Source organism: Gossypium hirsutum, chromosome A12, assembly GCF_007990345.1.
Source record: "Gossypium hirsutum isolate 1008001.06 chromosome A12, Gossypium_hirsutum_v2.1, whole genome shotgun sequence".
Classification (NCBI taxonomy): Eukaryota; Viridiplantae; Streptophyta; class Magnoliopsida; order Malvales; family Malvaceae; genus Gossypium; species Gossypium hirsutum.
In genome coordinates this window covers 8,619,897-8,731,845 of record NC_053435.1, presented here as the reverse complement: position 1 = coordinate 8,731,845, position 111,949 = coordinate 8,619,897, and the positions used below count along the sequence as shown (strand labels likewise).

At 34.3% G+C, this 111,949-nt stretch overlaps 2 protein-coding genes, 1 long non-coding RNA gene and 2 other non-coding genes across 14 annotated transcripts; 3 read left to right on the top strand and 2 right to left on the bottom strand.

The window, feature by feature from the left end:
* Nucleotides 1–32,984: 32,984 nt before the first annotated feature.
* Nucleotides 32,985–35,180, bottom strand: LOC121210853 (uncharacterized). Its single transcript, XR_005906103.1, has 3 exons — nt 35,101–35,180; nt 34,557–34,639; nt 32,985–33,346 (listed from the first exon to the last, which is right to left on the bottom strand). It is a non-coding gene; the product is annotated as an uncharacterized lncRNA (long non-coding RNA).
* Nucleotides 35,181–35,770: 590 nt separating this feature from the next.
* Nucleotides 35,771–64,671, top strand: LOC107928546 (ABC transporter C family member 12). 10 transcript variants are annotated; one of them, XM_041082635.1, is made up of 29 exons: nt 35,771–36,155; nt 36,316–36,857; nt 37,290–37,321; nt 37,441–37,786; nt 38,150–38,328; nt 38,450–38,489; nt 38,955–39,111; nt 39,790–39,904; nt 39,980–40,060; nt 40,212–40,236; nt 41,440–41,496; nt 41,742–41,807; nt 42,245–42,319; nt 47,552–47,659; nt 48,265–48,399; nt 56,716–56,822; nt 56,916–57,009; nt 57,528–57,695; nt 58,300–58,440; nt 58,850–59,050; nt 59,189–59,287; nt 59,367–59,519; nt 60,123–60,517; nt 61,070–61,250; nt 61,617–61,940; nt 62,403–63,159; nt 63,304–63,425; nt 63,632–63,877; nt 64,135–64,671. In XM_041082635.1, the coding sequence occupies exons 4-29, from the start codon at nt 37,454–37,456 to the stop codon at nt 64,423–64,425; spliced, it is 4,650 nt and encodes a 1,549-aa protein (XP_040938569.1). In that variant the 5' UTR covers nt 35,771–36,155; nt 36,316–36,857; nt 37,290–37,321; nt 37,441–37,453; the 3' UTR covers nt 64,426–64,671. The 10 variants fall into 10 exon arrangements, 9 of the variants coding, with proteins under 9 accessions (XP_040938569.1, XP_040938574.1, XP_040938570.1 ...); XM_041082640.1 differs by adding an exon at nt 63,968–64,004 and having other exon boundaries at nt 35,845–36,857; XM_041082636.1 differs by lacking the exon at nt 36,316–36,857 and having other exon boundaries at nt 35,846–36,155.
* An 18,434-nt stretch (nt 64,672–83,105) lies between these two features.
* Nucleotides 83,106–83,212, bottom strand: LOC121211910 (small nucleolar RNA R71). The gene has a single exon (XR_005907127.1). It is a non-coding gene; the product is annotated as a small nucleolar RNA R71 (small nucleolar RNA).
* A 17,617-nt stretch (nt 83,213–100,829) lies between these two features.
* LOC121211588 (small nucleolar RNA R71) lies at nt 100,830–100,935 on the top strand. The gene has a single exon (XR_005906808.1). It is a non-coding gene; the product is annotated as a small nucleolar RNA R71 (small nucleolar RNA).
* Nucleotides 100,936–107,175: 6,240 nt separating this feature from the next.
* Nucleotides 107,176–110,001, top strand: LOC121211359 (uncharacterized). Its single transcript, XM_041084113.1, has 5 exons — nt 107,176–107,320; nt 107,612–107,977; nt 108,210–108,440; nt 108,594–109,213; nt 109,555–110,001. Exons 1-5 carry the CDS (start codon nt 107,176–107,178, stop codon nt 109,999–110,001), a joined length of 1,809 nt encoding a protein of 602 aa, XP_040940047.1.
* The last annotated feature ends 1,948 nt before the right edge of the window (nt 110,002–111,949 follow it).

Sequence of the window (111,949 nt, the reverse complement as noted above, 5' to 3'; positions counted from 1 at the left end):
CAACAACTAAGAGCTTTGCAAAGGCAAGGAGACAAACAACGAAACCAATGGGGAATAACAGCAAAATAGGTTCTTCCGCACTATTTATCAAGAGATTGACACGAGCAGAAATGGCGGAAAGAAGGGCTAAGGGATTGTGTTATAATTATGTCAGGTTTTACTCCATGGGACACAGATGTAAAAGGTTATTTTGGATAGAAGTACCAGATATTGAAGATGAGCAAGATGATGATAAGGTAGATGATCTTGAAATATCTTTACATGCCATTAGAGAAACTTGCAATTCATCTACCATGCAACTAACAACAAAGGTGTCAGGGAAAACAGTGTTAGTTCTCGTTGATTCCGGCAATACGCATAACTTTTTACGTGGAGGTTTAGTGCCAAGATTGGGACTAAAAGAACAAAACAAATATGGGCTGTAAGTATGTGTGGCAAATGGAGAACGGGTTCCTAGCATAGGCGTTCGTAAATCAGTACTGTTCGTTGTGGCCAATGACAACTTTCAAGCTAATTTTTATACAATACCATTAGAAGAGTTTGATGTGATTTTGGGGGTTAAATGGTTGTGGACCCTTGGTCCGATTTTATGGGATTTCAGCTCCTTGACTGTGCAATTTGCAGTAAGCAAAAAGAAGATACTGTGGCAAGGGCAGCACCTAGAGGAAGTTCCACGACTTAGTGCACAATTTGCCCTAGCTGTTAGCCCTACTTCTTCACAGAATGACCTTAAAAGGTTTGTTATTGGAGATACAAGCAATATCGTCAGGAAAACTGAAGATGCAACATAACTCTACAGAGTGTTCTGGAGGGAAAGCATGATGAAGTTATAGATAATATGCTTCAGCAACATCAAGTTCCCAGAGATAGATGGTGGTCAGCTCTTTACAAAATAATTGACGGTATGCATATAGTAATCTCTCATGCACGTAAACTACCCCTAAAAAAGTTCACATGTTGTACAGGTTAATTTTATGAGGGATTGCCAGTGATGATTAGTTTACTTGATTATAGGATGGTAGGAGGAAACAAAAATAGTGATCAAAGCTCCGTGTTGGAAAATATGGACATCACATATATAATAAGGGTAATTACATGTTATTATTTACTATCATGATAGGTTAGCCCAAATTAAAAGTGATCTAATTTGGTTAAAATTTTGTTGGGCTTTAATTATTAAATAAAATATGGGGCAAATATGTATAGATACCCTAGTAATTCAATTCTAATCAAATTCTAATTAATGATGGGCTAATTAGAATTTGATTAAAATTAATATGCCAAGGTTATAAATATTAGGGTTATAGTTCCCAAATTATACACAAGATATCTTTTCTAATATCCCACCATTAGAAAAGAGAGAGCAGATATTCTCTGAATTTCTTGTGTGCTAATTTGAATGATCAAATCCCCAAGATCCGGAAAACCTTAAATAAATTCATGGATTTAGGTATGCTTCCGCATATAGTTCTGTTATTTATTTGTTCTTGATGATTTGACATAATAGATCCTGGTTTATTAAGTTTTATTTTAGATTTATTTTATAAATAACAAGTGGCATCCGAGCTTTGTCATGTTAAATCATTGAGAATGAATTGATTCTTTATTAATTTTGGATTGCTTCGTTTTTTTTTTTTAGTTTTATGGATTTGATATTTTAATTATATATTATGTTGAATCTTTAAGATTCTTGATAAATTTTTGGATTTGATTCTTTAAATAAAGTTTTAAGGTTTTATAAATATAATCTAGTTTAATATTTGCATATGCTATTCGAAAGATAAAGGTTTATTTATTTATTTATAATCAATTGATAAAAATTGATTTGTGAGATTTCTTTCTCTTCTTTTGACACAGATTTCTTTCTCTTCTTTTCACACAATTATTTTAAAAATTTTGGTTAAAGTCATTATTAAATTAAAATTAACTTACAACTTTTTTACAATTGAAGAATTCCAATTGGGTTGTATAATTAGTTTTGAAAGTTAATTCACTTAATAATTGAATAAATGAATATTGATAAGATATATTTTTTTTCGCACTATTTGTTTTAAATTTTCTGTTTGTACTTAAATATATATGGAATTATCATCCTTTATCTTTATTTATGATTAATTATATTCACAATTGAATTCAATTCATATATACAATTGATTACTTCTGGTTTTTTTTATAATTATTTTATGTAAGTTTTAGTCTTTATGGAATCTGACTAAAATTAAAATATTTGGGATTATTTTTTTAAAATATGATGGCTATGAATTTTCATAGGTAGTTGCGCATATAAAAACTTTTATATAATTTGAGATTCTTTTTATATTTTGTGGTTATGGTTTTTTTTTGTATTTGTGCGTATAAAGAAGTTTTATGATAATGTCTTTAGTCATGAATATAAATTTGAATTTACATGAAATATGTAAGGCAAGCCAGTATTATTTTTATATTTGTGTGTGTATATATATATTATATGCATATCAATTATTTTGAGGATTAATGTATGATTATAGTTTGTGTGAACAGGTGTTTATAACCATCATTCAATGAGATATCTTTTATAGTTTAATTAGTGAAATTAAGTTTTGATGGATATTATTGAAGTTAATTTTTTTTATGGTTATATGTTCAATTTTATGGGTTTGGTGCAAATTCATGTGAACTACATACATATTTAAATATTTTGGTTTTAAATTTGATTATATAATTTTAGGTTTTGGCATCCTATGGTTCCAAATATTTGGTTAAATTATGATGATATGGTTTATTGTATGAATTGTGGGATATGTCAACTATTATGATTTTTTTTTTGAGATTTATTAGCTTGAAAATATTTTTCAAGTATTTATGTGAATAACTGTTTAATCATAAATACAACTTTGGATTTACATGGTAAATTCAGGGTAAGTTTTTCTATTTGATTATGAATACATGTATATGTGTGAATTGCTTTGGTATTTTTATCCATGCTAAAATTATAAATACATGTGCTTGTTAATTATTTGGCTTTTGAACCACTACATTATTTCTGTTTGGTTTTGATATATATGATTTTGGAAAAAAAATAGTCAAAAAAAAATTAAGGTTTTCGATTTTTTATTGCATTATTAAAACAACCTTATTTTGGGTTATTTCAGAGTCTATAAAGCAATAAAAAAATAGTTTTGATATTTGACTATTGGGGAAATTTAAATTTAAATATTGGTATGTTTATATATATTTTAAAATAACTTAATTGAAGCAAAAAGTCACCAAAGTGATTTTTTTGTATAAATTATTTTATTTTAAAATATAAAAGTTTGTGTGTATATAACTTAAGTTATGTTAATATTGATTGGCCCAAATGAAGGTTAATAATATTACATGTGCAATTATGGTGATAAACATGTGATGGTTATTCGGTTTTACATATGAGTAATAAATTGGCCCAAAGGAAGATTTATTATTCGACATGTTCTTATTGTCAATGTTTGATTACTCCACCAAAATATCACTTACAAGTTAATATTTTGTCCAAAGATGAAATATTAATGGAGTGTCTGATATCTTGATATGAGATTTTCCTTTATTCAAATTATTTTGGTTTAAATTTAAAGTCTTATGTGATATTTTTTTGATTTTTTCAGCCATTATTATATTTGCCAACATCATTGTATGTTGTTTTAGGATAAATATATATAAATATATATTATTATCTTTTAATTTGATTGAAGGATGAAATTAAGGTAATTATTTTGAAATAAATAAATTCAGATTTTGACTTTTAATTAAGGATGTCTACTATTTTAAATAAATTAGTTGAAACAAAATGCCACCAAAGTGATCTCTTTTGTGTAGATTAGTTTATTTGAAATATTAAGATGATTATATGTTTTTATGATTCATGCGTTTATTAATTGACCCAAAGGTAAGTTAATATTTAGCAGAATTACGACATCTGTGGAGATAAATGTATGACAATTATAAGGTATTTTATGTGAGCAATAAGTTAGTCCAAAGATTAATTCATTGTTTGACATAGTTTATTGTCAATGTTTGATTGCTACAACAAGAGAATCGCTTACTATTAATATTACTGTCCAAAGACTTGATATTAATGTTGTGTTTGGTATCTTAAGATGGGATTAGCCATTATCCTGAATTTATTGTTTACTTATGAATATTGATGTGAGCTTATTTTTTGTTATATATTCAGTTAATTCATCTTCTACTAATATAAATTCTATACCCATGCTTAATTGGACTAATTTTAAGGAATGGAAAAGACACTTACTTATAGTGTTTGGCTGTATGGACATGACCTTGCACTAAGGGAAGAACAACCTGCATCTCTCACTGCGGAAAACACCCCTTATGTTAAGAGGAATTTTGAGAGGTGGGATCGATTCAAATTGCATGAGTCTAATGATCATGAAGCACAACATTTTAAAAGCCTTTAGGGGCATAGAATCTAAAAAGATTACTCAGGCCAAGGTTTCCTTAACAAAATTGAGAAACATTTTGCTAAAAACGATAAAGTTAAAATGACATCATTTCTAACTTCTTTAATGTCTATAAAGTATAAGGGTCAAGGAAATACTGAGCGATCTAAGGGCTATGAATTTATGATCCCACAATTAGGAATATTTTTAATACGAGAATTGCAACATTCTTTTAGGATGTTGAGTTTGGAGGGAGAAATAAGGTTAGAGACATTGTTTTTAAGAAGGAATTGAATTTTAACTCAGTTCCTACTATCACTTTTGATGATGTTTAGGTTCTCATACCTATCATTGATTAAGAAGTAAATCTAAAACCTCAATAAGACAATGTTAAACAACTCCCTATTCAAGATGAGGTAATTGCTCCAGAAGAACAAACTCAACAACCTCAAGAATGAATGTTATTAAAATTGTCCACTAGGGAAAGGGTTATAATGGCTTTAGTGGAATATTTTGACATTAAGCTACATCAGATGAATATCAAGTTAATGGTTTCTCAATGGTAACATTGATCATACATTTATATGGTGCAATTAAAAAACTTTGTGTCTGATGATGCAAAGGTAATGATTTGCAGATTAAAGAACTTCATCTATGGGCTTAAGTAGACTTCTCGTCAATAATATTACAAAATTTACCAAATGATTATCTCATTCAATTTAGAGATGAATTTTGTTGATAATCATATATACCATAAGTTTAGTGGGAATAAGGTTCTATATTTGGTTTTATATGTTAATGACACACTGCTTGTCAATAATAAGTATAGCCTCAATCAATGCCCTAAGAATGATTTTGAGATTACAAAAATGCATAAGATTTTTTACATTTTAGCAATGGAAAATCTAATGTACATTCAGGTTTGTACACATTGGAATATTGTGTATATTATTGGGATGTTAGGCAGATATTTTAAACAACCCTGGTTTGGACTATTGAATAGCATCCAAAAGGGTTATAAAGTATTTTTAGAGAACAAAAGATTACAGACTCACATATCGGAGATCTAATTAGTTAGTGATCATCAAAAGGGTTACAAGATTTTGTCACTAAGGTTTAAATTATGAAAACAAATTGCAGTCTTTTATTCCAATAGCAACATGAGCACATTAAAGTTAAAAAACATAAACTTTAAGTTCCTCGTTGTTAAAGTAAAAGTTCAAAGTGGTTAGGTGCTTATAAAGCATATTAGGACAAACTCCATGATTGCGGATCCGCTTACTAAGGAACTACACCTAAGGTTTTATAAAAGTACATTGCTCATATGGGTGTAATATCATTTAAAGAATATTTGGTTTTAGTGGGAGTTTGTATTTTTAAATGCTTTTATGTTATAGACACATTTTTAGTTATTTCAGTTTAAAGATAATAAGTTTATTTTTTGCAGAAATAAAGTTTATTTGGTTCATTCACACTCTGATTTTGGTAAGGTTTGATCTCACTAATGAGGACCAGTTGGAAATAGACATGTTTAGATCATATTGCATGTAATTTTCATGCTACACTTCCATACTTGATTTATGTCATTTGGTTGCGTTAATATTCGTGATCATGGACGGATTTAGTTACGATATATGTAACGAAAGTCGTCTGGGTTCTATGTTAACATAATTAATAGACGAGATTGTTCAGAATACCTTTTAGATATGATAGTAAAATTTTGAGCTCATAAGGTTATATAATGACATGTAAAATATTATAGAGTAATTAGTATATATATGTGATCCAAGTGGGAGATTATTGGAAAATATGGACATCACATATATAATAGGGGTAATTACATGTTATTATTTACTATCATGATAGGTTAGCCCAAATTAAAAGTAATCTAATTTAGTTAAAATTTTATTGGGCTTTAATTATTAAATAAAGTATGGGTCAAATATGTGTAGATACTCTAGTTATTCGGTTCTAATCAAATTCTAATTAATGATGGGCTAATTAAAATTTGATTAGAATTAATATGCCAAGGTTATAAATATTAGGGTTATGGTTCCCTTTTCTAATATCCCATTACTAGGAAAGAGAGAGCAAATATTCTCTGAATTTCTTATGTACTAATTTGGAAGATCAAATCCCCAAGATCAAGAAAGTTTCAAGGAATCCATGTATTCAGGTACGCTTCCGCATATAGTTCTGTTATTTATTTATTCTTGATGATTTGACATGATAGATCGTAAATCAAGTTTTATTTTAGAAATAAATCTAACACTCCACAGTTTACATTGCGATGATTCATGAGATGATAGAAATGAGTGTTCCTAGTGATTTACATGCTCTTTGCTTTGTTGTCCTAGTAAATTATCCTATGGAAGAATGGGTTTATCAACTACAAAAATGTGAAACAATGAACTAGTTTCACCTAAAGAATTTGGCTGCTGCATTTTACTTGGCGCTCAAAACTCTTTAAGATCAGTAATATTGACCCAGAGAATAGCAATCATTGGATGAAGATTTGAAAGTCAGCTATAAGCAAATCTTGGAATAAAATTTTGTTTCATTGTATTATCATTGTTCATCATCAATAATTGGTTCTTGTTTCAGGTCTTACTGCAATGAGCAGGCTAGCTCAAAATAACAGGCTTCTAAATTAGAGCTGGAATTTGAAGACAGATCCGTGGATTGGGACGAGATTGAAATATAATAAAGCAGATCCCTGGAATTTGAAGACTCTAGTGGACATCTACATCCTGCTGACACTGATATTAAATTGCCGCTGTCATATATGATATTCTAACACTTGTAACTAGTCAAGTCAGTCGCAAACAGTTGGCTATCATCACCATTTTTTTTTTTCCAAATTTTAAGCAAAGTAATTCAATTCCTGTGAAAAAACAGTAATGGGATTTTTACACGAAAAATGCACTTGGGTTTGGGTCATTTAGGCTCAATAATAGAACAGTATTTTCTGTTGGGATAATGTCATACATACTTCTACCTCAGCACTCCCATGTATGAAGAAACTCGTCTTGCCGGAGCGATTCTGTCAATGACCATTTTCTTCATCAATGAGTATTTCCTCTGTTATTTTCATATCCTATTGGTGTGTCTTTGACCTTCTATGGTGGGTTGGTTGTTAAACTGAGTTCCTAAGTCTATGTCAAACCCTTTAAAAAAACTCCATTCTTATGGTTAAGAAAAAACAAAATATATTGTTTTTGTTGAGGTTGGATGCTGTTCTTAATATTTTCTTGCCAAAAACAAGCTTTCCTTATTTTCTGTTGTTTTCTGCACAAAATAAAAATAAAATATATTTACCATTTTATCCTTATAAAGTATAAACATCTCTTTTTTTTATATTGACATTTATTAGGATTTTGCTTTAAATATATTTTTTATAAAATAAAATTTTTTTAATATTTAAGAAATTCTTATGATAAACAAAAAATATATTATACAACAAAGAATAAAGAGAAAAAGAACAAGAGGAAAAGAAGAGAGAAATATGAATTTTATTTATTAAGATGGATATTTATAGTACTTTTTAAAAATTTATATTTATAGGCATAAAGAGTTATAAATGAAATAAAATTATTATTTTTAATGGATACATCAAATTTCTTATTTTAATAGGCATCTACTTCATAATAAAAAAATTTCTTATTTTAATAGACATCTACTTCATAATAAAAAAATATTTATAGCATTCCTTTTTTATCGACAAATTAAAAAAAATAATAACACAAAAAAATAAAAACATGAAATTAAATTATGGTAGAATGAATTTTTGTAAATGCAAAAAAGAAAAAGAAAAATAAACATAAGCAAATAACCTAAATAAAATATATTAAAAAGTTAATAACAAAAAAATAATTTCTTAGGTAAATTATCTAAAAATTCATGGATGAATATTTTACTAGTCTAAACATATAGAAAAGATTTAAACAAAAAAACAATATTTCTCAAAATATATTAACTCTTAAATTTTTAAAAGTCATTTTGTCCAAACATCATTATCAAGAGTAGTTCTTTATGGCATTGCATTAGAACTCAAAAAAAAATGTTCTCACCCTTTTTTGATATAGATTTAGAAATTATCAAGAGTAGTTCTTTATGGCATTGCATTGGAACTCAAAAAAAAAACTCTCACCCTTTTTTGGTATAGATTTGAGACATCAATTTTCAGCAATTCATTGGATACCTCAGCTTCAGAATAGCAATGTGGTTTTCCCTTTTTTTAGCAATAACAAGTTCTTTCTCAGCAATTTGTGCAATGACATTTCATTATTTCATCACTTCAGTCATATTGCTAATTGCGACTTCAATTTGCTTTTCAAATAAGTCTTCATACCAGCTTTTTTCATAGATGATTTTTGATTGCTTTGACAATAAAAAAATTATTTGTAATATGCCAAACTAACACCATTAGTCAATAAGACAATATTTGAGATTTGCTAAATTGAGATTCATATGATAACCTAAAACTATAGCCTAATCAGACTAATAAACACAAGGATTTTCTCTTCCGAAAACCATCAGCAGTAATGAAAAGATGGGGGCAGAAACTTCGGCTTCTAAAATCCGAAAGGCTAAATAGAAAAGTCTAAACCAAAGTTCACTCCACCCATCCAATAGAAGAACTCTCATCGAAACAATAATTTATTACGATACTAACCTGTAACTAAGTTTCGAATGTAATAGATGGTGGTTCACAACTTGTTCTAACACAATCAATGGAACAACATTATTTTCTTCGATACTCCATTGACGAACTCTCTCTTTTGCACTATAGGCTCCCTTACCATTAGCTCTATCTTTTAAAAAGAGCTCATATAGCTTCCCTTAAGCATGAACCTTCATGTATCGCTGTTTTGCAACTTTAGGATCTGCCTAAAGTAAAAATTATTAAATGATCCAACGAAAAAGGAACAAGATGAAAAGAAACTTGATAAAAATTTCAGTGATATATATACTACCCTTTATAACAGTCTCCCATACTTCAGCCTCAGCTTCAAAAGCTTTGGTTAGTTGATTTTGTAACACCTCTCACCTATTTTGATATACAATACGAATGAGAGATGTTACCAAAATGCTTCTTTAGCTCGTATAAAATTTTTCTTTTAAGAAACATCATGTAAAAATGTAATATTTTTTAAACCCATTTTTAAGATTTAGAAAGCTTGAATACAATTTTAAAATCATTTTGGAACATTTCTCATGAGTTTGAATATGCCCAAAACATAAAACGGAATTCCAATAGCTCAAAAATTGTGGCCCCGTTCGGCTACGCTTATTTGATGGGCTTTTGCCAAAAAAGTCCTTTTTTGTTAAAAGCATTAAAGAACAACTCCCATTTTTGTCACTTTTTCAGCTTAAAATAATCACTTTTTCACAGATGAAAAAGTAGTAATTTTGTCACTTTTTCTCGGCCAAAATACTTTTGACATTATATTACTTTTTTAACCTTCCTTTTTCTTCTTTCCAAATACACGGCAGACTCCTTTGTTTCCCCATTTCTCTTTTGTTTACTTAATAAATAATTAATATTAATTACTTAGAATTATTTAAAATTAATATTATATATTAAAATATTAACAATAAGTTATAATAAATTATTTTTTTTATATTATTACTAAAATATCATAATATTAACTAATTTGAACATTATTTAAATGCATATTTGTTACTTTATAATATTATATCTAAAATAGACATTTTATTTTTCAAAAGCACTTTTCCACCGCACTTTTTAAAAGCATTGTTAAACTAGCCCTAAGTTGTACAGGTTGAGGGCCGCAAGTCTAAATACCTAATTCTTGAGAATTAGGCCCTACCATATAATACAATTAATTTCCATGCTAAATGATCAATAATAATACATTTTTCTATTTTGGTCAAATTTGTACTTTAATTCTTGAATTTTTCAAAATTTATAATTTGATTCTTTCATCATATTTTCACTTCTAAAATTTTTCTCATTAATTCTCATATCCAAAATCAATTTTATTCTCATAATAATCTTTTTTCTGACTTGTTTTCTAAATTTTCTTACAAATTCACTAATTTGATATTGGAATAATGCCATGTTTCTAATAATTTTTTTTAATATGTTAAAACTCTTCCCTTCTAAAAAAAATTCTTTTTCAAAATTTCATTCGAATGATGACCAGATAACTCTCTTGATGCACTCATTCTTTTTCTATGATCCCTTATTACTCATTTAAGGTATTGATTCATTATCCTTTTGTTTCACTTGTGGATACACATGGTCTCATCAAATCCCAAATTCAGATCTTTCTTTAATAATCTCATATTCACATCATATTAACTCTTTTGAGGGCTCATATCAAGCAAAACACTTATCCAAAACGATCATGCTTAGCATCCTTTAGATTTTCCACTTAGCTTCAGTTATAGCTCGAATTATTATGACATGGTCTTGCTACTATTTACATTTTCTCATTATATCAATCGATAATCAAATTTTCAAAAATTAAAATTTTGACTCTAAGGCCATGTAAGGAATTCTCTATTTTATCTAGTAGTATTGCATCACAAATCAAAATCATGTTATGACAAAAATCTTGTTGTTAGGCTTAAAACGTGTATCCTTATTTCTATTGTAAAATTTCATTGAAACGTTGTGATCACTTAAAAGATTCACTATCCCATCTTCTCCCCATTTACTAGAATGTCCCAACATGCAACTCTCAAAGATAATCATCATCAAACATTATCAAAATATCATTGCATTTTCACATAGATTGTCATGCGAGTTGCAATGTGACACCCCTAACCTGTATCTGTTGCCGGAATAGGGATACAGAGCATTATCGGGGTTTACGAATCAATCAGACAGAAATTTCAAACGTTTCATTACATATCAATATTCATAATAGAACCAATTAAAATCATATTTACTGTCCTTTATACGAGCCCTTAAGGCCCAGAATACGCATTAGAAATAAGTCAGGACTAAATGGAAACTCAGAGAATTTTTCTGAAAAAGTAGAAAAGTTTCAAAGCTGTAGGGGTCACATGGTCAAGAGACATTCCCGTGTCTCAAGCCGTGTGGGAATTCGAAATAAGGACACACGGCCGTTCTCAGCCGGTGTCAGTGCCCGTGTAACTCTCTGACTTGTGTCACACGGCCAAGTTAAACGTCCGTGTATTAGGCCGTGTGAGCACATTAACTTGCATTCTTAAGAAGATACAGGGGAGGCATGGCCGTGTCACTTGGTCGTGTATCACACACGGATGACACACACGCCAGTGTCTCTGCCCGTGTGGATGAAAATAGGTCATTTTCCAAGCCACATTTCTCACCTAAATTGACATCAACCTAGACTCAACAAATTATACATCAACAAGCCACAACAAGGCATTCAAAACAAGCTAAAATCATGTCTTAAACATGTTTTATCACCACATACAACCAATATGCCCTTAGGCACCTCAAATGACAACTTAAAAACATGTCAACCAAGTATCCAATCTTACCTAATTAGTTTGCCTAACAAAGTTACCAAAGTTCACTACAATTCAAATACATACATACATATATCACTCATACTAACATCACAATTATACCTTATTCTCATACCAATATTTAAGTTGGTTATATAAACAAAATATTATTCATAATATTTACATAAGCTAAACTTTGACCAAGACCGTACAAAAGCCTATACATGCCATATAAATCGTATTTATCGTTTCAAAAACTACCGAGATAAGCTGGATAATGTGACTTGAGTGCTGATCCGATCATCCAACCTTCTGAAAATATATAATGACATTAAACAATACAAATAAGCTTAATGAAGCTTAGTAAGTTCGACGAGTTAATTTAAAATCTTACCAAACTAACTATAATAAATTAAGTAATAAATATCATCCATGACAACTCTCTGTCATTTACAACTTCAATTGTTAAGTACATCCATATTCAAATCATTACAAAAATAAGTAACATGTCTTTCAAATTCATTAAATAAATCACCTTACTGAGATTTCTCCATTCGAAGAATGACTTATGGATAAGAGTACATCATCAATAGAAGCTCTAAAGAGCTAGTCCTCACAAATACGCCAACAGAAGCTCGTAAGAGCTAAACAAAAGCTCGTAAGAGCTGAACAGAAGCTTGTAAGAGCTGTTCCACCCAATCACGCCAAACAGAAAGTAAAATACGAAAGTTCACAACAAATCCTGAACCCCAGTTTACTTGGGTAAAATTCCAATATCTCCCTCCAATACCGTCACCACTCCAAACCCCCATCATACAGCAAATCATGAATGTACTCAAATCTCGCGTTCAATTCAAATCGAATATCCAATTCAATATTATAATTCAAACAATAATTCATTTCCAACAATAGAATATATACATAATACCAATCATCAATTTATACAAATGTTAAATTTTAATCGTACGAACTTACCTGGACTGAATTGTAGTAATTGTAGAAGTTCAGGAACTATTTTGCTTTTTTTCCTTTTTCACGAGTATCTATGGGATCTTGATCTAAAATATAAAATTACTCATTTATTAGAATATATTTTATTTCCAATTAATTTTACAATTAATACCCTTTTATGTTTTGAATTTATGCAATTACCCCAAACTTTTATAATTTTTTCAATTTAATCCCTTAATTAGTTAATCTATCAAATTAACTAATTTTCTCAATCAATAATCTATCCAAATATTAGAGGCCCTCATACAGCCCCTAATAAACCCAAAATTCACTATCAAACCCTAATATTTTGACATTTTCACAATTTAATCCTAAAATTAATATTTAACAAAATCAATTTACAAAATCATCATACAACAAAATCAAAGCCTCAAATCCATGTTATTCATAAAAAAAATCTAATATTTATCAATGGTAACTTCCAAAATTTTTAACAAAATCAAAATGAAGATACAAGTTAGCTGAACCTAATTCCAACGATCTCAAAAACATAAAAATTACAAAAAAAAGGGTAAGAATTGAACTCACATGAAAAAAAAATGAAGAACCAACTTAAAGCTCTCTCTCCTATGGCGGTTTAGGCCGAAATTGAAGAAGAAAATGCATAGGAAACTTTTAAGAATTTCAATTTGTATGTTTTAATTTCATCAAAATTACCATTTTGCCATTCCATCATTTTATTTTTTTATTTTCTCTTAACATGCTGCCCCACTATATCAATTTAAGTATATTTATTACCTGAGTCCTTCCTCATTTATTAATCAAGCCATTTAATCACTTAATTATTATAATTAGAAAGTTTTGTACCTTTTTCAATTTAATCTTTTTTAATTAATTAACTATCGAAACATTAAAATTTTTCAACGAAACTTTAATTCCACCTCAATGACACTCTATAAATATTTATAAAAATATTTATGGCTTGGTTTATAGAAATGAGGTCCCGATGCCTCACTTTCTAAAACCACTTGACCTAAGGTTTTACCACTCGAACCTAATAAATCATTATAAAATATAAATTACCAATTCAAAAATCTTTTTAAAACCATATTTGAATCGTAAATATTATTAAATATTTACGAACTTACTCCCCGGATTTGGTTGCCTCGAAACTACTGTTTCCGACACCACTGAAAAATAGGACTGTTACGACTAATAATAATATTTACGAACTTACTCGCTGGATTTGGTGGCCTCGAAACCACTGAAAAAAATAGGGCTGTTACAACTAATAATAATATTTACAAACTTACTCACCGAATTTGGTGGCTTCGAAACCATGTTTCTGATACCACTGAAAAAAAATAGGGCTGTTACATGCAACGTCAGTGCCATTAAAATTTTAAAAATTCAATTAATTTTTCCATTCAAAAGAAAACAATTTGACTAAATTTTAAATTTTGAGGGCCAAAGTAATCCAAATAAATAGTAATTGTCAAAGTGACAAAATGAGTAAATATTAAGGACTAAATTTATCTTTATGCCTTAAAAATATTTTAAAACATTGACAAAGTTAAAATAACTTTTTAAAATGTTTTGATTATTTAAAATCATTTTTAAAATTATATTAAAGTTTTTTTCCATTTTTAATTGAAACAAATTAATTGGTTTTTTATAGTTTAAACCATTTTAAAACAATTATAAATTGAAAAGGAAAACAATTTATAAAACAATCTATAAAATTATTTTAAATGTTTAATTAAAAAAATTAATTTTTTTTTGCAAAACAGTTAAATTCCATTTTATTGAAAAAGCAATGGTTATCGAAGTAACAACTAATAAAACAATGGAGCAATCAAAGCAATCAGAACTAAAATTGTTTAACAATTGATAATACTTTAGAATGACATATTTTTATGTATTAATTACTCATTTATTTGGAGTATGATCCCACTAATTTGAGCTATTTATGGTTTTTTATCTTGTAAGGACTAAATTGAAAGCAAAAGAAAATTTAGTGGCAAAAAGTATAAATTTAAAGATAAAATGGGCCAGCATACGAAGTGGGAAGGAAGTGGTGCCAGAAATGCAAAGTGTGGAAGACTTGGGGGTAAAAGTGCAAAGAAGAGATTTTATAAATACAAGACTCTATTTAATTTTTAATTATATTAGGATAATTATTAAAGATTATTATTTAGATTTAATTTTAGCATTTATCTTTATTTATCTTTAATTATATTTATTTATTTGTATTTATCTTTTAGAATTTAATAGGAATAGACTAGGTTTCCTAGTACTATAAATAGGGGATGGAGTGACACAAATTTCACTCATCTTTTCTGTAAACACTTCCTCTCCCAAAAAGCTTAGCATTTGTTCATTTCATATTATTTAATAAAATTCCATTTTTATTAAGTTTATTTTTTCCCCAAAAAGCATGAGCCACTAAATTCCTCTAGCCAAAGGTTGTTGAAATTCCCCAAAAAGGGTTCATGAGACTTAGAATTTGTGCTTAGCCTTCTCAACGAGTATTCATTGTTTCTTCGCACTATGGGACTGACTCTCCCGTCCATGTCCCTTCAAAAGTGATATTTTCATCTTGTGCAAAAGCGACCGCTTTGTATGTTTTGGGAAGGTTGCACAGTCGGTTCGTTAGCTTTCTGCGTCAATGGTTGTCGAGCCCAAGAGACAAAATGGCGTGGCATTCGCCATTGAGAAGTGGTGATCTAGTGTAAAACGGTCTTACAAAAGATGGTTGGCTAGAATCAAGTTTCTCTAAACTATAAGTCTAAAATCTAAGTGGAGTTGTGGTCGTATGCGTCCTCTTCCACTATAACTGGCTTATTCTATTCGAGAAGGGTCACTTAAAAGCCGAGGATTGAACTCAAGGTGGATCGAGACAACCGGAGACTGGAATCTCTCCATAAAAAAAACTATTTCCTCAACTCTGTTTATCTTTATAATTTTAATTTTAATTTTTGCAATTTCAATTCAATCAAACTTTTAATTCTGTTTTTTTATTTTTTCCCAGGTACGCAGGTTTTCTTGGGCACACTCTGTCTGGGATCTCGAGAAATAAGAACTTGTTCAAATCCAGTCCCTAAGGATTTGAGCCTACTTCCCTTATACTATTCTTTTCATTATTTTATAAGGATAGGATACTTTTGGTGCTCTCAACAACTGCACCAATAGTTTAAAATTATTTTTTTTATAATTAATTAAAATTTTGGTAAAGGTAAAATACATAAAATAAAATAAAAATTAATGTCAAAATTTGGAGTATAATGAGGAAGGAATTAACATGCAAAGAAACTATAAATGCTTTGAAACTTAAAAACATAATAGGATCATTGTAGAAAGAAAAATCAAATTTCATTTAATCCTAAACATAAATATGAAGAAATTTAGATGAAATTAATAATTACAATCCAATTTCATATTGAGAGATACTAAATCAAAAATATCTATTGAAAAAAAAACTCTCTTAATTCCTATTTAGTTCGAACTAAATATACTGGAATCTCATGTGATGGCTTGATGGTTAAGGGTGTTCATTACCTTAGGTGTAGCTTGAGTTCGACTCGAGTTAGTCGCCTTTATTGTTCAGATTTTGTCCTATTATTGTAATTCACTAATTCACTAAAAAAAATCAAAGATGCCAACAATGTGTTTGGTTGGTTGTAATAGCCAACCGAATCATGCATGAAGCCATTCAATCTTTTTATTCAAGATTTTGGTTCATTATATTGGTATTCCATGGAATCCCTCATTTGGTGCTATTCGAAAAAATCACGGAATAACTATTCTGATATTTTGTCTCAGAATAGCCATTCGACACTTCAACGAATAAGAAAATATTTTCTTATTCCCAAAAAACCATCACCATTTCATTAATTTTCAATCTACATTTCACCATTATTTAACGTGCTACTCACCTCACATCATATCACATCACAAATAAATCTGAAACAAAAAGCAAAATAGGAGAGATTTTTGGTTTCTTAATCTGAAATAGAAAAATAAAAAGAGCAATACAACATAGTGCACAAAACTGAAAGAGAGAGAGAGAGAGAGAGAGAGAGAGAGAGTGTGTGTGTGTGTGTGGGGGGGGGAGGGAGGGAGGGAGAGAGAGAGAGAGAGAGAGAGAGAGAGAGAGAGAAGGAGAGAGAGGGAGAGAAAAAGAGAGGGAGGGAGAGAGAGAGTGAGGGGCTTGAAGCTTATTTATTTTTTCTTTAATGATTTACTGGGTTTGCTTTTGGTTACTTGTTTTGGGACTTCTAACTTAGGGAATGAGGTAAAAGAGAGAAGGGTGAATAAAATGTCAAAAAATCATGGTTGTCGAAGCGGCCAAAGATGGTAGAATGTGTGTGGCAACCTCAAAATCTTTTTGTAGATCAACGGTATTAGGAGTCGATTTAGAGAAAACTAACAGAAGAATCGAAAAAAAGGATGTTGAAATCATCCAAATCTAAAATTTTGAGAAAGAAAAGTCACCAGATGATGGCGACACATAATGGTTGGTGTGGCGGTGCATAGTGGTGAAGGTGGTTTTTGAAAAAAAAATATATCAATGTTCATCTTTTTTAAAATGTAAGAGAAAAAGCATTTGAGGGAGAGAAAGAAAAAGAAAAAAATATATAAGAAAAAATAGCTTATATATTAATTAAAATTTACTATATTATTAAATATTTTACTATTTTATTAGAGTAATATACATATTACATATATTGAATAATAATTATATTAAAACATGATTAAATTATTTAATACTATTTTTATTAAATACCTGAAATCAAAAGGTTTTTTTTATATATTCATTTTAAATTGAGAAGGAATCAAGTAGAATTGTTTTTTATATAACAATAACTAAAGGTAAATCTCTTGAATTATAGTTGAATTAATTGATTGAATTATAGTTGAATTAATTGATTTCAATCACTAAATTTTGGTAATTGAATTTCTTAATAAATACTGTGAATAATTCATTTGTTTCCATTTGCAGTGTATTATTTTTAATCTCTTCAATCCGATCTAGACGTTAGGCTTGAATTCGAGAGATTACATCAACCACCAGAATGATCCAATAAGCTATCGGAATTTTCAAAACAGCCATTTTAAAAACATTTAAGTTAGAAGAAAACTTAGTTAATTTTTAGAGAAACTTATGAACTGATAAAAACCGATTAAGTATTACATTTTTCTTGTATTAATGGTTTCCTTTGAAAACTTAGCTAATTCCTAATTTGTTTATGACTCAAAATTTAGTTATAACCTAGCAGTGGAAAGTTATATTCAATTTAGTTTTAATTATATTAAAACAAAATTATTTAATACATAACCAAATCTAATTCCATGTTCATTATCCTAAATTCAAATTAAAAATTCATGAATGCTAAATAAACCCTAAACATGAGTCTCATGCCACAATATAAATAAAATAGTATAATTTCGAAATAATAGGTATTATAAAAATAAGCCTAATAATACTTTCATATAAATAAAACGTTTTCGAGTCCTCCGTATGTTGTGTCCTCACCCTAATCTGATGGGTTATCTGTAGAGAAGAAAATAAAAGGAGAGTGAGCTATGAAGCTCAGTGTGAGCTCCATCACAAGGAAATCAATGCAAACAATCAATAATGCATACTAAATAACTTAGCATAAAATGAGCACCATCAATTATCATTTCAGGTTTCACAATTTATGTACGCACATGTTTATGTATGGCAATGCAATTTCAATATATCAAAATAAAGATCCTGCTTGACTCTGTTACATACCACGATAGAAGTTCCCTTGAACTCCAACAACCTTATACATCGGGTTATGGTTTAACCACCAATGGTTTGCAGATAAACTGTCAATGGTTGTGGACACAACAAAATTTGCAGATGAGAACTACTACTGGGCTATGGATGCATAGAAAAATAATGCAGATAAAATTTTCTACTGGCCGTGGATGCGCAACACACTTGCAGGTAATAGTTGCTAATAGGTTATGGAAGCATAACATATTTGCAGTTAATAGGACAAACACTTGTCACATCCCAAAAACTGGGTTAGTAGAAATTGAGTTAGTGAACCAAAAGTGGTCATACCCTATTTTAAAATAAATGTTGTAGGAGTCGTGGCAAGTAATTAATTTGACTTAGTGGTTAAGTGTTCTGGATGCGTGCTTGAGAACCTGTATTTGATTCTATTTGAAATTTTAATTATTTTTATCCCTATATCTAGCTTGATGTGCCTAGATTATTTTTAATTTCCGTAAGTTTGTCAACAAGAATGAGTCCACTAGTTCAATGGTAAAGACTTGCATTTTTTGTGCTCCCAAGATTGAATCCCATTGTGCCCAAAATTGTGTTAATTTTTGCTTTTTCCCTGTCGTGCTGCCCATGCTGTTAGATTTTTGGTTAAATTCAAATTCTAAACAAAATGATAAAGTTAGCAACTAAATCTGATTAGGTGGGATTTATGCTTATTTAATTTTAAAATTTTAAAGCATTATCCCCTAAAAATCCTCCTAGTGTCGTCCCCATCTCTCTCCTACTCTCTATCTTTCTGTTCTTTTCATTTTTGCTACTAAAATTCTCTCTGTCGTCCTCTCTTCTATGCTTTTTTCCCTTTTCTTTTGTTTTCGTCTGTCCATATTTTTGTTAACAACTCTTATTCTTTTCCTCTTTGTCGTCCCTTTTCTTCATCTTGTGGGTTATAGATTCTCACATCAATTCTAACCAAATCCTCAATAAAGTCATAGAGTTGTTTTGACTCATCCATAGTATTTAAAACATAAGTATTTTAAAGAGTGAGTTCAATTTTATATTTAGATCTTGATTTTCGTTGTTGGACAAAGGGTTCATTCTAACCACAAATTATTTTGGTTTGAAGGATTCGTTACCAACATATCAAATCAATCACAAATTCAAGAAGTGGTTAGTTAATAAGTGGTTCAAGTATTGGAGACGAAGAGCTGATACATTTTAGATTGGTGATTTTGGATCGTTTGTTTAAGGTGTGTGTTTTATCTCGTGTGATAAGTAGATAACATGTTTTGATTTTTGATTAATTTAGTAATTGAAAATTATTACAAGTATCATAAAGTGGTCGAATATGCTAAAGGATTTTTGTGTTGAAAGAAGGTAAGTATTCTGTTTAAATCCGTTAAATGATTATTGATAAGTTATGTTTTGCTCTAATTCTAATGGTATGTGACATTATGGCTATTCTGATTAAATTGATTTGTTATTATTAAAATCTGACATATCTGTTCTACAAAGCATGAAATCTCAAGCCTACCGATTCCTATTAAATATATGGTTGCATGTGCAACATGCTTACTGTTGTAATTTTGTATTTGCATGCCATGTTACATTACATGGGGTGTTGGGACGATATGGTAAGGAGGAAGCTTTGACAATTTAATGATATGCACTATCTAGCTGTCTACAATTCTAGTGGCATTGTCCACAATTATCTGTTGGTGTGTCTTGGATGGACGAGTTCTGGGGAACTATATTTGGTATGTAGCAGAGTTGGGTAGGAAATTTCTGAAAAATCTGCATTATCATAAACATGCATACTGAAATTTGCAAATTTAAAATTTGTAAGTTCTTTATAATAAATTGTTCTATTTGATATGTTAATTGTTTGAATACTTGAGTTAAACCCACACTAAGCTTTTTAGCTCACCCCATTTGCTTAATATTTCAGGTAACCCATAGACTTAGGATTAGGCGTCGTTTGAGAGCTCGTATTGGTTTTCTTGCATAAGATCATTTTAAATAATTATTAATTAAAATTTATAGACTTTTGGACTGTCGGACTAATTTTCATATATTTATTTTGGTTTTGGGTTTTGTTGAGTTTTTAGTACAAAACAAAATGAGCAATCTAGTTTTCTGAAAAATAAGCGAGTTAACAATCAATAGTAAAGAACAAATGTGTTAAAGAAACCCCTATTGTATAATGGTTTGTTTTTGCAAATAATAAGTGAAAAAAGATTTTTTTTTCTTTTCATAATTTACTTTTATAGAAAAACAAGTAGAAGTTTCAAATAGCAACAATAAAAAATTTTCAGAAGTTAATGTAACCTTCAAGATTTGGCCATAACGTCTAGGTCAGGTTTGGAGTGTTATAACACTGCCAATGGCTGTGAGTGCACAAGAAAGTTGTAGACAGACTGCCGATGGCTATGGTTTGCACAACAAAATATGTAGATAAACCGCGAATCTTCCTCTGTACATATCGTCCTACCCTGCAATGCAGTATGACATGCTTATAACAGATCAATACGGTAACGATTAATATGCTTATAATAGTTCGATACAACAACAATTAATATGCTTATAACGGATTTGTCCAATGTACACATCTATGTCTTTATCTTCTAGGAGTCATATACCCAAGACAATGTATCTCTCCATTTGGACTTTATAGATAACATATTAGTCTTTCAATTAATTTGCTCAATTTCAATTAGACTAATGACATGTTTAAATTATCTACTAATAAAAATTGTTTTCTCGCACTTTAATCCGACCAAGTAATACCGCTTAATATTAGTTTAAATGTTAGATAACCACTGAACTAATATTTGTTTTCATTTTGATTTGCATGCAAAAACTGTAACGACCTAGTTTTCAACAATGTTGCAAAATTCGATTTTAGATCAAATTAATTGAGTTGAGTTAGTAAATAAGTAAAATAGAATAATTATGAGTCAAGTACAGATCAGAAAGGTTGAGTTATTAAATGTTATTCAATTAAATCGGATATTAAAAATAGTACAGGGATTAAATTGTAAAAAGAGCCACTATTAAATTTTAATTTAGGAAATGGGAGAAGGACCTAGTTAGAAATTAAACTAAGGACTAAATGATAATTAGACCAAGTTAGTAGTTAGTGGGATGACATGATTAAATTCGTCCGCCATCATCATTATGAATTATATTAAGTAATGGTTTTTGTTAATTAAATTTAATTACAATTCTAATCTAAGTATATATATGTGGTATAAGTGGGAGAGAGAAGGTTATCTTCTCTACCCAGTCTTGTTGTCCAAACTAAGGAAAGAAAAGAAAGATTTTTCCTTTTCTTCCACCATTGTCGTAACTTCAATTGGGAAAGATAGGTGAGTTATACTTTTAATTTTTGTATAATTATTGATTAATAAAGTTTGCAAATCTTGATATAACTTGAATTTAGGCATGAACCTAGTTAAATTAAGTGATGGAAAAATATGTTAGAAATGTGGTAGGTGATATTGAATCAAGCTTAGATTAATTGATAAATTATGTTTTATTTAGGACTAAATTGTAAGGGATAAAAATTTTGTGGTTGATAGTAAAATAATAGTGTTAAAAGGTCACCTGTACTATATTTATTAACCCAAATCTAAATTTGATCGGGTGAATTGTGGCATACGAATGTCTCAAATATTAACGTTAATAAAGACTAAATTGAATAAATTTAAAATTATTAAGAAATTATATTATAGATTAAAAGGATGAGGCCCCTAGTAAGTAAATATAAAATCGAATTTTGTTTCGATTCAAAATATTGAAAGATACAAGCATTTTGGATATAGGAACTAAAAAAAATATAAATTGTAAGACCCTAAAAATAGGTCTAGTAGTTTCGGGTAAATTTACAGGGTTTCGAGTGAAAAAATTAGGAGTTAATGAAGGTTATCAGCAATTTTTCTATTAGTTTAGTTAGCTTTATTTCATTTTAAAAAATCGGGAAATAATGTTTCGAAAAATAAAAATATTTATAGAAAAAAAAAATTTATAGTAAAAATAATTTTATAATTTTTGGGTAAAATAAATATTCTGGGTCAAATTAGAATTGAAAAATAAATTAAAATGGAGGTTTAATTGAGAGAATTTAAAATGTTAATTACATAGAACCATTTTGCAAAATAAGGGAAGTGTTTGAGTGGTTTTATAGAAAATTACCCATATTTTGGAATGTTGGAGGGAAATGATTACTTTGTAAAACAAGGGAATTGTGGGAGTGGCCTGATGGCAATTTTCCCAATTTTTGAAAATCATGTAGGGGTTTTTTAGCTCAAAAACACTGCAACCCCCTCACTTCACACACAATTTTCACCTAATTTCTAAGCATGTTCTCTAGTTTTTCTTTTTCTTTTTCAAAGTCCACATATCAAAGATTAGAACTCACATTTTATTTTCTCCAAATTCTCTCAAAATTCTTCAGAAAAATTTTCAACGTTGTGAAAAAAACTCATCCGAGTTGATTTTTCGGAAAATTATGAAACGGTTTGTTTGATGAAATTGATGCTTAGGTTTTGTGTTGGTAGATTAGAAATGATGTTTAGAAATAGTTTTTGGTGCAGAGAAGGTCATTTAGGGGCTGAAATTTGTGTTTCAGCTATATTGTTAGTTTTCGATAAGGTAGATTGGAGATAAGTTTTAGATCGGTGTAGTTCATGATTTTTTTCGATTTTCTTATTGTTAATGATAGCTTGTAACATGTATTTTTATCTCTGTTTAAGCTCCACAACGAGGAGAGGCCATTGTTAATCAGAACCGAGGTCCAAAAATAGCTAATTGATACACATTGGCTTGAGAAACAAAGTGTGAAGGTCGGTGGTTTTTAAAGGCAATTGGTAAACATGCTTATTTGTAAATTGAGGTTTTGAATTGTGTTTCTAATTATTAAAATTGATTTTAATTTTATATAAGCATACTTGTAAATGATTTATGGAAATTGTGAATTTTGTGTTTGGTATGATTGATTTGGGTTGTATTGAATAATAATTGGAGCATGGATTACTGTATATTAGACACTGATGATGGTTTTATGATTGGTTTTAGATCCACGGACAAAAACACTTATTGTGCTTATCAATATTAGGACTAAAATTGCTAAGTGACATGATTTAAATTGAATTTTTATATCATGAATTAAGTGTTTAAATATAAGTTTTTATATTGGCAACATTGCATGGTGGATCCATTGGATGTAGATGGCATGCCATAGAATTAATGAGTACTCACCACTACATGTGTTCTTTGTGAGCATATGGCTCTAGAAGTATTGATTTTGTTGGAGTGGATAAGGGAGTTTTCAGCCTTTTTCTCCGTTCGATGTGGTATAAGGGAATGTGTGGCTACGCCCCATTCAATCGGAGTATTACATTCAATATTTGGGAGATCAGAGATTCGTTTATCCAATGCATGATCACATGTTTATATTTTGTCATGGATGTCATTTGCCAATATAAGTGTTTGCTTGTTAATTAAATTTATGTTTCCATATGCCATAATAAATGTGATTTTTACTCATGGAATAACATATGGAATTATGATGTTTTAATGTTGCATTATTGCTGGAAATTTTAGTCCATTGAATTCTATAATTGAGCATGAAAATATAATTGAAATTATGATTCATATACTTGAAATTTGATACATGGTTTGCCTTTGTATAAGTATATTTTTGGTGTGATTTACTTATTGAATTTATGGCCACTCACTGAGCTTTTTCAGCTCACACCCTCACTGCTTTGTGCAGAGTTTTTTTTTTTTGGCTTTGGGGAGTTGAGGAGTAAGGGCAAGGCTGGTCCAAGTCTACGGCTATTTGGTAGTATAGATTAATGACTCTTCTTTAGAAACATTAGAGGGCATTGTGGCACTCAATTGGGATAATTTGATATACTTGTAATGGACATTTGAGAGATTTATTTGGATTTCAATTTTAAGATGTTATACTTATTTTTTTAATGATTGATTTTATGGTTAAATATTGTGTGGACTACGATATGTTGCTAAGTGATATCATGGTGATTGAAGCATGATTTTTTTACTAATACATTTTAATTGTAGCTTTTTAATGAGTGGATAGCTTTTTGGCTAAATTAAGTCTCTTGTATGATTTAATTGTTGTTTGTTAAACATGATTTTGAATGTTTAAATTATGAATACAGTTGTTTATTAGTCGTAATTAGATTAATTAAAATTGTATATATATGATTAAAGTAATAAAACTTAGCTAATATATCCTTAATTAGTAAATGGATTAAGGAAAAATGGTTAATTAAAATGAATTTTAGGGGTTTCCCAAAATTGATTAGAAGGAAGTTGGTAACCATTTAGAATTAAAATCAGGATCGTTTAGTTTTAAGTGATAAAATGACTAAAATACTCTTAGGGTTAAATCCTTAAAAATAGTTTTAAAATGGTTCACAAACTGCTTCTGCAATAAGATTAGACAGTTATTAGTTAGAATTTAGGTGTTATAAGGTTGGGGTGTGTTTTGGGGTGGTTTTGTGCTGGAGAGTCACTTTAGTGGCTAATGTGTCGCTTCAGATTCGGGTCGGACTGTTCCGGTTGGTGTTTGGGGTGTCACACAAACTATGTTTACTTTATGTGCTTACATGTGATAATGTGAAAACCAATACCGTTTCTATATTCGAATTATTGTATGTAGCTAAAGAAGATGTTGTCCCATCTCGAGATAAATGAAAGGCGAAGGTCATAAACAAGTAGCTATTCTTGTTTGTGCTTCCATGATTTGTTTTGAATACATAGCTTGATAAGTGTTAAATTGTGGTTAAACTTGTATATACGATGAGTATTGATAAGTAAAATTTATGATTATGTAATGAGATAGCTTGACTTACTTCGATAACATAATGTAACATCGCGTATTTGGATTCGGTGATCGGGTCAGGTATGAGGTGTTTCAAAAACTGTTGAAGATAATATTCAAAAGATATTAATGATAATAGTTTATTTTTTATTAAATCAATTTGTTTGAAAAATTACAAGTAAGTAGACAAAATCACTATATTAAGGTCACTAGATCCCAACAATTGGACTGATTGACCTAAAACTAGCAAAATCGATTGAATTGATAATTGAATAAGTTTTTTCTACTCTTTTTGTAAATATATATTTTATTTTTATGATTTTTTAATAATTTATTCAATTGAATCAGATAAACGGGTCGGACTAGAATCAGTGGTTTAATCGATTCGACTGTCGATCTAATTCTGAAAGGCTTGAATTATTTATATGTTGAGACCTAAAATTATTTTTTAGAATTAGGATTAAATTGATATAATGTCTAAATATTGAAGGATTAAATTTATTTTTAAGCCAATAAGAAAATGTCATGTTAGACTTCATTTATTAACTTAACGTCAGGTGACTAAAAAATATAATTTCGAAAAATTTGGTGACTAAATAAAAAAAAAATTATAGTTGGGTGACCAAAATAAAAACACTATCATAGTTGAATGATTATTTGTGTAGTTTACCCTAAATTTTAATTAAATTAAACTTAGTATCAATATTAATATTTAAGACTAACTTAGAATCAATATTAATATTTAAGATCTTTCTCGAGTTTGTGTCGCTCTTCAATCAAATTCCAACTCAATGGAAAATTTACCAAAAACTCCTTATTTTTAAAAAGTGCTTTTTATCTTTTCATATAAATTTTAGAAAAATATGCGTGCATGATAAAAATCAAACCCGAACATTATGATTTTTAACAACTTAATTTCACCATTGTAGCTAAAGTCATATTTGATTATTATATCATTTTTTCATTTTTTTGGGTAAATTATTCTGCTAATCTCTTTAAATAATGATTATTTCTAAATAATTTGGTGATCATTGTACCGATTACTCTACGGTTAAATCTATCTCTTCCACTGTTAAGCTCAATTTTTAAATCTTTTATACTTCCTTTTTTTCCCTTATTATTTTTTCTTTCTCGCTCAATTTTTTATTTTTTCCATTCACTTTCTTTACCACCCGGTTCACCTCTCTCACCATTCCCATCATTTGTTGTCTAACACACCAATAACAAGCTTACACATCCCCCTCTCTAGCCTTTTCTCTCGAATTCCAATCCCTCACCACCATCATTATATTTAGCATAATCCTTACTGCTCAACATTCTTATCACCATCCTCTTCAACACTACATCATTTTCATCATCCAACACTCTTATCCTTACCATTGTTGCCTCCACCCCCACCTTCCTCAACATTAAACCTAGAAACATCTATTACTTTAAGTACTACACTAAAACACTCAAAACCCAAACTATAAACACCTATACCAAAAACCCTACACACAAAAAATTCAACTAACATAATAAAAAAAAAAGAATTGTTCCCTATTATTTCAAAGAAGCTAAAGCAAACTTGCAAAAAAATAAAGAAAAAAGGTAGTACTCAACAAAAAAAAGAAAAAGGAAATGAAAAATAAAAAAGAAGGGGACTTATCTCGGTTTGAGTTCAGGTTTAAAGCTTTGAGATTCCATTTGACAATCTAAAAGGTGATCGGAGTGTAGTAGTCCAAGGAGAGCCAAAAATTGAATAATTGAGGCAATAGATCAAGACAAGAAAAATTCAAATCTGACTTAGTATTTTCGTGACTTTTATGTGGATTTTGAGAAGATTTGAACAACAAGATCGAAACATAAAGGAAATATGGGTTGTGGGAGCTTTTTCAACTAGTAGCATTACTAGAGTGCGATGGTTAAGGAAGAGTGCTGCAAAAAAGAAATGATGAAAATGAGATGAGAGGAAAATAAAGGAAAATAAATTTTAAAAAATAAAAAATAAATTTAACGGAAGAAGAGATGAATTTGAAAGATGATTAAATTAACAAAATAAAGTCATCAAAATAAAGTCATCAAAATAAGAAAAACTAAAATACTACTGAGGTGGTTTACTTCAGTTTAAAAAAAAACCCTCTTAGCGGACTAATAAAAGTGGCGCAATTGCCTAAACAGTTTTATGGGCTTCTTATGGTTACGGGTAAAGAGAAGTGACATTGTTATGGCATATAATTATGGGGTTAAAAAGTAGTTAATTTTTGCTTAAACTGTTGAGCTAATTATGTTGCACAAAACAACATGTTTTGGGGGAGGGGTACTTTAATGAATACGCTGCGTTTTGGAGGGAAGAGCTTGGTTACTGAAAAGGGGCATTTTGATGCTGAGCCTTGTAGCAGAACGACAGCGGTAATGACCGTTATTTTTTTTTCTTTTTAGCACCCTTGCGTGTGCTGGAGTTGGGTGTGAAGAAATTCAGTACTATCTTCTCAATCCCTTTTTCTCCTCTGTCTCTGTTACTTCTTCTTCCTCCTCTTATTATTCTATTCTTCTTCTTTTCATTTTCTACAGCTAGCATCAAGGTATCATAGCCTCTCTTTCCTCATGGCCAACGATGGAGTAACCACCAAGCTTCAAAAAGAGATGAATCAACTGCAATAGGAGTTCACCCAGTTGAAATTAGATCTGGATACCAAGATTGAGACCAAGTTTCAATCCTTCCATGATACGATGAAAGGGGAAATTCAAACTGAGATTCGCACGGGTCTTCAAGCTTTATTTGGGCAATACATGGGACAATCGACACTAACCAGTGCTGTTGGTACTAGCAAGGCAACTCGGTGGAAGTGAGCTTGGACAAGGGAAAAGGCATACTAGGGAGTGTTCCTCCTGAATCTTCAAAAGAGGAGCAGTTGATATTATCACCCTTACGAGATTCAAGGCAAATTGGAATGTTGGTACGAGGGTCTTCAGGGGATATCAACTAGAGTGTCCACGTTTTGATGGCATGGATTTTAGTGGATGGTGGTTGAAGCTTGAACAATTCTTCTCATCTGAATGTGTTAGAGACGAGGCTAAGGTGAAAGTAGTTATGCTCCATCTTAAAGGCAAGGCCTTGGACTGGCACTATTTTTTTGTGTTGAGGCATGGTGAGTTGTAACAACTATCATGGGACGTCTATGCTCATGGACTGATGGATCGATTTAGTTCAGACACTTTTCTAAATCCTATGTCTGAGCTCGTTGCTTTGAAGCAACAAAGGCCAGTGACTCAATTTCATGATACATTCGTTAGTTTGCTCAACCAAATAGATTTAACTGAAGAACATGCGATTAGTGTGTTTGTTAGTAATCTCAAACCAGAAGTAGGGCAATACTTGTGGTTGTTCCCACCTTCCACCCTAGTGGATGGATTTCGTTTAGCTAGAAGGGTGGAAAGTATTATCTTGGGGCCAATGAAAAGAGCAATATATAACAGGGGACCCATCAGACCCTGTTTGCCAAATGTTAAACCTATTCAAGTGGTTTCCACTTTTAGCACCACAAGGGGGTCCTAAAGGCCATGTGAAGACTTTATCTCAGGTAGAAATGGATGATAGAAGAAGAAAGGGGCTTTGTTCTGGTGTGCTTCCAAATACACTCTATGACACAAATGCCAAAAATCTCAACTGTACCAATTGGTGATTGATGTTTCCTCTGATGGTGAGGATGAGCCAAAGAGTCTTGAAATCGATGAGTTTCAAGATCACAAGGAGTAATTGGAACAAGAGGAGCAAGAACCCGAGGTCACTTCATCTATACGTTCTTTACATGCTTTGCATGGCTCTTAAGGGCACAACACTATGAGGCTTTTAGCTCACATCGGGCAAACAAAAGTTATCGTTCTTGTGGATTCTGAGAGCACACATAATTTCATAGATTCTAAGCTAGTGAATGTATGGACTTACCTACTGAGCAAACTGTTGCATTGAGAGTCATGGTGGCTAATGGAGTTCGATTGTCTACCCAGGGAGTCTGCAAAAATGTCCAATGGGAAGCTCAAGGATTGGCATTCACTGCTGACTTTTATTTGTTGCCTCTGAAAGGATGTGATCTAGTGTTAGGAATTCAGTGGCTTTTATCTCTAGGATCTATCATATGGAATTTCTCTTCCCTTACTATGCAATTCGAACACCTAGGCAAAAACCATATCCTACAATGAGTTGTTCCTGGCAGTCTTCAACTATTGTATGACAATCAAGCAGCCAAATGTTTCAAAATATTAAACTATGGTCCCCAGCCTATGCTATTATCTTTTAGTCAACAAACAATACTCACTCTGCCAAAGTCTTCTAACCATCCAATGTTACTCAAGTTGTTAGCTGCCTTTAATGATGTTTTCCAAATACCATCAGGCTTACCACCTACTAGACTTCAGGATCATTGCATTCCCTTGCTGGATGAATCACGAGTGGTCAAAGTAAGACCATACAAGTACCCCACTATTCAGAAGAACGAGATTGAAAAACTAGTGTAGGAAATGTTACAGAAAGGGATTATAAGGGACAACAATAGTCCCTTTGCTTCATCTATTGTCATGGTAAAAAAAAAGATGGAAGTTGGCGATTGGGTGTAGATTTCAGGTAACTCAACAACGTGAACATCAAAGATAAGTTTCCCATTCCCATTATTGAGGAATTGTTGGATGAGCTTAGCCAAGCTACTTTCTTTTCTAAACTGGATTTAAGGTCCGGATATCACCAAATCAGAATGTGGGACAAAGATGTGTACAAGACAGCATTCAGAACTCTTGATAACCACTATGAATTCTTAGTTATGCCATTTGGTCTAACAAATGCCCCATCCAGTTTTCAAGCTTTGATGAATACTGTTTTTAAACCAGTCCTGAGAAAATTTGTCCTAGTTTTTTTTATGACATCCTAATTTATTCTAAAGATTAGACTGACCACCTGAGGCATTTGGAAGTAGTTTTACAGCTGCTAAGGGATAACAAGCTCTACGCTAAAAAAATAAATATAGTTTTGGGACTACTCAGGTTGAGTATCTAGGCTTTGTTATAATAGTAGGGACTGTCAGCATGGACTCATCGAAGATAGAAGGAGTTCTCTCTTAGCCTATACCTAAGAACATCAAGGAACTTAGAGGATTCTTGGGGTTATTTGGCTACTACAGAAGGTTCATTCGAGGGTATGGAGCCATGGCTCAACCATTCACTTCACTATTGAAGAAAGATCAGTAGTGGCATTGGACAGAATCTGCACAAATAGCTTTTTTGGCTCTTAAAGAAGTTATTTGCACAGCACCAGTACTAGCTCTTCCAGATTTTTGCTAGCCCTTCTATATGGAGACAGATGCATGTGGTAATGGCATTGGCGCTATGTTACAATAAAAAGGGAAATCAATGGCGTTTTTTAGCAAAGCTTTAAGAGTTAAACACCAAGCCTCGTCCACATATGATAAAAAAATGTTGGCTGTGTTGCTTGCGATTAAAAAGTGGTATTCGTACCTTGTTGGAAGACCCTTTTATTATCAAGATCGACCACCAAAGTCTGAAATTCCTATCAGAGTAACAGGCCATCACCCCATATCAACGGAAGTGGGTGTCCAAAATGTTGGTGTATAACTACTCTATCATTTATCGAAAGGGGTCCTAGAACATAGTGGCTAATGCCTTATCCAGAAAGACTCATTTGCCAGACGGTCAAATTCACCAGTGCTTGGGGGAGATGCCATTTACATGGTCAGAGCTCTAGGATAAAAGTATATAGGCTGGGTTGGAAAATGTAAAGTTACAGAAGTTGTCTAAGGAATTACTACAAAATCCTCAACCCATCTCAAGTACTCCTGGCATGGCAGGTTTCTTAAGCGAAAAGGAAAAGTGATTATCGACTACAACACAGACCTCAGGAAGGCAATTTTCAAGTTGTTCCACAGTGAAGCCATTGGTGGCCACTCAGGAGTGCATGTTACTGGGCGTCGCATAACTAGCCTATTGTACTAGAAAGGGTTATCGAGAGATGTCAAACAGTGGGTTCACGAATACACCACATGTCAACAGTACAAGAGTGACAATGCTGTATACCCTAGATTATTGCAACCTTTTCCAATACCTGATTGAGCATAGGCTGCTGTCAGTATGGATTTTACAGAAGGTCTTCCTTTATCCAAAGGTCAAAGTACCATCTTGGTAATAGTTGATAGATTAACCAAGCATGCTTATTTTTTAGCTTTGGCATACCCTTTCATTGCTGCCAGTGTAGCTCTGCTCTGCTTGGATCAAGTATACAAGCTCCATGGAATTCCAAAGTCTATCGTATCTGACAGAGACAAAATCTTCCTTAGCAGATTTTGGCAAGAACTTTCAAACTACTTGGTACTCGAACTTTCAAACTACTTGGTACTCGACTGTTCCTCTCCACTGCCTACCATCATCAAACAGATGGGCAAACATAAGTTCTCAATAGGTATCTTAAAGGTTATTTGCGTTGTATGACTGGTAAGAAACCTTCAGAATGGATTCATTGGCTACCTTTGGCAGACTAGTGGTACAACATCATACACCACTCGACCATCAACACCACTCCTTACACAGTCTCTATGGTCAGGAACCTCCCATTCATCTATCATATCTGTTAGGCTCCTCTACGATAGCCAAGGTGGACAGAACACTTCAGCATAGGGAAACTTTAAGGAAGCTCCTTAGGTTCCACTTGAAACGAGCTTAAGAACGAATGAAGTAGCTAGTAGACAAGAAAAGATCCAATTGGTCGTTTGCAGTTGGGGACCTAGTATACCTGAAAATCCAAACTTACAGACAACATTCACTGAGAAATGTAACACCCCTCGCCCGTATCAATGCTGGGACAGGGTTCGAGGTGCTACCGGATTTAAACTCAACCAACTATATAAAATCGGGCTGTAAAATTTTGATCAATTTAAAACTTTTCATTTCACATACATTTTGCCCCTTAAACGGGCTCACAAGGCCCAAAACATGCATTAGAGGCGGTTCGAGACTAAACCAAGAACTTAAGAAAAACTTGAAAAATGTCATGCTTTAAGGCTCCATACGCCCGTGTAGGTATAGACCGTATGGTCACATACGCCCGTGTGGCAAGGGACACGCCCGTGCCCTTAGCCCGCGTGCAACACTGACTTTAAAACACGGCCATGTCACATGCCAGTGTGACCTACCCGTGTATTAAACTGACTTAAAATTTCAAGTGCAGGGGACGCACGGTTGGACAACATGCCCAAGGGGCACACCGTGTGTCACACACGGTCTAGACACACGCCCGTGTGTCTATCTGTGTAGACAATTACAAAGCTATTTTCCAAGCCATTTGTCACCCTCACAACATATGCACACATACTTATCCAATAACATACAACATGACATAAATGAGCTCTTAAACATCTACAAACATGTTATGGTCATGTCAATTTCTTATGCAACAAATATCATAGAATTTACTCACATCATCACCACATACTTGTCATAACTATCATTACGTCACAAACCTCATGTCCATTACTAGGCATACATAACCATATCTACAAACCATTCATGAGGCATTTTTAACTATTTACCAATCACTTAATCTTGCATCAGTTACTAACTCATCAATGAGTCTCAATTCAATCTCTAGGCATACATGCCATAAGCCACATCACAAGAGATAATAACATACATGCATAAGAATAATCATATAGGCGCACAACATCATTAGCCGACATAGACCAATTTACATAACTACATATTGCCTTAATAACAAGCCAATGCCTTTGGGTAAATCATAATATCACATACTCAACATTAAAGCCCTATACATGCCATAGACTCAAAACACTAGGATTTACTTATGCCGATAGTGTTAACTCGACAGTGTGACGGCCTCTAACCCAAGCTAACCTGGCAACCCTAGGGAACATGGGAAGAAAGGGGGGGTAAGCTTTACGCTTAGTAAGTTCATATGAAAACAATAAGAAACTCATTAACATGTTTTATCAATGTTTACAACATATTCTCAAGTTCACGACAAGCTGCCTTCCTAAGCAACAGTTACTAAATTATTTATATCTGGAGCTACAAAACTCTAAATTAAGTTCTGTTAATTTTCCTTGAAACTAGACTCATGTACCTTTCTACCATAAAATTTCTAGAATTTTTGGTTTAGCCAATAGTACAGTTTATTCCTTAAAATTACCCCTGATTCACTGTCTGATAGTTCTGACCCTTCTGCATTAAAGTTCAATTATCTCATAGCAATGACTCAAATAATGTTCTTGTCTATTTCTTTTGAAACTAGACTCATTAAGGATTTTAAGAATATAAATCATAACTCATAACCATTTTTGTACAATTTATAATGATTTTCTCAAATCAGAACAGGGGATCTCGAAGTCATTTTGAATCTGTCCCATGCCACTTCAAATATCTCATTATAGGAAATTCTTTTGCTTACACCGTTTCCTTTATGTGAAACTAGACTTATAAGATTTATTTCCATTTTTTATTCAGCTTCTAACTCATTTTCCACTATTTTTAGTGTATTTTCAAAGTTACACTACTGTAGTAACTCAAATCTGTCAAGGCTAAGTTACTCATTCATGATCATTGTTCACAAAATTAATACAACATCATTTCATCCCTCATGGTAAGAACACATATTTATGCATCATAGATCATCACATATCAAGGCATTCTCATAGGCTTAGTGTACATACCTACACAACTCATAACATAACTCAAGTGCATACTCACCAATGACTTACCTCATTGGGACCATCATCAACTCTTTCCTCGGATTACCCGTTGAACACTTAGAATACTAATTGGATACTCGGAAAAACTTTTGCACATAAGTGCCTCAATTGTAGCTAAAGCTACCTCATACCTCATGATATTTAATTGCTCACTCTCGAGCTAGTCATTTAGACTCATAATTCCTAGTGACATGTCACTCGTATCCTATTTTATTCCTAAGGTTCAAACTGGATTTTTCCTCGCTTATCAAGGCTTTGTCTTATCATATTTCTATTAATCACATACACACTAATATTTGTACAATTCATGTGAGGATAACATTTAAATACATGTATAAAATGGTATTATTTACATACGAACTTACCTCGATACCACAAAGGTGAAAAAGACATAATCGTCCATAAATAAATTTTCCCCGTTCTAGGCCCAAATCGCATTTTTCAACATCTAAAACATCACATTTAGCTAATTAAAACAATGTACTAATCAAAATAGTCCATTGACATACTTTGGTAAAATTTACATTTTTGCCCCTCTATTTTGTCAAAATTACCAAATTACCCCTAGGCTCGAAACAAGATTTTTATTCAATTTATTTACTCTTTAAGCCTAGATAAACCATTTTCATAACTATGGAAACTCACAAAAATCATTATTGCACACATTAACAACCTATTTTACAACTTTGCATAAATGTATTTTCATGCAAATTTCCTTCACAAAAGTTGTTTATTAGACAACTACAATTCATATTCTTCCATAAAAACTCAGCAAGCAACACATATACATTCATGGTAAAACCTTAGACTCTTTATCATTTTGCAAACTAGACCCCTCATTTGAAAGCTTATGCTTTAGGGATTCCAAAAATGTAAAAATCATCAAGAAAGACATTAAAAATCACTTACTAGCAAGGGATGTAAGCGGCTGATATTTCAAAGCTTCAAAGCCCCTTTCTTTTGCTGGAAAAATCGGTCAAGAAAAAGATGAAAAGGGATGATATCATCCTATCTTTATTTTATTACCTATTTGGTCAAAACTCACCTAATACACACACCAACTTTGACTATTTAACCTTTATGACCCCTATGGCCGGCCACCACAAATAAAAAGGGTATACTTTTCCCTTTAAAGGCCTTCAATATTAGTTATCTAGCTATTAGACACATTTGGGCATTAACACACAACTTTTACATTTTATGCGATTTAGCCCTTTTTTGAAGTTGGTTTAGAAATCGTTAAAATTAACATACCAAAATTTACATGCACTTATAAAATTATATTATAACACATAAAATAATACTAAAATAATTTTCCCCGGCCTTGGAATAGTGGTCTCGAAACCACTGTTCCGACTAAGTCCAAAATCAAGCTATTACAAGGAAGATACGGAATTAGAAGCTTTCTCCCAAGTCTTATGGGCCCTTATACTATTGAAGCTAAAATCAGTTAGGTGGCCTACAGATTGAAATTACCTGAAAGAGCAAAAATCCACCCCACATTCCACGTGTCTAAATTGAAGAAACATGTTGGCTTAGCTATACACTCCCCCACATTGCCACCTATTAGAACAGATGGCTCGATCCTGAAGGAATTAGCACGAATCCTTGACAAAAGAATGGTTAAAAAAGAGAATCATGCTATCAATGAGGTGCTAGTGGAATGGGCAGACACCTTTCCCAAGGACTCTACTTGGGAAGCTTGGATAGAATTTCAAAGGCAATATCCTCCTTTCGATCCTTGAGGACAAGGATATGCTCAAGAGAGGGAGTATTGTTATGGCATATAATTATGGGGTTAAAAAGTAGTTAATTTATGATAATTTCTATTTAAACTGTTGAGCTAATTATGTTGCACAAAACGGCACTTTTTGGGGGAGGGGGACTAAGCTGCGTTTTGGGGGAAGGGCTTGGTTACTGAAAAGGGGCGTTTTGATGCTGAGCCTTGTAGCAGAACGACAGCGGTAATGACCGTTATTTTTTTTTTCTTTTTAGCACCCTTGCGTGTGCTGGAGTTGGGTGTGAAGAAATTCAGTACTATCTTCTCAATCCCTTTTTCTCCTCTCTCTCTCTTACTTCTTCGTCCTCCTCCTATTCTTCTATTCTTCTTCTCGTTTTCTGCAGCTCGCATCAGACATTTCAAGCCAAAAGGTCGCAACTATGGAAGACGTGAAGCAAGATTACCGTCGAAAATCGGAAATCTATTAGGCGTTAGGGTTTGTAAAAAGCGTTAAAGAAAGATGAATTAGAGAATAAGGTCAAGGTTTCAGTCTTTCTTTAATCGTAAACGTGCATTCTTTATTAAATTTTCGTTCTTTTTAAGCGGAAACTTTTTTTTTGCAATTCCATTTCCTCCCCACCCCGGAAAATGTTTACTTTAGTAAAGATAGATTGTAAGGAAGACTCGCAAAGACAAAGGTCTTTCTTTATTTCATGCGTCTCTGTCGTTTTTCTTAATAAAATAATGTACAAGTGCCTCAGTCGTTAGCTTAAGCCGCCGTGCCTTATTTCTTATTTCTTATATATAATATATATATATATATATATATATATTATGGAAACAACCTTGAACCCTCCATTTCCTACTGAATTCAACTGGCTTGCTGGACTACGATACTCAAATTCCCAGAAGAACACTGTCATGTCCTAGTCCCTGTAGCCTAGAGGTATCTTTCAATCTTAGCTGCTCTCGTTCTTGTTGTGTTTGTTGCGGGATATGAAAGACGAATCTGAGTGCTTGGGTTTCATAATTGCTTAGTAATGGAACAAGTTTCATAGTTTATCTTGAATTGCATGTTTGATATGCTTCATATTTTGTACATATATACCCTTTATGAAAAGATGGGGATGGTTGCTGAAACTTGAAACTTTGATTTTTAATCCCATTTTCCTTGTATGAGTTACGCTCTTATAGACTTGGTTCTGAAACATTATAATTTAAAATGTTTTGTATTACTTTATGCCCGGATGTGGAATTAGTTGGGATCATAGTTACCCATTTGTTATTCTCATTTTCTGTATGATTTCTGTTGGGATGTATAGGGGATTACCATTTGCTGCAAATTTGTTAAATGTTGAAGCTGTTTCTTTTAATGCAGATGGTACATTGTTGAAGAGCAAGGACTGTGTAGTAAGTAAAAACAACTAGGCACAAAATTTCCTTTTACATTTCTTATTTTCTATCATGAGAAGGAGAAGATGAGTTGAGTAAATGTCTAATCAAACTTTTCTTTTCTCCCTCTCTTTCAGGTGGCTGCTGGTGATGGCATTTGAACCCTTGGTTTGGTATTGTCAACCAGTGGCAAATACGGCTTGGACAAAAGTGGTTGATGGTGCTTTTGGTGTATACACATCTTGTGCTATCAACTCCATGGTGATTTCCATTTCTCATTTGGTTTTACTGGGCTTGTGCTGTTATCGGATATTTCTGATAAAGAAGAATTCCAAAATTCAGAGGTTTTCTTTGAGTTCAAAATGCTATAGTTGTATACTTGGTTTGTTGGCTGGTTGTTGTACCATTGAGCCTCTACTAAGATTGTTGATGGGTATTTCTATCTTTAATTTGAATGGAGAGACTGGTCTTGCTCCCTATGAGGTGAGTTTCTGTTCAAACTTGTAGGCGGTGCTGTACTTGTTTGTACCCTTACTGGCTTGGACTTTATCTTCTAGTATAACACCATACAATCAAGAATATTTTACTAAACTTTAGTGGAATAGGTTCTTTATTTCTAAGTTTAAATTTTCGAGGACTGTTATAGCTACTATTATGGCTAAAAAACCAGACCACTGGTATACTTGTACTGAATTTGTTTTCTGATTTCATCTAATTTAATTTACTTGATCCCTGGTGATTCTTAGATGTTACCATTAGTTCTCGGAATTCAATTTAGTTATCTACTATGTGCAATGCAGCAGCCTGCTCAAACTTGTTTGTGCTTTGTAATTTACTCCCTTACAGGCAACTTCTTTGATCATTGAGGCTACTGCTTGGTGCTCTGTGCTTATTATGGTAAGGTTGGAAACAAAAAGTTACATCTGTGAGTTTCGCTGGTATGTGCGTTTTGGCATTGTTTATGTTCTTCTGGGCAATGTTGTGCTACTCAATCTCATTCTGCCCGTGAAGGATTTATTCCGCAGGCTAGATTCCTCACGTTCATCTATTTAAACTTTATCTGTTTGGGCCCTGACTAGATAAAATATACTGTACTTAAATAAGTCGCTAGGACACTCACAATTACAAGTTTGTTTGCTCATGCAGCTATGCCATATATTTGAGCATCAGTACCTTTTTCTGCAAGGTTTGTTGTGTATATTTTCCTTAAGTCCTACTCTATTTTTCCCAATGTCTCCATAAAATATTTGTTTTCCTGCTTTTATATTTGCCTTGATGCCAGTTAACCATTTACATGTCTCTTTAGGTTGACATGACTTGGCATCAATTTAGGCAACCTCCTTTTTTTTCTTTGTTACATTCTTTCCACTTACTATACTAAAAAGATAATATATTGACAAAATATGTTTGGTCTTAAAACTGAAGTCGAGAGATCATTACTAGTGTTTTGTCCAGATTGCTCCCAAATTTATTTAGGCCTTTATAACCTCTTGGGTTTGAAGTAATTAAATTCAAGCTCCAGATCAAATGCCAATACTTTCTAGTTAGGTGGGACAGAAAACCTGGACCCTTTATTTAAATGCTTTTTGTACTTTTGTTTTCAAGTAATTTTAAAGCAATTTCATTTACTTGTGCTTATTTTCTGATGCAGATTTTATTTGGGATTCTTTTTCTTGTTTATTTTCCCAATCTCAATCCCCGTCCGGGATATATTTTGGTACAAAATGAGTCATATGATGATGAAGAATATAAACCACTTTCTGGAAGAGAGCAAATTTGCCCTGAGAGGCATGCCAACTTTATTTCAAGTAAGTACTCCGATGGACTGGTGATGGTACTGCAAGTCTGAGAAAAGTTAAAATAGCAGCAGGCTGGCTAGTTATCTGTTGAAAAGCTCCATTTTGATGGAACTATAACTAACTAGGTAATGACTGGGTTGGACTGTTTTGGGATGCTTTACATTGCGAAATGGATATAATTAATATGTATACATGCATATATATATATCTATATTCTTTACCAGTAGCCTGGTATCCTTGGGCCATGTTGCTCAGAATCAGAATTGTTGGAGCTGGGTAGGTGTCCAACACTGGTGCATTCCATATTTTCTAGATTTTCCCTTTTATATGGTGGGTTGAGGCCCCATTCCATGTCCACTTGACGAGTTGGATAAGTGTCTAACAAGAAGATTGAAGAGTGCATAATAGTCCTTGGTATTCCTTTTAGGTCATTTCACTTGTGTACTAAGACAGACAGTTGGGTTGAGGCCCCATACCATGTTCACTTTTCTCCACCTGTCTATATCCAAAGAGGGCCATATAGCAGGTTACAGTTAGTGGGGTTACTAGGAAAGAGTTGGGTTGTGTTGAGTTGAGTTTTAACTGTAAGCATCATGTTGCAACATCAGTTCTGTGCTAATGTTTGGTAAGGGATGCTTACTACAATCTTATGAGTTTTTGAAACTTTGATGCTTTATGCTATGGTAGGAATTTCTTTTGGATGGATTACTCCTCTCATGCAGCAAGGTTATAGAAGACCTATCACTGAATATGATGTTTGGAAGTTAGATACATGGGATCAGACTGAAACGTTGATTCAAAAGTTAGGATTTTTGTTGCTTCCCTTGCATTTTCTTCCACGCACAGCTACCCGATGATAACAATTTTAATTTTGCAGGTTCCATACATGTTGGGCCAAAGAAACCCAAAGATCTAAGCCATGGCTTTTGAGAGCTTTGAATAATAGCTTAGGAAGAAGGTTTGTTAGCTACATCATTTTGTTTTTCTTTTTCCTGTATAGTTGTAATGAAAACTTATGCATCCTGAGGACTTCTCTATCAAGTATAGGTTTCATATTGTCTCATATATACTGAGTCACTGAAACTCTTGTTTTTAAATGAGTAATGCAGGTTTTGGTGGGGAGGTGTTATCAAGGTAATGAGCATTCCTCTCACACGTTTCTAGTAATGAAAATAGAAGACAAATAATAATTTACAGAGATAGAAAGTGAAGATTAATGTGTTGTATATATACCTCAGAGGTCAGACAATTTATGCAGGCTACATAGGTTGAAATAAGTAAAGAAATTAAGAAAATTAAATCAAACTTGTCAGAATAGATAATTCTGTGTGAGCAGTTTATGGCATTGGTTAAGGTCAATGGAAATTTAAATTTATTTCCGTAGTTAGAGCTCTAGATAATTTTCCTTTTTTTTTCTGTGAACAAAATCAATTTTAATCCTTATTTTTCAGGGATTTTTATGTCAATTAGGTATGGGTCTCCATGTATATATTTAGTAGGGTTGTAATCCGAAATTGTCCTCTTTGGGTATCCATAAATCAATTGGTATCCATTCTGCAGGGTGCACTCTTTGTGTGTGAGGATGTGGGTTTGACATTGTGGGGTCACACCTCAGGTTGAGAAAACCTCGAGGGATTTGTGGGTACCCAAAAACGACAATTTCGGTTTGTGTCTCACGATGTGGCTCAGTTGGCTGGGTTGGGTTATGACATAAAAAAGTGTCTTTTAATGTCACAACCCAGCCTTACTAGTTAGACAGTTTTGGGAATGCGTAATGTAGAATTTTCCTCTTCGGGTATCTGTAGGTCTCTTAAGGTTTTGGCACCCTTGCACCTCCATAAATTCGAACCTGCATCCTCACACACAAAGGAAAGTACTATGTAGAAGATATACCAAATCTATCTGTTCTGTAGAGTGCACTCTTTTGTATGTGAGGATGTCGGTTGGAATCTGTGGAGGAGCACTTGAGGGTGGGAAAACCTTGAGGGACCTGTGGATGCCTAAAGAGGACAATTCCTGATTATGCATTCACGATAAGATCTGATTGGTCTGGCTAGGTCGTGACAATGTGTCTTTGGGTATATTAATCTTGAGGTATAAAGCAGATAATCTCATTTTCTCAAGGTGTATTTGATCAAGCTTTTTTATTCTTTTGCTTAAATTTAAAATTCTTTATATTTAATCTCTTGGTGAGTCCATTGTGGACCGTTCACATTTTTTCAATGAAGTGTCACTTTCATATGGGGTTCAACATTTCATGAAGATTTGATTGTTTGGTAAAGAATCTGAAACATACTTCTGAATGCAAGCTTATAGATTCATATTTGAACATCACAGGTTGTGTTTATCCTTTGTCAGTATACAGGGCCTATTTTAGTAAACCACCTCTTACGGGTTAGTTTATTTTCTCAAGGAGTATTTGATTCAGCTTTTTATTCTTTTTCTATTGATTTGCCAATCCTAGTGTTCCATGATGATATTCAGATTTAAAGAAATTGGATTAATTTTAAATAATAACAATAAAACAATAATTTCTTTCACTAGCCACAGAAAATTTTGTGGTAGTCAATCCTTTAATTGACCAATTTTAGAGATGATGCCTTGTGTTAAATTTGTAATTCTCTTGTTAAAATTTGCAGTCAATACAACAAGGTGATCCTGCCTGGTTTGGTTACACCTATGCCTTCTTGATGTTTCTTGGAGTGGTATGACCGCTATTCCGTGTTTCCTTATTGTGACTTCTAGTTTAAGAAAATGTTCCTTATCTTGATTTCTGGTTCAATACAAATCAAATCATTCAGTTTGAGATTTTCTTTTGTACAAATTAATTCAGAACATATGATATCTGTGCTATGGATGATGTTTTTTCAACAATTTCTGAATCTCAGTGGTGGTTTTCACCTACTGAATGGTCGTTGGGCTTTTCAAATTTGACATTCATTTTGTCTGTTATTTGAATAGGTGTTGGTAAAAGTAATTCCATGTGCAAAGTAGGTTTTTAGTTTGCTTTTTCAGCCAAAGATAAAAAATTGTGGCTTCTGTTACCTCTTCCTGTAATTGATAAGAATTTAATCAATGAAATGATTCCTTGGAAAGCTGTTGCTGTGGTTCTGATATTTTGACTTGTTTCACCTCATGTCAGTTATGTTTTATACTACTTGAGGCTCAGTATGTGCAGAATATCTGGCGTGTTGGTTTTCGTCTACGATCTACTCTGGTAACATGTTTCTTCACCCTAGAATAGATAAAAACTAGCATGAAGCTATTTTGAAGGTGTTAAATTATGCCTCCTTTACCTTTCAATTATAGCACTATTGCTTTAGTTGGAAGACATTTGGCCTTTCAGTTATCCATTTCAATTCAGTGGTCTATATATATGAAAGTTTTCAAGAGAGCTTTTAATAAAACTGTTCTATTATTATTACCTAAAGAATTGAACTTAAATAAAAAAAAGAGTCCTAATCCTAATTGAGAAAATAGTTCCCTTATTCTAATAAACTACTAAAATATAAAAAAAAATAGTTCTCTTATTCTAATAAACTACTAAAAGATAAAATAAAAATATTCCTAGAATATGAATAAAATTTATCTACCTAAATAAATTTAAAATATATACATATTTCAACACCCTCCCTCAAGTTGGTGCATATATATCAATCATGCCCAATTTGCTTACAAGAAAATTAAAGCTTGTCTTAGAGAGTCCTTTGGTGAGTATATCAGCAATCTGTTGTTTTGAAGGAACAAACGGCATGCACACTTGGCCTTCTTCAATCTTCTCTTTGATAAAGTGTCTATCAATCTCAACATGTTTAATTCTGTCATATTGGACTGGGTTGTGAGCAGTACTAATGGCAGCTTTGCTATCATAGTACAACTTCATTGGTGAAGTTATTGGTTTCCTCAGCTCTTTCTTAATTCTTTTTAACCACATCATGTCACAAATTCCTTGAGCTACTTCTTGCTACAACACTTTGTTTTTTGCTTCGCCAAGTCACAAGGTTTCCCCAAACAAATGTACAGTATCCTGATGTAGATCTTCTATCTGTTATTGAGCCTGCCCAATCTGCATCTGTATAAGCTTCAATTCCTCTTTGTTCGGATTTCTTGAAGAATAAGCCCTTTCCAGGTGAACTCTTCAAGTATCTTAGAATTCGAAACACTGCTTCTTCATGTTCCTCCATTGGGGAGTGCATAAATTGACTCACTAAGCTCACTGCAAAAGTTATATCTGGCCTTGTATGTGATAAGTAAATTAACTTACCAACTAATCTTTGGTACTGCCTTTTATCAACTAATCGACCTTCTTTATTTCTGAATTTTACATTTGGATCAATTGGTGTGTCAGCTGGGCGACAACCACTCATCCCAGCGTCTTTTAAAAGATCAATCACATATTTTTTCTGAAAGACCACAAGATCCTTTTTTGATCGAGCAACTTCCATTCCAAGAGAGTATTTCAAAGGACCCAAGTCTTTGATCTCAAACTCCAATGCTAGATGCTCCCTGAGACGCCTTATTTCATCCACATCATCTCCTGTAAGAATGATATCATCGACATAAACTATAATAACTGCTATTCTACCTTTTTGTGAATGTCGATAGAACATTGTGTGATCAGCTTGCCCTTATGAATAACCTTGTTTTTTAACAACTTGAGTGAATCGTTCAAACCAAGCTTGAGGAGAATGCTTTAGACCATACAAAGATTTCTTGAGTTTACATACTCGAGTTCCAAATTTTTCTTCAAAACCTGGAGGAGGATACATTTAAACTTCTTCTTCAAGTTTCCCATTTAGGAAAGCATTCTTCACATCTAGCTGCTTTAAAGACCAATCAAGATTAACAGCAATTGATAAAAGAACTCTTAACGGAATTTAATTTGGCCACTGGAGGAAACGTTTCAAGATAATCTATCCCGTATGTTTGAGTGTACCCTTTAGCCACCAACCGGGCTTTTGTATCTATCTAAAGATCCATCGGGTTTGAATTTGGTTATGAACACCCATTTACAGCACACTGTTTTTTTTCCTACAGGTAATTCCATTGTTTCCCATGTACCTGTTTTTTCAAGAGCGCGCATCTTCTCTAAAATAGCCTCCTTCCACTCAGGAACTTGTAAAGCATCTTTCACATTTTTGGGTATTTTTACAGTATCGAGACACGAAACAAACGTTAAGAATGTCGAAGATAAGGCTTTATAGGATATAAAGTTAGACATGGGATATTTGACAATATTTCTAACACCTTTTCTTTTGGCAATTGGAATATTTAAATCAGAAAAATCATTGGCTGGATTATGAGCTTTACCTGGACTTTTGACAGGATCTTGCGGGTCGGATTCTTGGTGATGAATCTGGTGGATTTCACTTTCTTGATTTCGATTTCTTCTTGAGTAAACAATTAACTCCTTTGTTTGTTCTTTATTCTTATGATCAGACTCTACACCTTCATACTCCTTTTTATTAACATTAACATCATTAATTTCTGTGTTAATCATAAATTCCCCTTCCCCATTATTAGAATCCCTTTGTTGTATACTCCTAGTCTTTTCTTGATCAATTAAAGAATCTTCCTTAGTATAATTCCCTCCCTGAAGATTAGAATCAAAATAAGATTGTGTTTCAACAAATGTGACATCCATGGTAGCAATAATCTTTCTATTAATTGGATCATAATATTTGTAACCCCTTTTATTAGAAGCATAACCAACAAAGACACATTTTTTTGCTCTAGGATCTAGTTTACATTGGTTGTGAAGATGAACAAAAACACTACACCTAAAAACTCGGAGGGATAAATCTGTGATCAATTTAGAGTTAAGAAAGTTATCTTTAAAGAGACGAAAATGAGTTCTATAATTTAGAGTTTTACTGGACATTCTATTAATAAGATACGTAGCTGTTAACAAGGTTTCGCCCCAAAGATAACGTGGTACTTGACTAGTGAACATCAAGGCTCTAGTTACTTCCAAAAGATGTTAGTTTTTTCTTTCTATAATCCCATTTTGTTGTGGTGTGTTTGTACAAGAACTTTGGTGGACTATTCCATGTTTGGTTAAGAATACACCTAATTGGTCGCTAAAAAATTCCCACCATTGTCAGTCCGAAATACTTCTATTTTCACACCAAATTGTGTTTTCACCATCGTATAAAAAGACTGAAACACATTTTTAACTTCAGACTTACCTTTTATTAAAAACACCCAACAAAGTCGAGTATGATCATCAATAAATGTGACAAACCAATGTTTTCTTAAAAAAGTCGATACTCTTGAAGGTCCCCAAACATCACAATCAATTAACGAAAAAGGTTTGGAGGCTTTATATTTTTGAGGTGGAAAGAATGACTGATGATATTTAGCCAATTCACAAAATTCACAATGATATGAAGGACTTTTATTTTTAAATAGATTAGGTAATAAATATCTTAAATAATAAAAATTAGGATGTCCAAGCCTATAATGCCAAATCATAACCTTATTAAAATCAGAAACAGAATTTAAACATAAAGTAGTTGTTGGTTGACTTAGATGGTTGTCTTCTAGAAAGTAAATTTCACCAAATTCTTTAGCATTACCAATCATCTTCCCCGAGACCATGTCTTGAAACTTACACAGATGAGTCAAATATAACATGACAATTTGAGGACTAGGATAATTTACTGACCGATATGAGATTACAGGCTAGATTTGACACATGTAAAACATCATGTAAAACCAAGGAAGATGAAATTTTAACAGTGCTTTTCCCGGCGATTGTCGAGAAAGACCCGTCTGTTACTTTGATCTTTTTGTTTCCTACGCAAGGTGTGTAAGGTGAAAAAAGAAAATGACTACTAGTCATGTGATCACTAGCTTCAGAATCAACGATCTATGTGTTTGTTTTACAAGGCTTGACACTGAAAAAACAGAAAAATCAGTACCTGATTGGGCAAAAAAAGAAGGATTATTGGATGAGTTAGGAATAGAAGAATTCATCCGAAATTGTGGTGATTGAAAAAAACTTGTGTAGATGCTCTAATAGTTCCTTAGTGAATGGAGACCATTCCAGAGAACTTTGGCCCTCATAATTTCCATTAGTTGTTTGGAAAGCTCTGCTATCTCCTGATTGTGAACCACGACTATTGCCACTCTTTTTCTTTCTATTTTTCGGTTTCTCATGGAGCTTCCAACATGTTTCTCGAGTGTGCCAATATTTTTTGCAGTGATCGCACCAAGCTTTTTTCTTTTTTTCACTATTATCTTTATTTTTAATAGTTACAAGAGCAAAATTATCATCATTAACTTCAAACCCTGGCTTTAACATTACTTTTCTCCTTGTCTCCTCTCTTCTAACCTCAGAAAAAATCTCACGAAGTTTTGAAAGCGGTTTTTTCCCTAGGATCCGAGATCTCACTTCATCAAATTCTTTATTTAAACTAGCCAGAAACAAATAAGCTCTTTCATTCTCTTCTTTTTTCATAGCTTTTACACCATCTCCGGAACACTCCCATTCATCATTATAATACTGATCCAGTTCTTGCCAAAGAGACATCATCTCGTTATAATAAAGAGTAACTTCTTTTTCCCCTTGCCTAGCTTTCCATAGTTTTATTTTTAACTCAAAAATCTAGAAGCGTTTTCTAAATCTGAATAGGTGTCTTTCACAGCGTCCCAAACATCTTTAGCAGTTGGGAGAAAAAGAAAAGGTTTACCTACAGATGCTTCCATGGAATTAATAAGTCACGCAATTATCATAAAATTTTCTAACCTCCACTTGCTCATCTTTGGATCGCCCACCTGTGGTTGTTCAATTTCTTCATTTAAATGACCTAGCTTGCCGCGCCCATCAATTGCTAATTTTACGGACTGTGACCATTCCAGATAATTCTTGCCATTCAATTTGTGAGATGCCAGTTGAAAAGAAAGATGAGACGCCTCTGTCCCTTGAGTCATTATACTCTCGGTAGTTGTTTCAACGGTAGAACTTTCTTCCTCTGTTTGATTGCTAGACCTCTTATCTCCAGTGAAGGCTGTTTTAATCATGATATTACTAGAGATTTAACCTAGCTCTGATACCATAAAAATTTTCAAGAGAGCTTTTAATAAAACTGTTTTATTATTATTAACTAAAGAACTGAACTTAAATAGAGAAAAAAGTCGTAATCCTAATTAAGAAAATAGTTCCCTTATTCTAATAAACTACTAAAACATAAAAGAAAATAGTTCTCTTATTCTAATAAACTACTAAAAGATAAAATAAAAATATTCCTAGAATATAAATAAAACTTATCTACCTAAATAAGATTTATCTACCTAAATAAATTTAAAATATATACATATTTCAATAGTATACACTTATTCCACACTCTCATAATATATACTTCAGTATTTTCATGTAAGCCCCTAGAATAGGAAGTTAATGTATGAGATTGATTCATGCCCTTATATTTTACTACTACTTTTGTAGGTGGCAGCTATATTTCACAAATCTTTGAGATTGACTTATGAGGTTCGCAAGAATTTCCCATTTGGGAGGATAACAAATATGATCACAACAGATGTAAACGCACTTCAGGTATGACTCTTGTTTAATTTATGTGGAAATGTTAATGTTCATAGATGCCAAAATGTACATTATGCATTCAGAATCAAAATCCACCATGAAGACAGAAGATAGCATATTGGTATATATCTTCAAATATTTTTGAATTATGCCTTTTTATTTCTTGATGATGATCCTTTGATTGTAATTTAGAAGAAAGAAAAGATTGTTGTTGAACCAATTTTCACAGTAATTACTACTATCAATATCTGTCAAACTGAAATTTGACATTTTGGAACATCAAATGAAGTACTACACTTTCTAAACATGGGATATATTGGGCACTTTTCTTCAAAAACAAAATTTATAATGTGAAAAATATGTTAAAATCTGACACCTCCTATCATAACTTGATTTTTCTAGACCTTGATTGACCTAACAAGAGAAACATAATATATGGGAACTTTTAAACTGTTGCAGGTTATGCATAAAATTTGTGAGTTGCAATTGATGCACTTATTCTTCTTTTTTATTTATTTAATCTTTTGGTTTCAACTAGAAGTGATAAGACCATAATCTTGTGTTTATCTCTTCATGGAAGTTAGAGGATTGATTTGAACTGTTATTACTTTGTTCAGCAAGTATGCCAACAGCTTCATATATTTTGGTCTGCTCCGTTTAGTATTATTAATGCCATGGTTCTTCTTTATCAACAACTCGGTGTTGCTGCACTTCTCGGATCCCTATTACTAGTTCTCATCGTCCCACTTCAGGTAATTTCTGTAGAGAACTGATCTCACTGGAATTAATTCAATTGTGAAAATACTTCAACAGTCTACTAATTATATAGAGTTTTTATCCTATCAAACTAGGGAAACTTATCGAAAACTAGCATCTTACAAAATTGGAATTCTTATCTAGCATATGTAAACGTCTATCCACCTACACAATAGCTAATTTTATTTTATATAATCACCTATTCCCTTTGTCTTGTTCTTTAATCACTTCTTTAGATTCTGTGTCTATTCACCCTACTATTCAAGAGGCTTGAGTCATTTCAATTGGCGAGATGCAATGATCTAGGAAATAAATGCATTAGATGCAAATGATATTTGGGTTTTGAAGTAACCACCAAGATTTGTTGCTCATAAGGAGTATAGGAAAGTTATCTTTGAAGAAATCCTTTTATGACTTAAAACAAAGTCCTTGGGCATGGTTTGGAAAGTTCAGTAGTTTGGATTGAACATAAGCAGAAGCGACCATCTAGTTGTTTCCTACCACCTCCAGACTTTAGTCAATTGTAGAGCTTTAGTCCTTGAATCTGGCAGCGTTGGTAACAATAGCAAATCCATCTATCATTGGTTTCTCCAACTAACACCTTTTTTTCCTTCTTGATGAGGAAATATCTATCATTAGAATGAAAAAGGCAATCCTTTTCCATGAACCATTTTAGGGTTGCAACATCCTCACTACAGCTTATATATATTTAATGGTATTGATCCATTTCTTGCTATAAACCTTGTAAGAGGCTCAAATATTCCATAACAAATCGATTCCCTTATTTGGTTGTTGAAATTTTTGCCTTAACTTCATAGATTTGGGCAGCATCATTGACCTTGGTGTCATGGAATGAATTTGAAGGCAACGGTCAACACAACGGTCATGTTTTAAGTTTCTGTTAATTTTTGTTATTAGCATAATTGTTGTAAAATGCAACATTTAGTTTAATGTTTTAATGAAACGACATGTTTAGAGGGGGGTCTAGTGTGGTCTGAAACGGCCTTGTTTTGGGGGTGTATGTTGTTTAATGAAAACGGTGCGTTTTTGAACAGTTGTTTGTTTGTTCGAGACGCTGTTACCCACCCTAAAAGCATCAATCAAGGGAAGGGGAAGGCAATTAGTGAATGAATACAGTTTTCTCTCTTCTCTTTTTTATTTCTCTCAACTTCTTATTATCATTCTGTTTTCTCCTACTCTCAAAAATTCTTACGTGGAAAAGGTATCAAAGCTTCGGCCGGTCCTCATGGAAAATGGTGGAGTCACCACTAGGCCACAAAAGGAGATAGGGATGCTACAACACGAGCTCTCTCAGCTGCAATCGGAGTTTAATCAGACTGCTACTAAGATCGACTCACGTTTAAAGGATTTTCATGAACATGTCAAAGGTGAGATTTGAACTGAGCTACATTCTCTCTTTGAGCAGTATTTTGGTCATAATTCTTCCAGCTAGTGGAGCTGGAACTAATCAAGACAAGGGCAAGGGCATTTTGGGAGGCCCACCTCCTGGATTCCATCGCAAGGAGCAACTGGAAGTGTCACCTATGCCAAATCTAGGACACATGGGTACTCCTTGTGTTAGTCTTATGGATCCGGTTAACAAGCCTTTTAGATTGGACTGTCCACGATTTGATGGGACGAATTTTCGAGGCTGGTGGTCCAAGTTAGAGTAGTTTTTTGAAGTTGAAAGTGTGGGGGAGTAGGCCAAGGTTAGAATGGTAATGTTGCACTTAGAGGGTAAAGCTCTAGATTGACATAATTTCTTTGTGCAAAGGTAAGGAGGGTTGCATCATCTGACTTGGGAGACATATGCTCGAGAGTTGAAGGAACGTTTTGGGTCTGGCTCCTTCTTAGACCCTATGTCAGAGTTGGTTTCACTCAAGCAACAAGGGACAATGGACCAATTTCATGATAGGTTTACCTAACTAGCTACACTTACTTAGGGTTTATGCATTAAGTGTCTTCACTTGCAATTTAAAACCTGAGGTGGGACAATACCTAAGGTTGTTTAAGCCTCAAACACTAGTAGAGGGTTATCAATTAGCTAGACAGGGTGAATGTATTGTAATGGGGTCTCCAAAGAAAAGTCTGAATGTAGGTGGGGGAATAGGACAGCTTAAACCTCTATTTCTTGGACCTAAAATGCATCACCACTCCAGTAATTCATAGTTTGAGTAGACCTCCCATAGTAACTTGGGACAAAAGACTCATGCTGAATCCCTCTCTCAGGCTGAAATAGAGGAGAGAAGGAAGAAAGGGCTTTGTTTTTGGTGTGCTTCCAAATATAAACCAGGTCACAAGTGCACCAAGTCACAACTTTACCAGTTGATTGTAGAACCATATCCAGAATGTGAAAGTGATAGTAGAAGTCCAGCATCTGAGGATTTCAAGACTGTCTTGAGCAATTGGAAGTAGTGGAACAAGAGTTTGAACCTTCTGCCCCGGTTTTGTCTTTACGTGCCCTTTAAGGCTCTCAAGGGCATAACACCATGCGATCTGCAGCTTGTATTGGTCACTTAGATGTTATTGTTCTGGTTGATTTAGCTAGTACACATAATTTCTTGGATTCCAAACTGGCCAGGAGGTTGAATACTAGTGGAGCAATCTAGCCAACTTCATGTTATGGTGGCTAATGGAGTTAGGTTGACTACTTAGGGATTATGTCGAGCTGTTTAGTGCAAGCGCAAGGATATAGTTTCACTACTGACTTCATGGTATTACTAGTGAGGGGATGTGACCTTGTGTTGGGCATTCAGTGGTTGTTATCCCTAGGCTCAATCATGTGGAACTTCTTATCATTGACTATGCAATTTGATTACCAAGGGCAGAACTGTACTCCAAGGCATTATCCCTGGTGCTTTGCAAATAATGTCTGGTGGACAGTTATCTAAATGTTTCAATATGGTAGGTCAAGGGCCTTGTCCTATGCTACTTGCAACTTGTGCTCAGACAACATTGACTTTGTCTCCTACACAGACGCTTTCAAATATGTTGGCACTTCTTGCAGTGTGAAAGGCAGAAATTGAGAAGCTCATACATGAGATGTTGCAAGCTGGGATAATTCGAGATAGCAATAGCCCTTTTGCATCACCAGTAGTAATGGTGAAGAAAAAAGATGGCAGTTGGAGGTTGTGCATAGACTACGGGCAGCTCAACCAACTAACCATCAAGGATAAATTTTCCATACCTGTAATCGAAGAGCTCCTAGATGGCCAAGCCAAGGCTTCCTTTGGATGCAAAATAAGCCATGGTGAGATGGAATGTTGAGAGAATATTCCTTTTCACTGCATTTTTTGATGTTTGGATAACTAATGGTGAGGTGCGGTTAAAAATTCTTATCTCACTGTTGGTTTCATTTTGGACTGGAGCTAAAGGTACATGTGGGAAAAAAAGCACCTGCAGTGAAAAGCTATTTTCCCATTATAACCTTCTTATTCTTAAATGTTATTAACTATCATTTAATAAATACAAATATAATAATTTATAAGGTAACAAATAAAATATCAAAAGATACGTTTTAATATTTTATTAAATGAATTTATAAATTCACATACTTTAATAATTTTATAAAAGTAAAATAATTTAAAAAACTTTTGATATATATCAATTCTAATATGATGTCCTTAAAAGTTATTTTCTATTCTTACCTCATCGCTACAGTTGCGTTTGAATCCAAACACACACTCTACCGTTGTTTTTAATCTCATCACTTTAATATCCAATCTCACCGCTACAGCATCTAATCTCACCGCCACCGCTATTTTTAACCTCATCCGAGGCAACCACACCGCCCATCCAAACTAAGCCCAAATACTTTCTCAAGTTGGATTTGAGGTCTAGTTACCACCCAATCTGGATGTGGGAGAGAGACATCATTCAGGACACATGAAAGGCATTATGGATTCATGGTCATGCCCTTATGCTGTCTTCAAATAGTTGCTAAAGAGATCAATTTTGGTATTCTTCGATGACATCTTGGTATATTCTAAAAGTTGGTTAGATCATATGACACATGTGAAGGAAGTGTTGCAAATTTTGAGAGCCAACCAATTGGTTGCAAAAAAGAGTAAGTGCAAGTTTGGCAATAACAAATTGGATATTTAGGACATTATTTTTTAAGGAACAGTCGGCATGGATCAATCTAAGGTTGAAGGAGTCCTCAACTGGCCAACTCTATAGTCTGTTAAAGATCTAAGGGGGTTTTTGGGCTTATCAGCTACTACAGGAGGTTTATCAAAGTGTATGGGGTCATGGTTAAACCTCACTACTTTATTAAAAAAAGATGTCCCTTGGCAGTGGACTAATTTCGCACATGGGCTTTTCAGCAACTCAAGGAAGCCATTTGCCAAGCTCCAGTGCTAGTTTTACCCGATTTTCAGGAGACATTCTGTGTAGAGACTAATGCTTGTAGGCAAGGTGTTGGGGTAGTATTGCAGCAGAAAGGAAGACCTGTGGCTTTCTTTAGTAAGGCTCTGGGAATTAGACATCAAGCCTTGTTCATCTATGACAAGGAAATGCTAGTAGTACTGCTAGCAGTGAAGAAGTGGCATCCCTATGTGGTAGGAAGGCACTTTTAGATCAAGATTGCTCATCAAAGCTTGAGATTCTTGTCTGATCAACAAGCAATCACTCCTTATTAGCAATAGTGGGTAGCTAAGATGTTAGGGTATGACTACTCTACTTTCTACAGGAGAAGGGCTCAAAAAATTGGGGCTAATGCACTTTCTAAGAGGGCTCATGAATAGGAACACTAGCTTTTCCGATGAGTCGGTAGTATGCAACTTTCTTGGTCTAAAGAGTGGGGCCAAATCATTGATTCATGTGTGAGTGATACCAAACTTCAGGAATTGATTCGGGAGCTCCAACAACAGTTTCAATTCCATCCCAAGTATTCATGGGATGGTATTGTTCTAAGAAGGAAAGGAAAGGTAGTTGTAGGCAACAATAGCAGTCTTAGGAGGACTATTTTTTATCTTTGTCATGGAGGATCATTAGGTGGCCACTCTGGTGTGCATGCTTTAAGGCATAAGATATCTATCCTATTGTATTGGAAGGGTCTTTCCAAAGATGTGAAACTATGGGTTAGGGAATGTGTTACCTATCAAAGGTGAAAAAGTGATCAGTTAGCATCACCAAGGTTATTGCAACTTCTCTCTATACTAGACAGGGTTTGAGCAGCCATTAGCATGGATTTTGTGGAAGGCTTACTTGCATCTAAGGGCAAGTCCACAATCCTGGTGCTGATAGATCGATTGACTAAATACGATCATTTCTTGGCTTTAGCACACCCCTTTAACACATTAACAGTGGCACAAGAGTATCTAAATCAGGTATACAAGCTACATGGCATGCCTAAATCAATTGTTTCATATAGAGATAAAGTATTCCTTAGCCAATTCTGGCAGGAGCTTTTCAAACTCCTTGGGACCAAGCTACATTTATCCACGACCTATCACCCCTAAACCAATGGCCAAACCTAGAGCTGATCATGGGCCGGGGGGCCCGGCCCGGCCCGAAGGCTCGCCCGAAAAATGGGAGGATTTGGGTAAAAATATAGGCCCGAAAAATGGGCTTGGGCAAAAAAACGAGGCTCGTTTAAAAAACAGGCCGGGCCTCGGGTAAGTTTTTTGGCTCGGGCCCGGCCCGGCCCGAATTATATATTAATATATTTTTTATTTTATTTTTAATCATTTTAAAATTTTGATATAACTATTTTTATTATATTGTTAATTTGTGTATTATTTTAATAATTGTTTTAGTATCATTTTTATTTGTTTTAATATTTGTTTTTATGTTTTTAAATATATTTGATTTATTATATTTTTAAATTTTTTTATTTAATGAAATAAGAAAAAAAAATTTAATATGGTTCGGGCCGGGCCGGCCTCGGGCTTAGCAATTTTATTTCGGGCCTGGCTTGGACAAATTTTTAGGCCCATATTTCGGGCCGGGCTGGGCCGGGGCCTAGTAGATGGGCCTAAAATTTTAGGCTCGGCCCATGATCACCTCTAGCCAAACCGATATTTTGAACAAATGTTTAGAAGGGTCTCTTTGGTGCATGACAGGGGAGACCCTCGGACTGGATGCATTGGCTGCCACTAGCAGAATGGTGGTATAACACTACCCACCACTTAACTATCAAATCCACTCCCTATGAATCTTTCTATGGACAGGAGCCTCCACTACACTTGCCCTACCTAGCAGGGTCTTCTAAAGTGGAAAAGATGGTAAGAAGCCTTCAACATAGGGAAACCATGAGGAAGTTGCTTAGCTTTTATTTGAAAAGGGCTCAAGAGAGAATGAAATAGATGGCTAAAAAAAAAAAGGCCACACAGGGAATTTCAGGTTGGAGATTTGGTGTACCTGCGACTTCAACCTTACAGACAACATTCGATGAGAAAGCTTAGGAATTAGAAGTTGTCACCCAAGTATTTTGGGCCTTATCCAGTAGAAGCCAAAGTTGGGAAAGTATCTTACAGACTGATTTTGCCTAAGGAAGCTCGAATACATTCCACTTTTCATGTCTCACAATTAAAAAAACATATTGGATTTACTTCCAACAGGAGCAAGTGGTTCTTTCTTGAAAGAACTAGTGAAAGTACTTGAGAGGAGAATGGTATGGAAAGGAAATCAAGCCGTTATAGAATTCTTAGTTGAATGGGCTGACACCTTTCCGGAAGAGACTACTTGGTAGAATTGGAGTGACCTCAAGCAGAAGTATCCATCTTTTGATCCTTGAGCACAAGGATTAGGTTCGAGGGAGGGATATTTGTCATGGAATGAATTTTAGGGCCATGGTTAGTACAACAGCCGTGTATAAATTTTTGCTAATTTCTGTTATTGGCATAATGGTTGTAAAACGCAATGTTTAGTTTAATGTTTTAAAGAAACGACGTGTTTAGAGAAGGGTCTAGTGTGGTTTGAAATGGCCTTGTTTTGGGAGTGTTTGTTGTTTAATGAAAACGGTGCATTTTTGAACAGTTGTCTGTTCATTTGAGAGGCCGTTACCCACCCTAAAAGCACCAATCAAGGGAAGGGGAAGGCAGTTAGTGAATATATACAATTTTCTCTCTTATTCTTTCTTTCTGATTTCTCTCAACTTCTTCTTCCTATCGTTATGTTTTCTCCTACTCTCAAAAATTCTTACGTGACACTTGGAATATGTTTGCTGAATGGCATCTCAAATCTCCTTGGTAGAGGAAATGAACATACATGTGTAACTAATCATTGGAAGCATTGAATCCCGTAACCAAGACATCACATGGAATCTTGTTCATCCATGCCTCTGATTTAGGATATTCTTTTGGAGGACCAACAAGTGACTTAGTTTCCCTTGGACCTTCAAGAATGTATGAACCAGTTGTGTCCATTTCAAATAATCCTTACTGTTCAATCAAATTGGTTGGATGTTTTGTAAATTTCCAGCTTTAGTGATTAAAGCAACCGTGTTTTAAATCACGGTAGTTTCTACGATAAGACTGATTTTGGTTGAGTCTGACATGATAAGGAAAGAAAGGACTTGGGAATAGAATAGGAGAAGCAAGAATTCGACCAAGAAAAAAAAAAAACTCTTCTTAGTAAGGAACCAAAAACATCTGATACCATGGAATGAACAAGAGAAGCAAGATTTCAACCAGGAAAAGAAAACACTTCTTAGGAAAGAACCAAAAACATTTAATACCATAGAATAAACATGAGAAGCAAGAATTCGACCAGAAAAAAAACACTTCTTAGGAAAGAACCGAAAACATTTGATACCATGTGGAGAATTGATTTCACTGGAATTAATTTTTGATCCTATCAAACTAGGAAAACTTGTTAGTAACTAGCATCCTACAAAATTAAAATACTTATCTCTGATATACTGTCCACCAAAACAAAAGCACTCACAGATGTTACCACATTATTCGACAATTTCATTTTCTTAGCAAAGTGAGAATTTACTTGATAAGTTGATGCTAGTCATTGGCATGATGTTCTGCCAACTTAATTGTAGTTTAAACCCTGTCCATGAAGTTTACTGATAACCAACCTCCATAACTCATGCAGTCTACTTCCATTGGAGAGAAAAAAGAAAGAGAGCAAAAGAGCATCAAAGAATGACATAGTTAGAAAAATCAAATTATTAGATTAAATGTTGTCTCACTGAGAAATCTGCCACCAAGGCAAGCAAAATGATTTTAAATTGGGAAATCATTTCCATGTTAATGATCCTCTGATAACTATTGTCATTGAAGATGAAATAATTTAAACCAACTATCTGATGATTGATCATGTATTAACTGATTTCTCTGTTTTACACATGGAGACAGACTGTTGTGGTTAGCAAAATGCAAAAGATGACTAAGCAAAGACTAGAGTGGACTGACAGGAGAATCAATCTTACGAATGAAATTCTATCTGCTGTGGACATTGTGAAGTATGGTCAAATTCAGAAAGCACTTCCTTAGGTTTCACTATATTATCTTGATATTTGACAGTGATTACTGATCTGTGCTTGATAATTTTTCAGATTTTATGCATGGGAGAAATGCTTTCAGTCTAGAGTTCACAGTATACGGAATGATGAGCTATCATGGCTTCAGAGAGCTCAACTACTATCTGCTGTATGATATTTGAATTATAATATTGCTTCAGAGTGTCTGTGTGTTTTTTATTGAACATTCCAAAACATAAAATGATGTTTCTAGTTGGCATGCGAAAATTATCTTTCACCAATAGTTGCACTTGCTTTTGCACTGGAAAATGCGGTTATTGGTCATCAAACATAATCCTGGACATGCAATGCTTTCATCATTTGATATATTTTCTTTTCCAAGGGAAATGTGATTATGGTGGCCAGTAGCCACCACCATAATATTTGAACCTACATTTTAAGCAAGTTTCCGGGAATAGGTGGCCTATCTTGTGACTACAAATCCATGATTTGTAAACTAGATGTTATAGTATGTATGTCAGTTATGCAAGTTGCATGCCATGTAAACACACTTTAATGCTTATTTATCTATGTGGGTAATCTTAAATTGCTCTTGTTGCGGCAGCTATTCATGCTGCTAGTCTTCAGGCTACAAAAGCTATGACTGTTTTACCATATTTTGTTTTAATAAGTTGCCTTTTATTGCAGTTTAACAGGTTCATATTGAACAGCATACCAGTTGTTGTAACAGTAGTTTCATTTGGGATGTTCACTTTGCTTGGTGGGGATCTGACACCAGCAAGGGCGTTCACATCACTTTCATTGTTTGCATTGCTACGAATTCCTCTGGAATGTCTTCCTAATTTGTTAAGTCAGGTTTAACTTACTTCACCCCTTACATCATTATATTTAGCATAATTGAATTGGCTTACAGCTGTATAATCTTCATTGCTGAAATCTTATTGGAGGGGAAACTTTTATAGTTTGTTTCTTAGGTATTTATTTTTCGTTTATTGAGAATTGAGTTTCATGTGGTAAACTTTTTGTACCTTCATTAGTTGTTCTGATTTATCAAAGTACTTAACAATCAACCTGTTGGCCAGACAATAAAACTGGTTTGTCACTCATCAACTTGATATATGGCAAAGAAAGTTTATGATGTTACGGCCATGAATAAGAAACAAGCTTAAAAGGTGTACGTATTTAGTTGTTCTGATTTATCAAAGTACTTAACAATCAACCTGTTGGCCAGACAATAAAACTGGTTTGTCACTCATCAACTTGATATATGGCGAAGAAAATTTATGATGTTACGGCCATGAATGAGAAACAAGCTTAAAAGGTGTATGTATTTAGTTTTTAGTTGATCACTATTTGCAATGTAATTGCTACAATTTTCAAGATTCGCCAGTCATTAAGCTTAATAGAGTTATTAAATAGCTTCTATTGGATTCTTGACTGTCTAATACTTGGTTTTTAGGTTGCAAATGCAAATATATCGTTGAAACGTCTTGAGGAGCTTTTCTTAGCTGAAGAGAGAGTTCTAGCACCAAATCCACCTCTTCAGCCAGGGCTTCCAGCCATCTCAATTAAGAATGGAAACTTTTCATGGGATTTAAAGGTCATTTCAAAGTTCTGTTCTTGTTTCCATACCTCTCAAATTATGAGTCAAGTGCTTTCTAGACTGGAACTCTGTATTTAATATTGCTTGTGAAGGGTTTTACTAATCATCAGTCGATAAATATGGTTTGTCTCATGCTCTGTAAGTGAATGGAAAGACGGAAAGAAAGTTGACTTGTTAGATATTATGTTTTGTCTGAAGGGATCGACTGTAGAATTATAGCTTTGGATATACTACATAGGACATGATAATTCAGAAATAGCAATAGCAGCTTAGTAATTTACCATGCACTACTTCCTGCTTTATGGTGAGGAAGATCTCGTGCACTTATTAACCTCAACATTGTTAATATTGCAAGAAGCTACTTTTCTGGATAAAGACAATTTGGATTTGTTTTTTCTTTTTTCAGGCAGAGAGGCCCACTTTATCAAATATCAATATAGATGTACCGGTTGGCAGCTTATTCGCAATTGTTGGTGGAACTGGAGAAGGAAAAACATCCCTTATATCAGCTATTCTAGGGGAGCTTCCTCCAGATGCAAATTCAAGTGTCATTATAAGAGGGACTGTTGCTTATGTTCCTCAAGTTTCATGGATTTTTAATGCTACTGTAAGTTGCAGTGTTGCTTATGTTCATTATTGATGTTTACTTTCATTTCAAATTTCTACAGCTTCCAATATTCTTTGACTAAGAAATTTTCCTTTCTACTTGCATGCTTGCTTATGAACTTAAAATTTATTTTCACAGGTTCGTGATAACATTTTGTTTGGGTCTAGCTTTCAACTAGAACGGTATTGGAAGACAATTGATGTGACAGCTCTACAGCAGGATCTTCACATCCTTCCTGTTATGTGGATTTAAAACATCTTGTAATTTCTTCTTCTATTATGGAATGTCTCCTTAACTATTTAACATTGTCCTTCAGGATCATGACCTCACTGAGATCGGTGAAAGAGGTGTGAATATAAGTGGTGGGCAGAAACAGAGAGTTTCCATGGCTAGAGCTGTCTATTCCTATTCAGATGTGTACATATTTGATGACCCTTTAAGTGCCCTGGATGCTCATGTTGCAGAACAGGTAACTTGTTTACTCTGATAAATGCAATTTCTTTCACATTCTACATGGAAGTATGAAGGTTTGCATCAAACTAATATGAATCTAGGGCTTCTTTTGGATACAAGAAAACGAAGTTTTGAGGCTAAGTGTTCAGATTAATAAGGTCAAAAAGGTGGACATAACCAAAGAATTTTAGTTTTTGTGTTAGATTTGATAGGTTTAGAAGTTGCGGTAAAGAAATGAGATTTACCTAGGTGAAGAAATAAGAGCAGCAGTGCTGAAATCTTATATGAGGATAGTTCTTTTTCTAGTGTAAAGATTACATAATATATATAGACTCCTAAGATTCCAGTGGGAAACTACAGATCTATAACTTCTTTACCAGCAAGGTTGAGGAAGCTTTTGAATAAACTTGGCTTAAAATAGCTCCAAAGTTATAAATGAAAAATAACAGCAGGAAACCCAAAGAATATAAGCACAAATATTTCTCATATATTCTTTCCACAATTCCAGTTTCTTTCTAATGTATTTTCAACCTTTTGGATTTGAACATTCAACCTTCTTTGATCTCAAAATAGATTTCTTGTGGTTATGCTATATGGTCTAATCTGAAGTCATTTGCAGGTTTTCAACAGGTGTATCAAGGAAGAATTACAAGGAAAAACCAGAATACTTGTCACAAACCAGCTGCATTTTCTTCCACATGTAGACTACATCCTTCTTATCTCTAATGGTGTAATTAAAGAAGAGGGTACCTTTGAGGAAGTCTCCAGAAAAGGAAGGATATTTCAGAAGTTGATGGAAAATGCTGGGAAAATGGAAAAACGAGAAGGGAAGGGCGATGGAAGATACATAGACATGGAAAAATTAGAACCAAATTCCAATAAGATGGTTGAGAATGAGATAAATGATATTCTAAAAGATGCAAATGCTGCAAAGAGGAGGAAAGGCATGAAAGCTATACTAGTAAAGCAAGAAGAAAGGGAAACAGGTCTGGTCAGCTGGAATGTTGTTATGGGGTAATATAGGATAACACCCTATACTCATTAGTACACTAAACCTCATGCTTTTCATATTGAATTTGATTTTAATAATTTCTTCCATCTTATTAAAGAAAGAGGGAAAAAGGCTAAGGGAGTGCTCTCTGTATTTTATGAAAACTGTCCTCCCTTTAAATAGACAATGGAGCTAGAAAAAAGAATCAAATAAAATCTAATCAAATCCTAATAAAGGAAAAAAGAATCAGATACTGGAAATAAGAGATTACATAAAATGACACAATAAAGAAATAAAAAAAAATCTTAACACAGGTTCCCTAAAAATGAAAGATATGAGGTTGTCCATGTGTAGGCCCCTATTAAGCTACCAAATGATACAATTTTACGTGGTGTTATCTCTCATCAATTAAATATTAGATTTCCTATGATTTTTTGTTTGAGTCGAGTTTCTCCACCTATTGACAATTGGTTTGAGGTTAGATGATTAACATAATTCACATGTAAATCAACTGCACTTCACATTAATTCAACTTGAGATAGGCATAGAACCTATTTTCTTTTACTGTTTTGCAGGTATAAGGATGCTATGGGAGGCCTATGGGTGGTTATGATACTTTTTACATTCTACTTTTCAACTGAAGTTCTTAGAATTTTAAGCAGCATGTGGTTACGCTTTTGGACAGATAGGAGTGCTTCAAAGAGTTATAAGCCTGAATTTTACATTCTCATTTATGCGCTTCTAGGATTTAGTCAGGTTGGTGCATCTTTATCTGCATCTAACAAGTGGTTTGTATTGATATCTATTTATTCTCTGCTTATCTTATCAAGAAAGCTAAAAGCGATGGCTTTGCTTTCAATATGATTATTCAAAGAACAAGTTCTCTTTTTAAATGAGCACTAATTTTGTAGGACATAACTTTTGTATACTGTAAAACATGCAATGAATGCAGTGATATGGAGAAGAATTCCAAGAAGTCTTAACAGCATAACATGTTACGCATTTTCTCTGGTCTGTTTGTCTTCCTGCCAGAACCAAAAATTGATTCATAAAGCATTAGCTGTTTCATCTTTTATTTTAGTGCTTATTACAATGAGTTACTTACCATTTTAATGGATTCAGGTAACTGTGACGCTGACAAACTCGTTTTGGCTTATTACTTCAAGTCTCGGTGCAGCCAGAAGATTGCATGATATGATGCTAAATTCCATCCTAAGAGCTCCAATGTTGTTTTTCCAGACTAATCCAATTGGGCGAGTAATCAATAGGTTTTCAAGAGATCTAGGTGATATAGATTGTAATGTTGCCACTTCTATGGATATGTTTTTGAATCAGTTGTGGCAGCTTCTTTCAACTTTTACGCTGATAAGCATCGTGAGCATATTTTCATTTTGGGCCATAATGCCACTTCTCATCTTGTTTTATGCAGCCTATCTATTTTATCAGGTATGCTACACAATTGTCAGTTACATATGGAAATTTAAGAAAAAAAATACGTTTTAATTACCAGAGACCTATATTACCTGGACCCAGGGGTGTGTGCCTCGTATATGTGTATGCTCAATTTTTTCTAAGTTTTTCCATATATTTTGGGGACCAGGCCTCATACCATGTTTGAGTATTTTTTGGACGCTGGTACTTTGGGAAGATGAATGTCCAAATGACATAGGTTGAAAGTTGAGACTTTTTTCCAGCATCATAATTTTCACTCAATTTGTGATCTGTAAATGCCATTTTATTTTCCTAGTTCAGTATGTATATAAGCAAGTATTCTACCTTAGTTTCTTGACATTGAAGTATTCTTTTCTACCTTAGTTTCTTGACACTGAAGTATTCTTTGCTGATTATTATCTTTCTTCTAGCACAGCTATTCTCTTCACAAATTTCAATGACCATTTGCTTTTGCAGAGCACATCTCGTGAAGTAAAACGCTTAGATTCTATTACCAGCTCACCTGTTTATGCTCAATTTAGAGAAGCATTTGATGGCTTCTCATCCATTCGTGCATACAGAGCTTATGATCGGATTGCCAATGTTATTGGGAGGTCCATGGATAATAATATCAGATTCACTCTGGCAAATATTAGTTCAAATCATTGGTTGGCTATAAGATTAGAAACACTAGGAGGCCTCATTATTTGGTTAACAGCAACCATCGCTGTTCTGCAGAATGGAAGAGCAGAAAACAAGGCAGCGTTTGCATCAACAGTGGGCCTACTTCTCAGTTATACATTAAATATCACTAGGCTACTGAGTGGTGTTTTAAGACAGGCAAGCAAAGCCGAGAACAGGTTGAATGCTGTGGAACGTGTGGGTACATATATCAATTTGCCTCCAGAGGCTCCAGACATAATCGAGAGCCACCGTCCTCCACCTGGTTGGCCATCATCTGGCTCAATTCAATTTGAGGATGTTGTCCTACGTTATAGACCTGAACTTCCACCGGTCTTGTGTGGATTGTCCTTTATTATTTCTCCAAGTGAGAAGCTAGGGATAGTTGGAAGAACTGGTGCAGGGAAATCCAGCGTGCTGAATGCTTTGTTTCGGATTGTAGAGCTGGAAAAAGGAAGAATCTTGATTGATGGTTGTATTCTTGCCAGATTTGGACTGACAGACGTGCGAAAGGTTCTTAGTATTATACCACAATCCCCTGTTCTTTTTTCTGGTAATCACTTTAACTTTTGAATGTTCACAGCCAAGTGCTCGTATTAAGTTTTAAATTAGTGTGCTTTTATGGCACAATATTTGCTAGAGAATATCATCCAACATTAAAGTTTCTCATCTTTATGGTCGTTTTTAATTTATCCAGGAACTGTGCGATTAAACTTGGATCCATTTAATGAGCACAATGATGATGACCTTTGGGAGGCTTTAGAAAGGGCACATTTGAAGGATGTCATCTTGAGGAACTCTTTCCGTCTGGATGCAGAGGTATTAAATAGAAAAATAGTAAAAAATAAAAAGGAAATCAAGTGTTTCTGCAAATATTTGCTTGAACTCTATGTCTATTAAGCTTTTAATGGTATTTAAAGTAAACTTTAATATGTATAACCTTTTGTGAATGAAGAAACTTATGTATATATTATTCAAAGCAAGAAGTCAACAGTTGAAATAATTTTCTCATCGTCTGCCTCAAGGTTTTGGAGGGTGGGGAGAATTTTAGTGTTGGGCAGAGACAATTACTGTGTCTTGCCCGAGCATTGTTGCGAAGGTCAAAGATTCTGGTTCTTGATGAAGCAACTGCGGCAGTGGATGTTAAGACTGATGCTTTTATCCAGAAAACCATTCGTGAAGAATTCAAATCTTGCACCATGCTGATTATTGCTCACAGACTAAATACCATCATCGACTGTGACCGGATTCTTGTACTTGATGCTGGTCAGGTGCTCCTTCTCACTTATGTTTTTCCTTCATATTTCTGGCTTCTTTTCCTTTCTGCAAAATCTCCATCTCATTTAATATATTGCTTGTAGCTATATGATATCTTCAAGGCAGAATTGACTCCATTCTGTGAGTGACTTGGCAAATATTTACCATCTATATAATTTACTGTGCTTGATTAAGTTGCCTTTGGATTGGGGAATAAAAACGAAGGTACTCATTACTGGTAACTAGATAACTTCTGATGTTGCTCTTTCAGGTTCTAGAACACAAAACTCCAAAGGAACTGCTAGTTAACAGAGAAAGCGCATTCTCGAAAATGGTTCAGTGTACAGGGCCTGCAAATGCCAAATACTTACGTAGCTTAGTTCTTGAAGGTGAGGAAAAAGGGTTCAGTAAGGAACATGCCATGCGGTTAGATGGTCAGAAGAGAGGGCAAGCTTCACCCCACTGGATTGCTGATGCACAGTCTGCCCTGCCTGTTAGTCTCACTTCTTCTCTAAATGATATTCAAAGACTTGATACTGGAGATAGAGAAAATCACATATGATGACTTCGGTGAGTTCACTAAAGCCAGAGCCCAAGCTCAAGCTCAAGCCCAGAAAGAAGTTGATGTTGGAGCTGTAGTTACCAATGATCTTAAGTTGTAACACGAACCAATAGTTTCTATCCGAATGAGTCACAATCATTGTTAGGTGTCCACACTTGCGGCCATGAATTTCTCGTATATGCTCACGAATTATTTGATTTGAATTACCCTTCAATTGATGACAATGGTGAGCTCGCATTTGGTCTACTTTTTTCCATCGAAAAGTGTTAGGAAGAGAAGAATTGAGGATTACAACATTATATAGTCATCGAATTTCAAGGTCATAGAGTCAATGCTAACGGTCATGCATGTAAATGCATTAAATATAACTAGGAATGAATGTGGTTGATTCGAGTAACCTATATACAAAAGAAACATATGTGGAAAATTTACAAATACAACAAACCACATACATGCGTTGCAACAAGGGTACCCAAAGATCATTCGAAATTGTATTCTAGTTTAATCTGTGATTCCATCATTGCATTGCTCGAACCAAATCTGCTCATGCCCGTTGTAGTTTTAATTCTCGAGATTCAAAGCAGATATAATTATTCCATCTCATACAAGAAAGCATGGTAGTTGAAGTAAAAGTTTACAAAGTGATTATATGATGACCGGGTGTATCGTACAACTAGCTACATAGTTGGGGAGATATGGCTTAGGAACATGCTTTCGATATAATATTCGAAAAGGAAATGATTCCACATATTCTGGTACTAATTTTATTTTGAAGGAACACATATATTTTATAGTCTATTGTAGACATTCAAGCTGCTTATTGAAGTTTTTTAGACTTTAAACCCATTGTCCAAATAAACGACACATTCTATGGTAAGTACAAGAAGAAATTGTTGGTGGTTGTTTCTTAGGATTGGAATAAAAACGTTGATCTGCTTTTTCCTTGGTAGAGCAAGAGATGGAGGCGGCTTGGGCATTCTTTCTAACATGTATGTGATTATATATGGCTCGGAATATTAAGGGGTTATGTTTGATATATCTGACGAAGTCGTAAGAATTTTGGCTATGATGTGAAATTCAGGAAATGTTTGGGGTAACCACAAGCATGTCATGTATTATATATTTGACATATCACCCATAACTTCATAGGGTTCTAGAATAAAAACTGACGTGACAACTAGTAAATGTAGTTACATACCATTAATTTCATAAATTTGAATATGTTGTGTGTAATATGTTATTATGGGATTGTAAATTTATTATGTTGAATAGTGTATAAGTTAATTCATCCCAAATCCTATCAAAAGGGTAAACCTTATCAAAGCAGTGGACCAAAAAGCATGAACATTAATGGAAAGCCTTTAATCAAAGTAATGTGTGCAATCATATAATGAAAGCCAATGATATAGGTATATGATATCTATCCTTGTAGAGTGTGTAAATGGGGTGTCGAAGAACACTCGTTATTTGTTAGTTTCGACAATAGTTAAAGAAAGCTACTAACGGTTTAACATAATTTGGTAGGAAAAAACTACTAACAAGATGGCAACTGAGCACACCTTATGTGAGATTGTTATGGAGAGACTCGCTACTAATGAACATGTTGCTAATGAGTATCACATTTCTTAATATGTAAGTATCTCACATTTCAGGTTAAGGAGACTAAACCCTCTGCATGCGTGGTATGACTTGGTTTTTATAAGGTCAATCTTGAAGCAGACTAGTGTGGTTATGGGCATTACTAGACAAAGAGGTACCTATGTTCACATGTTTATATTACATGCTAGTGTCACAGGGCTAGAACTTTAGTCTAACAAACAGCATAGCCTTAGGCAACTTCTTGGGTTCAAATCCGCCTAAGTTATCTTTACTATTAAAAACTGAGAATTCATGCAGAAATTCTCTAAGGCACTAAAGTAAAGTAAAAGCAAACTCGAAAGAGAAAGAAACCACGAACAAACAGAAAAGTTAAAGGAAATTTAGCGCAAACCAAGTGTTTGGGTAAATGTTGTCAAAGTATTTTTTAACTCAAGAATGAAGTGATTAAAAATGAAGAAGGATGACTCTATTTATAGTTGAGCTCCCCCAGATCTAATGATACAGATCGAATTACATCAATGGATGAGATTCGTTCCCATCTACAATAAGAGAGTCCTAATAGATTTAAATTCTATACATATTTATCCTTTAGGATTTACAATAATTATCCAGGTAAAATACAATTTACTGAAGTGTTTACATTTTAACTAGGATCCAAGTAGATGTGCCTTGAGTCTTTTCTATGCAATGGGTCAGTCCTGTCGGGTCGAATGACCCCAAGAGAACATGATGCATCTGAAATGTGTGCATCAGTTGTAGACTCCTTTGTACGACCCGTGACATTCTCCCTCACCTGTTCTCGCAATGCCTTCGTCACATTCTTGGTATGGAACTGATCTATCTTCTCTTAGAACTTTCATAAAGCCTCACCTGTAATACTTCCGCTGGATCACTCGATCATGATGCACTTGACATCACGATCATAAGAGACATTTACCCTATTAGCGCTCATTCAAATATGCCTCGATTTGGATCCTCTTGATCCTCATAAAAAGGCTTAAGTATCCTGACATGGAACACAAAATGAACATTAGTTTTGCTGGCAACTCTAGTTTGTAGGTCACTTGCCTACTCTCTTCAGAACTCTGAAATGTCTCTCATACTGTTGGACAAGCCCCTTGTCAAAGCCAATATAGCGCAAAATCAAGTGCAATCTAGCAAGAACTGAGTCACCAACCTAAAACTGCACATCTCTATGGTTTTGATCAGTCTACTTCTTATTATGCTTACTTGCCTTGTGTAGGCAAACTCTAGCTAAGTCATTCCGTTCTTTCCAATATTTAGCAAATTAATAAGTTGTTGGTTTGGTCTTGCATAACAGGCTAGAATAGCATTGGGTGTGAGTGGCTATTTGATCGCCTCCCTACGGGCTAACATCGAAAGTGTGTATATTGCTACAAAAGATAGGAAATTAGGCAGTGTTTACAAGTGTACGAGTCAAATTGTAATATAGTTTGTTAGTATAATGAAGTATTGAGAGTACTTCGAGGGTCTTATCCAATGGAGGTTAACTTAAACTAATAATTACTTCTACACAAATAAATCTAAATAGTATTGTGGCGCTCCAAACCCAGCGAAGATGAATCGACTCGAACCTGGAACATCACATTAGCCACTTACATGACTCTTTTTACTAATCACCAATCACCAATCACCAATCACCAATTACCAATCACCAATCACCAATCACCAATCATCAATGAGCAATCACACCACAAACCACCCATCACACCAATCAAATACATGCATAGTCGAGTAATTTTAACCATACAAAGCCTAAAACATGCTTCATCTATAGTAGTACAACAAAATAATATCAGGGGTAAAAATGTCAATTTATAAAATATATGCAAATACTCATAATTCATGAAATTAATCAAAAAAGTACTGTGAGAATTTTATTTTAAACCATATATGAAAAATCCAATTAAAAACGATAGTTAAAACTCATTCAATTTCAAAATTAAGTTTAAGGACTAAAATGTAAATAATACAAAATATCCAGGTAAACGTTTTTATGAAATTGAAGATAAAATTTTACAATTCAACGTACAAAACCTTGTCATGTAAATTTTCAAAACATTTCGTGGTGTTTAAGGCCTCCATTTGTATTCCTTAGAAATTAGGACTTAATTGCAAAGTTAACAACATATGCTTAGTTCATTCAGCAACCATGTTGATACGACCTGAAAAATCACGCCATGACGTCCCCTGAAAGGGAGGTCTCGTCTCAAAGACATGATAACAGCATCCTGACGACGGGTTCTCGTTGCAACGCTGTTGAGGCTCGTCATAACGATAAAGTGCAGTATATTACAGAACATTTGTAACTTTAGCATATGACACTTTGACACTCAAATACAAATAACCTTTCATGATTTCTTGCCAAAATACCTATTCTAACATGTCATATGGCATACATGGATCAGACATTAACATACTTTGGCATCCAATCCAATCTCTTATTCTAACATGCTTTCGCAAGTCTCAATTCAATTACTTAACATACCAAATTTACATATAAGGCAATTTAAAGTACAATATAAGTACATACCTTGCCATTTGGTCTTTTTGCATCTGTCCAAGCATTCAACAAGTCATTTAATCATTTCTAACTACAATTCACTAAAGCACATGCACACTAACCAACATATAACCTAACCATTCATCTATCATACTTCTTGCAACAAATCCACGCAATCAAAACGTCCCAAAACCAATTATAAAAGTCTTTAAACAGTCTATGAAAAGTTCATTTACAAACCAGAACAAAAACTAAAGTCTAATCCCTCAAATATGCACCTACATTACTATCCCTTATTAACCAAGAAACCATCTCACATGCACAATCAAGATGCTTTACCTTAGGATCACAAGCTTGCTCACTTCACTACTCCACTCAAGTTATTTCTCTGCAAAAATAAACAAAAAAGAGTGTGAGCTTAAACATGCTCAATGAGTGTTTAAGTGCTACAACAAATCACAAAAATAAGAGTTAAAAATAAGCATGCTAAAGGAATTTATCACTTAGTATTTTCAAAGATCATATCATGTTGATACATTGGCAACTTGTGAATATGAAAATGTATACAAAAACCTCTAATTGGATACTTAGATCCCCATCACACCATGACTCAAAAGAGCTTACATGTCCCAAGTAAGTGTAGCATTAAGCTAACACTCTCCAACACACAGACAGATCCCAATGAATGGAGTAATGCTCTACATTTCTTTATCCCTCCAAACATGTCCCAATATCAAAGCATATAAATGAGTAATAAAATCCATGCCAACTATAGCTAATGTTTTCAAATTTTCACAAGGACAATATATCCTTTTCACACATTTTTTTTCTAGTTTATGCACACTTACACATATATCACATTCACATCACTTTTCACATATTCATATCAGGCACTCTCAAGTGCAAGAGCTTTCTCATTGAGCCACATACACTTTCATATTAGATGTGTGTGCATAAAACCAACTGTTCAAGACATGTTTAGACATATACTCAACACACATATAATCATATCACACACTTAAGCATATTACAACTCATGTAGGCTTTATTTGCAAAATATCATGCTCAAGTAAGAACACTTACTCTTGGGACTTAGATTAGGTGATTAGACCACCTAAGTCCCCTTTTAGCTCATCGATTTGTGCATTAAACATAGCACACCAGACCACTCACCTTGATCAAGCTTTACTTCAAAGCCAAAACTCAAATAAGCTTTTGCTTGCCTTCTTCCTTGCTTGTAGAGACTTCCAATTGAGTTAGATCTTTACATACACATAAAACACAATTCAAAGGCATTACAAACAACAGAAAACACAACTAAATCACTCTAAAATCTCAGATCCAAGCCTCATATTCACAATACTGAAAACTTAGCTAGTTTTGTCAAAATAGATGTTTAATCACTTAAATCTCGTTTCTAAGCCTTAATTTCGATTTCAAACATCCTAAATATCATTTAATTTCATATTTAAACCATCAATTTTATCTAATTACACATATCTATTTTTTTCGGGAAAATCAAGCTTATATGAACATTTGAAAGGGGAAACGTTCAATTTATTTAAATTCCTTAAGGATTGGTTAAATTAAGATCAAATAACTTTTAATTAGATCAAAATGAGTTAGAAATCACTTTAAAATAGTAGCTTAGCTTAGTATTACAAGATCTACCATTTTCAAGCTAAAAATCAGTTGAAATTCATTAAATCTTTGGAGATCTTGATTAAATCAATTAAAACTTTAACTAATAACTTGCTTATTGAATCATAAAAAGTCAGAATGTTACCTTAATTTAACGAAAACGATGAGTTATGTGTCAAATTCGAGCTAGAATGTGTGAAGAACTTTAGAGAAATTGAGGAATAAAACTTGAATATTCTTTGAAATAAAAAGAGAAATTTGTGTTTGGAAAGCTTGAAAATCAAAAAGGATGAATCAATTCTAAGAGAAAAGCTTTAATTTGGTGTTTGAGAAATTTTTGAATGAAGAGGGAAAATGAGAAGGAAAGGCACGATGAGGGTTGTTAAATAGGCAACCAATTTTCAAAAATTGGGTTATTACACCTTTAACCACCTCCAATTTCTTCCTTTTTCAAATAGGTCCTTATTTTCAATTAAAACTTATCTTCTAAATTATTTTCAAATCCAACCTTGTTTTAAGAATCTGTTTCAAGGAAATTAATTTTGGGCCACCTAATTTTAATTCCTTACACCACGTTTGGTTCGTTAGAATGGAATACAGTTGTAATATAATAGGGCTGTAATGGAATAGAGTTGTAATCAATAATTCAATTGTTTGGTTGGGTGGAATGGAATAGAACTGTAATAGAGTTGAAATGACCAAAGCACCCTTAACAGAATTCTTTCACGTAGATTATTATTGCTATTGTTATTAAATTTTAATTGGATTTTTAATACATATAATTTAATAAAAATAAAAATAAATTAATTAATCATATTTCAATATAATTATTAAATATAATTTGATAAAAATATATAATTTAATAATTATATTTTTATTTTTATAATAACATTTTTAATATAATTATGTTTTTAAAAGCATTATGTTTTTATTTTTTTTAAAAATAATTATATTTACATCCAACAATTACATTACAAGCACACATCACAGTCATCAATTTGTGTTATGCCACTCTAGAAATACTATGATAACACTCAGAGAATAGCTAATACTTCATATTGGAGGCTTCTTATTGATTGAGTCATTAGGTATCCACTCAGCTGAATGAATGATTCGTATTGCCATTGTAACCGTGTCTGCTGTCTCCCCATTGTTGCTTTGTATCGTAATCCATATTCATAATGATATAATTATTTAGACCAACAATGGAGATGTCTCCTTTAAAGTCTTCCAAATTTGCTGACTTTGCCTTGAAAGAATAAAGATCAAGAAGGATGGTACTAAGGGATTATTGATTTCCAAATGCACCATTATGTTTCATTTGTTGTGTGTTTGATTGTAACAACAAAGGGTTGCCTAAAGAAATAGGTAGAGTATTACAGGAGCCACCAACAGCCACTTTGGCATCTTGGAAGTTCAGATCATTAACGCGATTTTCTCCAGAGCCGTTGGTGGGCTTGTTCTATGACGGTTGATTGAGATCTATCAATGTTGGGATCCCTTGAAACAAAGTTCCATTTTGATTCTAGTTTGTTGGTACACGATTAGCTGGATCTTCCTAGAACCATTGATTAGATTGATCGATGTTTGAGAATGTCCAGGTTGAATTACGCTAAAAGAAATCCCATGTAGGCTTAAAGTAGTTGAGGAGTTCAGTCTCCCAAACATTCCACCTGGCTGATAAGATGGCAGAGAGGCATTTGAAATCCTTCCAGGTCCAGTCAATGTGCAAAAATATCCAAAGCCGTCCAGTGGACCTATGCGCAAGTAAGACGGATCTTTACTGCCTAATGCAACAACACTACTGAGTCCTAAGTAAAGCTTATATTTCTACAAGACAACATAAGATAGTAACCTTAAATACTGCACACTTTTATGAAAGCTCATACTTCAAGTATATGCAATTGTCCCATGTGTATGTCCCAGCCTAACTCTTCCAAAAGCTTGAATTGAAGTTGCAATAACTTTATTAACAATGTGCTAATCCTAACAAGGAGTAAAATGGTAAAAAAACACTCTACTAAAACTAGCAAATCGTTTGTTACATTTTCCCTTATGAGCCCTAACATTCATAAGGACATTACATGTAAATGGCTTGCTACAATTTCCCTTTTAAGGCCTTCAACATTCATAGGGTCAAGAACTTTCCTTGGAACATCCTCTAAACATTTAAATAAAGAGAAAATGAAAAGTTAAAATTAAAAATGAAGCTGGTATGTTGTGTCATAGTAAGAGACACTAATATAAACAGGTTAAAACTCACTGTCAAGACCCAATTGGTTGACAGTTGAAAAAAACTTCCTATGTACCTCTACAGACCAAACAACTCGAGGCTTTTCCTAGATTGAGGGATCCTTATCTTCATGTTTGTTATCTTGATTCAGTGCATTAATGTGATCTTTAAAGTGAGATTTATTTTTTCTCACAACGTGTTGCCATATGTTTTTTAGCTCCTCAATGTGAATTGACTTTAATAAGTAGTCACAAATGCCATGAGTAATTGTAACAGCCCATTTTTAGGTCAAATCAAAATAGTGATTTCGAGACCACAAATTCGAAGTCAAAATATTTATTTTATTATTTTAATAAGGTTTACAGTATAATATATTAATTATGAGAAAGTTTCATCAAGAAATTTCACCGTTTAAATGCTTAATTCGGTAAAAAGGACTAAATCGCGTAACGTGTAAAAGTTGAGTTTTATTGTTTGAAGGTATTAAATAGCTATGGTTTATTAATATGGAAGTCCTTATATTGTAAATATCCCGTTTAGAATGTACGTGGACATTTATGGACATTGTTTTAATGATGTTTAAAGTTATATTAACAAGGTTATAATGGTAATTTGGTTAATAAAGTTTAATTTAATAAAACAAAAGCTATTTTATCATCACATTTCTTCTTCATAACCAAAAACAAAAAGACAAAGAAGTCAAGGAAGAGCTATTAGGGTTCGACACCTTTTTGGCTTGATTGAGGTACAGTTTGAACTCAGTTTTTGATGGTTTTTATGTTTTTGATATCGTTGCTTCGTATATTACTAGCCCGTACCTTAATTTTTGAATTTTTGAATGATTTTGAAATGTTCCATTGTTGAATACTTGAGTTCTTTGAAGTTTAATGATAGATTTTGGAAGCTTGATGATAGTTGAACTAGTTTTGTAAAGTGATTTTGACAAAAATGCGAAATAGGGATTAAATTGTGAAATTGTAAAATTTAGTGGTTAAAAGTGTTAAATAATGAAAGATATGGGCTGCTAGTAGTATATAGGAAACTTGGCTAGACATGGATTGGTATAAAATTGTGCAATTTTTGCATTTTTATGTATTAAGGATTAAATTGTAAAGTAGTCAAAAGTCTAGGGTAAATTTGTAATTTAGCCAAAATGAATGTTTAGGCTAAATTGAATTGAATGAAATTTTGAATGAATTTGATATCATATAAATCAAGATAAACAAATACCAGAATTATATCAGGGAAAACGAAAGGTAGACGAGTAAACGAAGGTTATACGAGCAAATACGACGTAATTTCGTATAATTAGAATTGAACTTTTCTATACTTGTATTTGTTGAAATGAATATATATAATTGAAATACTTAAAATATGAATGCATTGAGGATATATTGTATTCGTTACCGAGCCCCGTTTGAACTATATGAATTCATTGGATACGAGTGACATGTTACTGGGATTATCGTATTGGTTGAGGTCCTGCATTTGTTGCGGACTCACCACAGCTCGTATGAGCTTACTGATACAGCTCGTATGAGCTTACTACTTCAGCTCATTGGAGCTTACCGTTTAGCTCAATAGAGCTTACCGTTTCAGCTCAATAGAGCTTACTGTTTCAGCTCATTGAAGCTTACCATTCAGCTCAATAGAGCTTACCGTTTCATCTCAATAGAGCTTACTGTTCAGCTCGAAAGAGCTTACCAACCATAACTCGAAAGAGCATGTATGATGATAAATTGACGGATTACTGACATCGTTCACTCGATTATCCTTTGAAGTTCTAATAGGTTCAACGGGCTTAAATATTGGTTATTTGGATATGTTACAGGTTATAAGTGCTAAATATTTGATATGTGACTTTAAAATTGATGCAAAGTAAAGTACTAATAGATAGCTTTATGTATTTGTTAAATGACTAACATGTGATGGATACTTGTGATTAGGTGATGGTTAAATTGAATTGTTGGCATTTTTATTATTGCTTGATAGTTTATAAATGGTAAGTTTAAATTCTAAATTATACGGGCTTACTAAGCTATAAGCTTACTCTGTTTCATTTTCTGTCTTATAGGGTTCTTTAGCTCGCTCATTTTGGATAAGTCGGAGTTGCATGTCATACTATCCAATTTCCGATTGGTATTTTGAACTTATGAACTTATGTAAATATGGCATGAATAGGCTAGTTTGTTGATAATAGTTATGTTTTGGTATCATGGTTTAAGAATGAATTTGTATATAATTCAAGCCATGTGATTTTTCTTATTCTGTTATCATATTTTGATTTCATTTATGTCTTTAATGGTGTATGTTTTGGTATGGTAATATTTGAATGAAATTATGCAAATGAAGTCTTGATATATAGATGCTAGATGAATGAATTGTATATGTGATTAAATATGTATTTGGATTTGTAAATGGTAAGCTTGGTTATGCTTATAATGTATATTGAATTGGTTATTTTGGTTGCCAATTGAGTTGCATAATTGTGGTCTAATATGAATGTAAATGCTTATGTTTTAGGGTGGCAAATTTGGCTTTTCAAATAGCCTATTTTTGTCCACACGGGCATGTGTCTCAGCCGTGTGTAACACATGGCCATTTTACATGGCCGTGTGTCCCCTGGGGTACCCTACAAATTAAAGTCAGTATACCCTACAGTTGTGACACGGCCTAGACGCACAGGCGTGTCTATCAGTTGTGTGTGGTACACGGGCTGGCACACGGGCTTGTGGTCGGCCATGTGACTTAAGTCAGTAGCCTCCCTAATTTTCACACGGCCTGGTACACGGGCGTGTCTTGTGGCCGTGTGGACAAGTCAGTATGTATGCCCTGTTTTGCCATGGCTTAGACACATGGGCATGTCTAATGCCGTGTAGGGCACACAGCCTGTTCACTCGAGCTTATGTCACTTGAAAAGTTGAAAATTTTCTAAGTTTCTGAAATTTTTATATGTTATCAATTTAGTCCCAAATGCATGATTAAGACTTTGTATGATTGATTTAAGTACATTGTGAATGTGAATGATTGATGGTTACTGAAATGAGATGGAATTTGTTAAATGAACATTTTGAATGAGTTACAGGTCTGGTAATGCCTCTTAACCTATTCTGGCGAATCCCCTTCTATACAAGCTTTGTATCGCCATGAGCTAACAATACTAGAATTTCATCAAGAATAAGAAAATATCGTAAATCATTCTCAAAAACTTCTAATCTACTAATCAAATTTAGATCCAAAATAATTATGGGTTTATAAAACCATCAAACTTAACCCAAAAATTTCTTTCATTCATTCCACAAATAATTCAAAAGACAAAAGAAGGGAAAGAGGAAAATCAAGTATGAATAATTTAGTTCCATAAAATGGAAAAGAACGGTTAATACTTACTGATTATAGGTAGGTCCATTTCAAGCCCCACGAGTTCAAGAAGCTTAAAGGCATCCATATCTAGCACGTTAACACTAGTAATAACCAAGTCATATATGTTCATGTTTTCCCTAAAAAAAACATACATGATATGTCAAAAAGAATTCCACTGTCTTAGCATTGTTACAAATCAAACCTACCATTCTACAATTACAAAGACCCTAATCTAAATGCTCACTTCAAAGCACAAGACACAGATCTTCTTGAAAGAAGAATTTATTTAACATTTTGAGAACATGATAAGTCGTAACTTATACATATTTTTATCCCATGTTTAGCACATTTTTGGATGAATTATCATTAGATTTGTGGAATTTGATGCTCCTAATCCCTTAATTTCATGTTTTATACTTAGGTGAGCATAAGAGAGTAAAAAGAGCGAGAAATGGGCCAAAAATGGAGAAAATAGGTCAAAGTGGGAAATCAACACGGCCTGGACTTCCTTACACGGGTAGACCACACGTCCGTGTCTTTTTAGCAGACTCTAACACGGCCTAAGCCACATCACACGGGCGTGTAACACGGCCGTGCCCTTGTTTAGCCCAAGTCTAGTTCTATTCAAAAAGGCCACTTTTGAGGGTTTGGTAGCATTCTAAAGCCTATATAAACACCCTAGAAGGGCAGCTAGAAGAGACAGGGAGTGGGAGGCAAGGAATTACTTCAAGAAAGCTGATTGATCCATCTTAGAAGCCGAATTCTCCTTTAAGACTGAAGATCTCCCTTCAATTTCCTTTAGGGATTTTTGGGTTTTTTTTATATTTTGTTATTATTATTCTTCTGAGATGTTTTCTTTTACACATATGAACTAAATTCCCTAAATACTTAAGGGGGATGAAACCTAAGACGGATCTTGTTACTATTTTCTGAATTATATGATAAATACTTGATTTGCTCTTAATTATGTGTTCTTAATTCTTGCTTTAATATTTCAGGATATTGATTCAAGTATTGATGTGCTTATTCAGATGAGCAAAAGTGCCTATCTAAGAGTAGATCTAGCATAATTAAGCGGAGTTGATTGCACCCTTAGACATAGGGTGACATAAATCTGCCGGATTAGGGTCAAACCTAATAAGGGAATCCATAGATCGAGTTAATGCAACACTAGGGGTTTTAATTAGAAAGAGATTTCAATTAATCAACCTAGGGTTAGACGTTGTTAGTCTCGAGAGAGATAATAATATAAATTAGGGATTTCTACGGATCAAGTCAAGGAATAAATCGTCTAATTTAGGGTCAAATAACAAGTGAAGTCTAGGTGGATTTTCCCTTGGGTATTGTCCAAATCAATTATTTTTTCCAAAAGTATTTCCCCAATCTACTTCCTGTGCATTCTTAGTTTAGTTAATTAGTTTAGATAAAGCAAATCCCCTTATTTTTAGGCTAGATAATAAAAAGAAGGTTAATACTAGTACATTTAGTTCCTGTGGGTTCGACATTTTGGTCTTACTATAAGCTATACTACTTTCGATAGGTACGCTTGCCTTTATCGTGATAATAGTTAGTTTTCAAGTACGAGCAATCATAAATATAAAACTTATCACACACATCAGAACAATAAATAAAACTTTGAATTGAAGATTGAGAATAAACAGAACAGTAAACACATAACTTGTGACCAGAATCTAGAAGTAAATTTCAACCTTTGATAAAAGAATAAAGAAAAATTTTCAAGACTATGCATTATGCATATATCAATTTAAAGAACTAAAACGCAAGGTTATCACATTTTTCTTTTTGCTTCTTCTTCTTTTCTCTGGGAGCAAAGCTTCCATAATTTTTGGCAATACAATCTGACTTTGTCTTTGCATATTGTATCCACTGTACCAAATTAATCATATAGTCAATCAAACTTAAGAATCATTACAACTAAAATTGTATATAAATTAGTCCTGGGAAAAGAAATTGACTGCAATCAAAATTGATTTCCAGGATAAAGCAAGTTTGGTTCAAGCTGCAAATGGTGTAATTGATGAGTAGAAAAAGTCTTCTATGGTTACAGAAGGAACAATAGCCCTAATTTATGGGAAAAAATAAAATGGCTCCTAAAATTTCAACAAAATGGGTTCTCAGTAAATAATAGAATAACTCCAATAACATTAGTAAAAAACAAATTTCAATCAGTGGGTATAGTGTAATAGTAAAATCACAAAACAAATGCAACACAAACATCATTAAAAATTAAAATTAAACTTCAAATACTAAATCTATACAATAACTAAAAATTGTACCCAATATAGAACAAATAATCAATTTAAACTTACAATTTTAACAAGATTGAGTGCCTTTTGTCCAAAGGCAGCTGAATCTCTTTTCTTCCATAAGTGGTGCTCGTTATTTCTAGCCTTCTTCACTGGTTTCCTACACCCTAAAAAATTTAGTAACATATTTTGAAAAATTAAGTTCAACATTAGGCCCACTTCTCAAAAACTCTGGAAATGCTCAGTGATTGTTCACCCAGCTTTTGTGTGATTGTTCACCCAACTTTTGTGAACATTTAACATAGGGAGTTCTGCAAATTGAAAAACCATGACCTAATGAAAAAGCTCTTTATTTTGAACCTAGAAAAAAAATTCAACCTTTTTCAATTACAAATATTCAGTAAAATAAGATGACAATCTAGAAAAGGCAAATGAAACCTGAAAGTTTGTTTTTGGACCATGTAGATAATGGATAACTCCTTGAATGAATACAACTATAAGCCATTAATTTACTTTTCTATTCAAGAGAAAGAAAAAAAAAACTTACCATCAAATTAAGCAGAGCCTTGGTAAGCACCAGGAGATTCCAATGATGGGTTGGAATCGCTTAGCAGTGGTAAACAAAGTGTGAGTCTTTGGCCTTCAATTTGATTTGCTTCCTTTCAGGTTGAGCGTGAGATTGCTGATGGCCAAAGAAAAAAAAAGTGAAATAGTTAAGAAATTCTAGACTAAGGTTGTTTTCGAAGGGGAAAAGGAGTTCATTCGGTGGAGAGGCTGGAATAACCAATTCGGCACCTTTTCCCCTGAATGGCTATTCAACGATTTTTAGAATGAAGCTATAATCACCATTCACCATTTTAAGCTTTCCAATGAGCCAAACCTCTACTTTGTTGTAGAATCTGGAACCGTCTCGTAATGGCTTTGCCATTACATTGAACCAAAGTGTTAACCTTAATCTTTAATTCTAATTATTTTAATATTTTATTTTATTTTATTATCTAATCTAATTACTATTCTCAATTCACTAACTTTCGATTTTCTAACCCAATTCTACTAACCCAACTTTTGGGTTATGACAAGTACTGAATCAAAACCATATTACAAGAGATCATAATTGAAAGAATAAATAGCATAAAATTAGAAGATTGAAGATCTATCAAGAATAAAAACGATAGACTAACTCGCTTCAGTGTTCTTAGTTAACCTCTAATTTAGATTTAGAGTTCTATTCAATCAACTAGTTATTAACCTAGCAAGGCCTTTTGGCATTCTACTATTCTAATAATTTAGCAAGCACTACTTATCTCTCTATTCACAAGTCAGACCGGGGCGGGTTAAGGTTTTCACGATAGACTATACCGATTTCGAGTTCATATCTACCTAAAAGACTTCCTAGGGTCGTCAAGCCTAAGGTTTAAGTTTATCATTTCCAAACCAACCGATTCGCTAAAAAACCCTAGAACAGTTAATAACTATTCCTACATCTACTTGTTAATCTTTCTACAGATTCAGTTACCCATGGACAAAATAAATGCAAACTCTTAATTGAATGTAAACATTATAATAATATTAACAAACAAATTAAGAAAGAGAAATTAAATCTTGATTACAACTTGAAATGTAAAAATTGAAATCTGTTGACAGTTTTGAAGATCCACAATCCTTGCAAAGAACAATGAAAATAACTTGAATGAAAAAATGAAAAATAAAACCTAATTTACGAAGAAAACTAAAAACTAAAAGTTAAGTTAAATAGTCTAAGGTTGAAGTCCCTTTCAATAGGATTATAATGTTGTTTATATAGAACCTTGCTTGACATGGTTCGTTCAATGTCAAGCTATTCATAACTTTTTACTTCCTTATGGGGATATGCGATATAAACGACTTGCTATATTCTGAATGATTTGCCAACCAAGTCTTCTTGTAAGACACCTTATGAATTGTGGCATGGAAAGAAACCTGCTTTAAATCACTTTAGAATATGGGTTGTCTAGCACACATTCTGGATAAGGATGAAAAGAAGTTGGATGTATAGACAGAATTGTGCATATTTGTAGGATATCCAAAAGGAACAAATAGAGGATTATTCTAAAATCTAAAAGATAATACGAATAAAGTTTCTACTCATGCTACTTTTCTCAAGGAAAACTACATGGATAACTTTAAGCCTCGAAGTAAAGTGGTACTTGAGGAACTTTCGAGAGTGGTAGAACAATCACTGAGTTTAATTCTCGAGAAAGTTGTAGAAAGACCTACTAATGATCAACGTCATAGGGGAATCCGTCATAGTTAGAAAGCTTCTAAGAAACCAGACTTATTGATCTATGATGGTAGTATTTATAATATGAAAGCCAATCATGAGGATGATGTTCCACTCACTTATGAGAAGATTATGTAGGACATTGATTTCAAGATCTGGAAACAGGCCATGGATGCCAAGATGGATTCTATGAAATCCAATACAGTGTGAGAACTTGTAGACTTACCGATTGGGATTAAACCCATAGGGTGTAAGTGGATCTTCAAGAAGAAAATAAATACGGAAAGAAAAGTGGAAACACATAAAACTAGACCTGTAGGCAAAGGCTATAGATTGAAAGAAGGCATCGATTACGATGAGACATTTTCTCCAGTAGCCATGCTCAAGTATATCCGCATACTCTTATCAATTTTTGCTTCTCTCAATTATGAGATTTGGCAAATGGATGTCAAGACAGCATTCTTGAATGACTATTTTAATGATACTATTTACATGGCTCAACCCATTGGCTATGTTGTCAAAGGAAAAAGGCAGAAAGTTTGCAAACTGCTAAGATCCATTTATGGACTTAAGCAGACATCCTGCTCATGGAATAAAAGATTTGATCAAATAATCAAGACTTTTAGGTTTGAGCAAAACACTAATGAACCTTGTGTTTATAAGCGTATAAAGGACAACAATGTGGTCTTCCTTATTTTGTATGTCGATGATTGATAAACCGTAATTTATACATATTTCTATCCCATGCTTAGCACATTTTATGAATGATTTTTCCTTAGATTTTGTGAATTCGATGCTTCTAATGCCTTAATTTCATGTTTTATACTTAGGAGAGCATAGGAGAGTGAAAGGAACGAGAAAGGGCCAAAAACGGAGAAAATGGACCAACGTACGAAATTAAGACGGCCTGGCCTTCCTCACACGGGCAGACCACAAGGCCATGTCAATTTGGAAAAATCGAAGCACGACTCACACAAGTGGACCACTCGCCCGTGCCTATTTAACAGGATTGACCACGGCCTGAAGTAATCGCACACGGGCGTGTCCCTGTCGAGCCCAAGTTAAGTCCAATTCGAAAAAGGCCAATTTTAAGGGTTCTTAGGCATTCCAAAGCCTATAAATACACCCTAAAGGAGGAGGAAAATGGAAGCACAAGGAGGAAGTAGGGAACTACTCAAGGAAAGCCGATTGATCCATCTCAGAAGCTGGATTTATCATCAAGACTGAAGATCTCCCATCAATTTCCCTTCAGGAGTTTTGGGTTTTTCTTTATGTTTTGTATTCATTATTCTTCTGAGATGTTTACCTTTTTAGTTATGAACTAAAACCCCTAAATACCTAAGGGGAATGAAACCTAAGATAGAGTTTGTTATTATTATCTGAATTGTATGATAAATATTTGACTTGTTCTTAATTACGTGTTCTTGATTCTTGTTTTGATATTCCAAGATATTGATTCAAGTTAAGCTCTTATTCAGAGGAGGAATAGACTCTGTCTAAGAGTAAATTTGTCATAATTAAGCAGAGTTGATTGCACGCCTAGAGATAGGGTGACAAGATTTTGCCAGATTAGGGTGAAACCTAATAAGGGGATCCATAGATCGAGTTAATGCAACCCTAAAGAGTTAATTAGAAAAAGATTTCAATTATTCAACCTAGAGTTAGACGTTGTTAGTCTCGAAAGAGATAATACTGTAACTTAGGGATTTCTATGGAGCAAGTCAAATGAATAAATCGTCCGATTCAGAGTCAAATAACAAGTGAAGTCTAGGTGGATTTTTCCTTAGGTATTGTCTTAATTCAATCGTTTTTCCAAAAGTAATTCCCCAATTCTATTTTCTGTGAATTCTTAGTTTAGTCAATTAGTTAGTTAAAACAAACCCCACTATTCTTAGGCTAGATAATAAAAAAGACAGTCATTACTAGTATTTTTAGTTCCTTTGGGTTCGACAATCCGGTCTTGCTAAACCTATACTACTATTTGATAGGTACACTTACCTTCATCGTGATAATAGTTAGTTTCAAGAACGATTCATTATAAATATTTAAAACCTGCCATGAATATCACGTATCAAGTTTTTGGCGCCGTTGCCGGGGGACTAAGATATTAGGAACACTCTATTTTTATTACTTTAGCCATTTATTTTTTCTGCAATTTAAATTGATTTCTAATTTTTATTACTAATTCTTCTTTTCCCTTTTTCTAGCAGGTTCTTATAGTTTATGACTAGAAGAAACCCGTCAGGACCATTACTTTTTGATAGTGAGATCGATCGCACAGTTTGCAGAAACTAAAGAGAAATAAGGCGAAGCTTACGTTACACAGAAGAGCAAGAGGAAGATACTTCAACAACCACCAATGAGATGGATGAAAACCAAGAAAATCCGCTACCTCCTGCGATTGCTATTAATCAAAATCCTGCTCTGCGCACTATGTATGATTATGCTAAACCTTCTTTAATAGGAACTAAATCAAGCATAGTTAGACCTGCTGTAGCTGCAAATACTTTTGAACTGAAACCTAACATGATTCAAATGATACAGCAATTTGTTCAGTTTGATGGTTTGCAGGACGAAGATCCCAACGCTCACTTGGCAAACTTTTTGGAACTATGCGATACATTTAAAATCAATGGCATTTCTGATGATGTCATACATCTTTTGTTGCTTCCCTTTTCATTAAGGAACAAAGCTAAATAGTGGTTGAACTCGTTACCATGAGGGTCAATTACTACTTGGGAACAAATGACCGAAAAGTTTTTACTAAAATATTTTTTGCCGGCTAAAACGGCTAAATTACGTAATGATATCTCTTCTTTTGTGCAGATGGATTTAGAAACACTCTACGATGCATGGGAGAGATACAAAGACCTTTTACGAAGATGCCCTCACCATGTGTTACTACTCTGGCTACAGGTTCAAACCTTTCATAATGGTCTGAATCCTTCGACTCGACAAATGGTTGACGCAGCTGCTGGCGGAACCATCAATAATAAAACACTTGAAGATGCTTATGAGTTTATAGAGGAGATGTAACTGAATAACTATCAGTGGCAAGTCATGAGGATAAAGCCAATGAAAACAGCCAGTGTTTATAACGTCGATTCGGTCACCATGCTTTCTAATCAAGTAGAACTCTTGAATAAGAAAATTGATGGTTTTCTTAATTCTTCAGAGGTTCACCCAGTAATGCAGTGCGACGCAAGTGGAGGTGGATCAGGCAGTTCAGAATACCAACCTTATGGCCACAACATGGACAACGAGTAGCTAAATTACATGGGTAACAATCCTCGATCTCAAAACAATTCTTATAGCAATACTTACAATGTAGGTTGGAGAAATCACCCAAATTTTTCATGGGGAGGCCAAGGAAATCAGAAACCACCACCCCCTCCAGGCTTTCACCAACCACCATACCAATAGGAGAAAAAGCCGAACCTTGAGGAAATGCTAACCAAATTCATCTCAATGTCAGAAACTCATTTTTAGAATACCGAGACAGCACTTAAGAATCAACAAGCATCGATCAAAGGGCTCGAAACTCAGATTGGATAGCTTGCCAAGTTGAGATCTGAACGACCACAAGGTAGCTTGCCAAGCAACACAGAATCTATCCCAAGGGAGCAACTCAACGCGATTATTAGTCAAAATGAGGAAGGGTTAGTCACACTTGAACCAGAACCAAGGCAAGAAACTGAGATAAGCAAAGGTAAAGGTGAGGTAGACTACAATGAGCAGAAACCGGTAAGTACAGAATACAAACCTCGTGTGTCACACCCTAATGCGACAAGGAAAGACGCTCAGATGAACAATTTGGTAAATTTCTTAAACTCTTAAAAAAATTACATATTAACTTACCGTTTATTGAAGCTCTATTGCAGATGCCAAACGCAATGAAATTTTTAAAGAAGCTTTTAGCAAATAAGCAGAAGTTGGACGAGGCTTCGCATGTGAAGCTAAACGCAGTTTGCTTAGCTATCCTACAGAATAAGCTACCCAACAAATGGAAAGATCCAGTGAGTTTTACAATTCCTTGCTTAATTGGTAGTTTAAATGTTAATAATGCATTAGCTGATTTAGGGGCTAGTATTAACGTCATGCCTTACAAAATGTTTAAACAACTAGGTCTTGGGAAACCCAAATAGACTAGGATGAGCATTCAATTAGCAGATAAAACTATAAGATTTTCTAGGGGTATTATTGAGGATGTGCTAGTTAAAATTGATAAATTTATATTTCTCGTTGACTTCGTTGTTCTAGACATAGAGAACAATAGCAACACTCCTTTGATTTTAGGAAGGCCCTTTTTAGCAACTTCTAGAACGATTATTGATGTTGGCACAGGTGAGCTCACACTTCACGTGGGAGACAAAACAATCACCCTTCAAGCTCGCAATTCCGGCAACACATCAAAAATTGAAGGTGATTGTCTAAACCATTGTACTAAAACTGACATTATGGTGCAACCTACTTTGCAAGAAATGAGTTTGAATGAAGTACATGAGCCATTTTCAAGTAATAGTAAATGACCTATTCGTGAAGAACGTAGGCTACAAATCAATGAGCTAGATGAATAGTGGACACATAAATCGAGAACACACGATAAACCAAAACTATGCCAGAATAAGCTCAATACCTTTTCAAATCAACTTAAGGTTGGAAATAAAGTTTTATTAGATGCCGTTGATCCTCACATTGTCACTACCAAACCAAATGAAGAAATCTCTCTTACGGTACTTAGCATTTTCCCATTCGGTACAGTCGAGGTAAGTTATCCCAAGTTTGGCACTTTTAAGGTAAACAATACCCGCCTAAAACCTTATTTTGATGAGATTCATAACAGGGATGAGGGGTATAAACTCCTCGAACCACCATGATCACACACCAAAGAGGTAAGTCGAGCTTAGACTATAAATAAGTGCTTCTCGGGAGGCAACCCGAGCATTAACTGTATTAACTTCTTTAAATTTTAGTGTTCAACACTTAACTTGCTAACAGAGCTCTTGAATACAGGTTTACCACACAGACAAAGCCAAGCACACGAGTGTGCTTAGGACTATGTGGAAACAGGGCATAGATTTTCCCTAGCATGGGTTACGATAAATTGCCACGGCCGTGCGACACAACAGTGTGCGAACCTGCCAAAAGAACACGGGCATGGACACTCATACACGGGCATGGGAGAAGCGAACAAAGACAGACACGACCGTGCAACACGGCTGTGTGCACCCACACGCCCAAGGAACACGGGCGTGGGCCAATTGTCAAATGCGCCCAAATTCAAAATTCGCAAATCACACGAGCAAAAATTAGGGAACACGGGCATGTCCCCTAGCGCGTGTCCCAAAATCTATAAATACCTTTCACCATTCATCATCTTCTTCACCCAAAATCCCTAACCCTAGCCGCTGCAAGTCTACACAGCCTCCCTACCACGCCCGTGTGCCGCTTTCAACCCCATTCTTGACGCTCATTCTCCTCTTTCTAGCGATTGTTTACTCTTTTCTCTTTTATTTTACTGATTTCTAATGTTATTTATCATAGTAATCTGCATTTTTCATGTTATTTTCATCTTTGTATCACTCAAATTTCGTATCTAGAGTAGTTATCATCTTTTTCATGTTGAAGTTCTTACTCATTGCATGAATCTATCTGTTCCATTTGACTAGTTTAAAGTGAATATTAATGGTTAGGATAATAGAAATACTCATACCTTTTGGGTTGACATTTTCCATCAAAAAAAATGCTACATAGAATTATTTGCCATTTTTTTATAAAACTCATATTATTATCATGCTAATGATACACCATAAAATTAATTGTTTTTTATTAAGTTTGCTAGTAGTTGTGACTGAGATTATTAGTTTTAATTTATGACTTTTGCCTTTTTGAATTTGTTTTCATCTTACCTTGAACATTCATCACGACAAAATAATGGTTTTGCTTGCAGGCATACCATGTTGTCTTCACGAGGAAAGAAAACCATCGTTCCTGCTTCAAAAAAAGGAAGGGAGCATCATCTTCCTCGGGTCCTACAGCGAAAATTTGTCACCCTTTCCTGCAGTTCTCCATTGGGCCCCAAGAAGAACTTTTCCAGATTTTATAGGCCCGGCCCTTGGAAGTGGGCCGGTGTATAGACTGGGCGCGCTACAACAAATCTAACTCGCGGATGCAATTCGGGCCCTCCTCACCACCGATCCTTGGGGGATTTTCATTGAGATTGTCTAGCCGAGATATCTTAAACTTATGATGGAACTCTGCTCAACGTTCCATCTTCAGACCGTGATAGCCCGCTTTGATGACCCAGAAACAATCCAATTTCGCCTTGGTGGTCTAGTCCGCCAATTGAGCGTCCCAGAGTTCGGTACTACACTGGGCCTTTACACGGAAGAGTTCATGGAGGAGAATGAGCTCTACAGTCTCAATCGCCACATCCATCATTCTCCTTCATGGTGCTGGAATGCCCTCGCCCCTGGCTCTACCTCCTACAATCCTAGCTCCTCTAAGGCATCGGCTCTCCCTCCATCTCTGAGGTACATACATGCCACTTTAGCTCACACGTTAACAGGATGGCGAGAGAGCACTGGCGTTGTTAACACTCACGACGCCTACTTTCTATGGTGTATATCGCACGGGCACTCTTCGACCCTGCCTACTTCATTGCCCTCACCATTCAACATCAGACGGAGCGGCATAGGAAGAGGGTCATCTCCATTGTGCCCTATCTGACACGGTTGGCTCGACACTTCAGGCTCTTCAACACAGCAGCCCAATCATCCTTCCTTACTCTTGTTGGCCAGATGTCCCCACAAGGCATCTCGAGCATGCTTAGTATAAGGATGATCGAGAAATGCCGAGGAACCCACCCTCATTAGTATCACCTCGCCCAATCCACTGAAGAGGAAGCCCCCGAGGACATTACTGATGATGTCCTTCAATGTCACGAAGACCCACCGTATCAGCCACCACCTCCTTCTCGTCTAGTTCATGCGGCGGCTTCATACCCTGACATCTCTGAGCGCCTTACTAGATTCGAGAAACAGTGTTTTCAGCGCTTCGATAACATTAATGCTACTCTACATCAGATTTGTCAGCACTTCCACATCTCGTCGCCACTCCCACCTTGCGAACCATCTAGCGATGAAGATGTTTAAAAACTTTTATTTATTATTTATTTTTATGTTTTGACTTTTATTTTAGAACTACTTTTTATTTTTCTTTAAGCTTGTTTTTATTAGGTTTTATAATTTTTATTAATGAATTTTCACTTTCGGCTATTCCATATCGAGTAATTATGCTTCCTTATATTTCCTAAAAAGTTCCTGACTCTGTCACAGTTATAAAGAGCTTCTAAGCTCATTATCACATAGGAACTAAAAACTCCACCGGGAAAGGTTCTCCATGACTGCCATGTCCTGCTCGACCACGACCATAGCTACCACTAGATGTAATATTCTTTTGGCGCAGGAGTTATGGACCAATGAACCTCTACCACCGTCGAAGTATCCTCCTCCACCCTCATGCCGATTATTCTCTAAAACTCCAGTTCAAGGAAATTCATTCATCCATCAAGAAGTTTCACTTCTCTCCCTATCTTATTTTTATATTCTTTTCTATATATCTATCTTTGTACATATTAAATGTGAGGGGGTATTCATTTCACTATCAGAAAAATCCCTGAATGATTGTCTTGTTCTCTTGAAAAGCTCTCATATCATGTTTAGGATAAATTTTGATTGATTTAAGATTTATATTGATATATCTTAAATTTAAACATAGGCATTCATACATTGATTATTTAAACTTTAAGAAATTAGAGAATTAAGCATGATAAGTTGGTTTTTAAGAATTTAAAATTGTAGGTTGTTTGCCAAAGTTTAGGTATTATCCTGAATTGAAATCCACAAGTTTAAACATCAAGAAGCCATAATTTTTGTGAGATCGTGAGCCTTTAGAGCATCCATTATTTTTTTCATGCTCACTTTCATTATGAGTGCGTCGGTACTGAATTGTTATTCTAGAACTTGCTTGATTATGCATGTTAAGACCACACCATTTGATTTGATATGTCAAGATAATAGAGGCACTTAGGATTAACCCACTCATGCCATGAAAAGCCTACCTTCACAATTAAACCTTAGTGAACCCCCTTGAGCTTAACAACCCATTCATTGATTTACCCTTTATATTAACCCATAACTCATTATTGTTGAAATCCCCTAAATTAATTTGATCCCTATTTTTGTCGATATTTGAATTGAAATAATTGCTCAGCTATATCTTGTTCTTAATAGTCAGTCTATGTTATTTGACTTGTTAAAAAAAAGTGTATACATATTAGTAGTAATCTTTTGTTTTTGAGATTAAGTATTTAAATTCCATATTCTAATAAGGAGCTCTGTTGTACGCAAGTGATGATTAAATCTTTTTCTAGTTAAGTAATTTTTTTCAATTCAATCTCGATTCTAACCTTTTCTTTCAGCTTGTGACCACACCCCCTAACCAAGCCTCGTTACAATCCTCTAAAGACCTTTTGATTGATGTATCATCTCAATTTATAGTGGTGGAGATTTGATTTTCATGCAAGCCTATGATAATAACTTTTCATATTGACTGATGAGTGCTAATTTCATTGTCCTTAAACACTTCGAGTGATTTGAGTGAATCTCTGAGGATGTTAAACTCCGTGAGATTTCGAATCGAGGGTAACCACCTAGATAAGGGAAGATACCTATGTTTTTATGATAAAATGCTTAACTTGGAATGTTTGAAACCTTGATGTTCTTTCAGTTGAATTCTCAATGTATGATTACTTATGGATTATTTTGAGATATTATCGATAGAAAATTAAAAGTTGAGAAGAATTTACTTTGATTATGAGTTGAGTATTTTGCTTGAGGACAAGCAAATGCTTAAGTGTAGGGGTATTTGATAAATCGTAATTTATACATATTTCTATCCCATGCTTAGCACATTTTATAGATGATTTTTCCTTAGATTTGGTGAATTCGATGTTCCTAATGCCTTAATTTCATGTTTTATACTTAGGAGAGCATAGGAGAGTGAAAAGAACGAGAAACAGGTCAAAAACGGAGAAAATGAGCCAATGTACGAAATCAACACGGCCTAGACTTCCTCACACGGGCAGACCACACGGCCATGTCAATTTGGTAGAATCAAAGCACGACTTACACGGGTGGACCACACGCCCGTGCCTATTTAACAGGCTTGACCATGGCCTGGAGTAATCACACACGGGCGTGTCCCTATCGAGCCCAAGTTGAGTCCAATTCAGAAAAGGTCAATTTTGAGTGTTCTTAGGCATTCCAAAGCCTATAAATACACCTTAAAGGAGGAGGAAATCGAGGCACAGAGGAGGAAGCAGGGAACTGCACAAGGAAAGCCGATTGATCCATCTTAGAAGCTGGATTCATCATCAAGATTGAAGATCTCCCCTCAATTTCCCTTCAGGAGTTTTGGGTTTTTCTTTATGTTTTGTATTCATTATTCTTCTGAGATGTTTACCTTTTTAGTTATGAACTAAAACCCCTAAATACCTATGGGGAATGAAACTTAAGACAGAGTTTGTTATTATTATCTGAATTGTATGATAAATATTTGACTTGTTCTTAATTATGTGTTCTTAATTCTTGTTTTGATATTCCAGGATATTGATTCAAGTTAAGCTCTTATTCAGAGGAGGAATAGACTCTGTCTAAGAGTAAATTTGTCACAATTAAGCGGAGTTGATTGCGCGCCTAGAGATAGGGTGACAAGATTTTGCCAGATTAGCATGAAACCTAATAAGGGGATCCATAGATTGAGTTAATGCAACCCTAGAGAGTTAATTAGAAAGAGATTTCAATTATTCAACCTAGGGTTAGACGTTGTTAATCTCGAGAGAGACAATAATATAACTTAGGGATTTCTATGGATCAAGTCAAATGAATAAATCGTCCGATTCAGAGTCAAATAACAAGTGAAGTCTAAGTGGATTCTTCCTTAGGTATTGTCTTAATTCAATCGTTTTTCCAAAAGTAATTCCCCAATTCTATTTTCTATAAATTCTTAGTTTAGTTAATTAGTTAGTTAAAACAAACCCCATTATTCTTAGGCTAGATAATAAAAAGACAGTCATTACTAGTACTTTTAGCTCCTTTAGGTTCAACCATTCGGTCTTGTTAAAGCTATACTACTATTCGATAGGTACACTTGCCTTCATCATGATAATAGTTAGTTTCAAGAATGATTCATTATAAATATTTGAAACCTGTCACGAATATCACGTATCAATGATCTACTTATCGAAAACGATGTAGGAGAATTGTCATCGGTTAAACTGTGGTTAGCTCAATAGTTTAGCATGAAAGACTTGGGTAAAGCTGGTTATATTCTTGGAATTCAAATCCTTAGGAATCAAAAGAATAAAACGATAACACTATCTCAAGCTTCATACATCGATAAGGTACTGGAACATTTTGCAATGTCCGATACAAAGTCAGGCGTTCATCCAATTGCATCAAGTTTTCATCTTTCTTAAGATTATTGTCTTAAGACAACGAAAGAAAGTGAACATATGAGTAAGGTTCCATTTGCTTCGTCAATTGGAATCCTTATGTATGTGATGCTTTGCAGATGTCCAAATATATGTTTCGCAGTAGGAATGGTTAGTTGATATTAGGCGAATCTAGGTTTCAGGCATTGGCAAGTTGTAAAGCATATATTAAGGTATCTTAAAAGATCCAGGGATTATATGCTTGTTTATTCGGGGGAGACATCACTCTTGTTGGATACACAGACTCAAACTTCCAAACCTGTAAAGATTCGAGGAAATCAACTTAGGGAAATGTATTTGTTCTAGGTCGTAGAGTCATAGTATAAAGAAGTGTAAAACAAACTTGCACTGTTGACTCTACTATAAAGGCCAAGCATGTGGCTGCTTCTGAGGCAACGAAATAAGCAATATAGCTTCGGAAGTTCTTAACTGAACTTGAAGTTATTCCTAGTATGGAAAAATTTATAACACTATTTTGTGATAAAAGTGCTACAGTAGCAAATGCCAAGGAAATGAGAAGTCACAAGAGGATGAAACACATTGATCTAAAGTATCACTTGATATGAGAAGCAGTAGCCGAAGGAATTGTAGATGTGATGAAAGTAGCTTCTGAGAGTAACCTTGTTGATCCAATTACTAAGTCTCTTATAACTAGGAGTTTTAACAAACACATCGAGGATATGGGAATGCGAAATATAACATATTTACTTCACTAGAGCAAGTGGGAGATTATTGGGAAATGTATCTATATTGTAGTAAACATGTAACTATTTTCTATGTACTTGAACAATTAATAAATAAATAAATTTAATTTCACATTTCAATATTATGTATTTTATATTTTGCATGTATAGCGAAATTGTGACAAGCAAATATTAGTTCATTGATTGCCTAAAGTTCAAACTGAAGATAAGTGGCATTGTAAAGAATGTATACATTGCGAGAAAGACAACTTACTTCAGTAGATAATCTAAATGATTATGTAATACCATAAAATAATTAAAGTGAGCATTTGATTCAAATACTGAGAAAGATTATTATGTCATCTACAATTCCAATTAGGAGATGGCTAGTCTTGGCTATTGGAGCAGTTGACTCCATGAGTAGAGACATAGATGTATTCATTGGTAGAATTTTATATTAGACGGGACCCAAGATGAATTAATTTTGAATTTGTTTGTGAATTAATTCACTTGTGACATTCAATGGTGTGATTTACCTAAATTCTGAGTTAGTCACTGACCATACATAGGCAACTCGTGTGCTTTGATATAAATGAAGGCTTATACTCTAAAGATGATCGAGTCCATAGCCGATATGTTGGGTACATGACCTGTGTATGACATGGATTTACTAGCAATAGTGGAATTCATAGCTCAATTAATGAGTTAATGATATTCTCTCATTGGCATTGTGTGATTGATAAATATGAAACGTGGCCACGGGTTGCTGGTTCTCGAACGAGCAATTTATCATAGTCATTTGTTGATAGTGATCATATTAATCATTAAGAAGACACAATGGTGATAATGAGATAAAATAGGATTGTATTGAGTGAACGGATTTAACTCAAAGGAATTAAGGATATCATATTAAGGTACACAAGCATGACGAGGTCATTGGACAAAGCAGTTGGATGAATTGCTTTCGTAAAGAGTATACAATAAGGAGTTTTCAATCATGGTATGTCTTGTAGATTGACTAAACAATTAAGTAATTGCGAATTATCAGAATGATCCTTCTAGACATAATTACAATCACTAGAGCCAATTGTATGTGTCCGATTAGTTTCTACGCTACCTCAACAAAAACTCGATCGAACTGCATTTAAATTAGAAGAAAATTCTACGAGTTTGAGAATAATTTAATTGAGCCGATGTATTCAATGTACAATTAAATTAGGTGGTCGTGAGAATTGTTCAACTAAAGAATTTAATTAAAGATTTTTCATGAAAATTTAATTTGGAAAATCTAAGTGATTTTTGAAAAATTTACTTTTGATCAAGTAAAATTAAATTAATAAAAATCAATTAAAATATATATTATATTTTTGGAAGTTAATTTTCAAGTCAAACAATTGGCCTTACGGGTACTTGAACTTGAAAATTAGACCTAAGATCGTAAATTGGGTCTGGGAGCCTAATATTGAGACCAAGACGCAAAACTGGTCAAATCGGGCCTAATATGTGAAACCAAGTTGACGGTCCAACCGGTGGCTAGACTGGACTGGTCGGGTTGTCATTGACTCGAACCGAACTGGCTCGGGTGCTGTAAGGGCGTTTCACGTACATCACCAGACACAACGGTGTCGGTGGCTACAACGGCGACATCCCGGTGGTCGGTGGTAGTTTGTTATTGGTGGTTGAGTAGTGGAAGAGTTACACTCCTACTGGGCCTCTACCAGATAATTTGACTTCAGATTAATTATTTCAAAAATAATATTATTTTAATATTCTAATATTAAATTTAATTTAATATTTATCTTAATAGTATTTTATTAATTTAATATTAAATTGATTATATTAATATTAAATTTAATTTAATGTGTATCTACAAGATAAACATTCTATTATTTTAATAAGATTTAATATTAAATTTAATCTAATATTTATCTTGATAAATATTATATTAATTTAATATTAAAGTGATTAAGTTTAATCATAGTTAAACTCTTTAAACTCTCCCTATATAAAGAGAGCTTAGGTAATTATTTTCACACACTTGAATCCAAGAAAAAGCTATAGAGAGAAAATTCTCTGAAGAGATTATTTCAAAAAATTTCTAAAGATATTTTTTAATTTACAACTTGACCTAAAAGTTTAAAGAAATTGAAAAATTACCCAACTGGTAATTTTTGTAAAAAAATTTCTTCTTCAATGCGAACCCACACTCGGTAGACGTGAGCTTGAGGATAACGGAGATGACTACTCAGTCGAAGCGCTAATCCTAGACGAATCAAAAAGGTAAATTTTCAAGTTTTCAACTGATCGAAACTTTTCTAACATTTATCTGACCACTCGAACTTAACATCTTTTTGAAGCAATTTCGTCACCGAAGTCGCAATCATTGAAAAGCCTTTCACAAATATTTTATAATCGCATATATCTTACTCGGGTCAACTCGGATACCGGCGGCTGAAACTATATGTCCCAGAAAACTAACCTCTTGTAGCCAAAACTTACATTTGCTGAATTTTGCATATACTTGTTTATCTCTCAAAGTTTGTAGCACAATTCTTAAATATTTTTCACGCTCAGATTCATCACGAGGGTAAATCAAAATGTCATCAATGAATACAGCGACAAATCGACCTAGGTACGGTTTGAAAATCCGATTCATTAAGTCTATAAAGACAGCAGGTGCATTCGTTAGTCCGAAGGGCATAACAAGAAATTCATGGTGCCCGTACCCCGTTCTAAAAGCAGTCTTTAGTATATCAGAGTCTTTAACTCGCAACTGGTAATAACCCGATCTCAAATCAATTTTCGAAAACATTATTGCCCATTTTAACTGATCAAACAAATCATCAATCTGCAATAGAGGATATTTTTTCTTTATAGTCACTTTATTTAGCTGTCTGTAATCAATACACATTCTCATCGTGTCATCTTTCTTTTTCACAAACAATACTGGTGCACCTAGGGAGAGAAACTCGGTCTAGAAAAACCTTTATCCGTCAATTCTTGCAACTGGGCTTTCAATTCTTTTAACTCTATCAGAGCCATTCTGTACGGAGCTATCGATATCGGCGTTGTTCCCTGCACTAACTCAATGTCAAACTCAACATCTCGTATCAGTGGTAAACTTGGTAACTCGTCAGGAAACACATCCGGATACTTACACACAACTGACACTGATTTGATCTTTGTTTCTGTTACTTTCGTATCAGGCACATAAGCAAAATAAGCTTCGCAACCCTTTTTAACTTACTTCTGAGCTAACATCGAAGAAATCACTGCTGGTAAATCATTCAAATCATCTTACTCAATTCGGATAATCTCATTATTCTGACATCTCAGATCAATCATCTTTCGCTTACAGTTTACTATAGCATCATGTAACGTTAGCCAATCCATACCCAAAATTATATCAAATTCATCAAATGGAAACAACATCAGATCAGCCGAAAAACAAAAATCCAAAATCATCAATGGACAATTCTTGCACACTTTATCAATCAAAACGCACTTGCCTAAAGGGTTTTATACTCTAATCACAATTTCAGTAGACTCTACAGTTAAAGTCTTATTGGATACTAAATTCATACATATATAAGAATGAGTTGATCCTAGATCTATTAATGCAATCACATTTGTATCATAGAGAGTGAAAGCACCAGTGATAACATCTGGAGATGACGCTTCTTCGCGAGCGCGAATAGCGTAGGCTCTAGCAGGTGCTCTAGCCTCAGATCTTGCTATAGAATCTCTCGTTGTACCTCGATTACCGCTTGCATTTCCCATATTTCTTGGTAGCCTCCCTCGAGTAGTTGTGTGGCTTGATCTTACATTCTGAGATTTATCTTTTTCATTTAGTTCAGGACAATCTTTGATAAAATGATCTCTTGAACCACAACTGTAACAAGCTCTATTATTCGCTTTCATTCAGCACTCTCCAAAATGTCGTCTTCCACAATGTTGACACTCGGGTTTAACATCTTTCACATTACCAACACTTCATACTGATGTAGTTTGAGCTTTAGAGCTGGTGAATTGCTTTTCACGATGATCGCAGTGATTCGTAACAAGTAATAAATGTTTATATAGATCAAACCTAAACTAACTATTATCACGACGAAAAGGCAAGCACACCTATCGAACAATACTATAGTAATGGCAAGACCGAGATATCGTACCCAAGGGAACCAAAAGTACTAGTAATAACTATCTCTTTATTATCTAGCCTAGGAATAAAAGGGTTTGTTTTAATTAACTAATTATTAAAACTAAGAACGCATAGAGAAAAGAATTGGGGAATTGCTTTTGGGAAAATCGATTGACTTGAGACAATACCTAAGGAAAAATCCACCTAGACTTTACTTGTTATTCTGGCTCCGAACCAGACGATTTATTCATTTAACTTGTTTTGTAAAGATCTCTAAGTTATGTTATTATCCCTATTCAAGAATAATAACGTCTAATCCCTAGATTGAATAACCGAGACTTTTCTCTAATTAACACTCTAGGGTTGCATTAACTCGATCTATGGATCCGCTTATTAGGTTTCACCCTAATCTGGCAAAATCTTGTCACCCTATTTCTAGGTGCGCAATCAACTCCGCTTAATTATGACAAATGTACTCTTAGACAGAGTCTATTCCTCCTCTGAATAAGAGTGTGTCCTGAATTTAGTATCCTGGGATATCAAAACAAGAATTAAGAACACATAATTAAGAACAAGTTAAATATTTATCATACGATTCAGAAAATAATAACAAGATTCGTCTTAGGTTTCATTCCCCTTAGGTATTTAGGGGTTTAGTTCATAACTAAATAGGAAAACATCTCAAAAGAATAAAGAATACAAAAAATAAAGAAAACCCAAAACTCCTGAAGGGAAATTGAGGAGAGATCTTTAGTCTTGATGATGAATCCGGCTTTCAAGATGAATCAATCGGCTTCCTTGGAGTAATTCCTTACTCCCTATTCTCTGTCTCATTTTTCCTCCTCTTCTAGTGCGTATTTATAGGCTTTGGAATGCTTAGAAACCCTCAAAAGTGGCCTTTTTCGAATTGGACTTAACTTGGGCTCGGTAAGGACACGCCCGTGTGCGATTACTTCAGGCCGTGTTCGAGCCTGTTAGATTGGTACAGGCGTGTGCTATGCCCGTGTGAGTCGTGCTCCAATTCTGCCAGATGGACATGGTCGTGTGGTCTGCCCGTGTGGGGAGGTCCAGGCCGTGTTGATTTCGTATTTTGGCCCATGTTCTCTGTTTTTGGCCCGTTTCTCGTTCCTTTCGCTCTCCTATGCTCTCTTAAGTATAAAACATGAAAGTAAAGCATTAGGAGCATCGAATTGACTAATTCTAATGAGAAATCATCCATAAAATGCATTAAACATGGGGAAAAATATGTATAATTTACGGTTTATCAAATACCGCCACACTTAAGCATTTGCTTGTCTTCAAGCAAAATCCTCAACTCATAATCAAAATAAATTCTTCTCAACTTATAATTCTTATCGATAATATCTCAAAATAATCCATAGGTAATCATACATTGAGAGTTCAACTAAAAGAACATAAAAGTTTCAAACATTCCAAGTTGAGTATTTAATCATGCAAACATAGGTGCCTCTTCGCATCTAAGTAATTGCCTTTGATTCAGAATATCACAGAGTTTCATATCCTCACTAAAGATTTACTCAAATCACTCGAGGCGTTTAAGGACAATAAATGAAGCACTCAATAGTCAATAATGAAAAGTCATTACCATAGGCTTGCATGAAAATCAAATCTCCACCACTATAATTTAAGAAGATACATCAATCAAAAGGTCTTTAGAGGGTTGTAGTACAACTTGGTTAGAGGGTGTGGTCACAAGCTAAAAGGAAGGGTTAGAATCGAGATTGAATTAAAAAATTGCCTAACTAGAAAAAGAGTTAACCTTCACTTGCATACAACAGAGCTTCTTCTCAGAATATTGAATTACTAATATGTATAGATAGTTTTTTTTTAGTTAAGAACAAGTTAAATAAAGAAGAAAAACATAGCTAAGCAACTTTTCCAACTCAAATATCGACAAAAATAGGGATCAAATTAATTTGGGGGATTTCAATAATAATGGGTTAATGGTTAATATTAAGGGTAATACAAGGAATGGCTTGTTAGGCTCAAGGGGGTTTACTAGGGGTTAATCGTGGAGGTAGGCTTTTCATGGAATGAGTGGGTTAATCCTAAGTGCCTTAATCATTTTGACATATCAAATCAAACGGTGTGGTCTCGACATGCATAATTAAGCAAGTTATAGAATAACAGTTCAATACTGACGCACACAAAGCAATAATAAAAGTGAGCATGAAAGAATGAATAGATGCTCACAAGGCTAAAAACTCTCACAAAAATTATGGCTTTTTGATGTTTAGACTCGTGAATTCTAATTCAAAGTAATATCTAGACTTGGGGAAACAACCTATAATTTTAATTTCTTAAAAATCAACTTATCATGCTTGATTCTCTAATGTCTGAAAGTTTAAACAATCAACGCATAAATCCCTATGTTTTAATTCAAGATATATCAATCAAAATCATAAACTAATCGAAATTTATCCTAATTATGATATGAGAACTTTTTCAAGAGGACAAGGCAATCATTAATAAACATTCCCCCACACTTAAGATGTACATTGCCCTCAATGTACAAAGATAGATATTAGAGAAAAAAATAAGAGAGGGAGAGAAGTGAAACTTCCTGTATGATGAAATGATGATATCCTTGGATTGGCGAGATCGAGTATTGGAGATACTTTGGATGGCAAGCTGGTCTCTAAAGGTAAGCCATTTTGTTTTTTTTTTCTTATTAAAAGGAAAACAAATGAATCCTAAAAATGAACGAATCTTAAAAATAAAAGAAAAATAAAATAAGATAATTATTCTAGTTTTTCAAGTGGCACGGTCGGAGCACACGCCCCTGTGTTCTGTGGCTCGGCTGTGTTTATCGCGAATGAAGATGTCGCTACACAGTCTTCTCGCACTCCCGTGTGTATAGGCCGTGTTGTTATGCGATCGTGTCACACGGTCGTGTCTGGCGTGGTTTGCTTCTCCCACGGTCGTGTAGGTTTTCACACGCTTGTGTCATTCGAACAGTGTTTGTCCATGGGTGCTAGCACGGGCGTGTCTAACGCCTATGTTTATTTGGCAGATTCGACCACGGCCATGTCACACGGCCGTGGCGTTTTATCATGGCCCGTGTTGGGAAAATCTTTTTCCTATTTTCACACGGCCTTGAGCACGCCCGTGTGATTGACCGTGTCTCTATGGAAACACCTGTATTCAAGATTTAAGTTAGGAGTTAAATACCAAAATTGAAAGAAATTAATATTGTTAGTGCTCGAGTTGCCTCCCGAGAAGCGCTTATTTATAGTCTAAGCTCGACTAACCTCTCCGTTGAACGATCATGGTGGTTCAAGGAGTTCATACTCCTTATTCCTGTTGTCAATTTTAAAATAAGGTTTTAAACAGGTGTTGTTTACCTTAAAAGTGCCGAACTTGAGATGACTTACCTCCATTGTACAGAATGGAAAAATACAAAGTACCGTCAGAGGGATTTCCTCATTTGGTGTGGTAGTGACAATGTGAGGATCAATGGCATCTAGTAAGACTGTATCGCAGACCTTAAGTTAATTAGAAGAGGCATCGGGCTTATTTTTGCATAGTTTCGGTTTATCATGTGTTCTCAGTTTGTGTTCTCGCTATTCGTCTAGCTCCTCTATCCGTAGTTTTTGTTTTTTATGGACGTCTTTGTTCTCTTCATGATAGTAGTGCACTGTCTCTGTTGTCTTGGTTCGAAGAAGTTCCTGCAAGGACGATCGAATGTTAGCTTTATCATCGACAAGTTTTATAGCATTATCCTGAGTCTTAGGGGTTTTGATTGAGTTGCATGCTTGGAGTGTTACTGCATCGTCACCTGCACGAAGTGTTAGCTCTCCTATGCCTACATTAATAATGGTTCTGGTACTTGCTAAAAATGGTCGTCCTAAAATTAAAGGTACCTCGTTATCCTCATCCATATCTAAGACAACGAAGTCTACTGGTAAATAAATTTATCAATTTTAACGAGAACATCTTCAATAATACCCTTAGGAAATCTAACTATTTTGTCAGCCAATTGTATGCTCATCCTAGTCTGTTTGGGTTTACCGAGACCTAGTCGTTTAAACATCTTATATGGCATAACATTTATACTTGCCCCTAGATCAGCTAAAGCATTATTCACAGATAGACTACCAATTAAGCAAGGAATTATAAAACTCCCTGGATCTTTCAATTTGTTAGGTAGCTCATTCTTTAGGATAGCTGAGCAGACTGCATTGAGTTCCACATGTGATGTAGCGTATAATTTCCTTTTATTGCTCAGAAGTTCCTTTAAGAATTTTGCTGAGTGGGCATCTGCGAAAGAACTTCAATAAAGGGTAAGTTAATATGTAATTTCTTTAAGAGTTTGACAAACTTACCGAATTGTTCTTCTGTTTTGTCTTTCGTCATTGCTTTAGGATATGGCATACAAGGTTCATGATTCGTACTTACCTGTTTGGTATCATTATTGTTTACCTCTTTTCGTCCATTGTTTATCGCATTATTTTGCTGTAATTCTGGCTCAGGTGCAATGAATTCTTCCTTATCTTGGGTACTAATTGCATTGAGGAGTTCCCTCAGATTAGGTTCTGTTTTACTTGGTAGGTACCTTGTGGTCTTTCGGAGATTAGTTTGGACAGCAGGCCTATCTGAGTTTTGAGTCCTTGGATCGATGCTTGTTGATTCGTAAGTGCAGTCTCGGTATTTTAAAAACAGGCTTCTGACACCAAGATGAATTTAGAGAGCATCTCTTCAAGGTTCGGGTTCTTCTCTTGTTGATAAGGTGGTTGTTGAAAACCCTGAGGATTTTGTGGCTTTTGATTCCCTTGACCACCCTAGGAGAAATTTGGGTGGTTCCTCCAACCTGCATTATAAGTATTATTGTATGGGTTATTTTGAGATCGGAAGTTATTGTTACCCATACAGTTGACTTGTTCTTTTTCAGTTGTAGGATTGAAGGATTGCTATTCTGTATGCACACCTCCTCCACTTGAGTCACACCTCATTACTGGATGTACCACTGATAGTTGTTCAGTGACATCTCCTTTATGAATTCGTAGGCATCTTCTGGTGTTTTATTGTTGATAGTTCCGCCAGTAGCAGCGTCAATCATTTGTCTTGTTGAGGGATTCACACCATTGTAGAATGTTTGAACTTGCAGCCATAAAGGTAACCCATGGTAAGGGCACCTTCTCAATAGATCCTTATATCTCTTCCATGCATCGTAAAGTGTTTCTAAGTCCATCTGCACAAAAGAAGAGATATCATTGTGCAATTTAGCCATTTTAGTCGGTGAAAAATATTTTAGTAAAAATTTCTCGGTCATCTACTCCCAAGTAGTGATAGACCCTCGTGGTAACAAGTTTAACCACTATTTAGCTTTGTTTCTTAGTGATAAGGGAAATAACCGAAGACGGATGGCATCATCAGAAACGCCGTTGACTTTGAATGTATCGCAAAATTCCAGGAAATTTGCTAAATGAGCGTTGGGATCTTCATTAGCAAACCATCAAACTGAACAAACTGTTGTATCATCTGTATAGTGTTAGGTTTTAATCCAAAATTATTCGCAGCAATAGCAGGTCTAACTATACTTGATTCAGTTCCTGTTAAAGAGGGTTTAGCATAGTCATACATAGTACGTGGAGCAGGATTTTGATTAGCTGCAATTGCAGGAGGTAGCTGATTGTCTTGGTTTTCAGCCATCTCGTTGGTTGGAGGTTGAGTATCATCTACTTGCTCGTTTTCTGTGTATCTTAAGCTGCGCCTTATTTCTCTTTGATTTTTGAGAATTGTACGATTGATTTCTTCGTCAAAAAGTAATGGTCCCAACAGGTTTCTTCAAGTCATAAACTATAAAAACCTGCCAAGAGAAAAAAAAGTAAATTAATAAATAATAAAATAAAATAAAATTTGCAAGAAAAAAAATGGCTAAAGTAATAAAAATTTAGTGTTCCTAATATTTCAGTTCCCCGGCAGTGGCGCCAAAAACTTGATCGCAGTAATTCGTAACAAGTAATAAATGTTTATAAAGATCAAACTTAAACTAACTACTATCACGACGAAAAGGCAAGCGCACCTATCGAACAATACTACAGTAATGGCAAGACCGGAATATCGTACCCAAGGGAACCAAAAGTACTAGTAATAACTATCTCTTTATTATCTAGCCTAGGAATAAAAGGGTTTGTTTTAATTAACTAATTATTAAAACTAAGAAAGCATAGAGAAAAGAATTGGGGAACTGCTTTTGGGAAAATCTATTGACTTGAGACAATACCTAAGGAAAAATCCACCTAGACTTTACTTGTTATTCTGGCTCTGAACCGGACGATTTATTCATTTAACTTGTTCCGTAGAGATCCCTAAGTTATGTTATTATCCCTATTCAAGACTAATAACGTCTAATCCCTAGATTGAATAACCGAGACTTTTCTCTAATTAACACTCTTGGGTTGCATTAACTCGATTTATGGATCCCCTTATTAGGTTTCACCCTAATCCAGCAAAATCTTGTCACCCTATTTCTAGGCGCGCAATCAACTCCGCTTAATTATGAGAAATGTACTCTTAGACAGTGTCTATTCCTCCTCTGAATAAGAGCGTGTCTTGAATTAGTATCCTGGGATATCAAAACAAGAATTAAGAACACATAATTAAGAACAAGTTAAATATTTATCATACGATTAAAAAAATAATAACAAGATTCGTCTTAGGTTTCATTCCCCTTAGGTATTTAGGGGTTTAGTTCATAACTAAATAGGAAAGCATCTCAAAAGAATAAAGAATACAAAACATAAAGAAAACCCAAAACTCCTGAAGGGAAATTGAGGAGAAATCTTTAGTCTTGATGATGAATCCGGCTTCCGAGATGGATCAATCGGCTTTCTTGGAGTAATTCCTTAATCCCTATTCTCCGTCTCCCTTTTCCTCCTTTTCTAGTGCGTATTTATAGGCTTTGGAATGCCTAGAAACCCTCAAAAGTGGCCTTTTTCGAATTGGACTTAACTTGGGCTTGACAAGGACACGCCCGTGTCCGATTAGTTCAGGCCGTGTTCGAGCCTGTTAGATTGGCACGGGCGTATGCTGTGCCTGTGTGAGTCGTGCTCCAATTCTGCCAGATGGACACGGCCGTGTAGTCTGCCCGTGTGGTCTGCCCGTATGGGGATGTCCAGGCCGTGTTGATTTCGTATTTTGACCAATTTTCTCTATTTTTGGCCCGTTCCTCGTTCCTTTCGCTCTCCTATGCTCTCCTAAGTATAAAACATGAAATTAAAGCATTAAGAGCATCGAATTCACTAATTCTAATGAGAAATCATCCATAAAATGCATTAAACATGGGGTAAAAATATGTATAATTTACAGTTTATCACACGATCTCTATTAGCATATCCTACTGAAGCTGCTGATCGGCTAAAATAATCTCTGAATTTATTCGATGAGGATTGATAAGGTTTTCGACGATGATCGATAAGGTTTACTCATTGATCTCTTTCTTGTATCTCTAGCTTCTAATTTAACTTTCTTCTTTTCTTGACTAAAATCTTCAGCTTTGCAAGCTCGTTCAACTAGCACAACAAATTTATTTCAATCTAAAATTTCAACCAGAAGTTTAATATCTTCATTCAGCCCATCAACAAACCGCTTGCACATAATTTCTTCAGTAGATACATACTCACGAGCGTACTTACTCAACCGTACAAATTCCCTCACGTACTTGGTTACAGTCATACGGCCTTGTTTCAATTCTAAAAACTCTTTATGTTTTTTATCTAGAAACTATTGACTAATGTATTTCTTTTAGAATTTAGTCTGAATGAATTCTTAGGTAACACTTTCCCGCGGCACTACCGAGACTAACGTATTCCACCACTGATACTAGGTATCTCTTAAAAAGGATATAGCACACTTTAAACATTCAGCTGGCGTGCAAGAAAGTTCATCAAACACTCGGATTGTATTTTCAAGCCAAAACTCGAGTCTCTCAGGGTTATCATCAATGTTAGCTCTGAACTCTTCAGCCCCGTGTTTACGGATCTTGTCAATAGGAGGCTTATTCAATCTTAATAACTCGACTTCTTGAAGAGCTACAGGTACGGGTTGGGAATTAGGAGGAGGTGTAAGTTGTTGAGCAGTCGGGTTCATACAAATATAATGAGTGAACCACTTATTCATCATTTAGAAGAAGGCTTCTTTAGCCTCTCTTCCCTGACTACCTGTCATAGGTCTAGAATCAGATGGCGCTGTCCCTTGCGCGAGAGTAGGCGCATTACTCACAATCTCATCAGCTATAGCTCGATTGGGATCCATTACTAAATAAAAACACAATTTAAACTATCAGGAGTCATCATACTATCACAGTTTATATATGGCATGTATAGCTAGACTCTCACACAGGCTACGTTAGTCCTAAAATCGACTAAACCGTAGCTCTAAGACCACCAAATGTAACACCCCTAACCCGTATCCGTAGCCGGAATAAGGCTACAAGGCATTACTGATCAATTACAACATATAACATACATTTCTCATTCATGAACACATTATCATATAAACATTAATCAAACATAATCATGTTGTCCCTTATAAGGCTCTACGTGTAACGACCCATATTTCACGGGCACCAAAAAAGTGAATTTAGGGCTTCCGTCTTAGGAAAACGAGTCCGTAAATATTTATTAAAAATATTTACGAAGTTAGTTATGGGTTGAATTAGATTTTAATTAGGTGAATTTATTTTTAATTAGAGAAAGGACTAAATTGAGTAGAGCATAAAAGCTTAATCATAGAATAGAGAAAGGGATAAAGGATTAAATTAGTAATTAAACCAAATCAGTGACATGTATATGCTAGAGAATGAGTACATGTGTATTTAAATTATTAGTACAAATGTATAATATATATTTACTTATTTATTATTTACTTATTATTATTATTATTATTATTATCTATTAATTGAGATAATGACAAATGTATGGTGTGGGATTAATACATGTGTACATGTGTGTATGAATACACATGTAGTATTTTTATTTGTATTAATTAGATATTTTATTAATTATTAACTTAGTAAATGAAAGTAATAATAAACAAATCATAAAAAAAATAGAATAGAAAAGTTACAGAGAAAGTCACGAAAATTGGGGAAAGAAAGAAGAAAAGAAAAGAAAAAGGAGAAATTAGGGTTTGAAAGCTTGGAAGTTAAATTGGTAAGTCAATTAAGTCATTTTCTTTGTGATTTTGATGTTTTTGGAGTCTTTGAGTAAAGTACTTTTGAATTTGTGTGGAAATATTGAAAGTTGATAGACTTTTGAGTATGGTTTAAGTTGAATAAATGATGAAATTAGGGATCAAAATTGATAGAATTGTTAATTAGAATTGATTAGAGGACTAAATTGTAAACTAGGCTATAAGTTTTGAGTTTATGGGCTAAATTGAAAGAAGTTTGAAATTATGGTAAAATAATGAAAATTTGATAGTTATATTGAAGTTTTGATGGAAATTGAATAAGAAAATGATGTGAATTGTAAAAAGGAAGAAGATGAAAATGGTTAGGACAAATTTGGGACTTAGGTAAAAGTTGTATGAAAAGTTATTATTTTATATAAAATATGTGTGTCATTAATTATTTGTACTTATTCTAATTTTCGTAGCAAACAAGGAAATCGAGACGTCGAATACGAAGGGAAAGGAAAAAGTGATCGAGGAATAGTTCGAGAAAAATATCGGTTTGTATTATTATAATTCAAGTTATTTCTTATTAAATGTTTAATTTTAATATATGTGTATGGAATTTGAATGTGAGGTAAATATTGATATTTAAGTTGAATGTGAATTAGATTTATTTGATGAATAAATATATGCATGTGAAATTGAATTGTATGATTGAATTGAGTAATGTTGGTGTGCATATGAATTTGAGTTTAGAAATATGTGAGAAAATGTGGTCAAAGTGTAATTGATGTGAATTGACTGAAATAGAGGAAGTAATCTAATACCCTATTAACTAGTCGGGCTTAGTGGATATAGTTGGCATGCCATAGGATTGGAAAGGTTCAAGGATACTTCGACTTCGAGTCGATGAGACACTTGGTGTATCATTATTACTTCGGATAGATTCGATGAGGCGTTGGTTGCCACTTTGCTTCGGCTTAGCGGATGAGACGTTGGTCGTCACTTATTTGCTTCGAACTATCCGATGAGACGTTGGTCGCCATTCAGGTGTGTTTGGTTGGATCCGTGTATCCGCCAAAGTCCGAGTCATGATAATAGGGGAAAATAAGTGAAATAATAAAATCAAATGAATTTGATTAATTGAGCTATCAAATGAAATGAGAAAGTGATATTGTAAGATGGAATGTGAAATGAAATTTGTAAAGAGATTGAGGGCATGAACCAAAGGTTCATGAAGTATTTATATTTGAAATGTGAATTGAATAATTATATGTGGTTGAGAGATGAATCAAAGGTTCATGAGTTATTTGAAATCTCATTGATGAGTTACTGGATTTATCATTGGAAATGAGATAATGGAAATATGATAGTTTGGTATGAATTTATATATATGACTTGTATGTATGATTTGCTAATTATCTATGTATGTTATGATATTTTATTGTTGTTATAATTTGAATTATGATAATACCACTAAGTATTTTCAATACTCAGCGTACGGTTGTTTCCCGTGGTCAGGTTAGGTAAAATTGAAGTTCAATCAAGCATCCGAGTCAATCCCGACCTCAGCTCAATTTTGGTGATGCATTTATCTTTTAGAAATGTGGCATGTACTAGGTTTAGTGTTTATCACTTGTAAATGTTTTATATTTTGAATGTAAATGTGGTGCATAATCCTTAAGAGGTAATGAAATGAATGAAAGAAAATTTGCTAAGTTTGAAGGGTTTGATGAATGTTATTTGATCAATATTTATAAGTAAATGTTTTGGGCATGAATTAGGTGTGTTTAGTATGTGAAAATAGCTTTAAAATGGAGAAAAATCATGTTTTCACAATGCCAAGTCACATGGGCGTATGCCCAGGCCGTGTGGCAAAGTTAGACTTGCCCACAGGATAGTCCTACAGTCGTGTGAGTAAGTCAGATCTGACCACGGGCATGTCCCAGGCCACACGGCCGTGTGCCCCTATTCTCAAGGAAAAGTTTACAAAGTTCCCGGTTTAATCCCAAAACACTTTCTAAGTATATTTTGGGCCTCGTAGGTCCATATTAGGGACTTAAAGGTGGAATTTAAGAAATTTTAAATTGAAATATAGATTAATGACTCGGTGTTGTTCGTTATTGGTGTTTAATTTTGGCAACGCCTCGTAACCCTGTTCCGACGACGGGTTGAGGTTAAGGGGTGTTACATTTTTTTTGGTATAAGAGCTATCAGGATTAGCCAACTCTCGGACTAAATCAAGCTCGTAAGAGAGTGTAGAAGTAAATGCCACAGTCAAGTCAAAACTAAGTCGGGATTTTTGGATGCTGACCTATTTGTTTGTTTTTATTTCATAGATTAAATATGTCTGATGAACACCTTGATGATATAAATGAAGAAATGTTCACTGGGGATGAAGAATCATATGATTTAGATGAAATAGAGTCAGCTACTCCCAGTGTAAATCCAGTTAGAAACCAACCCCCTAATGTAGAAAGGGATGAAAAAGGTAGAAATGAATCTGAATTAGTAAAAATATTAGCTGATGCTCTTCAATGAGTAGTGGAGTCTATACCTACTACTACGACTGTATCTGTTCCATAACGGGGCCCAATTAAGGAACTAAAAAAATATGGTGCCACAGAATTCTCAGGTCTGAAAGGAGTTGATCTGTCCATAGCTAAAAATTGGATGGAGTCGACCAAGAGAGTATAGCAACAACTAGAATGCACCCCTCGGGAAAATTTGTTATGTGTTGTATCATTACTGCAATGGGAGGCTTATGTATGGTGGGAATCAGTGGTTCGACATTTACTAGAGAATCAGATAACTTGCGATCTATTTCAGAAAGAGTTTCAAAAGAAATATATCGGAGAAATGTATATCGAAGACAAGAAACAAGAGTTTTTGACATTGAAACAAGGTGACATGTTAATAATAGATTATGAAAAGGAATTCTTGAGACTCAGTAGATACGCCTCAGAGTTTATTCCAACTGAACTTGACAGTTGTAAGAGATTTTTACGGGGTCTGCAAAATGAGATCAAATTACAGTTGGTATCTCAACGTATCACTAAATTTGTTGATTTGATTGAGCGGGCAAAGATGGTAGAGCAAGTCTTAGGATTTGACAAAAAGTTTGAAACTTCTAAATTGGTTGGGAAATGTATGGGAACTAGAAGTTCAAACCCTTTACCTAAAAGATCCAGGGATTCCTGAAGTGGATGGAGACCCAGTTTTAGATCAGATAAAAGAGAAAAGAGTCAGGGGAAACAAACTACAGTATCCATCCGTAATGTAAGAGGTCCGTCCCGAGATGGATTGTGAACATTGTGGGAAAAAGCACAGAGGTGAATGCTGGAGATTGACCAGATGATGTTTTAAATATGGATCTACAGATCATTATATTAAAAATTGCCCGAAAAATGATAGTGCTACACCTGTGACATCACAGAGATCGGTCTCTATTGCTAGAGGCAGAGGATCGGGTAGAGGTGGATCAATATCTAGAGGAGGAGGTACTAGAAGAGGGAATGACATAGTGACCCAGCAGTCTGAAGTTAGGGGGCCGGCTAGAACATATGTGGTCAGAACCCGAGAAGAAGGTGATGCTTATGATGTGGTAACAGGTATATTTCTATTATATTTTGAGCCTGTTCATGCTTTAATTAATCCTGGATCTTCACATTCCTATATTAATTCAAAATTAGTTGAATCGGCAAAATTAAAATTCAAAATATCTAGAGTGCTTATTGAGGTGTCGAGTCCGTTGGGGCAAACAGTGTTAGTGAACCAGGTCTGTCCAAGATGCTCGTTGATTATACAGAATAAAACTTTTCTGGTTGACTTGTTAATTATGCCATTTGGGGATTTTGATATAATATTGGGAATGGACTGGTTATCTGAACATGAAGTGATCTTAGACAGCTATAAAAAGAGATTCAGCATTCAGACAGTGAGTGAAAGTCGGGTTGAAGTAAATGGTATTCATACTAGTGGGCCAGCACGAATTATTTCAGTAATAAAGGCTAGTAAGTTACTTCAGCAGGATTGTTCAGCACATTTGGCATATGTTATTAATTCAGATTCAATTGGAAGCCAGTGTGGTAAAATTCAGACAATTTGTGAGTTTCTTGATGTATTTCCTGAAGAATTACCGGGTTCACCGCCAGATAGGGAGGTCAAGTTCGCTATTGAGGTTTATCCCGGCATAGCTCCAATCTCTATACCTCCTTACCGGATGTCACCTACAGAGTTAAAAGAGCTGAAGATACAGTTGCAAGACTTATTAGACCCTGGTTTTATTCAACCGAGCATATCATCGTGGGGAGCTTCAGTGTTATTTGTTAAGAAGAAAGATGGCTCGATGCGACTCTGCATTGACTATAGACAGTTGAATAAAGTAACAATCAAGAACAAGTATCCACTTCCTCACATTGATGATTTGTTTGATCAGTTGAGAGGAGTTTTGTATTTTCGAAGATTGACTTAAGATTAGGCTACTACCAGTTGAAAGTAAAAGAAAGCGACGTTCAAAAGACAGCCTTCCATACAAGGTATGGTCACTATGAGTTCTTAGTAATGCCATTCAGGTTGACAAATGCTCTAGCTGATTTTATAGATCTCATGAATCGTATCTTTCAACCATATTTAGACTGGTTTGTAGTAGTTTTTATTGATGATATACTAGTCTATTCGAAATCAAATTCAGAGCATAATCAACATCTCAGGATTGCACTGCAGATATTACGGGAAAAACAATTGTATGGAAAGCTCAACAAATGTGAATTTTGGTTGTCAGAGGTTTTATTCCCGGGTCATGTAGTATCTGCAGATGGAATCCAAGTTGATCCAAAGAAGATTGAAGCCATTGTACAGTGGAAACCGCCAAGAAACGTATCAGAGGCACGTAGTTTTCTTGGTTTAGTTGGGTATTATAGAAGATTTGTAAATGGATTATCGAAGATAGCTCTACCGATGACCAAACTGCTACAAAAGAATGTGCCATTTGTATGGGATGATCAGTGCCAAGAAAGTTTTGAAAAGTTGAAGCAAATGTTGACAGAGGCACCAATTTTGACGTTACCAGAATTAGGAAATGATTTTATTATATATAGTGATGCTTTATTAAGTGGTTTAGGCTGTGTAATGATGCAAGAGGGGAAAATAATAGCTTATGCATCTCGTTAGTTGAAACCATATGAGCGTAACTATCCAACTCATGATTTGGAGCTAGCAGCAGTGATTTTTGCCTTGAAGATTTGGATGCACATGGATGCTTAAGGTGCCGAGATCGAGTTTGTGTTCCCGCTAAATCTGAATTGAAAGAGTTAATACTCCGAGAGGCACATGATGGTTCATTTGCTTTACACCCAGGAGGCACAATGATGTATCGTGATCTACGAAATCTATATTGGTGGCCCGGAATGAAAAGAGATATAGTTGAATATGTTGGTAAATGTCTTACATGTCGGCAAGTAAAGGCAGAACATCAGGTTCCTACTGGATTGCTTCAGCCGATAAGTATTCCTAAGTGGAAATGGGATCGTATCACAATGGATTTTGTTATGGGATTGCCACTGTCGGCGAGCAAAAAGAATGCTATTTGGGTAATAGTTGATCGACTTACTAAGTCAGCGCATTTTATAGCAGTCAAAATAGATTGGTCATTGCAGAAGCTTGCAGAAGTGTATATTTGAGAAATTTTTAGATTGCATGGTATTCCAATATCTATAATCTCAGATCGAGATCCTTGATTGACATCAAGATTTTAGAGACAATTATATAAGTCACTAGGCACACGGCTTAATTTCAGCACAGCATTTCATCTGCAGACTGACGGACAATCCGAATGGGTAATTCAAATATTAGAAGATATGCTTCGGGCTTGTATCATTGATTTTGAATCAGGTTGGGAACGTTATTTACCTTTAGCTGAATTTGTGTATAATAATAGTTTCCAATCAAGTATTCAGATGGCTCCGTATGAAGCTTTGTATGGACGAAGATGTAGATCACCTGTGTGTTGGACCGAATTGAATGAAAGAAAAGTGATTGGACCGGAATTGATTCAAGAAACAGAAGAGACAGTCAACAAAATACAAAAAAGCTACATTTGATAGACAAAAGTCCTACATTGATTTGAAACGACGGGACATTGAGTATTCAGTTAGGGATAAAGTATTTCTTAAAGTTTCTCCGTGGAAGAAAGCGTTGAGATTTGGTCGGAAAGGTAAATTGAGCCCTCGTTACATTGGGCCATATGAAATTGTAGAAAGAATTGGACCAGTTGCTTATCGATTAGCTTTACCTCCGAAATTACAAAAGATACACGATGTTTTCCATGTTTCAATGCTACGCAAATATAGATCAGATCCTTCTCATGTCATTTCTATTGAAGATATTGAGATTCAACCGGATTTGACTTATGAAGAAGAACTAGTTGAGATTCTAGCACGAGAGATAAAAGAATTAAGAAATAAAACGGTTCCTCTAGTGAAAGTGCTATGGAAAAGTCATAAGGTGGAAGAAGCAACTTGGGAACCGGAAGAAACCATGAGAGCTCAGTACCCCCATCTATTCTCAGGTAAATTTTGAGGACGAAATTTATTTAAGGGGGAGAAATGTAATGATCCATATTTCACGGGCACCGAAAAAGTAAATTTAGGGCCTCCGTCTTAGGAAAACAAGTCCGTAAATATTTATTAAAAATATTTACGAAGTTAGTTATGGGTTGAATTAGATTTTAATTAGCTGAAGTTATTTTTATTAGAAGTAATTAGTAGAAAGGACTAAATTGAGTAGAGCATAAAAGCTTAATCATAGAATAGAGAAAGGGATAAAGGATTAAATTAGTAATTAAACCAAATTAGTGACATGTGTATGCTAGAGAATGAGTACATGTGTATTTAAATTATTAGTACAAATGTATAATATATATTTACTTATTTATTAAGTAAAAGATATTTACTTACTATTATTATTATTATTATTATTATTATTATTATTATTATCTATTAATTAAGATAATGACAAATGTATGGTATGGGATTAATACATGTGTACATGTGTGTATCAATACACATATAGTATTTTTATTTGTATTAATTAGATATTTTATTAATTATTAACTTAGTAA

Coding starts and splice junctions, on each gene's coding strand:
- LOC107928546 (XM_041082635.1), top strand. CDS start 37,454: ATGGCATTTGAACCCTTGGTTTGGTATTGTCAACCAGTGGCAAATACG. Junction 57,010..57,527: donor GAGCTCAACTACTATCTGCT/GTATGATATTTG, acceptor CTTTTATTGCAG/TTTAACAGGTTCATATTGAA. Junction 61,251..61,616: donor CGCTTCTAGGATTTAGTCAG/GTTGGTGCATCT, acceptor TAATGGATTCAG/GTAACTGTGACGCTGACAAA.
- LOC121211359 (XM_041084113.1), top strand. CDS start 107,176: ATGTCTGATGAACACCTTGATGATATAAATGAAGAAATGTTCACTGGG. Junction 107,321..107,611: donor TGTAGAAAGGGATGAAAAAG/GTAGAAATGAAT, acceptor GGTGGGAATCAG/TGGTTCGACATTTACTAGAG. Junction 107,978..108,209: donor TTCTAAATTGGTTGGGAAAT/GTATGGGAACTA, acceptor ATGGATCTACAG/ATCATTATATTAAAAATTGC.